Source organism: Colletes gigas, unplaced genomic scaffold, assembly GCF_013123115.1.
Source record: "Colletes gigas isolate AHSC1104 unplaced genomic scaffold, ASM1312311v1 Colletes_gigas_Sc00008, whole genome shotgun sequence".
In the NCBI taxonomy this organism is placed as follows: Eukaryota; Metazoa; Arthropoda; class Insecta; order Hymenoptera; family Colletidae; genus Colletes; species Colletes gigas.
Window position 1 is genome coordinate 889,633 of NW_025106637.1, and position 144,179 is coordinate 1,033,811.

Genomic DNA, 144,179 nt, shown 5'->3' on the forward strand with positions numbered 1-144,179 from the left:
CTATTTTTGCTTACATTCATCGAAGCCGGATCCCGGTCGGTCCGCGTTTACTCTTACTTGCAATTTCGCCCTCGTAATTTCCGCCGGGTTCATTTACAAGTTTAACGAGCAAAGCTTGTTGTTCGGATCACCGAAACTCCTCTTTGATTCCAATCTTTGTTCGTCGCGTAAAAATAAACCATCGGCGCAACAAAGGGTAAAGTTAAACTGCCTCGCGCTTATAATTTCTCTGACTTGGCGCAATGTAAATACTCGACACTGTTTCTACCGAGAGCGGAGTAAAAAAGTTATCTAACGGGAAGCGCAACGAACCTATCTTTTTCCCGGGGAGTTTTTTGGTCGTTCGCGGGAATGAAATGGACGCGTTTCGAGCACGGAAGCAATCGATACGATGTCCGTGTCCGGCCGCAAATAAGCGATAAAAATTCTGTTCCGTTTTCTTTTTTTTCCCTCCCCGAGAACGGACACGTCGACTGAAAATTTCTCGATCCAACGAAGCGCGTGGAAGTTTCCTGGAAATCTCATTCGACGGAAAGAGTTAGACGACGCGTACGACGGATACCGAGACTCGGACGTCCCGTAATAAAAGTTCGACGCGTTCGTTTTGCAGGGCGTTCACGTACACGGAGGGTCAGGACCGGCGGGTTTCGTCGGTCGAAAGTCGGCCGGGGAAATTCGTTCGTCGCTGAAAACGAAGGAGTCGGCGAACTTTCCTTCATGGAAATCAACTTTGGACCCGGCTACGTCTCATATTCGCTACAACGTTCTGGGGGGAGGGTAAAGTCTGACGCGAATCTCCGTTTGCGAGAACGAACGACGTCGCTTTCGCCTCCGCGCGGAGGAAGATGGATCGCGCGTATCAGGTAATTCCAGCACGGAAAGAGGGTAATGCCGTTCCTTTCGAGCGACACGCAAGCTTCCTCGCGCCTCTGCCTTATTCTCTCCGTATTATGGCGCGGATTAGGACGCGCTTCGACGAGGGTGTCGACGCTCGCGCGCAATTTCAGAAAATAACTCCGACGGTTCCCTAACGATAAGAGAAGAGGAGAGGTTCGATTCCGGAAAATCCTTTCTCATCGGCTGTCGACGCGGCACGTTCTTCCGTTTCCGTTTTCGTTTTCGTTTTCGTTTTCGTTTTCGCTTTTGTTTCGTTTCGCCCGTTTTCATTTCGGGGGCGGTGCTACGCCCCAGCAATCGGAATAACGCCAAGTCGAGTGCACACGGTCCTCGATTCCTGCCAATGATGCTGACACTTCCCTGCTTCTGTGTCGGCACTTCTCTCTATCCGGTTTAATTTCACCTTCGAACGAGCACTCGGAAAAACCCGAGGAAACGAGACTTATCCGTCGCGGCAGCTAGACACCGCCAGGACTCCGTCCTCGATAAGAGGACATCCTCCGGAGAACGAGACGAACTTCGAATCTTTCGCGTGGGCGTCGGGGAACCCGTTGTTCGCGGATGATGGAGGTGGGAAAAGAAATATGCAATGCAATTTCCATCCATCAAGCCCACCTATCGCCGATCTTCCGGCGGGCAGAGAGCGCCTCCGCGTTTGTCCGTTGCGTTCTCGAATTCCGGCGAGTATAAATCTTCTTTATCTTTCGCCGCGCAAAGAAGTGCGTGCTTCTTCCGGGCCGAGAATTTCCCGTTGCATATTTTCGCGTTGCTCGCGATCAGAAATGCTGGGAGATTTCTTCGTACGATGCTTCGTTCTCGAGATAATTAAATTCGAAAATTCCTCGCGCGTCTGACCATCGCTCGACGTTTCTACTTGCGCTTATAACGAAAGGGATTTTTAGCAAAGACCGGTGAATTGAAATTATCTTTGGTCGAATGTAAACTAATTCCGGGCGACGCGAAGTTGTCGGCGAGGATGTTACTTCGAAAATGCGAGGCAGTTGCAGCGTCACGATTAGATCGAAAGTTGGGCGACAAGCGGTCAGTGTTACGATAAGTTGTCGCGAAATTACGGCCCCTGGGCGGGACTGTAAATACTTTGACCGGAAAATTTCCATGGAACGGAAGGCGAGCCTGGCGTTACTCTGCACTTTCGTTTGAGTTAGGGGATTTAGTGGTCACGATGACGACGCCTGGCCTAATGAGAATGCGAGAACGTTCGGGAAGCGAGCACGACCGGCAAGATGGTCGATGTCCGCGTCGATTCGAAGCTTGTTTAGGCTCGGCAAACAAACGCGCGGTTACCGTGCAATTAAATCATAGCGCCGGACGCTTAAGCCGGAGTCTGCTGAACGCCCCGACGTTTCGTCCGTTCATCGATTATGCTCTGTCGCCTCTTGACCAGACCCTTCGACGCGAACCACGATTCCCATTGTTTCGCCTGTTTACCGAGTAATCTCGATACGTTGCCTTTGCAATAATAATTTTCACTTCGAACGCAACTGCTCTCTACTGCCACGCAGCAAAGTTTATTCCGTTTGCGATGTAAACTACGGAAATCCAAATATATATTATGCCGGTCCACACATTCCTCAACCCTTATCTGCAAAATTAATTAAGGGCGAAGAAATGTAGAGACTGAAACGTGTACCAAATAATGGGATTAATGTATCGCGGTGACTGCATATCGAGAGATTAGTATACAAGTAGGAGGAGATAACGATAGCAATTCGGTCCATTAACATTACATGCACACCCATCCACACCGCGTGGAAAGCAATTTTCAAAATCCTATTCTATTTTGCATCGGTTCGAAACATAAATTAATCATGACCATTCCTTTCAGTCAGTGATTTTCGATTCCGATGAAACAATATTGACCAACGCTGGTCACATTAATAGGTATAATTTACAATCATTGGCCCCCTGAAAATTCTCATTGGATGCGACCAATCGCGTTTCGGTATCGATTATCACCGAATATTTGGTGTGTAGCGTCATCGATACCGCAATTATTGAATCACGTTTCGTTAATGATTCCTTAACGAGTATATTACAATCTACTAGAACTACTAAAAAACGTAATGCTTTAACAAGAGTCGCGTTTCCACCTAAACAGAACATTTAATAATAGATGGAATAGATGATTTGACGCAATGCTTCGTGAAATTTTAATCCGGTACGTGGTAAAACGAATCTGATAGGGAATGTTTTAGCTTTAATCATGGAAATCTGTTAAAAAATTGCACGCGCGTTACAGGGACGTTGAATGGAAGCTGATAAAAGCAAAACGGAACTCTTTTCGTTATATTTCAGCGCGGCAACGTGTAGAACGACGCAGGAGGAATATTTTTACTGATACGAAGAGTACTAAACGATGCGAAGAGCGCAGGTATAAGAGATTTGTCGAGGAACTGCAACAGGTTGTTCATAGAAGTATTCAGATGAGACGATTATACTCATATTACTGCCGTATTAATTTTTATATTACGCTACTTTAATAAAACGTTAACCGTCCGTAACTGTTAATACCGTCAAGTTAATATCGTATCTTCATTTTTATTAGTAGTGGCTTATATCTTTTATTTTAGTTACAACCTTTATTTCTAGCCTTCCAACGCGGTACGTTCTATTTATGTCTCTCCTTGAAACGTAATATTTGCGCGAGCGGAATACGATAATTTTTTGCCTGAATTTTTAAACGTTATTAAAGGAATATACGTTTAGAAATGATATCGCGTTCCTCGAATTAAATGAAATATAAAGGTACGGGGAATTTCTTTCGTTCTTCGATAAAATTTCTTTATACGACGGACAATTCGTTCCAGTTTCCAAGAAGCGTAAAAGTAGTTTAATAGAATACTGCGAAAGTTCTTTAATTTCGACAAAGTTGACGTCTTTTTCGGCGGAATTTGCAACGGAACTGCTGGCTCGTGATTTTACACATTTACTCGATTAATTAACTTTCACGCGATTATGTACCCTGGACGAATTTCGATTCGCTGTATTAAATTTTAATTAACATTTAATCGTGCACCTCATTACTCGTGAATTATTTGACACTTTCCGTGAATATTAGCCGGTACACGTATTTTGATCCACCAAACAAATGTAAGTGCACGGTTGTACTCGGAAAAATTATATCGCCGGAAGACGGACTCGCACGAGGGAATTCAACTATAGCACGAGTTTTTTGCAACTTTGTTTAGAAACGAGCTACGGCTTGTCCCAGTTTCTAGAACAACCGTGAATAACGCTTTCGACTCTGGTGCGTGGTCTTGGCAAAAAATAACCAGAATAATTAACGCGAGAGATCAGATGGTTGATTAAATAAGTAGAAGAGAAAATGGCGAACGAGTAACGACGTGGTACTATGTATAATTTAAATAATGTAAAAATCTAATCTACGTTTGGAATCGGGAAGAGAAATGGAACATGTAGTAATGGTCAGACATAATCAGACGATCGAACAAATTTTATTATATATTTTCTCAAGTCTCGCAGAGGCGAACAACGATGATTTTCGTTTAATATCGAACGTCACGGATGTTCTCCGAGCATTATTTTTTTCAAAAACAGTCCCTTTGGTAACGTTACTTTACATAGAAGAGCCAAAGTTTCTCGAAGACTTTCCTTCCAGGATTTACAATACCACCGACCATTAGAATTCTAAAAATTGTTTCTTGAGAGGTACTTTACAAACAACGTCAACCTTTGCGACTCCGAACCGAGACTTTCCTTCGGAACTGTTAACAATATTCAAAGAAAATGTCACTGTCTGCTTCCATTGAACATCCGCCTCGCTGAAGCTTCGACGCGAAACGAGTCCGTGTATTTTTCAACCCCTATATCGGACAGTTTTAAGCTGAAAAGGGTGAAATTACACGCGAAACGATAAATTGTATAAATAGCGACTATCGTTAACACGATATAAAGTTGACGGAAAGTTTTCACCGACGGTGTGTATAGGTATACGTGTACTTAATGTTTCACATTATTGGACTATGCACGTGCATTTGTAACGCGAGTAGGAAGACGAAGTAACTCAGAATCTCGTCTGCCTGCAACTCGAAACGCTGGAACGAGGAAAGTTTACCGAATGATACAAGTTTCGGCCCTTTGCAAGTTCCAGGGCTATATAAAACGACGTAATACCGCTCACTCGACGCGGGGATAAAATACCGTAGCATGCGACTCGCATAAAAGAACGCGTGTCGCAGGAGAGGAGACCCGTAGAAGAAGAAAAAAAAAAAATGGTGGGCTGAGAAAGACGTTACACTCTGTTACCTTTTTTCCCCCTCCGTCCAGGTCCAAGCTGTTTTTCCTTTGGGCCAGCGTTGCTAATTACTTCGCCTCGTCCTCGCTCCCTCCTATTTTCGCGTACTGCCGTCGGAGTTTTGCGCAACTTCGGCCTTGAATAAGATAATTCACGATACACAGCCACCCTGGAGAAAGAAAAGGGGGCGAAATCGCGCGGGAAAGTAAAGTCGGGTCCGATGAAGCAACGACGAGGAGAGAGGAAAAAAACGCGCGAGTTGGTAAAAAGAGATAAGAGAGAAAGTGGAGATCGGAGCTCGGACGGCTGAAAGGCGAGGTAATTAGCAAGAATGCTCTCGTAACCGTTGCTGGCCCGCTCCGAAACGGGAATTCTCGCTGCGAGGCTCAACTTCTCTCTTTTTATTCGCGGACCCGTGAATCCTAACGAACCGACGGTACGGGGTTGCTATTCCTTCGATGTGTTTTCAATCGATGTTAATGGGGATACCGGAACACGGGGCGCGAGAGATCCTCGAGCATGATCGGGCGCGTTCGTTCGAACGAAAACTACCCTCGCGCCTCCGTTTCGTTCCCTCGTTTCTGCCCCCCCCCCCCACCCTGGAAAAAGTGGAAGGAGCTTTTCGATTTTCGTTCTTTTTCCCCCCCTCGTTCTTTCTTCTGGTTTCGCGATAAACGTCTGGAAATTAACGAAGGATTATGCGGGGGAAAATTGAGGACTTCCGTTTTCGCGGGACGAGTTTCGAAGGCCCTCGAAGGAAATGTTTCGCGTTCCTGGGAAAAATGTAGGGATGCTGATGACGAGGTGCTGTGTTTGAGGAGGAATTCGTGAAATTTTTCTGTAAAAAGATTCGAGGTTCGAGGTTCGGGGGTTCGTTTCGAAGTCACGTAGATAGAAGATTTCAGCGGTAACTCGGTTTCCCGGTCGCGGATGAATATATGAATTTACGAATAAGGTTACTCGGGCTAACGCATCCATAAGTATAAAAAAAATATATCAGTAATTGTGTTGATATTGAATTGCACGAGCTACGTACGCTTGGTCCGGAAAAGGAATTTACAGGTTAACTAAGTGGAAATTAATCGTGTGTTTTGATAAATAGTTCTGTTTCTCTGCGATGGATTTTCATAATTAATGAATTTCCATAAGCTCGTTCGTGCAAATTCTCCGCAGCAATTTTCTACAAAACGAGTACGTCCTCTGTTGCAAAATATGTTATTATAATTTGTTCTGGATAAATTGCAGTATTATCGTGCTGGGGAATGAAGTCCATTTCGGTAATCTGTTCCGTGTGTGTGTGTGTGTATTAATTTCTTCGTTTGCTAAATTTAAATATTCATTTTCCTTTGGACGTACCCCATTTGTCGTTGAACTTTCACCGTTCTTCCTTTTGGCGAATCGAGACTCATTTCCATTTATTTTCCCAGCACACTTGTAATTTTGCAAATCGTTTGTTCTTTGTGCAGCTTCTTTAGCGAAGGTTCCTACTTCGTCTCCGAACGTTTAACATTTTTGCATTTCTGAAGAACACGGCAAACACTACGAACGTTTGCAGTAATACCTGTTTCGCGAGCAACGAAATTGCTGCGAGGAACTTGGCTATAGCTATTCCACTTCCCGTAACCTATCGAATCTTTTGCAAAATTGAAAATAACATCGTTCTCCCATTTGTAGAATTTTCGTTTTCGATTCAGTAATTTTCAGTATTTTGTTTCGTGGTACCGCGGAGTAAGATCAAATTTGGATCTATTGTTTGCAACTTCGTGGCTGTACGTTGTTCGATTTGCACGGTTCGATATCGATCGCCGGGGAACAATCGGTACCAATGAATTTGAGAATCGATCCTTTGAAACACGCAAACACGATGCACTCGAAACGGAAGACCATGTACGTAGATAACAAACGGGAATCAATAGACGGACTAATTAATTTGGCGCAATTTAACACAGTTCGCCATTCAACTTTGTTGCTGAACCACGTTTCGCGTTTTGGAAGACTTGGACAGCTCTCGAAAGGCGAAACGTAGCGGCGAATGTCAGAAACTGATCGAAACGATCTCCTGAAATGTACAGCAAGCGAATTATAATTGAAATTGCGCGATATCTTGCATAAAATGCAAATTATGGTTGACACAAATATTCTCTCTCGGAAACCACTAGAACGAAGAAGTGCACAAACGCGATAACGAATTCGTTGAAAGTTTCATGGAACGAGGAACGAGAAATCAGTGGAAATTAGGCAATCTTGTAGTTATTAGCGAAAATGATACGAAAAGGCCGTGAACCGGGAATGAGTTTCGTACAAAAAAATTTGATTATAGCAGAAATAGGGGCGAGGACTTATCGATCCGACTTTTGTTTCAAAACCGCCGTGGAAGTCTCTGATTTATTTTAGCAGCGTTAAATACAGCGTTCATAATAGCACCAAAGTGCAGTTTAATTAAAAACTTGTAGTTGATTTTCGCGCGAGTGTCTTCCTTTATTAACAACTTCGTCCAGGAACTTTTTGTCGACCGGAATACAAGCTACGAACGCAAAAAATAGTCGGAAATTTCTCTTGTTTCCGCGTTTGCTCGAATCTTTGTAAATTATTCGACGGCAACTTTGGCACGAAACGATTCGCAATAGGCAATTATGTCGCAACTTGGAAGCGTATTAATTTTCCTGGAGATTCAACGCGCGCTCGGAACGTTCGTTTTTTCAGGATCACCACCTTCAGTTATGTCGCGTAAAACAGTTAACGTTGAACTTTGCGAGGCTAACGAAGCAAATTCATTTCGCTGAAGATTAGTTTGGCGAAGAACGTATTAGATTTTCGGTCGTTAGCGCGTTCATTTTCTCCGGCGTCGACAGAGAAAACACCAAGTCCCCGAAGCGTTCGTCGGGGGCTGCCTTCGTTTCGTTCTGAATTAGCGAACTCGAAATTAATTGAATCCGGGGGTGCGTTACTATTAATTCGGGCCGTGCTCGAACGTGAACTAATTGCGCCGCCTGTTCTCGCGGAAACTGGGTCTCCGGTACGATTGGAAACAGGAAAAGGCCACGTTTTCCACGAACAGTTGAAAACTAGGCGGAGAAAAAGTTATCTGTTTTTTAAGTATCGCGACACTGGTCCGACAACGACTCGTCCAGCTTTGTGGAATTAGCGGGGCATTAAGACCGCGAGTAATTAGGAAACGGACTTCTTTGGCTCGTTACGTCGCGGGCAAAGGCATTGTTCGAAAGAGTCAAAAGGCCGGGCTCTTCTCTTCCTCGACCTTTGGCAAACACTTGGGTTACTTTCTGCTAGCGCGAGTTACTTTGTGCGTCTAAGAAGCTTCTTAAAGGATTGCAATTTCGCGGAAAGAAATTCTGGAAAATCTTGCGAAGTAGCTGACCGTTTGTACGACATCGTTTCCCCGAGTTTCACCCTCTTCGTCGACGTAACTTTACATCTTTTAAATCTATGGGTCGCTGCTGATTTTACGCGAGAACGTAAGAACTTGAAACAACAAAACGCGGTGGGAATTTTTCCGGGACGGAACGGAAGCTGCACGCCGGAGGAGAAGTCGTATCCCCTGGAATCCGTGCGGAAATATTTGACAGCGTTTCGAGATTTATGCATCAACATGACCTAAATTGCGCGGGTTCCCCGGGATTGAGAAGCTGCGTGTCTCAGAAGTCGGGAGAGCAGACTCGAGCCAAAGGAAAGGGAAAACGTGTACAGCAAACGACCTTCTTCCGGTCTTCCATTAAAATTTCATTGCTCGTTTCGTAGACGTTCTATACAATTAGAGCTACTTCCCCAGAAAATGTGGCTCTATCCAAGAACCGCTTACCGTACGAAGATAAGTAGACGGGTTAATGGGTTTAATTGCGAGGAGCCGGAGCAGTTTGGAATTATGTGTTTCCCGTGTTTGGCGGACACGGGAATGATTTTTCCCGTTATCGTCCTACGGGACAGGCGCGCGTTAAGTGTATTGAACTACGAAACTCGATTCGAGCCTGTGCGTTTATTTGTTCGAGCCGTCGAGTCGCCTTTGTGTTTTGAATATCGTCGAAATGAGATGAAAAAGAATGGGAAAGACCGAACGACGATCGAAGAAAAGGGGAACGCGCGGAAAAGAGCGAGAATAAATGAGGAAGAGGAACGAGCAGATCCAAAAAAATTGAATCGAGAGAAACGTACGTAGATTTTTCATCTGTTCTGTCTATTTAAAACCCGGGGATCGAATGAAACTGCTAACTGTGATCATTCTCTCGAAATTGGATAAATATCAGTACGACGTACTCCGCGCGATATAGAGCTCTGTTCTTCAGGTGGCGATAGAGATTTGTTTCAATGTTGTATTTGAGGATAGCTTTAGAAAATTTGAATGGTCACGATTCGCGTAGCTTCTGAGAGTTTCTAAGCTTAAGAAATCGAGTGACCCGTGCCACGAACAGAGTCTACTTAATAAACATCGATGCATACCGCATTGATCGAGTAACTGTTCGAGTCGACTGGATGTCCCGCACGTTCCAGCATCGCGGGGGACAGAAATTTCCTTGTTTCCGTCGAGTGAGATATCGAGTCTCGGCGAAGTTGGAGACGCGGGAACGAGAAGTTTGGCTGATTCGGAATCCGCAGGCAGGTTTGGGGGACGCAGTCTCGAGCTCGACACGTAGTCGCGTAGCCAGGCGATGGTAAAAATGAATTTTCGAAAAGCTTATGCGCGATTACGTCGAAAGCAAAGCGTACGCGACACCGGATCGCGGACGAACAACGCGAAAAAATAGATCCTGTCGCTTCTGTAAGCCGAGTTTTGCAACGTGTACCTCCTCTTTCGAGCGATTCTCAAGCGCGTGTTCGGAAAAGTGCCTTTGTCGAGGACAGGGTGGATAAAAGCCAGCTAACGAATGGTTCTGATCGTTAGCCGAACGCGTGTTCCCTCCACGCAACCGGGAACCTCTGTTCTCTTTTGCTCGAGTTTATTTCCCCGACAACTTTTTCTTTTTCTTCGAGTGGCTGGTGCTTTGCTGGCGAATCGAACGCTACTCAAATGTCCTTTTCATTAGCCACGAACGCGTCGCGATAGTTCCCTTTTAGCGGCACGAACGGAATGCGCTTAATTAACAGAGCGATTCGAAACAACTTCATGGAACTGTTGATGAGAAACGAGAATCGATCACCGTAGATTCCTAAGATTATTGTCAGTCGCTTTGAATACCCGTCTAGCGACTCGGAAACTGCCGATAATACTAATTTTTACGCCCCTGGAGGTTCAAAGCAATCTAACTGGGTATCCTTGGATTCTATTTTCGAGTATCTATCGATTCGTTCGAACGAGTGACAGGTTGCAAGCCAAATTTTGTCTAAAAGTAGTAGTAGCTTTAAAATTTCAACAGATCGAGTAGAACAAATCTGCGTGGTGTCACGGGAGTTTCGATGAAACAGTCAGGACGTTCTATTATTGCACCATGGTATTGTATTCACGCCGCGTGACAGTTGCATCCTATTTAATCGAGAGAATTTTATATAAGCAAGGAATAAAATAGTTTACACCCCTCTCGCGACAATAAAAATCTCATTAAAAGTTATATAATTATCATAATTTATTTTCTGTTGTACAAAGCGACAGATTTCTGTTGTTGCGTTTCATCCGTGGCTGTTATAACTTGCAAATTTTTAAATCAGAACCTACCTGGAATATTTATGCAAAATGTCAATATTATAATACTAATAACACGTACTTGTTTGGTCGAAATAACGTGCAATTTATTTGATTAACCGTATTTGCGATCCAGTTATGTCTTAAAGTAATGAATGTGTATCAAGATACGGTAATATCTGGTCGATGTTTATTCGAAGCTCGTTATCCAATGTGCGAGCCTCGACCGAAACAGTTGCGAGTTAAGCGTCCGGAGTGTAAGCAAATTTAATTTCCGGTTCTTTGGGAGTAGCGTGCGGCGCAAAATTCGATGTTGTAAAAGTGCCTCGGAACCGTTGAAAAACTGTGGAACGTTCGCGACAATGTATTTTCATTTCGTTTGGCGCTCGAATGGCATAATTGTTGCACCGGTGGCCTTCGCTCGCGCTGACATTCGCAAACGATTATTCGCCCTCAAATATTTGCAAGTTCAACTTCCCCCTCGTTTCTTCCACGAGTGCGCTTAGGCAAACACGTATTTCGTATTCGTCGCACGCGAACGCGTCACGCTTGCTTCGCGATATTGCGACGAGAAAACTTCTGGAGCATTTTTAGCTCTCCCTCTCCCTCTCCCTGGCATCCCGCCCTTGTTCGTTCAATTTTGGCGGAATGAGAACCAAAGATTCGCGCGCGCGATGCGGGAAAGCGAGAAAAGATAGGTCGACGTCGCGAGTAGACGGAAATTGCGTTTAAATCAATCTTCCGCGGGACGAACCGCGAGGGGGTAGTTTACTGGATACGCTTCATTCTCCACCACCCCTCCCTCCCCCCGCTGTCCAACAAAAACCGAAAGAAGGAAAGCCGGGAGAGACACGCGTAAGCGCTGTCGGATCGAGGAACAATGACGGGAACATGGATACAGCCCATTTAATTAAACGCAACGATGATTACTCGCTAATCGCAACGTCGATTCGAAGAGCGCATTGTTAACGTTATAATGACGCCGGGAATTCAGGGGACGAAGCCAGACCTGAGCGGAGTAGAATTTCCCATTTACCGTAGATTTCATGCGCGGCTTTCAACGCTGCCGCTTTTGAGCGGAGATATTCGCGCGAGGGTTGTTGCATTTTGGACAGGAATTGCGGCAAATAGCGTCTGGGAAAGAAGGAATTACTCTCCGGATCGCGCGACGTTATTGTCTCTTTTCTTTTTTTTTTTTATCGGACGAGCCACGCGAAAAATTCTTTCTCGAACTTGGCGTAAACACGCCGGATAACGGCTGGTTGCGTCACCGGTATCCCCATTCTTCCTGGTATTTTAATGGTTCGAACGTTTCGCATAAGTCACTGCATTTCTCTGAAAGCATTCGTCATTCGGTAACGACGGGCCATTTTCACGAACCGCACGCGCGCGCGGCGAAAAACTATTCGCGGAATGCGCGGAACGCACCCGGGGAAATAAAAGCAGTCGCACAGGCGTATCCTTTCGCGGCGTTGAACGCGACTATTGTTTTTAACCTACTTTATTCGAGTTCTAAAACCGTCTGAAAGGGCCACCGTCGTTCTCTGTTCCGAGGAAAAAGATCAGAATCAAATTTTTAACTAATTTTGATCTCCGTTTGCTTCTTCCTGATTGCACGAGTCGTAACAGTCTGCAACAATACGTTCTCCAGACAGTTTTTTCACGGCGAAATTACTCCGGCAACTCATTAAGAGACTTCGTACTAATTGCGTTGATGCGTGAATACGGATGGTTCGCGTGTGTGACACGGAGAAAAGGGGAAAGGCGATTCATCCCTCGCGGTCGCTGCATGATTTTACCCTCGTGGAGACATATTGCCCGCGTGTCTCCGCTCGGTTGAAAGGTCGAGGAGGGATCGGAAAATGGAAACGCGTTACGCAAACCTTCCGTCTCGACAGGAATTTCCTGGGAATCCAGGACTCTTCCGACCTCTCTGCAACGTCCTCGAAATAGCGAATCGGAGAATCCGTATCGCGTTCCGAAAACACGCGCCGTAGAAGGAATTTCCAATAACCCCCGCGTAGATAACTTTGGCTCCGTGGAATGAAAAGTGTAGATAATTCTTTCGTACAGGCGAGCCTTAACTCGTTTGCGTAATTGATGTTTAGGCGTTCTGTTTCTCGAGACTCGTATTCCAAATAGCGCAGCGATAACGAGGCGAACACGAACACGACGGTTTTCACCCCACGGCCAGCTTATTACCCAGGCATTTTTGTATTCTCGATGCTCGAGATGTTCCGTGGCAGCGGAAGAACGATGTTGCTCGTTGCAGCATAGCCCGAAGGCGTCGCAGGAGAGACACACGTCGATGGATAACCCTCGGAAAGTCCTGACGCGCGGCTCCGTGCGGAGCACGCGTGACGAAATTGCATAACAACGAATATTCGGGATTTTACTACGTAACGGTGTCTCCTGTACCAGATTTCATGCAAACCGAGCAACAGCTGTACCTTTCATTTTCGCGATGCTCGGTGGAAATGCAGCCCAGGTTATCCACGCCCAATCTAAGGTCGAGTCCAGACATGTTTAATAATGCGCCACCAACTTACCCGCACACGTACGTACCTGAAACTCTGACCGAGATTTCCCAAAAATGTCGAGCTCTGCGGGGAGACGCGAACTCGATGGCGTTCGAGGATCGTCGATGCCATTTTGGAGGAATATCGGGAAATTTGTATTCTTTCCACCGGTTTTACAAAATTAATGCATCGAGAGTCAGGGTATTTGATTTTTCGTGCGATTTACGAGGCAGATATTTACCATTTACTTTAATTTTCATTCGATTCTCAGTTCGTAGACTATCAAACGCTGATCTACACTCTCGAACATCTCTTTTCACCAATACGTGCAATGTTTATGGAAGTAATTATATTGGCTTACGAGCTTGGAGTTCTGTTTGAAATTATTATAACAATGCAGGCTGTATACGTTGTTTCATTTGTTTACGGATAATAATAACGAATTTCTGTCAGCGTGACGAAAGAAAGGACAAATTAATGAAATAAACAACGGGATGGAAAATATTGAAACGTGTATACCGTGAAGTAATAATTATTAATGTTTAAAATTGTGCGCGTGCACTTTGAAGCATTTATTTAGTCCTTCGTCCTACATTATTTTGAACATCCGATAACGAAATTGGAATCAGGCACTTTGGTGAAAAATAAATGTCTCGTATTTCCCTGTACTTCGTCCATGTTTCATCAACTCCACGGAACGAGAATATTGTTTCAGAATTAATGTAACATTTCGTTAAAATTACCTGGAAACGTAGAACTGTAAATACCATTTAATTTTCAAGTGTTTATCATTGATGAAGACTTCGATTATTTGTGGTCAGGATATTTGGTTCGACAAACATGTAATTGGAACAAGAATTGTTTGCACTTGCATTAATTTTCTCTCGACGTCGAGCCAGAATTCGATACCGCTTTTAAATTATATATCTAACAATTGTGAGTTTGCTAGCAGCTTTTGAAGCACCTACGGAAACGGAAGATGGTGCGAAAAGCTTCGAAGGGATGCGTTTGTGTAGTTGTAACGTCGCGATTAACGCGAACGTGTGCGGAGAGTATCATCTCGACACATGTTCCGGAGAAAGGCAGAAATAAAGGAAAACGGGTTAAGCCGTACGGAACGATAATCGCTCGTGAACGAGTGCATCCGGTAACGAGGATCGCGGAGAATACGAAATGGAACGTAAATAAAGATTTATTTACGTCCACGGCGGAACGCTCGAGATTTACGTATCGTGTTTTGCACGCTGTTACTTGGAGCTATGTACGTTCGGGGAAAGTGTCGATTCGCCGGGATTAACGTGCACCCACGGGACCACGGTAAATCACACCGTCGTATAATCGAAGGTACTTCGACTGGGAAACTTTCGTATATTGATGAGAGATGCTCGGAAGCAGTTGCTCCGGGCATCTGAATTCCCCAAAATCAACCCATATTGCTACTTCGGCGGGCCATGGAGAGCCCTAGACGTTGCTGGCCAGGCGTTAATAACGCGTAGATAGTCACGGACCCGATCACTTTAAAGTAAAATTAACCCAAAACTCAGAGTCTGATGGCAAGACTTATTACTATAGAAATTCGGAATAAAGAAAAGCATTTGTAACAATTTTTTAACAGGTTATAAAGTGCTTTCTAAATTCCGATATGTTTGCAATTGGACATTGTTTATCTGCAATCTATTGTTTCAAAGGCTAACAGCTTTTCATTGACAGCATTGCCAGTTTTGCACGAGCAAATTTATCGCTTGTAAAATTCTTTGAATTTATGGCGAAACTGTGTATTATCTCGATGAAGTATTAGTTTCGTCAGAGAACTCATCGATTGTCGACCCATCATACGGGCAAACATCAGCTCTTCGCGAGTAAGAATATTAATAATTTAGGGATCTGTGATGTCTAATTAGAAATTTGTTGTTTTAATTAAACTTCAAAATACACATGGAAGACAGCAAAAATTATAGTAATTGGTAGAGTCATTGGATAGAGAATGAAATGCCCATCAGAAATGTTCATCAATGGAGATTTTCTAGATGGTCTCTATAGTTAAGCACGGTGGTGTGCATAGTTGGAGGTAGCAGAGGATCGCGAAGCACATTGCAAGCGGTAATCGTATGGTCGCTTAGCGTGCGATCAACAGGATAAGAGGATTGGAATTCTGGATACGGAGGCGAATGATCATTGAACCGGCGTGAAAGCCGCGCAATCGACATAGAACGCGTCGCCGTTAGGAGAGATCGATGTATCTTCTTGCTTGCGTAATCCATCAATCGGACGCTGAAGACAATGGACAGATACACTTCGTATTAGCTCGGTATCTCGGATACTGCCCTTTCTACGGCATTATAACGTCACTCAGGATTTCCGGTTCGTTTCATCTCTATCCGGTCGATGATAACCCTCGTCCATTACGCATGCAGACATCGATGGGTTCCTTTCAGCTTTCTCGATCCTCCTCCTCCTCCTCTCTACCCCTTGGTTCCTATTAACGTTCCATCTGTCCGATCTCTCCGTTGCTTTCCCATCGCTGACGAGTTCCTAGATATGCGATCGTACGCGCGCGCGCGCGCGCGTGAGCGAGCCATCCACCGTCTCTAGACACTTGCACTCCACCCCCGCTTTCCACCACGACAAGGTTCGTGCTTGCACGGGTGCATTATGTATGCAACATTGCAATTTGCATCGTTCTCCTATCGTCTGCTCTACGTGTACAGTTCGTACGGCAGAAGTGGACGGAACGGGGCGGGGCGAGGGGGATACCAGGACATGAGCAACGACCAGTTACGTAAGGCTACGGACATTACGTTTTGTATTAGCATTTGCATGTTTAACCTGCTATCTCCTACTCTTCTATTACTTTCCAGGCTCTCCCTTATACGTTCCTCACCTCCCTATTTATCCATCCACAACTTTTTTCGCTCGTCGCAATCGTCGCTTAACTCTTAGATCCTTTTATTCGCCTCGTCCCGGCTACGGATGGGGATCAACCCTCCACGCGTGCTCGCGAATTCGAATCAATTGTTAGTCTGTAGCGTAACAGTTTCAGTCTATGGTGACCGTAGTCGATGCTGAACGCTCGAAAGTACGCTCAATATCTGGTAATACGCCGAGAAACCTTTCAAATCTATTCGATCAGAGTTCGATTCTACCTGGAAGTACAGTTTTCGTATCTCGAAGAACTTATCGAGGGATTGAATTTATTTCATCCGGATTTCAGCTCTCCCCCAGGTGCAGTAGAACTACCAGGGAGACACGATCGTTCAACGATATTCTCAAACGATGGAACATCCCTCCGACGCTCTGCGTTTTGCAATCGAAACAATAAAGAGTGATTCGTGCATTGAAATACTTTAGAGACTTTCGAATCCAGCTGGTCAGAGTTGTAAGTCGCTTGCGAGATACTTGATCCCATCGCTAGACCCTGTAACCTTTCTTCCCTCGTTCCACGAGGTTATCGCTTAACAAGCCATATTCTCGAATATCGTTTACAAAAGTATCCGTGGCCCCGGAGCTACCAGTTAAAACTTTAACAGGAGATATTCTTTCCACGGGCCCGAAGCCTTACTCCCGGATCGGACCTCCCCTTCGGCCGGTTAAGTGTGCACGGACACGATGGGGTGCATGATGTGTACAAGGAGTCGGTGTATGTATAATACATTTACCCGGTGGATGCCTTAGGGTCTACTTACTCGGAACGAGCTTGCATCGCGAAATATTCGAAGAACGCTTTCGTCTTTGCGCTTCGAGGGGAAAGAATGCGGGCAATCTAAGTTTTGGTGCCCCGCCCGGCAAAAGTTTTAGGTTAACCGTTAGGCTTTAGGCTAGGCGCGTTTGACCCTCGTCCGACATTTCTAGCCGAAATTACTAATTGTCTTTGCACGAGTTGGTTTATACGCGTTCACGCGACAGGAAGAGTTTAAGAATTCGATTAGCGACATTCGGTACGGGTGGTTAGCGATCTCGTCGGGTTTCTTCGGGCTCGAATTCGCGCGAATCTCTGCCGGGTAATTTAATTCTAATGCATTACCAGCGTTTCTAACGGTACACTTCGAACGCGGACTTTATAATGCCTCTCGCCCTTTAGGTAATTTCCGTAATTAAGTAGCTCCGGGGCTGGCTGGCTGCGCGCTATACCTACTGCAACCGAATTCAGACGCTTCTAATTATTAATTGGACCGCTGGCAGCTCGTTACCGACGCGCTTGAATGACTAAGCATTGCCGCCGCTAAATTCGACAATTAAGTTCGCAAGTTGCAAAGGGTGGTAACCGCGCGAATGACGTCGCTGCGCAGTTAACCGAGTCGACCCGACGGGACGGAGCGATCAAAGGACCGTCCAAAAGACGGCCAAACGAGAGCACGAAGTCCAACGACGAAGACGCGAACTCCTGAAGCCAAGGGGTCATCGTAAAGACATTTTATTTACAAATTCCGAGCTTGTTTCGGACATAAATTGGTTATCTTTAATTTTATTTTATCATCCTCGTCTCCCGTCTTCCCTTCTTTCTCGGTGTACCTGGACTTTGTACCTGCGTTTGTAATTTCTTAACGTTCACGAGATTAGGGAACCAAGGGCGTATTAGTACTATCGCGAGGTGGATTCGTCGCGATTGCGACGAGGCGGAAAAAGTGCCGGTGAATAAAGAACCGAGGGACGTCGGGGACACGAGTCGAGTTAGTTACCGCGCGCGTACGTAAGTGGTGGCGGAACGAGAAGACGAGGTGACTGTGACCACCCAGACAGAGGAAGAAAAAAAAGAGAAGAAGAGGAGAAAAGCTAAGCACTCCGTTTAATCTACCGTGTTGCATAAATACATAATTTCCGCGCCCTCAAACTGGAAACCAGCAGACGCTTTTATCCGCTTCGGCGGCTCGCTTCCATTTCTGAACGTGTCTCCGCCTCGAGGCAACCGGCTGGGTTGTCCAGGTAGACGTAGAAATGGATTCGGAAAGAAGTATACAATTTTAAGGACTCCACGGTCCTACGATTTATTGAGCGCATCTACATTCTACATTGCGTTTACATCCAGTATCGTTACAAGGTAGAATTGAATCCAGGAGGAAAGGTCTACGTCCGGGTAGAAGCTATTCGGTAGTGGCTTAGGAGGAAAGCGGCTATACGTCGATCTTGAGGTTCGAATCCCGCTTGATCCTCCATTCCCATAGTATCTATCATTGCTGCACTGAATAGCGAGTCACAAAGATCCGATCCAACTTGCTTTAATACTTCTAACTAAATTTGTATTTGGACAAATGTGCAAGCACATAAATCACAGCTTTCCGGGGTAAAAATTTAATATGAAAAGGACACTAGCGCGGTATCGTTGCTCCATACATTTATCCGATTGCATCTCACGCGGGATCGCAGGCCAAACTAATTACGTGTGCCTAATATAATTGGACGTTGAATTAATATTAAAGTGGTTCGTGCTTCCGAGGCGTATTCGGCGACAAGAATCGCTCGCATTCCGCTCAATTCCACATCGATGAATTTCTAATCGCGTTTAGTACATCTTATACCCCCTCCGTAGACGATAAGACATCATATCTTGATAGGACAATTCGAACGGAACGTTATTATACCGAAGTCCCGGCAGTCCTACCAGCAATGCGGGACGCAGATGCCGTTCGCGTTGAACCGCGCTCGAGTAATGACGCATTAAGTTCTCCCATTGTCTGCAATTAAGACAATGGGCTTTGTAATAATCCAATAATACCGGGCGAATTGTGCGCGAGATGCTTAGATCTAGTATCCGCGATTACTCCGATTCCCCTGTAAATCTAAACGTCTATTTTTGCCTGGCCCCGGAACGCGATGAAACTTTCCAAGCGTCCCCGGCTTAGTTCGTTGCTTTCGAATCTGTCGATCGTTGGAACAGTCCGGGACAGCGACACTGTAGAACGGAAAATGTAGAACGAAATTTTCGCGGACTAATCTTGAAATGACAACGTCGCTCTATTCTGGTCAACGATCACAGTATCGCGACTCCTTTAATCCTTGGAAGAGACCATTCCTGCGACAAGAAAACATTTCATTTTGCTCTATTAAAGCTTCTACCCCCTGTAGAAGCATTTTAAAATTTCCTTTCTCGTTTATACATCATTTCTGTAAGAGATTAGCCGCGTAATAGACACCAAGTGTTCACGTACGACTCGATCAAGGTTTTGGTTCCCAACTGTGCAGAATCTCTATTCGTGTACGACCCCTCGTGTGCTTTCGGGGCTGGTGCAACTTACATGGCTTGCAACTTAATCCCTCGAAATCCTCGTTGTTGGTCGTCGGTTCCTCCTATCTTCAAAGTACCTTATCTTCTACCACGATCGACTCCTCAAAGCGTAACGTTTTCTTAAGCGTCTTGTCCCAACGCTCGAACCTTTTCGGTGTTTCGACCGTCATGTACTCTCTTTAAACTCCTACTTACTGAATTTTCACTGGTATTAGATATAGTTTACTACGTTTTAATATTTACAATCCGACGGTCGAAACTTTCGACTTTTCGCGAAACACGTTGGGATAGTCTCGAATCGAAGGTCGACGACGCGGGGGGATCGATGGATCTTGGCGATCGTCATGAATCGCGGCTGGATCCCTCCGTAGGGCCAATCGTCGAGTTTGGGAAAACGTGGAAAACTCGGCGGGGATGAAAATTCGAGATAGAGAAGCGGCGCGGAGCTGGTTGCAGGTCAATTTAATCCTGGACGGTAGTTCGAGTCCACTTAAGTACCTGGTAAATAGATTCCGATCGAGTACCTATCCTGGATCCCTGCAGACATTGGATTCTCTCCGCTCTACTCTCGACCGTCCGGTTTTACCCTCCCAGCGCTCGCGCCACCCTCAGTTTCTCTATCTGTCTCTGGATCCGGCCATCTTCCTCTTCTCTACGACTATCTATCCACAATTGTCCGCCATCGGTTCTATCTTGCGCTTCCTCTCTTTCTCGTCTATCCTGGACTCGTTTAAGACAAAACGGAGGGTTGTTCGAGCACAGTCGAGTTAGCATTCAAATCAATATCCATTCATTCCCATCGACTCGATAGCTTCCGTCCGCTCGGTCGTCTGAAATAACCGATACAATCGCTGCGAAGAGGGCCAATGATAACAACGTCACGGTCTAGAAACGGTTCGGAATCAAAGGGAATTCGCGGAATAAAATCAAACGCCGTTGCGTACCGAGCGCGAACCTTTCGGTGCACCGATGATCGCGGGGGCGATTGATTTAATTTTTAAGCTACTTTCGATGATTAATCGATTCGGGTGAAAAGTTCATCGACTTTCAGGAGACGATTAGTAGAATACGTTTCTAAAGGAAATTTCGTAACATATGCAATTCTACAGTCACATCCAGATGGGATTGTAACGTTTCTACCGGGATCCATGACGTTCGTTAACGCTTTAATTGGCACTGAAAATCGTCTAATTAATAAAGCCACTTGGGCGGAACCTCGTCACTGTTGCTAATAATCCGACCTTTGCGACGCGCAAATAATCACCGAGTTAAAAAAGTTTGATTGCACGCTGCAAATATAAGCCCCTTGGAGAATTTTTTAAATTACTTACGTTTGTTGTAAATTACTTTACGTACTTTGACGATATTTGTTCAGAGGGATGCTGGAACTTCGGACGAAGCACCGATTTAAATTGGGATTTGGGGTCGATAGTCTCGTTCCAACGTGAATAGCGATTGAAGGGAAATTTCCACGCGCTCGAAAATATTCGACGAATCCTAGGAAAATACAAAGGGAAATACTATGGTCGTTTTCTGACTTTGTGGCGAACTGTCACGCTTTTTTCTCGACAATTTTACTTTCAGAACATTTCATTGGAATCTCTTCTCTACAATTCTTATACTGAAAATGATTCACGTGCTCGTTAAATATTTTTCTATCATAATCACGAGAACTAGAAGAATTCGTGGACCCCAAAAAATTGAAAAATCTTCGACAAAAGACAGTAATGTCAAGAAGTTTGAACGAGTAATGCTGAGAGAAGTTGCGAAGCGTCGAAAGGTTGACTTGGCGGGGGGCTCGGTTTCATTTAATCCGAGGAAATGTTGCAAATTTCATCTCGTTCGGCCGCGGATTTAATCGACGTCGGAATACGGATACGTCGGTAATAGAATTTTAGCAATCAAACGCTGTCGTCGGAGGCAATATAACAGCCTTGGTAGTTAATACACTGCTCGATAACCGGCCGCGGAAAGGATTTAATCAAAGTAGGAGGAACGGGTGGCGTAGACAATGGTAGTTCCTTCGGCAGCTGGTAAACTCGGCAAGAATTTCACGGAGTCTTCGGCTATCTCGACGAGGAACGATCAACTTGGACGACGCGACACCGGTACGGTAGTTGGTTCCATTTGGCATTGTTACCTCGGTATTTCGGAGGTGAACTCTCGAGGCTGTTCGTTCGATTTTCGATTGGCTGGTGGCTCGAGAGGTTTACGCTAAAGTGAATCCAAGTAGAAGGTACATTAGCGGAGTATATCCGTGTTCCGAGAGTAGGTTCCCGTACGAGTAGGTAAATGGACGGATAGGGCGCGGAGTTTCTCGATTTTTATCCCAAGTTTGAAGGGCGAACTCTCGTTAAGTATACGCGTACGTCTCTCATCGGGATATCGGGGCGAAGCCTAGCAGGGAATTTCGTTCGCGTTTACGGTACCGGATACGAAAATATCCTATTTTCAGCGGCCGTTCGACGCTACGCGATAATACTTCGCGGGCATATTTTCACGAAAATATAACGTTCGCGCGCGGTTTCGCCAAGCGGCGAATTATTCTCGCGAAGTCATTAATGCGTTTGAACAATAAACGAACTCATTAAACGCGAAATACGAAACGAATTAAATCACGATAAAAAGTGGCACGGGGAACTTTTAACTCGCTGTAATTCGAGTTCGCGGTAGCCGGAGTTAAGTTATAATTAAAAACGTGACGAAAACGGGGATGTAATTAAAAGGAAGTGGTCGCGGAACAGAGAGGAACGGGATTTACGGACGACGATAACCGATTCCATCGATCAGCGTTACACGACGGGTCGTCCTTTATCTTTTCCCGGTCGTTGTTTTAAGGGACAACCTCCCTGTCGACGACAGCAATCATGATATTGTTTTAGACGCAAACGCTCGCGCCAAAGATGCTCTTTTACGATCCTGGAGCATCGAACAGTTTGTGATTTTCTTGGAATACTGTTTTCGCCGAACAGATTTCTCGGAAAATTTATTTCCACTTGTCACAGTGCAAAACTAGTATTAGTTTACGTAGCAGTAACTTCGATCATACTAGCCCTGTTTATAAGCCAGCCTGAGTTTGGATTCAGGCATCAGACAGACAAGCGTTCTACGAATTCTTCGCTCGAAGTTTCGGCGCTTCTCGCCTTTCAGTCAAGCATATTTAAGTAATTACAGACTTCCGAACCAATATAATAGTTCTTTAGACGCTTCATAATCCTTCGAGTTGCACTGTCGGACGTTGTAGAATTCTCAGAAGAGAAGTTCCGACGAGAACAGACGAATAAGGGTTCCGACAATTCCGGGTAAATGGAAGTTCTACTTCGAACAAAATAAATGTGGAAATTTCCGATAAATTTGCTGAATTTTAATTGAAATTTAGGGCTTGTTAAGATAGGGGAGATTTTTAGAATGTATCGGTGCTCTGCTTTCGCCAGCCAGCTTTTCGCGGACGCACAGTACACGCGCGGCGTTTGAAATCTGAACGGTTCCTCGTCCAGGACACTCCTACAAGGACCTTATTAACGTCATCGAGAACCAGGCATTGTGCGTCGAACACGAGACGCAACGAAACGGTGGATGGCCAGCAGCCAGCGACGATTATTAATCCGCGCATTAACGGGTATTAAATAAATCATGAGGCCGGTGGTTATTGGCTCGATACGCGAAGGGCAGCGGGGGGGAAACGAGCGTCGGTCGTTCGTTAATTTCGCGGCCATTATCGCGACCGATAAAAAGTTGTAGGCAAACAAGCGAGACATCGCGTCGGCTTGTATCGAGTTTCGTCGGAAGCGGAGTGTGTTGGGCCGTCCTCTTGGCGGCCGGTGGCCCGGAACAAAATCCGCGTGGGATTTGAATAATTTTTGTTCCCTTATCGTGCACGCGCCAGGAAACGAGGCCACCGGTAGTTTTGCCCGGAAGGCAATAAATTATTCTTGGGATATATCGAGCAGCTTCGACGTTCTCTCTCTCTCTGTTTCTCGCAACGCGCGCGCAACTTTCGAATTTCGAGCGGGAGTAATTCCACCAAGGATTAACTGGAGTTTATAGTTCGCGCGCCGAATTTCCGACCCACGTATCTCCGTCGCGGCCGTGTTCGTTAATTAATCGAACGTACACGGCGAAGACTGACTCTTCTCGATTGCATTGCAAATTCGATCGAGGAACTCGAGACAGATGCGCCGCGTGTTTCTAATCTTCGACCCCAACTTTCCATCGTTTGACACCGTATTCGGGGCATTGCGATGGAAACAGCGACTTCTAAGTGGGTCGTGTTGCCCCCCGGGGCCTCCGGCGAAACATGAAAAATCGACGGTACTTTGCTGTGTACGTTGCTTTAATAACATTTTAATCGAAACGATATTTTGACGCGCGTTATTGATCTACAAACTGATCGGAAAGTGTAATAATTTGTAGAATTATCGTGGATACGACGTTTGATAATTCTAAAGAGAGTTTGAGTTGAATAGCAGTGGTCCGCAAGTATTGCAGCAATTCGTGTCAGCCTGAGAAAAGAATCCATAGCGTGCGTTTGCTCTATAACGGGAATGCATAACAAACGGCTGGCGGGTCGTATGACGTCCGCTGAACAATTTGACGTGGCCTGTGGCCTGATTTGTAGAAAACAGAGAACTCCCGGAACACCGACCTCGATCGTATTCCCTCGTAATTTGTCGAGTATCGTTACCTCGAAAAATTTATTTCGCAGTGAGAGATCGTCCTGTATATCGCGAGAGATACGATTGTATCGATTGAGTTGCGCGCACCTGGAACGGAGCGTTCGTTATTATAGTCGTTCGCAGGTGCCTGGGATCAATATTGCTCGAACCCTGGTTATCGTTATTAAGCAGATCTTCCCCCTTATATTATCCGGCCCGTGTATCTAAAATTCCAGCAGCGTCGCATGAAATCCAACGGTATTGAAAATAACACAGAACCCGGAGGCTACAACAACGAATCCGGCTGGTACGGTTGTTTTTGCCGGTATCGCCGAGATAGAAGAGGCGGAATGTGCTGCGCAACGCGGGCAATTTTACTTGTCTAACCGCCTCTAGCGGTTCCCAGTATGGTGCAATGATGGGGCTACACGAATTCCAGCATGTACGCAGGCAAAAGGGATTCTCCCGGCGCTCTCGGCCATGGCGTAACAGTTTGGAAGAGTTCATTTAATCAGCTCCTCGTACTCGCAGTCACGCAACTCGTTGCATGCCACCGGCTCGGGTAAAATTAATAAGAACGGTTACCGGGGCTTTCCCGTTTCTTGACCGCCTTTCCCGTCCGCGACTCTCAGCCTGGCGAGCTCAAAGGACGGTCGAACCGTATGGAGAAAATTTAGGCAGTTACTGCTTCTCTCTCTTTGCCTCTCCTTCTCTCTGACCATTTAGAGGCGAAGCGATTTTCCAGTGGGACGCTTTTTACGCGGCGTTCCAGTTCCGTTTTCTTCGCTGGCCGTTTCTCTCGTCTCCCGGGCGGCCATCAAGACCACGCTGCCCCCGCTGTAGCGGTTCCCGTTAACCGCGGAAAAGACGTTTTTCCGCGGGAAATGACATTTCCGGGCGTAACGGTGTATTAGTGACCTCGCCACTTTACGCTTTTCGACGCGCGCGACCGTGTGAAACGACGTCCGCGTCGGTGATCGTCGTTCTTTCTGCGTCGCTCGCAGCTGGGAATCGCAAAAACACTCTCGAACGACGAAAATTGTTTCCATGACCGATCCACCGCTTGTAATTCTACCCCGAACTTGAAGCTCTAATTTTATTTCATTCGGAGCGCTAAAGATTTTCGCGACGTTCGACACTTTTGCGCGCGACAATTCGAAATTTTTAGAGTTTTAGAGAACCATCGTAACCTGGGATTCTGGGTCAGTTCTGAGCCTCGTGCGTCTCCATCGTGAGACACTATAGCATTGTTGGACGACCAGTCTTCCGTTCTATTACGTCGCTACTACCTTGTTTCGCTAAAGGATCCTGCTACGTTGTCGGAAACTTTACATTATCTTCAAAGTATATTCCTAGGACGCTTTACCGTTCAAAGGTGGATTTCGTACGAAATTCGAATTCTATCTGACAATTAAGTCCGCTTTGTACTTGGTAAATAGTGTACGTTTACTCTACAACAAGGTATCCGTAGCTTAGAGAGGACTGAATTCTCCAAACCTTCAAATTACGTTTAGCAAATTTTTATATGCTTGATCTGCTGAGATCACATCCCTATGGAATTAAAAACGACGCGTTTTAAGAGACGACAGACTCAGGAGAATGTACGAAACGACTACGAGGCGTGTCAGAGTTGCGAACTGTTTCGAAATCTGTTGGAAAATTAAGCTGGTTACATCAGGTGTCAGTGTCAAATGGTAATGGTCTTGCTTCCACGACGCCGGATAACTTCGCAACTAAAATTTTCCTAATTTACTTTATTCGTATTCGGCCGAGTATCAACTAAGGAAGACGTCAGAAGCAGGTGTTCTCCGCGACCTAGTTTCATTACAGTCGGTATAATTGCCCACAGAATTGCATATCTCTCAAAAGTAGTACGGTACAGTGTATCTTGTTGGGAAGTATCGTCAACTCGTATGACGCACGAATGCATAGGGAAACACGGCCATTGAGCGTGGTAAAATTAATTAAACGTGACGAAATAAAAGTGATATATAACGTTTCCGGCGAAGGTAAATAGTTTCGTTGGCTCGTAGCGGCGGAATCAATCGGTGAAACCACCCGAAATCAAAAAGCGGCGAAGTTTTGCGAGCGATATTTAAATTTCTATCGTTAAGCGTACGGATTATTTTTTTTTTCAATTCTTTTTTATCGATACAGCGGAACGTTGGACGTTTTACCTGATTTTTTTGCATTTTTTCGACCAAAATGTAAAAAATTCCAGCATTTGCCGGAGTCTATTTTCATTATCTTCAGAAAAAGGGCACAGTTTCGCGCGTTAACAAAAACCCACGAACGTGAGAGTTAATGGTTCTTTTTTGTTTCCGGGGTATTCCATATTTTTCATTGTTTCGAAAAGAAAAGCGAATCAACCGGGTACGTTGTGAGCACTAATGGCTAAAATAAATTGTCATTACCCCATTCGTATTTTCTATCAATACAACGTCCTCTTGCGTAGGTGTTCCGCCAGTGGGCATCCATTTAAAAAGCAAACAATTTACTAATTGTACTTTGAACACAAAAATATTCAGAAACGTGCTGCCTCCAACATATTTTAAAACGAAACAACCGAGGTCGAGAAAATTCATTATAATTTGACAGTTCCATCAACCGTTTGCATGATAAAATGTCATGCGTGATCGATTTTTACTGTAGATTGAATACAAGAATCTAGAATCGATGAACGTTCGATGTATTTAGTGTTTTGTACGTCTCGTTTAATTTCGAAAAATTTAATTTTCCTCGTAGAAGCTCGTTGGCGGGAAAATGGCGTTGAAACGAAAAAAAGGCGATGTTTCTGGGAGGAGGCGGCGCGTGTAATTTAGTTGTAGCCGTCAAATGCTCGAAGGCAGCCACCGTTGATGCCGTTGGCTGATATCTCGTTGACAGCAGTTGACAAACGTTGGTCAGTGACAACCGACAGCTGACAGTTCATTGGTTGCGAGCGGCGGTAGTATATCTCCGGTATCTCTGGTTCGGTCGACGACAGGAGGGACGCGGACGGGCGCTAGGGCGTCCCGACGCCGGCGAATTAATTAAATCGCGGAGAAAGGGAAGAATCTCGAGCGAGCAACTGCGACTTTGGTGTTGAAAACGGTCGATTCGGTAAACACGGGGGAGGGGAAATTGTGCAATAATTCTCGACCGCTGGACAAATATAGGTTACGAATAATTGGCCACTCGAGATGGAACGATCCTCTCGAGTTGTCGGCGTGATTCATTAACGGAATCGAGAAGGAAGAACGAGATTCGCTCCTTGTCGCGTAAATATGTCAAGAATGGCCGCAGTATCTGCCGATCCGGATGCTAATTGATTTACACGGAGGTAATTACGTTCCATAATTAGGTACGCTATAGCGGGCGGGGACCGACCTGCGGCAATTTGCTTTTCCGATAAGAGCGCGACGTGATTGGCTCCGGTACCTCTATTCCTGACCATCAGGTAAATCAAGGCTGCCACGTAAATCCGGAGCTCTTTGTGCGGGAGAGAACCACCACGGTCGAGACGTCGAGCTTTATATTATCGCAAGCCACCCTCTCGCGTGCTTTCTGCAATACAATACGGGCACCGAGGTGGGGCTCGGTTCCCCCTGAATTAAATGCGCTTATCCTACGCACGAAGAAAAAGAGGATATGAAAAGGCTCGATTAGAAAAGTTACATAGCTCGTCGCCGTGTAATATCGTCTTTCTAAAGAGGACTTTTCACCGTGGAGCTTCATTACGGCTGTGAATTTTTTCGAGATCATACCGAACACCCGGCCTCCCCCCCCGCGGTATCAAAAACGCGATGCTCGACCTCTTGCATTCGCAAGTGGAGATGCGCATTTCCAGCAGAATGCCCAACGTTTATTTATACGCCACTGCCTCGCGTCGATGCTCGAATCACCGTTTACGTTTCGTCAACTCGAGCACCCAACCGTGTTACTAAAATAAAAGTAGCTCTCAGATCGCGTTAACTTTCTTGCAATGCGGAGCAACGTATCCGTTATTCGACTTTTTAATAAATTACATTCTCGCAACAGTCGATCAAAGTTTTTCCAATAATATTTCTCACCCAACGTGAAATTTCATTATTAATTCCGTTTCCAGGGAATTCAATTCATTACGTCCGTCGGTTCGGTCCGGAATATTATAATAATATTCGTCTGGAATACGATCCGCGGTAATATTTATAGTTGAATTTAACCACAATTACGGATTTCAATTTCCGCGACGGTAGTATTCGGAAAAGAGCACTGGTCGGGACCTGGATTTTCTATTTCCAAGTTGGTTCATTGACATTTAAATTACGAAGCCGGATTTCACCCACGCGTCGCGAAAATAACGCGAGACTCGCTATCGTTCGAGCTTCGAACTCCCGAAAGTTATTACAGCGGGATGCGCGTCCGTCAATCTCGATCAGTTTCCCCGGAAAATGAGCGAAACGACACCCGTAATTTCCCGGGGACCGAAGAAAGCCAGGGTCGAAAGAATTTCCCAGGATCTAACCAACCGGGCGAACGAACTCGAAAGGGTGCGGAACGACAAGATAATCTAACGAAAAGTTGTTCGGATCTGCCGGTTGGCTGAAACGAAAGTTTCGCCATTGGCCCAATCCAGCACCATCAGTATGTTAATTCGATTGGAGCTCGGTTAACACCACTCCCTAAAGTCTAACTCGAACGCATTAGTCCTCGCGCGCTTTCTTCCGATCGTTATTTTTCCCAACTTTTCCTGTCTTCCTTCCCTTTCGTTACCCTGATCCGTTCTCGTTATCTGCTATTAATAATCCGACAGTTCAGCTTAGCGAACAACCCTCCATAGACATTTTTCACGCGAGGGCTTGCCAGAGATCACATTTTTCGAGACTCGAGAGCGATCGAAATTAAATAGATCTATCATCGGGGTATCTTGGCCTCGACTGTTTGAAACGTAAAGAATCTCAAAGAGACACAGTTGAACATCAGCAAAGACACGAGAACCAATGAAACAAGCTAATCCGTTTGGTTAGCGATTCGTTCGTACGTTTTACAACGATATTTAAACGAGAGGCGATGTTTTGTGTCGGATTAAATTTGATTTTGCACAATCGTTGAAAGGTAACGTTTCCGGGTGAATATCGAAACGTTCATTCGTGTAACAAGTTTCGCCGATTGGCGCCATCAGCGATACATTACAATTTTCAATGCAGTCGGTGGATTTTGAAATAAAATTGAAAAATAAATTGGATGTCTCGTTAATATTTACGCGCTGGTCGGTGTTCGTTTCGATCCGGTAATTTGATAAAGCACCGGCTCGGGCTGCCCGCCATTCACATGGCTGTTACAACTTCTCCCGAACCGGGAAACTTTTCTGGCAAGTTTCATCCGCTCGGTCCAACCCCGGAATTAAATCCCGCGAGATTCGTTTCGCGCGAAAGAAATTCCTCTGTTAAGTGCTAAGTTATTCAAACTGTTACGTCCAACCGTGGCTACCAGTTGTGTACGAAACACGCGAAGAACATATTTTCCACGTATATTTTCGGCAACGTTCGTTCCATCGAATTTAACTCCACGTTAAAAATTAGTATCGCTACCTGTTATACTTTAATTCCAGTTCCGTGTAAACTTGGAACCTTAAGTACCCCGTTACACGTTCGTGGGTGTATCTGATAACTAGAACGGACTATAACTCTATTCCAAGTCGAAGTTGGAACAAAATTATATAGGAAAATTCTGCATCGTCTAACTTCTTCCTTAAATAGAATTTACAACCCCTGTTCGCGAGCTTACACGTTACAGCAAGCGTTGTAGAGACAAGTAAAATGCGAGGGAATCTTTTTGATATCGATACAATGTCCGTCCAGTTAACAAATATTTATTTCGAGGTAACGATGTTATCTTAATTATAATTGATCGTGCTTTGTCTGTAATCGAGTCGATTAAGGGACGTTAACGGGCGACTAAACAATTTGAAACGTTGCGTTACTCTATCATTAAAGGTTTCTTGCAACGGAAGCGAAGACCCCCGGTATCCGAGTCACGCGATACGAAGCTTAACGTGGATTTACGTCCAAGTCGAAAAAATATTTTATATAGCCCGCCTCGCGTGTTTTCACGCCTGGGCTGATGAAGGTGCTCGCCGCGGCACGAGAATCTATCCGTTCGACAGTCGATTCGAGCCGTCGTTATTTTGGGAAACGAAAACCGTAAGTCCGGGGGTGGGGCGTTAACAGTTCCGTAACGGTTGAAATTTTCCGCGTTACGGCAAACAGCCGTGTTTCGACGATTCCATTATTTCGGATCGTCGTCGTCGTCGCGCTGTCGTAACTTCGCGAAAGTAAAGTCGCGGCGGTGTCGCGTTTTCATAAATTTTTAAAGGCACCCCGTAAAGTTTGCCGGTGAAATATAGACGCAGCGAGCATTTCCACGGTAAACGCGGCATAGCCCGCGAAACGGAACGGAATAACCGTAAAATTTCGCCAAGTGGAAATTCCGCTTGGACCTACAACGTTGTCAATCCGCTTCGATTTTCTGAGGCCATCGGCGAAACTCTATTATTATACAAGCCCTGTATATCCCGAGGCTCGAGAGCGGCACTCTGTACGCCAGGTGTTACCATTTACGCGTGGATATCATTGATCGTTACGGCACGGCACGAACGGAGCACGGCTCGCGAAATTTCCAATTCGGTGTTCGGCTATTCAACGGTGTAAGGCTTTGCGGTAACCATTGATCCGTGCACGGCCAAACGGACGCCTCTAAAAGCGAAATTGCGAATGCTTAAATTGACCATGATGAAGCAGAGACGTTGGCCGCTGTATCCGCCAAACGATCATTAACAAGAGACACCGACCCAACGTCGTCCGCAAACGGATCGAGCTATGGAAATTATTTTAGTGGCAAGAGGACGACTCGAAAGGGCGGGAAATTTCTAGCGAGATATCGATAACAGTTTCGAAGTACTTGGAACAGGTACGAATCTACCCCCCGATCGGCGTTCGAACTTACTTGGGAGGTACTTGATACCATCACTGATTATCTTGTCTCGACACCGGAGTACAATTTCGCGCTAAATTAGTTCGCGTAGACGTCACATGTACCCTTAATGTAACAAATTGTTCCTTCGATCGATCGCGTGTTTCGGTCGAAAAACTGACCATGATAAAAGAGGGCAGAAAAATCCGTAAAAATTTTTACAAATCCCCGACGAGAGAACGGTACAGCTTGCTCCGCGAGATCCAATTTATGACGCGCTCGAATGGACCAACAGAATCCCAGTACCGAAACGAAGATTTAACCGACGCGACGCGACGGTCAATGGAAGGCTCAACAGTTGGGCATAAAACGGAGCTGGCCATTTTTTCCTCCCCCGAGTGAAATTCTTTATACTTTTCAAAAAAAAAACCTTCTCCTCTGGTTGCGCTCCCACTGCCTCGATAATTAATTTTCGAAATGCTCGTACAACTCAATTGCTCCGTCGTACCAAATTATTTTATAGTACATTTTAATATCGAATTTACGAGTCATTGTCGCTGGCGAGGAAAGGGAACGGGAAATATCATCGTACGCGTAAAGATCGATCGACGAGTGGGGTACCAGGAATACCTGTACCGAGTTGTTTCACGCAAGGGGAAGAAATTTGTGCGCGTTGTAGCAATCGTGTCCCGACGGAAAGGCTGCTAAACCAGCCCCGGCGCAAACGGTCCTCGTTTCGATCGTTTACAAGGAACTGGCACCGATGTAACGCGACAACGGAAATGCCACAGATGCGCTCGCTTCCGTACAGGCACGCACACAGTCAGTCGCGTGTACACGGCTGAACGCGCGGACGTGCATACGCGAGTAACAGCCACGGTACATCAACCGACGCTGATGTATGCCTCAACATGCACGTCGGATTAGCAGGAATCCCCAACGTGCCATGGAATATTAGCACAATATAATCGACGTCTTATTGCGCCGTTACGTCAGTCGCGGTCCGACAGAGGCATTCACCTGAAGAAGCATGTCCAACGTCGCCTCCTAACCCGATAACGGTATTAATAATACATGTAATTTGCTGCGTCAAACGTTGAATCGTCGACACGTTACGCGGAACTAATTTTGTTTCGCCTTCCATTCGAGCACCGTGCAAACGGAAATTTTTGGTTAAAGCAGTTCGTGCTATTAGTTTAACAGCATACGAAAGAGGGTAAATTTTTTACAACTGCTATACTCCAGCCTGGAACAACCGGGGCACCATGTTTCCTAGCAATAATCTTTTATTATCGCAAATATACGATTATTATTGTCGACGTTATTTCTTAAATGAAATAATATTCCAAGTAACGTCGTTTCAGAAGCGTCCAGCATAACGATCCCCGTGCCATGTGCGCAATATTTCGAGCCAGTATCCGCAGATTGTTTCTGGCGAAACGACCGAAGTTGTTGATAGCGGGCGAAAGGGTTAAAAACTTCGTACGGCCGATAGTTTTCGAGATAGCATCAGGGGTCTGAAAGTTTCGAGAGTGGTTTCGCCCCCTCGAGCTCGCTATAAAACGTCTTTCGCTTATTTTTGGCTCGTCGGCGAGCCTATAAAGCATGTTTTTTTTTCTAACGATCGCACCGTTTCGTTAGGGTCCCGACCGTTTCGTTTAAAGTTTCAGATGGTCGGAACGTATTCGTTACCAAACGGTTGGCTCGTTTAACGAGCCCACACTTCTTTCTCCGCGCCCGCGGAAAATAAATATTTGGCCGGGGCGAGGCACTCGTGCGAACGTGCTCGTTAAGTTCGGGCAAAGTGTAACGACGACACGTGTCACGAGCATGTACGATTTGTAATATGATTTAAATATAGCGAGAGGACCGAACGAGAACAGTTTTCCGAGTTTCCAACTCGTCCGCAAATGGCGAAGCACGCACCTTCTGCAACCTTTTGCAATAAACTTTAACTCCATCTTCTTCGCCAAAGATATTTGGTCATTTCTGGTTGCCACTAAATGTGCATCGATCGATCTCTGCTCGTTGAAGCATCTTTCCTGCTTACAGTCTGCATTCTTTGGTGCACCAAACGACAGATGGCGGCGAAAATAATTAAAAGCCACGGCGTCGCGAGTTCAGCGAGCAAAGGGGAGCAAAGATCGGTCCAGCGAATTTCCTTTTCCCCTGTTCCGCGTTAGAAGGGTGACAGGGGCGACATCTTGCGAGGGGTGGTCTCGAGGATAGCGGAACAAGCCGAGTAGAAATCAGTCTAGATGAGCTTTCGCGCGCTCGACGCGAAGAGTAATTCGCAGAATCGCGGTCGTTCGTCTTCTCCTCGGCGCCGCTTTTTCACGGCATTATTTCTCGGCCAACGCGACCTCCAATCTCGACAGTCGGGGGGAGGGGGGGGCGTCTTCTTCCGCTGTTTTTATTATTCACGACGTAATTCGCCGCTTTTGGGGCGAGCGCTCTGCGCGTCCACCGACGCACGAAGGAAAGAGGATCGATGAAGAGGGTTGGTTAGGGGGAACGGTGCAACACAGCGAGAAAGAATGCTATGAAAATAAGCGTCGCGACGCGTCGGAGCACACCCTATAAGCAATTTCTTTAATATCCCCCTTTGAAACGCCATTTCTTTGATCATTCTTGCAATTAAGACTGTCTCTATGACGAATCAACGACTGACAATACTTCGGATTTTGTGACGAAACTTCTGTAAGCGAGGAGGAACGCTCCCGACTGATACCAGAATTCCAGACACGAAGTGTTTATGAACGTGGCTGGGTAGGTCCGAAGTTACTGCTGCGTAAACCGATAATTTCACCCTAGAAGCGAACGTGACGAGTGGCCCGTAACTATAAATTTTAGTAACGGTAAAAAACAAGATACGGTGTGTGTCGATGCAAGTGAAACTCCCATACCTCTCGTCTTTTACAGTCCACCTCAAGTTTCACAAATAACAATATTCCTGCGGTTTGTTGGGAATCGGTTAGTCGAACTCATCAATAAGGCTTATCTAACAGGTCCTGCCATAGACTCGACGTTATTAATCGTTTATGGATCAGGCTCCAATTACTCGATAGTTTATTAGTACATAATTGGTTTAACAGACTGTTCGGACGATTAATTCCGTCACGTTGGAGGCAACGCGAGATAAATAAGCTATCGACATTTCTATAAGTATCGAATCGATCGTCTAAATTTCAATTTCTGCAAACAGTATTCTCGGGGAGAATAAAAATGATCGCGTGAGAAATTATATGTCGACATCTGGCGCGATACGGGCATGCAACGCAAGCAGTTCTCCTTTGCATCGTCGTCGTCGCCACTTCGCGAAACTTGGTGGTCCGCGATTCGCGTTGCACGTACGAGATAATGGCACGCAGCCAAAACAATCGCCGGCCGCTAAATTTCCAGTCAACAAACATTGGAACAGCGCCAAACGGTATCCTACCGCTTGCTCTCTGGTCCGAAAGACTTTTATCCTAGGACCCGGCGCTACCGCCCTCGACTCCTTTCTGTTGCAAGGAAGGCCTCCGCGGCCTCCTGAATAAGTAATTCCGTTTTTCGGATGGAACGACTCATCGTCGACTTCTTCTCATCACGGTGACCGTCTACGGCCGTTCTTCCGTATAAACGTCGCGACTCCGATGCTATCAAGAAAACTTGGAAACGAGAATCTTGCCCCGAGTAACTGGCACGACCAACCACCCCCGGGGATTCGTTCGCTGAAAAGTCGCATCGTCGCTAGGAAAAGCAAATACACAATGTCAAGGTTCGGGGCACAGGTCACTGACCAGTCATAATCTTTTGCATTTCAAAGATCAACGTCGTGTTGCAATTTTTTAAATAATTCTGTAGCAGTTGTGGGAATCGAATAATCATTTAACACTAAACCTACCGGCACTAGTTGTTTCTAAAGTTTTAGTATTTTTAATATGGGAATTAAAAAATTACCCTTTCACGTAAATTACGATATTATTCTCTAGCGTTGGAAGGAGGGGAATGAAATCAGTGAATTGTACGTTCGATCAAAGCGAACGAGCAAACGCGTCGGAGAATAGGAAACCAACTGGGTAAAAGGAGCTGATTACCCGCTGGCAAATTACGATTTGCGTCTGATCGTTAAAAGTCGAAGAAATCGTCCACCCGACGACTGAATCTAATTGGATAATTGCTCGGTTGCAGGGAATCGACTTTCTGTTTCCTAGCTCACGATCACCGTTGCGCGAAAAGTTGATCTCGTTTCCCCGTTTACGTTTCTCGGCGTCCGATCCGGGATTTCCATGTTTCTGTTAAAGCTGATACGGGCTCTAACGGGACGCGTAAAGAAACCATCGGAGGCAGTCCCAGTTTTCGTTGAATATCCGCAGCGAGCAAATATTGGATATTCTTCGCAGAGCTCGAAGTTAGTCCGTCGTAACCGTGGAGTTATACGAACGGTCAGAACTTTTGAATCTCTGCGCGAATGGAAAGAAACAGGATCCTTTAAAATAAAGCGCACTATCAACATCTCGTATCGACGATAGATTTTTGTAGAAATTGGTCGATAGCGTGCGTAGAATACGAGAAATCTCGCAAATCTGACCGATTCGTTTCGCTTCCCCGGAGGACAGGTTTTCCGCTGTTATTGCGCATAAAGTGCAATCTTCCATTCGATATGGCAGCCTCGAAATTAAGATATCTGGTCGGAACGTACGAGGCAAGAAGTTGCGACCGCATTGCGTGCAGTTCAAATTTATCGTAACGTATTTCAAGGCGGACGTTAATGTATCGGTTTTACGTATCGCCTTACCTACATGGATAGAGAGACCGTATCGCTGCTATTAAAGCCCATAAATCGCGAAAATTTACGGTGTCGCGCGAGAGAAAACCGCGTCGCGGTCTAGTTTCTTACAGTCTCCGCGAATTATCCGTGGAAAAGCGTCGGGAAACCATGGAAACGCAAATGTTCGCTGGACTATCTAAGAGTTACGACCGCTTTCCGGTCGAATGCTATTTTTTTTTTTACGCAAGGATACGCCCACGAGATTCGGCGACATAAACTCTTCAAGAGGAATCGCGTTTCGCGCAGCCGCGTCTCGATCGATGAAAATTTCGAAACGTTACTTTGTACCCGGGAAGCTGATCAGCTTCCTCGAACCTCACCCGTTACGGAAGTCCGAGGAGACTCGTTCGATTCGCGCGGAATTGGCTAGATTTACGAGGAAAAATACGAGCGTGCAGGCACCGACTGTGGAACTTTGTAATCGCCGGCCAGGAAGACTGACAATAAGCGATCGTTTCGCGCGTTAAATTGAAAAGAGAGATCAACTCGCGTACGAGCGTCGGGGAAACATCGATCGACGTGTTTTATGTTATCGTTTCCGTCTCGGGGTGGGAGCGAAACGCACCCCGGACGCGAAAGATGGATGAGTACCGCGGAGGAAGAAAGCGGAAGAATATTTCTGTCGGATATCTATTTCCACCTGTAGAATACGCGAGAGCCGTCTATCCGGGGAATCTCGGCGAGATCGAGTAACTTTGTCGAGATCGTCTATCAAGTTGCGCCAAGTATCGGAACAGACGTAAAGTATCCACGCTTGACCAACAAGAAACTCGAAACTGTACGGTGAACGATGATACCTGTTCTCGAGTTAAACGCACCGGGACGACGTATAAATCGATCCGCGAGATATTCGAACGACGCCGGGAATTTCTCCTGAATCGACGAGACGGATCGCGATTCGTCGTACGTTCGACTTTCGTCACTCGTCTCGCGTACAGTTCTATTATTTTCTCCGATCGGGACGAGTCGCGAATGGAATTGTGTCGAGCGCGGAAGCAGGCGTTGCTCGTCAAATATGCAAAACTTTCCGGCACTCTGACAATTTACAATGGAAATCGGCTAGCGCGAGCGCCGCGATGCATCGCGGACAGCGATCGCGTCCTAGGCAGAGCGGAATCTTTTCCAAAGATATCTCAACTGTTCGAATCCGATTGTTCCGAATCATTCGATCCCCGGAGAAGATACCCCCGTGACTGTATATGCATGCAGAAACAGCGAAGCTCGCGCGTGAAATAGCGCCGCCTGTTCGCGTGGAGCGAACGTTTCCGCAAATATTGGGTTATCGCGTGACGTCGATGCCGTATCCGCGCACAGGAATGGAAATATGCATTTAATAATATCCATCGTCCCTTGAAACTTTAATACGAACACGTTATGTCCAGCGTTCGGAGCCGAACAAAAGGAAAAGAACATTTTCGGATGCTTTCCATTAAGCGAAACGCCAGTTCATTTATTCATTTCGATAATTAACGGATTGGAGACTCCGGGATGAAGATTAAATTGAACGTAGAAAATATTTTTAGAAACAGTTCGGGGATCTGATTTACTAGTATTATTATGATTGCTGCGACGGGAGGAATCCTTTTAGTACGAAATCCATAATGCAAGGTATAAATGCAGAATGCAAAGAAATGCAAAAAAAAAGGGGGGGGGGAAACGAGGAAATAGTATCAAGGGAGATATTATACGTAAAATCAGAATACGAAACAGCAAAAATAAATAGTGGTAGGTTCGGATGCAAAGCACGCGGCAAAGATCGTTTGTATTCATGAGTCGAGTCGCTGAGGGGATCGATAGCGTCGCTGTAATCATTAGCAAGTATATTCATACGATTAATACAATTAAATTTACCGCGTACGATAAAGCATATTGTCTTGGATTTGCAACAAGCTTCGAAAAGCATCGAACGTCGGAAAAAGACTATGGCGTACGGTCTGCAGAGTAATAAAAATTCCAAGAAACAAATTAGCCGTTGGAGGAAGTGACGGATAGGCAGAGATCGTATTCAGCCGGTTGATTAGACGCGATGCTGTCCGGGGATCCGGCGCGCGGCGGTTTCGCATTTTTCCCTGGGAACAACCGGGCTCAAGAACAACGAAAAGAGGGTCGAACGTTCGTACGGAATGTTCTCTATTTCGAGATCTAATTTGATTATATCGAACCGGTCGGGGGTAGGAGAGCTAGTAGCGAACTCGTCGCGAGTGCCTCCGGATAAGAGTCTCGCGAGCACGAGCGACGAAGAGTGGAAAGGAGAAAGATCAATAATCGTAGAACGAAGGAAGTCGAGGGGAGAGGCTGCGAACCGCGGCGCATCCGGTGCATCGGAGAGAACAAAGGGTGCAACGGAGGGGAGGGGACAGGGAACGATGCAACCGAGACGAAAGAAAAATGCGAAGATTCGAAGAAGCATTCCTCCCGTTGGGAGGTCGGCGGCGGAAGGAAGAAATCGGGCCAAGCCAGATAAGGAAACGCGGAGAGGGAACGGAGGGGCAAAGTTGGAGAGTCAGCTCTCTCCCGTTCAGTGTCTCGATAAACAAGCTCGAGAAACAAAGGGATGGAGAGGACCGTGGAAATCGGTGGAAGGAGTTTCCGTTTCGAGGTCCATCGTGTACTCAGGCTCTCCGTTGCATTTATTTATTCGTAGCAATCGTAACTCCTACGGTTTCCTCGCCCCCTCCCCCGACACGGAGACCCGGGGGTCATCGAGAGACTTCGGAGTACATATTCGGGGCAGCGCTTTGCGATTTTTCACGAAAATTCCGACGAGACAAACTTGCCAATCTCGCCAGCTATTATTCATACCGTCGTCGTTGGTATTTAATTCCGTTTCGTATTTAAAGCACCAGCGGCTGCATAGATCGCGTTACGTGTTTACTGCGCGTCGCGCGAACGACGCGCGCATCAGCGACCCGCGTTAATCGAATTTCTACGTTGACGTTTCCCGCCTCGCGAAAAATAGGGTCTGTCGAGAGCTTGTCGGCGTCGTCGCGAAAACAATTTTTACGTTTCTCGAACGATCATCGCGATTACGTTATCGCGAGAGCCGGGGGGTGGACGCGTCGCCGTTCGATCGAGCCTGTCGTCGCGGAAGATCGAGCGAGCGGTCATCGTTATTATTCGTTCGACGTGGAATTAATTGGTGTAACCGGACGACGGCCGCCCGTGAAAATCAACACGCGTCGCGTGAATAACGAGCGGTCAGCGTTAAACGAACCAGAAAATGGCAAAACACGCTTAGCTCGGCGAGCAGCGTCGCTTGTTTTCACGGTGTCGGCCGATCGCGCGGCTATTTTTGACGACGACGACGCCGACGTCGCCGTGGAAGCGACGCGATCACGACCGACAGACGTATCCCAGAGGATCCGTGCCGCGAAAACGAATCGCGCGATGACGCGAACGCAATTATCGTCAGGGAGAAGCCGCGTCGGCTGGCAGCTGTCGTACAATCGAATCACGCCATCGCTATTCGTTCGCAAGATTTTCTTCGTCCTTTGTGACGGACGTTTATGGGGGCGAGTGAACTCTTTTTCCACCGAACCCTCGTTGTCGCGGTTCCTCGGTGGTAAAAAGATAATTTATTGTTAAATTGGTGCGGTTTAAAGTTTGGGGGAAGGAATACTAAAATGTTCATTTCACTTATGAATTAGATAAATCCTGTAAATTCATTATTTCTAGAATATCTTGGCTGGTTTTCAACGGATCGCTAAATAGAATTTACCATTGCAAAGTGCAGACCTGTTTGCGTACTGTTGCACGTACATATGTTGTCGTGTCTACGTAGTAATATAATTATAACTCAGCAACAGGGGCTCGTCTCTGGTTGCTCCGCACCGACGAATTTATTAACTTACAATTAACACTTATTCAATTACACTGAGACCATTACACCGATAGACACCACACAGTGTGTTCACGGATTTCTGTGCAAATTTGTATAGTGTACAAAATATTCATTTTAATATTAATAGAGAGGGTACGGTACAATTTTCCTCCGCTCGTGTTATCGCGGAAGTACAAATGCGGAGAAACAGTACTCCACATGCTCGGAGTTAACAGCGAGGGGTTGTTCGCGTGCACTTGAACCTTCTTCCCTCGTTTCTTCTTGCCCTATGTGTCCTCGAAGAGTTGTATGCAGCTGAAAATTGCCCTTCGCGTCTCTCGAGTCGGCAAATACGGGTCTCTCAACAATTCCTACGATATATTATACAACAGCCGCTGCAACGACCGTTTCGACATTAAATTGGGGCTTTGAACGATCTAAAACAGATCGTTCGTCTCAAATGGACGTAGAATTTAAACGGATCTTTATTTCCGTTTGCCTTAAAAGTAGAAAGTCAGTCGTCGGCACCGACAAAACATTCGCTGTTATAAACGCGAGCCATTATTCTGCGGCTGAGTGAAATTAGAGACGGTGCTATAGTCTGCTCGAATTCCAAGAGGGAATTCCACGGTCTGGTATGGCCCGACGTGACTCTGCACCCATGGTTCGTGCAACTGCGTGTCTCCACGCAGACAAACAGGCCATGTTTGCTCCCGAGCTTGTGCGAGCGACACGGAAACACGACGATTTACGCAAACACGCGTCTCCTAAAATCCGATTCGGATACCAATGCTTTCCGAAACTCTCCGCGCCCCTCGGTTCACTCGAATTCACCCGGAGTTCCCCTCTACGGCCCTCGGGGTGGATTCAAGACGAGTTTAATGCATGTGTACCGGACAGAGGGAAGCAAGAAACGCGGAATCCAGAGCTTCTTCCTTCCGGCTAGGAACAAAGAATGCTTTTGAGCAAAAACAACCACTTGAATTCTCGAAAACTTAGGTACAACAAGAATGGTGGATGGAATAAGGCGAATTCTGGAGGATCTATACGAGAAAATATGTCGAAAGTATGCGAAGACATTTTTATACACGATTTTAGAAACTTAAGTAACGCGTCTGACCATTATCGATTGTTTCTACTTGTCTTGGTATTAACCTGTTAAAGCTTTGCTATCTCCAATTACCAACAAAATTGAACAATAATTCTTGATATTAAAATTATTAATCTTTGATTGCCCAAAGATTGGATAATAATTTTCAATTTTCTCTGGCAAACAAGTCCGTTGGCCGCTAATGCTGCGCATTTTAACGATCAAGAAAGAGCGAACGGCTCTTCGAGTTAATGCATTCCTGCCTAGATTCGAGATCGAAGTGCTGCTCGAGTGCAGCAAATAGGTCCGAAATTATTGGAAAACCATTTAACGTGCTTCGGGAAGAAGCACCCGCGATGGTGCACGAAAACGGGCACGCAGCGATGAAATTTCAAATCGATCGATTCGCACTAGTTTAAGAATATCGACGTCGATTCGATTCTATTCACGAATTTACAGAAATACCCCGTCGAAAAGACGTTCGTGATCCCGTTCGATCAACCTCCCCCTACCATCCGCGGTCGAAGAAATTTTTAATCGCCGACGATTCGACAGATTTTGCGCTGATAATAGAGTCGCGACGGATGGAATCGTCAATCGCGCGGCGACAAATGGGAAACTTTTTCCCCGTGCTACCTCCGCGGAAGGCTGCCATTAGAGAATAGATCGTGGATTACATGATTACAGAGCACCGTCGGTCTAAAGTCGACCGCTGACGGTGTCTATAGAAACAAGGTCGTCGGTAGTTAGGCCTTTGAAGTCTCTTTCGAAGTCACCGGGAATCTTTTCATTCGCGGAAATAATTTATTCCTACGGTAATGGACTAGATACCACAGAGGTTATGCTTACCATCAATCCTTCTAAAATCTGTCCTGGACTTCGAAAGAAATACTGGATATAGCAACTCCAAACTTTGTACACGTACTTGTTAATATTTTAAAGACACGAAGCTAGGTAGGACTCTGAAAAAGAAGAACAAAGATCCTCCGTTGTATTACGATAAAACAGTGGTTCTTTCCAGATGTAACCTCTGCGCGATACGCTTCGATAATGTCTGTTTTATGTTACCGTTTCATCGATCATCGACGCGGCTTCGTAAGAGGCTCCATTGCTTCAAAGAGCAGCGAAACGGTGTTACAAGTTCGGCAGCGAAATGATATACCTGGTGCGTCGTCGAGTGACGTAATATCGTTTTACGATACGAGGAAACATCTGCCGAAATAATGATCGCGACTCGCCTTTAACACTGTATATTTTAGCGAGGTTTCGCATCCACGTTAATGCCCCGAGTGTAAAGTTACAGCATAGACACGGCTACTACCTTACGGCGCATAGAAACGTTTTGGAAATGTAATTTCAGAGGCGCTCCGCCACTCCTAGCGCGGGGATGCGGGAATATTCGGACGACTTTCAGCGATTTGCATGTCGAGGCAAACGTTCCGGCGGTTGCACGATTAAGGAAAAGATTTCCACGATTAAGGGTTTCGTTGTAATAATACAGTTTTAATTAATATCTGTGCTCGTTCCATTCCCCGAATTGGGCACGCCAAAGCGCGAAGCTTCGTTAAAAATATAGTTCGAAACATAAACGAACATTCTGATAGAAGAAAAATATTTCCGTGCCTCGGGAACAATGTTCTACTAGCGCGAGCATAAACTTTTCGAACATATAGTTCCGCTGCAGTAAATTCTTCAAGGGCCGTGAATACTTTACGTCTTCAATCTAGTGTAACCCCTTAATGTTGAATGAACTTGACTCCTCGACTTATCGAGTGGAACCTCACTGTCTGATACAGAGACGTTGCACCGATTTCGAACAGTCCACGGTATCAAATCGTAATGCCATTCTGTTATTCCTCTCAGAATTTAAAAGGAACCACCGATCTGAATACTCAATTTCACCGAGCATCAAGTAATCGTGCTCGTTGGAGGGTTCCAAGCGATCCTGAATCGTTTACGCGTTATTTGACGAAAAATAAAATCCTCGACAACGGGAGTTTATGATTCGAAACGTCGGGCGGGTGGAATTAATAACAGCAACATTTACGAGACGAGCAGCGTTTCCGTCTAAATGAATTACGTGCTCGACGCCTTTTAATAACAGTTGCCGTCAGCTGGAACCGGTGACACCGTCATTTCGCTAATTTTCCGCGAGATTCTACGGCCGAGTCATTCCCGGGGTCCTTAATTCTGATAAACTGAAAAATCCCCCCCTCCTCTGTGTCTCGAGCGGGCACGGTTTTTCCGGCCGTTGCGGACCCGTTAATAAATTTGTGTTTACGATGTCTGTCGCGTCGCGAACGCGGTGCTCGGCTATTTTTGCCTGTGGCCATTTCACGGTTACCCCTTTGGACGCCCCCCCTGAAACCCATAAATATTCCGTACCCGGAGTTCCCGCCGCGATATTAACCAATCTAGACGTTTCGCGCAATCTCGGCCCACGTGTTTCACGAATTAGAACAGAGTCTAATCGTGTCTCGAAATAACAGAATACGTAACTTTTACGAGCCGTGCTCTCGTTTTCCGTCGAGTACATAGATGTTAAGACCCTCTGATCCCGAGTTTATACGACGATCGTTTTATACATGCTCTTTTTTTGGATCAACAGGAGGTATTATCGTCCGGGCTAATTGTGCAAGACATTGCTTTCATTCAAATGAAACGTGTGTCAAAGAAGCAAGGGACTTAAAAATACATAGAGAGTGATGAACTTTGTTCAAATAACGTTTTATCTTATCTCGTAAACTTATTGTGCAGTCGTTTAGTGTACACACGAATTTAGAGACCACCTTCCTAGCCGGGGGGATTAAGGGCTAGCCAGTTACCCGTCCCTCATAAACGCAGAGTATTCCAGGGAGAAAAACGACTTTCCGTGCGAATCATATTAAGTCAGACGTTATAGTCGACCTTCGTGAGGCAAAATTACTCCGACACCGCCGACATTCTATTTACTCGTAGTACCATTTTTTCCCATAATCCGGCCCTGTGCTTTTCGCCCCCTCTATAATTCCAATCACGCTGGTTATAAAAATTTTACAACCGAACAGCTGTTAAACGCCTTTACACTTTTCCAATGTCTTTGTAAATTCCGCTGTTCAACGACCGCTACACTCCTAGAGCACATAGATGAGAAGATGAGAGTCGAACTATGGCTTAAATTGTATAATATACAATACCTCTGGTATCCCTAGAGTCTCGTATCTTCATCCATTCGCAGTACCGGTGCCTTCGAGTAGATTAGATCCACTTTACAAGGCAGTCAACCCTCGGATTTAGCTTTCGTTGCTTTCGGTAAGTATGAAATCATCCCCCCAGTGAATTCGTGTAAAGTAGACTTTCGTATTGAAAAGTAAAAACTACCCCTAAAAAGTTTGATCTCCGACGAACACCTCGATGACTTAAAATATCACCAGGGCGGTGCCATTATAGTCAATCGTATCAGTGTTTTTCTTATTAATGTGAACGATGTAGTTTGTGCTGGAAACTAAGTTTCCACAACCTAGTTGACCAAGCTAAGATGAGGTCGATTTCGACCCGTACTTTGCCTGTTCAACCTACTCTAGCGATGCTCGACAGCACCTAGATTCAGCCATCGAGGTCTACCTGTTTAACGGGTGATTCATTTTAATCCATAAATTCATATTTATAGCAAACAAATTGAACCGTACAATTTGCTTCTGAGGATCTAAAAAGCTCAATGGAAACATATTGTCACGATAATTATATTTTAGGACACATCTATTTGTTTTCATAAGACATTCAAGCAACAAATATATATATTTTATATTTTATTTTGAAATATTTCGACATAAAATATGAAATATCTCGTAAAGCATTTGCCTATACGAGCCGAGTTTTTTAGAAACACCTGTCCATTTGCGTTAACTAAAACGTGCACATGCGAAAACGAACGCATTTGCGTGTATATTGTACAGTCCATTGCCTGTTTCAAAGAACATAAATCAGGGAAAATACGGACACGATTTAAAAGTCTTTTGGTATTCCCATCAGATTAATATATGAAACGAACAAAAATCTTTTAATTCGCGTCCGAATTTGTCTGGCTTACTTTTTGAAATACACGAATTTAATTAAAATTAATGTACGAAATACGATACAATGAAAATATAATTCGGATTAAAATCACCGAAAACCTTCAACCAGTATCAACTGTCAGAAATAACTTTCTATTTCTTTTTAATCATTCCTCGTATATCGGAATAATATTCGTATTTTAAAAATTCGTTATTTTATATTAAATTCTTTCCATGCATTCGACTAAGTACTGGCTTATGATTATATTTACAATGTATAATATTGAATTCGCTACAGAAGCGAAATTTTCTTTATGGATCGATGCGTTGGAGGTACGCCGAAAGTCCATTTTCCCAATTCCACGATATAACAACGCCAAGAAAATCCAAGAAAGATTTTTTCGTACGACCGTTTTGTCCTCTCTCGCGAATGCGAATCATCGAAACGAGGGATATGGAACACGTACGCGACCCTACGAGAATTCATTCGGGAACCGATCACCTCTTCGTTCCACTTTGATACAAAGACAAGGATACGATGAAGAATGGCTTCCATATGACGACGTGACGTGGAAGATCGATCAAAGCTGAGCAGATGAAATTTTTCATCGATGGCTTCTGAATACCAAAATGAGATCAAAGTCACGTCTCCGCGGAAGTACTCGACAAGGCTTTGTTACGTCTTTCGTGCGTTTTTTATCGTCTACCGTACCAACGATTTTTTCCTAACGATCGCACCTCTCGCGTTTTCTTTCGGCGGAGTCGCCCTTTTCCACGAAACGCGAGAAAATATATTTGGCCTTTGACCGGAGAGGGACGAATTTTATTCCAGACTCTTTCGTTCGAAACGTTCTAAATAAAGAGGGAGACCGATTGAATTGTAAAATTCTCACATCGAGCGGCTCGACTCCCGGCGTCGAACGCGCCACGAATCTCATTGTTCTCGAAAGCGATCGAGAGAGAATAATCAGGTTTCCACGGGCACGCAGGAAATTAGGAGCCCTGTCAAACAAAAGGATTAAACGCCGGTCCGATTCGCACGAAGGACCCGCGGGATTCGGGGCGTTCATGCGAGTCACGCTGGTCCTCTTCAATGAGGCGCAATTATACGTTGACGCGATATCGCGATCGTCTCTTAAAGCGAAGTATAAATACGGGCGTGCGTGCAAACACGATTAGGGGCGGGGGGTGGCCGCGTAGGCGTGCGGGAGCACCGACAGAAGCACTTCTGGACGAGCAACCGTGCCCCCCGCCACGACATTGCAACGATACCATTGTAATCTGAAGTCCTGGCGAGGGAGGCGGAATGGACGGAGGGGGCTAGACGTCTCGCATTAACCCTCCGACAATGCGAGGGATGCGAATGGTTAGTGCAATTCGCCAGTGTCGAAATTCGTGGCCGCGCGTTTCAACCATACCCCCGACCGCGAGAACTGTGACTGTTGCAGACGCGACGATTGGCTTTTCCTATCGATTTTCGTCCGATATTCTTATCCATTCCGTACCAAATTAACCCCCGTTTTACGCAAGTTACCTTAAAAGAACGATTTCTATAATTTTATCCCGTCGTCCGCGAGTTCTGTTTAAGCGAAACGAATTCTATTAAAGTGCCGTGCGCCAAGCGAGAGAGATAAAGTTTAATTTTGTGCTAATCACGGAGCGGAATTTGTACGCTTTACCGGCGCGACACCGGCTGCTATTAAGTGCTTTCGTCAACGGTAAATTACGATTGTTCTTCTTTAACCCGTTTGGCCTAATCGTTGGTCGTATCCGAGTCTGGTAACACACATACAGCTCACGCGACGTCGCTCGCGGTGAGAAATTTATTAGCTTCTGGTAACCCGAAGCGGCGTCGCGGCGCTTCGGCGGTAGGGCTGAAATTTAATCGGGATTCTTTGGCGTTTCGGGACGAGTGTCGCCGCGACGACGTGAATTACGGTCACCGGTTCTTAACTTTGTCAAGCCCGCGACACAGTTTAGGGGATGTTTGATGTTTGCTGTGGGAAAGAAACCCTGGGACGAGTTTTAATCATGGAATACACACAGTTACGAGAAATACAACTGGTTCCGTTTGCGAAAACAGAAACCGTGTTTCGAGATCGTATTAAGCAGGGCTAAATTGTTGGATGGTTGACCCTCCGTGACTTATGATAATCCGAGGAGCAAGTGTGCAAAGCAGAGGGCAACGGGACGGGAAACTAGCTGGGATAGGAATGCGGCTTAATATCTAATCGAGCGACGCTCGTTGTCCGCTGACGATACCCCCAACCATTGTAATTCAAAATCCTTCAGCCAGAACTCCGCGTTTCGCATTAACCGTCGAGTCTTAGGGTTGAGTAGATGTAGTAATTTCGGGCTGGCGAAATTTGTGGACTCCGCTGTCGCGAGACACCACCGCACAATGGCCGTTAAGTTTTCGGAGGAGTTTGAGGTATCCGCGGGTCTCGAATCGTGGGTGCAAACTTCTAGATTCGCGCCATCGCATAATGCCCGAAAATCTGGAAGGAGTCGAGAAAATCCCGGTGAAAACAGATTTCAAAACACTTTCGTATATTTTTAAGCAAAGAGGCTTCGACGTCGTTGGCTGGAAATAATCGACGGCTTCCTTCTCTTTGTATTTTCTGAAAGTTTCGAGCGTCGAAAAATGCGTTGGCGAAGTTTAAAATCGAAATAGGAAAAATTGAGACCTGTAGAGCCACTCGAAGCGAGGGCCGCGCGCAAGTACAAATGGAACCGCTCGAAACTTTAAAACTGCTTTCTCGAAACAGCACTTTCCAGCGATCAAAACACCTTCGAAAGCAATGCAGTTATCGATCTCAAAATGTCTTACGTTCACGACAAAGAACAAACAACTATTACACGACGCGCCAAGGAATATTCAAAGGATTCCGGATAGCGTAAAACCAAGAATTTGCGGGGCGAGCCGCGATTTAATATTAACTCGGCGGAAACGCGTTGACCGCTAATTACGCCGCAATCGAAATATAAGTGGGCCGTTATGTCGGGCGGGTAATTTTATTTGGTCGCGGCGCCGGAAACACACGGATATGATCGCGTACAAGAGAGAGTTAATTAAAAGCCAACAGAAAACTTGGAAAAAGTTCCGTCGGGTGGCTTCCGAAAGCGAAACGATGCTTGATGTTAAACCAATGGAGCAGCGAATAGTTTCTCCGACAAGTCCCACGCGATGTTTACGACCAAGGGTCGACAAACTGTGACGCGAGACGGATTCAAATTAATCGATCAACGCGAAAAAAGAAACTTCTAGGATTTTTCTATCCGAAATTAGAGGCGACTCGAACAACAAGGGGTATTTTGGTGGGCGTTTAAAGTTCGACAGAGGCAGCGAAGGGTGTATTCAAAAATAGCACGGTTTACCGAGGCAATAACCCGAGAGCGGGAGAACGTTTGGTTTACATTCGAGACGCAGGGGTGTAGTAAAAGTTGTATTCTTTTTTCATCGTTCATTCTGGGACCTCTCGTCTCCCTTCGCGGAACTCTCGAGAAGAAACAACTCGAACAGCGAACTTCCAGGACGTTTTTCCTCGGGGCTGCTTGAACTTTGGCGAAGTGTGATGTAGCTTCCGGCGCGATCACGAACGCGCGCCGAGTCTTTTCTTCCCTTATTCGGCCGAAAATGGCCGATAGCACCTGCTCAGGGAGCTTCTGGATTTGCCGAACGAGCCCGTTTACTCTCGTTAAGGCGAGTGCCGTGGGGTGATTTACCCTCTTTACTCCGCCGCGACACCGACCGTGGCTCCCGCGGGAGCTCGACCGAAGGGCCTAGGTGGAAGGGAGTAAAACGAATCGTACCGCCGTACAGAATCCCCTTATCCGTGACTGGAGCACCGGGGAGAGATTGAAAAGTTTTTACGCGAACGCGCCCCCTCTTCTCGCTCAACGTTAACGTGAAAATTCCTACGCTCGATCGAATTGATTATCGCCCCGGATGTTTTTTCCCCGCCGAGACGACACGCCGCGCGAGAAGTCTTTTTTAACGCTTTGACGGCTGTTGTCAAGCGTACGTGACTCTGCCAAACCGACTGTTACGGCTCGATGTCACGTAGACGAAACTTTGCTCGCCCTATTCAGATCGGCGTACTTTATTCAGATCTGTGGCGTCCTTTCCTACCCTCGCAGCGACATTGCTACATTTATAACGTTACTCGTGACTTATTTTGGCTGGTCCAATGAAAACATTTTCTGTCGCGCGGATTCGATCGCTCAGACTCGCGAGGGTGAATCCCCCAACGTGTACTTCGCAGATTTTTATAAAACTTTCATACGATACAGTTCTTTAAAGAAAAGTTCTACAGGAACGGTTTCTTATTGGCAATAGTCTATATTGAAGGGGTGAAAACAACCCCTGGAAGTTTAGACCGAGGAACGTATTTCGTCCGATATCTGGGAAAGTATTAGGTGGAGGAATGAAAGTTTGAATCCGAAGATTGTGGATTTTTGATCGATGAACTACCTACGTAATTTTTAATAACGAAAAGAAAAACGAGGGCAACGGTATTAACACGTTGTTACAACAAATACAGTGCGCTCTTCTATCTTGAATTTCACGTTGTTTAGAAGTTTAATAAGGATTACACTCCGAGATGTTCCCTTGTCAGTCTCAGTTTCCAGGATTTGAATCTAGCATTACCCGAAAGTTTTAATTACTTTGTATTTAAACTTTCAAAATATGCGCCGTTAAAAAGAGAAATCCAACTGCGGAGAATTTCGCGGAGAGGTGTGTTGAAAATTACCATGCAAAATTAAAATATAAATCTTAGTTGTGTTTTGCAGACGGGCGAGTTTTGAACAATTCTACCCGCGGCGAGGAATTTTGCAGCTGCAATTCAGAGCTGTTGTGGTTACAATTAACTTTATTGGTGTACATTTTCGGGTACATATGAATATAGAATTCAGAATAAAATATTAACTTTTGCATAATTGAAATGTACGTGATTAAATATAAATTTTGCAATTAAGTTTCGAGAATATAGACATAGGTAAATTAGTCTCTGGCGTTCGTCGAGTATGAAACGAGCAGCGTAGAGAAAAAGTTTACCTTGCTGATAGAACGATTGTTGCGTTTTGAAAAATATATATCCGATAATTTCCGGCAGTGGGCAGAGTTTTATAAAAAATTAGGCGATTTTCCTTGTTAGAGCGACTTGGTGAAAAGTGTCACCAGCAGCCGAGAGTTAATCCAAAGAACGTTGAAATGGGAACGATAAAACTGAGACGCGTCCTGCACGAAGTTTCGAGGGTCAGAAACGTTTTGAGAAATCACGTTGCACGGGTTGGCATGCTTTATTCGAGGGCCGCGTCGCGCGATAGCCATTGTCGCGATAATAACGACACAGCCCCGAGATCTTCTCGGGGACAAAGCTTCGGGCGAGAGCAACCATTAAATACAGTGGCTGCCCGGAGGTGGGGGCCAAAGAGAAAAAACACAATGGACAGGCGACAATTTTATGTAAAGAGTGGTTTAACGAATGGCATTGTTATCATTTCGAGATGAAAAATTATGGAAGACCTCAAAGCGAATGGGAGACGAGAGACAGCGTGAGACAGAAAGGAAGCTGGGAGGAAAAGCGAATATCTGTACCGAGCGAATCGATAGCTCCTTCGCGATGAACGATGAAAAAAATGTCTGAATAAGTACTCGTGGGTCTCTTTGTCCGCTGGGTTATTCCTCTGCCTCCAGTTCAATGGATCGTGACTTTAGTAAACTCATCTCCAAGACTCTTGAATAAATACTTGCCTCGTGCATCGGGCTCTTTTAACCTTGGCCGGATCTTGGTTTACTTCTTCATCAAAAGGACCCTCGTTCGTCGTATCGTACGAGCAAGATCTACGGAAGAATTTACGGCTTCCGAGTAATTCGTTGAACGTTCATTTATTATCCCTGTCACGCTTCGGTCGGGCATTGAATTCTTTATATGGAAATAATCTAGAAGTCTGAGATTCGATTGGAAATTTGGAAAAAGTGGACAGAAGCGTTGCAAATTATTCATGCAGCGAGGAGTTTAAAAATTTACGATCGATATGGCGGATTTAAAAATGAACGCGCGTCGATCGAAGATGACCGGAAGGCAGTAATACCTTTTCACGCTACTATCGATAAAAAAACGGAAGGAAATCGTTAACTTTCTATTAAAATATCGACGAATCACGACCGGAAAGCTTGGAAATAGTTTGGGAATTTTATTTGATTCGTGTGTTGTGTCTGGCAAAAAATAATTGAGAAATTCCAGCGTTTGTCGTGCTATTTTCAAAGACTGGAGCATTTTTAAATACGTTTTATTCGTAATTCCATTCTTCAGCGGAATCCGGTCCAAATATAAATCGAGCGTCATTCTTTTTCTATTGAAAAATAAACGATCAAAATGTATTTAGAGTTGAATGCGCCCACTTTGCTAGCATTCTAATAAATCTCCGATATCGTGAAATATTTTGTAAGCGTGATAGTAACTTCTAGCAATTTATACGCGAAATTAGATTCGAATAAACGCGAAATACAGAGTTATGATCTCGAGTAATACGAGATATGTATAACTTTCTTTAATTACCATTTAATCGAAGCTTCGATAATATCGCGAGCAAATATAATTCGGTCCTCTCGAACCGTCTCGTAAAGCACGAACGAAAATTCTAACACGTACGATATTCGTGTACGAAACACTTCGGTGGTGTGGTCGCGTCGAACTTGGTCGAACAGTTGGATGATAAAACGTGAGTTCTCGATCGCCTTTTAAACTTCGACGACTATAACGACGATTATCACGGCGATAGTACTCGAACAAATTTCGAAATAGCGCCAACTTTGTTTTCCACAATGAGCCTGTGCTCCGTTCCTCTCGATAACAGGAACGAGACGTTTCTTGCACCGGTGGTGTTTCTACGAATTTAGCTTGTTTGTTCGCACTTCGATCCCAGTAATCGCGTTTCTATAAAGGGCTTTTATCGATATTTTTCCCCCTTCGTGCGTTGTGTTCCTCGCTCAAACGCAATTTAATCGAATTACCGGTTACTTCATGGATTATCGACAATTAGTGGGAATATTTATTTCTGATAACGCTCTTAGCTCGCAAGTGGGAGCCGATTATTAATAACCGAGCATAGAAACGTTCCCTTTCACCCCGGCTCGTCATTTAGGGCTCTCAGCGTATTATTTATCATTTTAACGAGACGAAGCAAATATTGCTCGTAATGAGGGCTTGTTCGGTGCACACTTTGGAAGCTCGTTATTGCGGAACGGAAATAGATGACTCGGCCCTGCAGAATGCGGAATTATTTTGTACAACTCGTTGCAGACGCGTCAATTTCCTCGACGCTGGTATTTCATTTTGCAAGTTACATTTATTGCGCGAAGAAGCAGAGGGACTCAACGGTTCGCTGGATTCTGGAGAAAAATCTCCTCGTTCCGTCCACGAGAGAATACACTTACACGCGGCTCGCCGCAAACGAGCAACGAAGAATAATTTGCAGACTTCGCCTGACACACGTCGCAGAGGTATTTCGAATGAAAGAGAGCTATACCTCGCGGTATAACGTCCCCATCGTTTGTACCTGTTGAGGCCACCGTGATCGCTGACCATTTCTATCGACTTAAACTTGGAATATCATATTGGAGGTAATTAAAAATTTTATCAGGCTTATTCTGCTCCCGATCACACGTTCGTGCATATCCTAAATTCGGAAAAATTAACGAAATTATGGGAATTGAAACATAACCGCGCGCGGGTGAAGTCGCTCGCTTAAGGGATCAACAGTTAAGAGCGTTTACTTAAGGGATCAACGCGAAGGTGATTCACTTAATTTTTTGGTACTTTTATTCGCATTAAGCGAAGGACACGATGGGATTAAACTAATCACCAACTTCCAGCAGCGAACTTTGTTACAGTACACACGGTTGCGCGGGTGGGAGCGTCGTGTGTCGCGGTGTTCAACTTCCGCGCCGTTTTTCACGAAACATTTTCCTAACTGGTGTCCCTGGAAACTTCGTTACCAACCCATCGTTCTTCGCGAAATTAGAGACACGTTATCATAATGGTCAAGATCGTCAGCAACCCTCGTTACAACTTCCAACATCTATTTATCTTTATGGTTTTTAAAACGTGTTATCCTGAAAAAAACAATTTTCAGGGTAGCTTAAATTCCCGCCTCTAACGACTCGAAACTTCGCGTACAAATTCTGGCCGCGTAGTGTATTAAGCGAACTATTTGTTTGTAACCAACCGCGGGTATTAAATTGATCGTTAGGCAGGAGTACATATTAAACCGGATCCCGGCGCTAATCGTCACCCTCGAGAACGAGTTACGAGCGCGCATAAAACAAGCAATGAAACAAGCGGTAAAAGCTCGTTCGGGCAAAGATGAGCCGGGAGGGATAAGGAGGAAGAAAAAGAACGTCGGTGGACGTGGAGAAGAGAACGAGGAGGGCGCGAGAGAACAGATACGGTTGGACGAAAGGAGGAAAAAGGGTGGAGGGGTCTCGCACAGGCATCTCGTCAAAAAAGATGAAGTCACCGTGGTTTTGGGGCGGCACAGAGTCGAGGGGTGAGTGAGTTCTTTAAGGCAGGGGGCATGCGCGGCGTCCGGGGGTGCAGAACGGCGTCGGGGGTTAGTCGCTTGCCAACAACACGACGCGTCGCTCGCGCATCGCGATCGCTCGGTTTACCCAGCTACACACAGTCTTCTCCGACGCTTTCGCGCATCCATCGACACGTCGAGTGCCCTCCGCGCGCACCCGACGGGTGCTCGAACGCGAAACCGCGCGCGGTTCTCCTCTCTTCCGGTTCCCCACGCGGAACTTGCCGCTCAGACGCTCGTCGGTGAGACGGGGAGCAAAGTTTCGATCCAACGATCGAAGGTGTTCGCCGCCCTTCTGTGTGCACCGTCCTCCGAGTGACGTTGAGATGAGACCCTGACCGGAAGTATCGTAGGCGCTTCGCGAAAGGAGCTGACGGCAACGGAAACCGTCCCCGAACGCTGGTGATCCTTCCATGGTGGAGATCGAAGCGATCGTTCGCGAGACGAAGGTGCACGGAACTTCGCGAGAGATCGAATGCGTCTTTCGATCGTGCACGACGCAACAGTGCTGTGATACAAGTGGACCGGAAGTCATCGCGAGAGTACTGCAACGTGTTACCGTCACTGCAGTGAACGACGCGAAAAAGTGCGCGTAACTTCGATCGGCCTCGCGGTAAGACTGCATCCACGTCGCTTTTTGGATCTTACGCGGCGACGACGACCAACAGACCCCGAAGGTACGACTATTTCGAGGCTAGTCGTCGAGTGGAAACGCTCCGCGCGATTCGATCGACCAAAACGCTTTGTAACGGCACCGAGCTCGTTCCTTTGACGGAAACTCTTAAGCGTTACGAACCTTGCGCTCGAAACAAGTTGCATTTCCACTCTGACGTCGACCGTGTGGGCTCGAACGCGTCAGACGCGTTTCGACGATAATTCGAGGTTCGTTTAAAAGCATCCACCTCGAATTACACGATAATAGTAAATCAGAGAAGCTCGAACGAACACGTAGGTTTTTATCCTGATTGCTATCGTCGTACGAACCACACCAGCGTTGCAATTACATGCGTTACGTTGCCCGTAAAGTCACGATTCTCGCCTAACTCGAGGAAATATATTACGTAACGCGGGCGTACATTGTCACTAATTACGGAACTTTGTTTCCCGCTGAACAATGAAATCACTTTATTAGCATAATGTGCAACGGGCTCGGTGTATCGATATCGCGAGCGTTCTCAGTCGGTTTCCGTGATTTAATTTCGAAATCTCGCTGGGCTGGGGAATTATTCATAAAAGGGATCGCGCTTCTACGTGAAAAATATAGCGCGAATTATCACGGTCCGTGCAAATTTTCGCGACGAATAAGCAATTCAGCCTACGCGCTGAATAAGCGAGACTCGCTCGGAAAATTTATGTATACACTCCGGTAAAATTTTCTCTGATGACGGGATTGAATCGTCTGGAGATTTCATCGCGCCCGTAGCCAGGCGAAACTGAAAAAACTGCGCTCGATCGAGCGCCGTCTAATTCCAGGCGGGTAAAAAGATATTTCGCTCCTCGCGCAGGGATAATATTTGCACTACACTTGTTCGTGCTTCCGAATTTTGCTTTACTTCGTTTCCCGGGCTACGCTATTTGTTCATTTTAATAACAGCGGAAGCAATTCGCGCGAGTCTAGCGTTATTTAAACAGACTGTTCTACAGGTTTCCGAGCAAACTCTGTACAGTGCATTTTGTAACCGAAAATAAGACGAAAATATAGTGCAAACGCGAGTTCTAAATGCTTGATTAAAAACCGACATCAGAAATATGAAAAAGAAATTGTGTATTTTTCGAATTGCGAGATTACTGTGCTCAGGAACATTATTTATTCGTTTGTTTACGGTAAGGTTCTCGAGTGCGTGTAAAAGAGCATAAGAAACGAGGCGACAGAGATGGATTTACCATAGTTTGTTAATAATGAACGAATAATGACTGTGCTTTTCTCTTACGTTAGAATTACAGATATTGTATGCTTCTGTAACGCCGATGACCTAGAAAGTAAGCTAATTTTATCGCAATATGCTGAAGTTAGCTACGTTTACAGATATTCAAATTATAATCTAAGCTTTATAGGCTGCAACTCGACCGAAAATCTCACGCTGCTGGGAATATACTTCCAATTGTGATCTGGTTCTCGAAATAACTGTTTACGATCCCTGAAATGTCAAAGCTATTTTTAAATTAATAGTATGCAGTTCTCCAGCAGTGGTTACAGAATATCGTTAAAAGTTCTGTAATAGAACGGATGATAATTTTACGAGATTCTTGTCTTATTTTTAGCCGCGAAAACCCTTGTCAAAGATTGTACGAGAGACATTTTCCCGTGGAATCTGCCAAGTTGACATCGATCTCAGCCATCGCGTGTAGTACTTTTCGTTGCAACTGAACAATTTAATGCCGGAATTAATTGAAATCAGGGGTGGGTGGTCGTTCGTGCGGCGTTTCTCGCTCGCGATCGCGATGTGCTTTTCGTATCGGTCGATTTTATTCCGGTGTGCTCGATAAATACCGTAATCTCGAGTCACGCCGACGCAATTACCGTGAAACGTTAGGAGGGACACTCGCCGTGTAATTTGGCGTGGATCGTTCCAGTAATTCTTCCTCCGTGCGTGACGCGAAGCGAACCGGGATCGTATGGAACCGGAGAGGCCCAGTTTTTCGGACGGAAGTTTACCTCGACGGGGGTTATCGTTCCGCGTAGACGGGATTTCGAGCATAACGTCCACTCGAGCCGGACCGATTCACCTGGCAGTCAACAATTCGTCTTCATTCCCGTAGCGTAATTTCGGCAATTGGTTTCCATCGATCGAACAGGACCCCGGTTATTTCGAAATAGAGAGAACGCTTCGACGATGGACATCGGCCGCGACGCTGTTTTCTCGCACAACAGCCCAAGAGGAGATTACGCGACCGCTCGTTCTACGACGAGTTTAGAAACAATCGATCGCGCCGGGTTTTCGAGCGCCTCGCCCTGGGGACGCGTCGGTTTGCTGATTTTTTTCCACGGCCGCGCAAATAAATTGCTCGCTAATTGCGAATAACGCGGAAATTTAATTAGCGCTTCCCGTATCGCGAAGCTATTTTATATACGTCGCGCTCTGGGGCCCCCTTGTTAAACGCGCGACGAGTCCTCCTCGATGTCGCTTAAATTATTTTTCCACGCTTTCCGAACATTCCCATCGCTCTCACGCCCGGAAGATTTTTGATAAAGCGAAAAGCCAACTTCTCCGACTAATAAAAAATATATTGCCTAGTTGCTTGACGATAGACCGACAAATTTAATAATCGCCGTTCGTTTAATTTCTGTTGGCGATGTTTGTGAAAATGCAGCGAATTCCAGGAGGCTGAGATTAATAAATTCTCCGTTCCATTCCGCGCGCCGCGTCCTCGGGACGTAAATCATCGACGAATCCCGGCGAAGTCGTCCGCGATTTGATAACGGCCGTTCTTTCGCGACGAGTTCGCAATTACAGTGTTAATTAAACGTGGGAATAGCCCGAGCCTTTAATAACTGCTAATCCCGCATTATTACTGGACGTCGATGATAATCGTTCGGGATCGTGCAACGCTCGACGATAGCTAAATTGAATTAATATAATACGTAGGCAGCTTGGCGGAAGCTTGTGTGACCTAGGGGATGAAAGGGTCGGATGGAATACGAACGATATCTCGCCTTTTCTGGGACCCGTCGATATCGACACGATCGCGAAGGGGGCACAATGGATAGATAATTAATTACTTTGATTACGATTAGTGCCAGCAATTCGGCCACTTTGTTAATTGCGATTCCATTTATCCGCGATTGTGCCAAAGTCTACCGCGGGAGAGCAAGTACTAAACGAAACTGTTTCATCCATTGTACCGGGATTTTCATTCATTTTCGAGGATCGAACGACGCGGGTGAAGTTACGTGAAAATGGTCGTTCTTGTGATTTTTATTCACAGAAACCTATGAAAAAATTCATAGAAATACATTCAGTTTACAGGGAATCAGTGGTTGCAAATAATTTAAAGAATCTGCGTCAGGTTTCCCAACAAAGCAACCATGTTAAAATATTCAAGCAAGAGTTGCATTAATTTCCCGTCACGAGCAGAAACATTTACTCGAAATGATATTTAATGGGGAAAACAGAGACGAATTCTAATTTTTACCAGCGATAATTATTTCAATATGAACGGACACGATGGTGGATATTTGAGAACAGAATTATTTTTAAAACATTGGCAAATAGGAGATAGTGAAATAATTATATGAACAAAAATTCGTTACCATTGTAAAACCAATATGACGTTCCTTCCGTTTGTAGAAACAGTGAAAAATATGTAGAATTAATAAAATGCATAGAATGAATTTTCAGTGGAAATTATATTCTTCGAAATGATGTTGACAACGTAATTCAGACACTTTCTTCTTGATAAAGTAATATTCATTTTTGTAATATTATTATTATTATCTTTCAATTGAGCGTAATACCCTGCACGATATTCTATCTTTATATTCAGCGCGTTGTATCGAACTTTCTGTAATACCTTGTTCGGGAAGAGTTACAGTACGTAAACCCAATATAAGCACGTGTTCTTTTCAATATTAAAACCCTTTCAATTCATCATGATTTTCTGTACAGCGTATTATCCTTACGTTCAACATGTTTTAGTAAAATAAGAGTTTAAATTGAAAGTTAAGACCTAATAATTATTCGATTATGCCGTGTTCTTTTCAATATTAAAACCCTTTCAATTCATCATGATTTTCTGTACAGCGTATTATCCTTACGTTCAACATGTTTTAGTAAAATAAGAGTTTAAATTGAAAGTTAAGACCTAATAATTATTCGATTATGCCGTCATTTTACCCGTTTCGAATAACTCGCGACCAGCTGGGTAAATTGCGAAAGAAAGGCGACGCAGGAACGGTGCTTTTCATTTTCTCCGTCGTTTCCGGTCGTCTTTCTCGCGTTGGAACGTGACCCGCAGGTGTCGGTGGTTGTAAAAAATTCCATTTCAACGGTGGACGTTGACGCTCGGGAGCCAATAATGATTCTTGGCCGTTCCGGATGCCTTTTCTCTCACCTGAGAGAATACTGGCCGAATGTTCGACTGTCAGCCTAATGGCGCCCAGGCGACAGCAATTTTTCTCGCGCGTTTTCGTTCCACCTTGGCGCGTTCTATATACGCGGACAACGCGGGTATTACGGCCGGATACGGGCAACGTCGTGTTTTTCGTGGAAATTCGCCGGACGTACCACCGAATTACGGTATTTCTGATAGGTCACCGTGTTTTATCCGGTTTTCGTGGATATTCGGTTGGTCATGTAATTGGACGCAGATGCCGCGGTGGCTTCCTGGAAGCGCAGATACGCGCGGTGTATTCATTTATGTACACGTAAGCCCGAATAACCGAACGAACTTTGCGTTTTATTTTACGCGACGTAACGTGTGTACCGGTTCCCGGATAAAAGTTCCACCGTGTTAATAGTAATAAAGTTCCGGTATATGCGTGACAAGGAAATCCCTGGTAATGGAAAAGTACAGAGATGCGGCAACTAATCCCTGTAATAATATCACGGTGGCTCCACGGTTCAACTATTTCGAATTAGGTCGGAGATAGAAGAACCCCCAACCCGTTGATTCCACAGCGTGGACTACGTTTGAATATACATGGAAATTTGAATCGATTAACCTACGATAATACATCAGAAACGCGAGTTGTACTCGGAGAATATGTTTTCTACCGTATGCGTTGCGTGGGCGAATGCAACGTCGCTCAGTGATACGCGATACGTGCCCGTATATTCGCTGGAGCTGTTCAGCGAGTTCGAAATCGATGCAAGATTGCTAAAACGATGTTATCGAAAGCTTCGGGGAGGGAACAGATGTTCCGTAACGTTCTATTAAAAGGCCCGGCCGGGGAAACAGAGTTTAATTCGCTGACGGATCGTCTACATAAGTTATTAAACCGCTCGGAGTGTGTTGATCTCGCTCGAGTCATATGCTATTTCCGCGTTAACGGTTTATTATAAATGCATCGTTAAACGCGACACAGAATAGCCATGTAGAATGGTAATTAATTCAACACGAAACGATATGTCCCGCTCAACGGCATAATACCTTACCATATTTATTTATCGAATAAATTATAGACTTGACCAAATCAATCTCTATCGAAACGATCGGATTAACGCGGGAAGACGAAGAATTTCTCTCTCTATTTTCCATTATGTCGCGATTAATTATAACGCGTTTCGTGCATTACTTGCGAGGTATGTTAACCAGAATCAAGTAGAAATCGTTGGTTGGACGGTTTTTCGTTCTGGAAAGTAACGTTACTTAAATGTATTTCCGCTGAACAAACTATACTTACAGTTCTGCCTTATAAAAATTCCCTTTTGAAAGTTTTTCCAGCCTTTAAACCGATTAACTATCTCAAAGATTTAATCCGATTAGGGATAAACTTACCAGATCTGACAGGTCCAATGTGAATTATAGGTTGAATCGTAGAAAATGTGAGAAATTGCATACTGGCGAAACGAAATGAACATCGAGTACCAAGTTGCAAGAATATTTCTATTATAAGCACATCAGATTCAACGTGAAATAGATTGAGAAGGGCTGTGGAGAACCTCGATAATGTAGAAAAGTGCCATAAAAGATTCATCTAGGCTTATCTGATATGATGCGCGTAAAAAACTTGGAAGGTATTATCTCAAATCTACAAACGGACACTGAAAGACTTTAGGGGTTTTTTTTATCACAATATGATAGATAGTTACATTTTACGGAAAATTGGAAATTTTCAGACAGGATATTCCATCTTGCTAAACCATTTGAGAATCTTCCGAAGGATCTACTTTTGTATCATTCCGTTCCACAGCACGTACGCGAACGGATCGTTTTCATTTAACAAGGTTCTCTTTCTCTTTTTATTTCATTTGTTTGCTTTTAATCTAAGATTGTTCCAAATAAGTTAATTTCAAGCTTCTCCCGGTTTATAAACATTACGAAGCTTTGGCTATTTTTATAGCTTGCTGCCACAAAGCGTTAAAGCAATTTATTTTTTCTCTTTATTTCAGAGTGCATTATTCTATTTATGTTGCCAGTATTTTTCCTCCTTGTGTTTGTTGAATTGAAATACGAATCTCTGTACGAATTTAAAAAGGTGAAACTTGTTTCGAACACGCATCGTGGAAGGCAACCGAGGAACGTTTTCGCGCAGGTGTATATTTTTTATCTGGATGATATGTATGTTTTCTTTTGTACCTATTATTATGCCGGCTCCGCGAATTTTCGTGTTTCATCGTACGTAATTTTTTTCTGCGCATCTTCATCCTTCATATCTTTTATCGTACACAATTCTGGAATTAATATTTATTTTGTTCGTTCGGCTAAATCGTCGGTCAATGTCCCATTTCGGATTAAAGAACATTTACGCTCGTGAAAAAGAAAAAAACTACTAAGCACGGCGATAACGACGCAGAGAGATTAAAATGGAACACTCTGTATATGCACGCCACTACTTTAAAATTATAATAGCACTCCACAGGTATTACTTTGGAACGCATCAAATTTTTTTTGCTCGTAATAGTTGAAGCTTCGAACCAAGTAGAAGCAGGCTCCATTCTTGTTGGCTCATCCGCGACAAATAACTCACTTCGCCTCTTAACGTAACTATACGCCGCAAAATAAAACATGGCATCCCATATATCAATGTCTATCCAGCCCTTATCAAATTTTTTCAAATATTCACCTGCTCCGAGGAACCACCAGAAAGCGAGACACTTTGTCGCCCTTTCCCTTAAAAGATTTACGAAAGAAATCGATGTATGCAGCTTCTAGATTAGTTTCTATAATCACATTACGTTCCGTGCACACAGAGTTTGATACAAAATGTACTGTCGGAATATTAAGAAATGTAAAATGTTTTGGAAGTCGTGGGTGAAGATTTCCCGGCGCTGTTCTCGATAAAGCTGGAATAATCGCGTGGTCGCGTCGTCGAATAATCGTCCGTCGATTTCCGGTCACGTTCGGATCGTTCTCGCAAGCAAACCGGACAGGTAATCGCGGTGCACCTCGCTCGCGTTTCAATAGGCTTGACAAGCGGCTCGAAATTACATTACAAAGTCACGATGACGAAGTACAAGCAGCTGCGGCGGATTAGTTCCCGTAACTGTAATTACATCAGTCGCAGTTCCGTATCCTCCGCCTCTGTGTTTCTTCTCGGGTGCTCTTTGATAATTAGGAGAAAGTTGTGTCCGGCTAACGAACTACCGCGTACCTTTGGACAGATACAAAGACGAGCAGAAATGGAATCCCTCGCAGTAATTCCAAGAGAAGGGAACGGAGAGAAAAAGAAAAAAAAAAGGAAAGAAAAGCACGAAAGAAACAAGATAAAGGAATGAATGGACACGAGGCAACAAAGGAGTAAACGGCAGCCACGGAGAAGTCTAAATAAAACAACGAAGTCTGCGAACGAGTTGGAGTACGGTGGCCGAGACACAGAGGGAAATTCCAATTCCGGCGGAGGAAGGATGGACGCAAAGGGAAACCGTGGGCGTAAAAGCAGCTAACGGACGATTCACGAAACGCTCGATGCTTGCACGTTCGCAAGCGTTTAATTCAATGGCTCGCGAATAAATAATGTATCTTTGATAAAGTCAGGGACCGGACGCGGTGCAATTGACCCGTGGGCCAAAGAAGCTTAATTATTCAAAGACGAGAACAATCCCGGGCACGGCGACACGGTGGCCTCCATTTCTCCACCGGCTATTTCATTTAGCGAATAGATCCGCCACCATAATCCTTATCGTGTGTATTAGCTCCCCGCCACTGTAATCTTCCTGGCTGAATTGAAGCTTTACGCAGGTTACGTTGCATTAACACCGATCGCTGAATCCTGCGCCGCGGTTCAATTGGATCGTCGAGATCGTAGCCACGCGAATGGTATCTGGAGATGGTCAAAGGAATTACCTTTTCCTTTTAGCCTCTGAATTATTCTTTAAGGGCGCGAATCCCTCTCATCCGACGGGTTTTCCAACTCGATTCGACGAACCCTTCTCGTTCGTGTCGTTGCCCCCTTTGATTTTTCAACGCTCTTTTCTCCGAGTCGCCATTTGTCGCGGCGTTCGTCGATCACGCGCGAAGATGAATAGATCAGGAGCAAAGTAAATTAAAAATTCTCGCGATCGTGGGTCGGCCAACGATACGGCAGTATATTAGGCACGTATTTGGGACTATAGATCAAGCACGGCACAGCGATAATTAACATTCAGTAGCGAGATTACAGTAATACGCGGCTTTCAATCTTGCGAAATTATGACAAGCGACGTGGCGCGGCGTACGTCATTGTCCGATGCCTGTGGCGAGTGTCCTGATACGAAATAATTTGTCTACCTTCCAACCATCGTGTCTGTATTATGCGAAACTGATGAACGACTCTATTGTTCCTAAATTCGAGCATCGACTTCCAGATAAAAACAATTTGCTCGTTAAAGACTTCGTGTGTGATTGATGTACTCTGACAGCAATTCGAAGGTATTTGAAATGAACGTCGAACCACATTAAGTAGAAAATAAAGGATTATTAAGGTCCGAGAATTTTATCGGTGGCTCTAAAAATTTTATAATCCCATCGCGCGACATCATCGTTCCGATAGGTGTAATACTGCAATAAAAGTGAACCATTTGAGAAATGCTTAGTAGAGTAAGAACGCGGCAGACTAGTCATCGTTTCGAGGTGCGATCAGTTGTATAACCAGCTAATAAAGCTTGTCATGCACAAAGATCGACGATAAGCGTTGTCGCGGAAATCTATCCTCGATGTCGTAGCTTCCACGAATCCGTCATCGCGTAATTGGCGTAATTATCGTTTTCCACAATAAGGACGAGTTATTGGATTTCTGTTTAAATATTTAGTATGCAAATCGAAGCGGCAATCGTAGTAGTTTCGTCGCGTACTTTCCACGAGCACGTCAGTGCGCAGTTTTTGCTAATTTCCGACGACAAATACGAAACGAAGATTTTTCCACGAATATTTAGTGGAAAACTCGAGCAGCAGTCGTAGCAAAACTGAAAATACCACGCGTATAATCACTGTTTTATAAACGCGTCTGACCATTACTGGTTATTTCTACTTGCAATTATTTCCAGTGTAGAGCAATAATTGTTCGAGCACCCAATTAGTTAGAAGGGCTAAACATCGCCGGAAAACAGCTAATATCGCGCCACTAACGATGATTACAAGCACCGAAACGAGTGGAAATATTGAACAATGGTTAAACGCGTTAACCGAGTCGTTCCCGAATCGCAAGAGCAACCCCCCAATATTCACAGTCCATTTTCTCGAAAACAAAGCCCTGTACGGGGACGTTTTAATTCACTTTACAAAAGGTTCATCCCATTTTCTGGTATACTATGGATCACCCTAGTATTTTCACTATCACATTTTTTCATCTCCGTTCTGGGATTCACGCGCGAACGAAGCTTAACTGACATATCGAAAAGCTGATACCGCGTGAAATTTTTTTTAAATAACAATTGAAAATTCTGGAGTATTTAAACCATTGAGCAGAATGCTTTTAAGATTTAAAGCATCCCAAGGAACGTAAAAGGGAAGAGATTTCTTTATCCGCGAACTAGGCACGCCCTATAAGCAAAGGGGAACCGAATGGCCGAAAAGGGACGGGATTTATTATGCACGGAATCCGGGACGAGCTTCGCAAATAAAACGCGTACGCGGCCAAGCCACTGTCCGAGCAGACAATGAAATCACTGTAGCGGCGCTCGGTGCGCGTCGGTGTGTTTCAATTACGAAAAACCACCGGCGAAAATTATGCACGCACCTTCGCGCCCCGGCCGGCACGACGAGGCTAAAATATTGAACGTTTCCTCGTACGTCAGGAGGCGCGATAATTATTTCGTGTGTACCAAACCGCCGGTTAAAACGGCCGTCGACTGGCGGCAAGTTCCCTCTGTGACGCTGATTCGAAACCGAGGTCCTTTTTTAACGCTTTGATTGTTGAAACTTTTACGCGACGCGAATAAAAAGCTGCTGCTCTTAACGAGGACCTTTGTTTCCCGTTTCATTTCCGTTAACACGGGACAAAAGATTCCTCCTTTCTTCCGCATCGCGTGAAATTTCGTTTCAAGTCCGACGCTCGTTCGCCGGAAGCTCTGGAATTTCTCACGACGTTGTTTATTGTAGAATGATCGGGGTGCTACAATTTCATTACAGCGTACAGAAGTTTGAGAAACTCCCGTTTCGATGGTTCGTCGGAAAATTAATTATATCTAACCACTGTTAGATTGCTAGAGAAACGACACACGAACGATCCTTTCAGACTTTCGCGATCTGCTTTTTAAACGATCCAACAAAGGAGCAACCTTCGCTCGAATAAAAGCAGTCGGTTTGTTCATTTTCGGTCGATGTCCGTATGAATCTCAGATTTCCTTTCCATTCGTTCCATCCCCTTTTCGGCCCGCTGTCGTGGAAATATAAGCTCCGTGAAAAGTGCACCACCATCGGCGCTACAACCTGAAACCTAACGTTGAAAACACTCGAAGCAACGAAGTCTCGCGTTTCCCCCGGCGTTGTGGCTCCCGTAACTCTGACGGCTACATTATACGGATTTTCTAGCGATTTCACATCACCCGAGCTGCGAAACGAAGTTAATGGGTGTGTTTCGAGCGCTCCTCGAAACCGAACACGGATGAATTAATTTGTGCGCGGATAAATCGAGTAGAAAACGATGTTTCTCCGATGCAATGGTACCCCCAGGCACACGCGGAAGTCAGTGAACTTTCGTTTCGCAGTTCTGAAGGGAGCAGAGTGTTTCGTTTACCGGATGAGTGCTCACCGCGTTATGCACTATGCGGAGTATGTCTGTGACTTGTATGATATTTAAGCGGCACCCGCATATGTCACGCGTACAGTAGTACAAAACGATTATTCCGACAAATTTATGTAAATCGAACTTGTTTCTGGAGAGTCACAGCCATAGACGAGGTATGCGAGTAGACCTTTACACCTCACGACAGGAGGTAAATGCTGAAGAAAAAAATTTATTCAAATCGATCTGGAAAAATTATTTTCAGTCGCGGGAGTCAATTACAATCATGTTTTGTCAATAGACATACCCCCGAAATTCCACGCACTTTCGAGGAAAAAATTCGAGAATGCTAAAATTTTTCGGCAAAAAAAAATTTGTTAAAATCGTTCTGAAAAAATTATTTTTAGTTGCGGGGGTCAATTACAATCATTTTTGGTCAATAGACATACCACCGAATTCCTACGCACTTTCGAGAAAAAAATTCCTTACCGAAAAATGTAATGTCTGACCATACCGTTAATATGTTTCACTGAATTTTCATGCAAATCTTTAAAACATCATATCTTCTGAACGGATTGGAGGATTTTAATGTTTCACGCGGCAAATGACGCGTATTTTGGTCAAGAATATGTGCAAATTCTAAAAATATTGGAAAAGTTGTTCCTTGACCCCGTAAAGTAAGAAAAACCCCATAACAATGATCTAATTTTCAAACGTCCATAACTCCTACAATAGTCAATGGATTTCATTGAAATTTAGCCTGGAAGTAGAGCTCATGGATACCTATAAAAAAGTACTAAACAACATTTCCGTACAGCGTTAAACAAATTTATTAAAAAGCAAAAACGAATTTCTAAGAAAAATCGACAGGGGGTAGGTGCCTAAATTTTTCGGTGAAAATGAAAAGTTTCAAATCGTTCTAAAAAAATTACTTTCTGTTGCAGGGGTCGATTATAATCATTTTTGGTCATTACACGTACCCCCGAAATCCGACGTATTTTCGAGAAAAAAATTCCTTACCGAAAATCTAATGTGAGGCCCGAATTTTCATGCGAATCTTTAAAACATCATAACTTCTGAACGAATTGGAGGATTTTAATGTTTAAAAATGCAAACGACGCGTATTTTAATGGGCCGAAAAAGTACATTGTATGTAAAAACGTAACCTGTTAATTAAATCATCGAGATTAGAGTCCTGAAGAAGGGGGCAAACGGGATATGATATCGGGAAAGTGGTTCGTGAACGGATGCAAAGCGAACGAGAGTGAATGAAGGAGCGTGGCGGAGGAAAGTGGAGGATGAGCACTAGTAAGTAGCATCCGGAAGGTTGACCCCGCGGTACACGCTGGCCATTATTATCCAGGGCGAAAGAGAGAAGCAGGAAGAGACTGGCCTTTGCATAACGTACGGCAACTTACCGACCCACCGGGGAAAACGTATTACTGCAATTTCACATGCAAAAGTTATTACCCGAAATTGTCTGTAAATTGCGCGCGAGACCACCTTCTCGTGTCCCATCCCCTGCTCGACCTTTCACCCCTGCATTCCGCCGCCTTTTAAAGCGAACCGACGTTTGTGTTTCGCGGTCCGACTCGTAGCACGAGAAACAGAGACGTTGTTCGACATTATCCGTGACTGGTCCCTATTTCGACAAGTATGCACTTGACGATAAATAATTCACTGTACCCGGAATTTATCATTGTCAACGATGGAGATCGCCAAGTCTTTGCGTTTGATAAATAAAATCCAGAAAATAGAATAAAACGGTAGTTTAGATAATATTCTACGAAGTAAACGTAATATATCGTACTTATCGCTCGAATATTTAGCATATTTTTCGTGCTTTGCGTGCATTTCACGCGCATAAATTTTACACGTTCTTTGCATATTCTACGCGAATAAATATTCTATTTAAATTATATTTAAATCGTTTCTGAATAATCCGAACGATAAACTACCATGTGAGTATCGATAAATACGTTCAGCTTGAAACGTTCGATATTGTTATCGTTAATTTGCCGGAATTTCCGTGAAAAGTCACAGTTACAGTGATCTCTGGGGAGAGTTTGTCGCGTAGAATTTCATTTTCACGTATCTTGATGGCGTTCGCTGCACCCAGGAACCGGTCGAATCGCCATTTTTCCCCGGCAGCGAGGCGACCTCCTGAGATAGGACAGATGGCGTGACGAATATCGTATTCGACTGGTAATTACCAACTCGAGGGTATAACGTGGGTAATCATACGGTCAGACGTTGGCGTTCCCAGCGGGAAACCAACCCTTCGTGCCACCCTGCGCCTACCTGCGCCCTTCTCTCGAAACCGTGCGAGAAGACTTATCGGATCCCGCTAAATATATCAGGCTTACGTCTCTTTCGGTATTCGGGAAACCTCGCGGAAAGTGACTTCATTTGAAGTCGTTTCTGCAATTATGCAACGCCCGAGACGCTCTCTGCGTCTCTCTCCTCATTCTGCTTCGAATATCAAATTTAATTCTAATACTTTGCATTAAACTTTTGATACATTTCGTCAACGATCGAGCAACGACGTTGGGGTATTGTTATTAACCGGATTGGTCCGACCAAGGCTTGGAGAAAGCATTGTAGGGCAGAGATATGCGTCAATCGAGGCAACAGTGAAAGCCTGGTAGAAGGTATTGCCGATGGATAAGTGGTTTTTCGATATAAAGTCAATCGCACTTTAAGGGAAAAGCGAACGTGTAACCTTCTATTCACCCTCTCCCGAACATAATTTCGTCCTCAATACCGAGAGTGGTTCTCGCGAATTTCTGTGCCCTCTTTTGTCGATACATTACCTTTTCCTTGATACACGCGCGCAAGATGATACGCCTACGCCACCCGAAGAAATCTGACGGAAGCCCTCGTCGCGTCCTTTCGATTTCTCGGAAAACAGACCGCCTCTCGACTTTATTCCTTTTACCCCGTCGTTCGATCTTCCCTCGTAGCTTATTCGATCGATCTTTTATACCATTCGTTCCACCGACGCTGTATGAGCACGTCGGGTTTCTGGCTTCGATGCGACCATTGCCGGTAACCGCGTCGCGAGATCGATACGAAACTTGAACTCGTAAGAATATTTCGTTTCCGTGACGTTATTCGCGTCGGGGAATTGTCGCGCCGTGGCAGCCATCCGAAGAAATAGAGCACAATAGCTTCGAGAGAGTACCCGTAGTCGCGTCGATGCTGGAATTCCGAAATAAATCTACCCAAAGTGCGCGAAATAAATATCATCCCCGCGATCGCCCGACTTGCTCTGCGAAAACGACGCCTTCGCTCCTTAATAACCCGCTTAAACGTCTCCATTTTTAATTAACGACGGGCGCGGCGTGGATAAATTTTCACGAAAATATATACACATCGCGACCCCGCGCGATAAACTGTCGCAACGGTTGCACACTATAAAGTATTCGCGAACTTATCTCGAACGCGATGCCGTAAACTGGGAAACGCGTTACGTTATTGGAACGTGTCCTCGAGCCTTTCCTCGCGTCGCGAAATTATATTAAACTGGAAGATACATTTATTCGATATTCGATTTTTGCGATTTCGGTGAAATACGGCCGGCAAGGTCGCGGAATTAATGAAAATTTGTACGCTCGTCCTGTTAAACGTGGACACGCGGCGGTAAGCCGATCGGCTTTGCTCGGCTTACGCCTCAGCGGGACAAATAAAAAATGGCAATTAGTATTCTTTAGGAACCGCGAGCAGGGGGCGAGCGTTCGTCGACCGGTAGGGGTTGAAAATTTTCGATGACTCACTGGTGCTCGGCTATGGATTCCCTTTGGGAGGCCGTGGTCACGCGTACACGTAAATACGCCCGCGTAAATCCGGGGTAAGTCGCTTCTGTCCCTGTTTCGACTTGAGTCGTTAAACGACGGTCGTGATGTAACGGATGGTACGCTCCGTGAGGGAATGAAAATAAATTTCGCGATGCAGTTTTCGCCGAAAGGAGGCCAATAAAAGTAGAACTCGGCGAACGAGCGCAATGCGCGAGCAAAGTGTTGAAAATTTCTGTTCACGGTTCTCCCGTGTTACGCGGTCGTATCTTTTCTCCTTTTTCGAAAACGAGCGAGACTCTTTTTATTCTTAATGCATTGTTAATTTCTTTTCCTCCGACTTCTTCGTGCCCTTAATACACGTTCTACCAGCTCGCAGTCGCTTGATTCTACCCTTCTCCAAACATTGCTTCCACCCGTTTCCGTAAACACCGCGCGATCGGGGTTGTTTCCGCTTCTAATATCTATAAAAGACATTGCGTTCCCTCGAAATAGAACATCGACCCACTTTCTAAGTCGACGATGAACCGCCGCTTTCGATTCCTGTATCGTTAGTACCGGGTCACTTCCAGTTTTAATTCTGCTCGATGGACTGTACCTCCGTTCGAGATACCGAAATTCTGCAAAATAGAACTTTTCATAGGAGTTTTGTTCTCCCTGCTAGAGCAATAAAGATGTTCGAGCAATAATAGTAATGCTAATAGGAATAGCGCAACAACAGACGCATGTCGTAGATCAAATTACGAAATGTTACGGTTGGCAATGGAAAGCGGTGCTCCAGCCCCTGGCCAGATAAAATATGCAAGATGAGATTCTGTGTACTTTGGGGATGATCCGTGGGCGCATCTGTCGGGCTCATAAGCGATTCCCCGTCGTAGGCCCCCAAGGGGCGGTGAAAGACGACCCGCGTTGAATCGCGGTTAGTCACGCGTGTCAAATGAGCAAACCTAAACAGATTATGCCCCGATTGGCCGATACGGTCGCCGTCCATCCTCGCCCGGGGATACACCCCGGATTCTCTCTATCGGGGCGACAGATGTGCCGGCTAATTCCGAGCCCTTCCTCCTTTTTTATCGCTCGTTTTATGGCGCGGAGCGCGGTATGCGGTTAATGGGGTATTAGAAGGAAGGAATTTCACGAGGGTGGCTCGACGTTCTTCGCGGCCGCTTGCTTCGACGTCGGAAATTGGCTTTGTCGAGCTGTTAAGCGTGTCGAACGAAAATTCGGCATTAACTAACTCCGTCTACGATTTCTAAAAACGACGCGAACGCAATGATTCGTACTAAAATTCACGATGCGACATGCTTCGTGCGAGCAACGCCATTACCATAACGAGATAGAAACGTTATAAAATTTTTCTTCTCGCTGAAAATCTGAGAGTAAGTACCGCTCGAGAAGCGTGCACCGTGACGAATGCAGAAAACGAGATAATTGCTCGACAAATGGGATGCGAATGATAAAGTTTATTTTGAACGGCGGGGATGCGGGCCGCATTGTTTTCCCCGGAGATTTCGCGTTATTTACTCGTTTTTGGACCAACGGTGGAAATGCGGGAAGATGCGAGACGTTCAGCTTGTCCTCGAGGATTTTTCTTCCGCGGTTGCGCCACGCTATGCAGGACGGGTCGCATAAATCCACCGCTTTAAAATACTCGTGAACCATTCCTTCCCTGAAACGCGTTTTAACGAACAATTACTTGGCATCGGTTGCGTAGTTTAAATAACGCGTGGCCTAATCATAATCAGTTTTCTACTATCAAGAAGTCTTAATTTATTAAGTTCCAACCGTGGTGGAATAGAATTTCAGGCAGGATGATCTATGGTCTTCTGGCATCGTCGTGGAAGCAATTGCATTTCTGACTCTGGATCCAAACTTCCTAACGACTCTACACATCCTCGTTTAATTTCCTCGTCCCCGTTGGATCGTCTCTCTTTCAAAGTCTAAACTAAACTCTGCGTGAATCACAGTTTCAACTATAGAACTGTAATTTCGTTTTCAACGATGTCACGGAAACAACGAAACTTTAATTTTTTATATCACAGGGAATATTTTACAGCCGAGAATATCAGTTCTGTAAAGAACAATTAGTGTAAACACGGTCAATTGTTAATAATCAGTAAGGTACTTCTAAAGCAATTTCCGACCTAAATAGCGTTGGTAATGTTGTCGATTACGCCTAATGGAAGTCAGTCGAACAAAAATAAATTCTTTTTTATTATTCCTATATATGAGCGTACATATGTATATCATTTCAGATATCACTTCTGATACATCTGGCAACGTATAACTATTACTGCTAGTTACTGCCAGCCTCTCCCGGCCTTTGTTGGTCTCTCCTGACCACCGCTTATATTTCTGACAACGTATAACGATTACTACTGACTTCTGCCAACCTCCGCTGGCCTCTGCTGACCGCTGCTCACCGTTCCTGGTATTTCTGACAACGTATAACGATTACGACTGGATACTGCCAGACCTTCCCAACCTCTGCTGGTCTTTGCTGGCCACCGCTTATATTACTGACAACGCACAACGATTACTACTGACTTCTACCAGCCACCACTGGCCTCTGCTGACCGATGCTGACCACTCCTGTTACTTCTGACAACGTATAACGATTACAACTTGCTATTGCCTGCCCCTGCTGGTCTCTGCTTGCCTCTGCTGTCCCCTGCTGGCCCCTCCTGCCCCTACTGTCCCTTGCTGACCCCTGCTGGCCCCTGCTGACCACTGCTGACCACCCCTGATCTTCGTTGATAACTTCTGATACGATGTATATGTATTAAAGCCTTGTATAATGTAAATCTAAGACAATAAATGATATAATTTCAGAGAATTCTATGTCTTCTCGTCATTTTTACCTTCCTTTACCTCTCCAAAGCATTCCCATAGTTATAAGATACGTGAAATTAACTTTCAAGTTATACTAAGTCTCTTACAAAATTTTTACCCGAAAAATTTCTAAGTTCCTCGAAAAGATTTGAGGGGGTCCCGTTTCAAAAAGTCCTGAAACAACGAAAAGTCCTGAAACAGCAGGAAAGTCCTGAAACAACGAAAAAGCCCTGAAACAGTTGGAAATCCCTGAAACAGTTGGGGAACCCTGAAACCGCTGGAAAGTCCTGAAACAACGAAAAAGTCCTGAAACAGCGGGAAAGTCCTGAAACAACGAAAAAGTCCTGAAACAACGAAAAAGTCCCGGAACAACGAAAAAGCCCTGAAACAACGAAAAGTCCTGAAACAGTTGGAAAGTCCTGAAACAGCTGGAAAGTCCTGAAACAGCTGGAAAGTCCTGGAATTTCTTGGAAACGCCGAAATTTCTTGGAAACACTGAATTTTTAGCAAAGTTCTGAGTTTCAGGACTTCCTAGTGGGTTCAGGGAAACCAAGGAGTTTCAGGGAGTCTTATAACTAAGGGAATGATTTGGAGAGGAAAAGAAAGGTAAAAATGATGAGAACACATAGAATTCTTTGAAGTTATTTCATTTATTGTCATAGATTTACATTATACAAGGCTTTAATACATATATATCATATCAGAAGTAGTCAACAAAGATTAGCAGTGGTCAGCAGTGGCCAGCAGTGGTCAGCAGGGGTCAGCAGTGGTCAGCAGTGGTCAGCAGGGGTCAGCAGGGGTCAGCAGGGGTCAGCAGGGGTCAGCAGGGGTCAGCAGGGGGAAGCAGAGGCCTGCAGAGGGATGCAGAGGCAAGCAGAGACCAGCAGGAGCACGTAGTAATCGTTGTACGTTGTTGGAAGCATCAGTGGTGGTCAGCAGTGGTCAGCAGAGGGATGCAGAGGCATTCAGAGACCAGCAGGAGCAAGCAGTAACACGTAGTAATCGTTGTACGTTGTCAGAAGCATCAGGGGTGGTCAGCAGTGGCCAGCAGAAGCCAGCAGAGGCTGCGAGAGGCTGGCAGTAGCCAGCAGTGATGGTTATACGTTGCCAGATGTATCAGAAGTGATATCTGAAATGATATACTTTCCGTAACTCCACGAGCTCACGTACGCGTGATCTGGCATGTGTGATTAGGGCACCGTCGGTGCTTTTCTGGCACCTCTGATGGAAGTGCGTCATTAGTCGATGTGTAATAGTGATACATATCGAAATATGCATTTCTGCATTCACAGAGATGCACATTCGTGTGCATTTGACGTAACGACTCTCGATAAGCATCGCGATCTAGTCAAGCATCGCATACGCGCATTAAAGAATCGTTGTAATCGTATATTTGCAATTAAATATGCTCAAAGCGCGCAATGTTTTTAGGGCTTGAAACAAGAGAGAATTCCCCTTAAAGCTTGTTACGTTCGGCTGAAAGACCATTAACGTTGTTAAAATTTTCGAATATCATCATAATCCTCGTCGTACAATGCTTTTAAGACTCGAAATTGAAACTGCAAGCTAAACAGGCGCTTGAAAACGAACGAGTTGCCGGTTCGCCGAATTTTCCACGATTCACAAACGGAATACGTGAAACCAGGAAGACGTTATGCGACTGGAAGTATGCTGTACTATTCCCTTTTCCCTCCCTTTGGTCCCTAGAGCCCTGTGACGCAATAACACGCCGTAGTTATGTATACGCGAGAAATGACTCACCGTCCAAGATCAAACGACCGTCAGGGAAGTGAAAATTCGTTTTCCGGCTGCGAAGTGTTTGCAGTTTTTCAGTTTTTCAACAATTTGCAACCCCTCCCCCTCCCCCCCAGGCCTACGTTCGACGGGAATCGGATCGATAGTAGCATCTAATTTCAATTCGTCTACGATATCGCTGTTCCCTCTCGCGAGACGTTGTTAATTGGATTTGGTAGATTTGACGAGGCGTCCTAGTTTGTGACACTTACGAATTATCATAAGATCAATCGCGTACTATCTTCGTCCAACTGGAAGATCCAGTGTACAACTTCGCCTTCGTTCGAAGGAAGATTTAAATAATTCTCGATGTAAACAAAGAAACTTAGAAGCGGCGTCTGAATAGTAAAACGTGTACGTATTTCCATGGTGCCGGACTAATACGATTCGCGCGGCGATTAATCTAACAACGCAGATCCCCGGTGTAGGTGAGTACACCTGGCGTCGAGACGACGGCAGCTCGTCGATTCTTCCGATCTATCGACCAGATTGCCCGACGAAGGTTTGCGCTGGATCGAGACTTGGCCGGTGGGGATCGTACTTTGATGGATGGGGAAAATGCGCGGTAAAAACGTCGATGGAGTTGCGGCGCGGCAAACAGACGGTCGTTGAAGCGTATCGATCTGTATAATTTATCCGATGGATGTAACAAAGTGGTGGAAGGCTGCGTCGGTGGTCCGTGGTGCTTCAGAATCGAAATTAAAGAGTCCGTGCAACCGCAATTAAAACGGAGCGTAGCGGAGGCAGCCTGTTCGGTCGATTGCATCGAACAGGGGTGACTATTTGACTGAAACGAGTGCTCGATGCAGCCGCGACGTCACGAGTGCGTTTCGAAAGAGAGAAACGATGTATCGGTGTTCGCGGCTCGCGCGTCTTCGTTCGGTGCTCGATTATACGCGGTTCGATCGCGGCGCTCGAACCTCGAGGGCCGCGATGGACTCGAAATATTGCGGGAAAATCCGACGCCGGGAACCCTTTAATCGATCGAGCGCGAGAAATCTTCTCGATAGGGACCGACGATCGTTCGTTAACGTAATTCAATAAAGTGGGTAAAAGCCGAAATGGAAGGATGAATGTTTCAAGAGAGCGCGTCGTTCTAATTTCGACGAAGCGATTCAGCGAGAGCGCGCGGCTACGAAAGAAAGAGAAGCACCGGGGCAACCATTTCTCCCCCTCTTTTTTCCTCTACCCATTTCACGCTGCGCGCCGAATGGCAAATGGAACGGCATTAATTTTTCACGGTCCGCCGCTTGGAAAATATGAATTCCAAGATTTAAGGCGGCTCGAAAAAAATTATTCTAACGCTCGATGCGGTTTCGCTATAAATTATTCAACGTCTCTGGTAGCGCGGGTGAACGTTGGATGAGCCCGGGAAGGCGAGACTTTTTCACACGATTTCGTAACTTTTTTATGGAAAAACAATACGGTGGCCGGGCGAAACGAACCGAGGGAATTTTTCAGAGGATTTCGTTCTGTTTAAACGGGCTCAAAGAACCAAGGGGGTGTGCGCCGGGCTTTTGCGGGGGCGAGACTTCCTCTGCAACTTTAACCGTGCAAAAGTCAGACAATGAAATTTGGATATTATACCGGCGTCGGTATGCGCGAAGAAAAGATTACCGGGAAAGCGGTACTTCGAATACGATTCCGTTGACGGAGCTAACGGTTGCTTTTCATCGTTTTACGAAAGGCCAGGACAAAATAGTGGCCTTTTTTAATACGTTGACTGCGACTGCTCCGGATTTTTTTCGCTTAATTTATACTTTCAAGTTCTTTTATTTTGACCAGTTCGAGCAGAAGGGCCCTCGAAAGTTCATTGAGTTTCCACGTAGCTTTAATTGCTCTTGAATATCGCAATGTCTATCTTAATATTTTTCCGAGTACCGACACTGCGATTCTAATCAAATTGTGCTTCGAAATTTTAGCCGATTAGAAACGCGGTCGAATAATTTGTATTTATGTCAAAAGACGCGGTCATTGTTATCGGCTCGTACCGTTTGAAGCTGCGGTCGGGAAACTCGAGAGTCGCGACCAATCGGCCAGCCATTGCGGAATCCAATGTCGGATCCACCGAAGAGTAGCGCAATTACTGGCCAACGGCATTCATCTGAATATGATTAAACGGGAACTAGAGTAGCAATCCCGAAAATTTGACAAAGTTTCGCAGCGTAGTGATCCGTGTCGAAATGCAATGACCAGTTGCCCCCAATTAACTCCAGAGTGCTTAGATTTTCTCTGCTCTTCCGATCAAAAATAATTGCAGCTCGCGCTCTTCTGATTAGTTAAGTAACGAAGGATATTTCAAATTTTTCTCCAATCAAAATTGTGTCCAAGATCTTTATGATAGCGCTTTCCCGCGACGACAGACGTAATAAATCCGTCGACTTTATTCGCACGCACAACGAATAAACGTCTCGCGAAAGCAATTGACAAGAGAACGTAGAAACTGGGACGGAATCCGTGTCACGAATCGCTCGAGTTCCTCGTATACCTTTATCTTTTCGCACTTCGAGGCCATTGAATATCGCGTTGAACAGCGTCGAGAACGTTTTGATGGTAGCACGAACGCTGCGTTGAAATTCAGATATTCGTTTACCTCTTGGCGGTCTATTGCTTCGCGATAGGAGGAATTCTTTCGAAACGCTCTATATGAATCTCTCTCAGAGTTTATTTGCCATCTATGATCCAACGTCGTCCACATCGATAGTTTGTTATAATTAAATTTGTTTCCAACTAAAATAAAGTGCACGTTGTTTGGATTATCCTTTTACGTGGATGTGTGCGTTCTATCGGAGATCGTATTAGGGTTCTGAGTGACAGGAGTAATCGACGCAATGCGCAACGATCATACTAGACGCCAATTACGGTAAACGCGACATCTCGATAGCGTTTGAAACTGCACTGTGCATTCATTGATAATGACTCGTCTTATTAGACCAACATGGCGGGTCGCTGAAGGATTAACGCGAAAGAGCCTCGGCACTGTCTCGAGTAATCCTGTTCGATTTGATTTCACCTGCACCCTGAGATCTCACGAGGCACCGCTCGCAGTTCAGAATCCAGCTTCCATCCCGTGGCTTATGCCGTGACAAATGGCAAGGTTTCGAGATAACGGCAAGGAGATCCTGGATTCCTATCTCTCTGTCGATCGATCGGTTTCAATTCGACTTGCTACGTGAGACTCTCCGCTCGGCCTGACAAATGGAATACGAATACCGGCGCGTTTATGTGCGGTCCGGCATATTGAAAAAATTGATCTATAGCCGACCAGATCCACGCGTTCGTTTCGAAATGAATAGCTGCCATCAAGAAAAATACGATTCCGTGTTTCGTTTAGGCAACGGTATTGTACAGAGAAATTACACGTCTTCCTGGTCTCTGAATTTTTAAAATCAAAAGTGGTAAATAAATAAGTGGTCGAACTCTACCGTAACAAGCACAGATATAGCAAGATCACCAGTCTAACGAGCAAAAATCCATAATGACGTTAATTTAATCATTTTTATAACGAGCCTGCGACACAGGCATATTATCGAAACGTTGGGAAATTGAAGAATATCTAAATAAAAACATTCAAATATCAGTTTTGAGGTTCGCGAATAGACTAATAAGTTCGAATCCCGTTTGTTTTTAGAAATGTATTGTGATTTTACTGCTTTAAGAGTTATTCCGTGAAATAAGGGAGTAGTGCTGATTTAATTAGGACACAAACGTGCCGTGTCCGCTTTGTCTTAGAGGAAACTCCGGGTCTTCCTCCTCTGGGAAATCGAAGGGTCAATCACGTTCGACTAACACTCGGGTAATCGCCGCCGAACCCGCGGTGTGCTATCGTCGTGGAGATTTCGAGAAGTCTTCGAGCAGACACAGTCGATTTACGCTCGTTACGAGTAAAGGGCGACATTTCCAAGTGCAATCGAGACACGTACCGTACAGATTACAACGTCGAATATTCCAAGAAGGTGTTAACTTCGCTGAACATGTATTACAACCGTATCCGCTATCCGTGCTCGAAATAGCCACCCAATATCGAATTGTCTGAACCGTACGAAAATATCTCTAACGATTGAAAAATTAATACGCGTAAGAAAATAGAATTTCCTTGGCTAAGGTAACATTTTAAATTTTAATATCTATCTCCATTAGTACGTTCCAAGCGCTATCTATAATACGGTGGCAGAGGACACATCTCCGTGTCGTTTCGCGGATCATTTTCGAGCGACTTTCCACTCGTGCGAGCTAATTTTGCTAATTGTTTTCTAATGGACTACGAAGCCGACTTTTGTTGGAAATTTTATTGCGATGCAATTACTCAAACGCAACGAACAGCACGAATATGAAACTCAAGCCTGTTTAAAGAGTTCAGGAGTACATTTTGGACTTGGACTCTTTGCGTCGCGTTCCCTGACAACGAAGAATCTATCGCGATCTCTCGTAAAAAACACTCGCTCGTTCTTCGTCGTGTCTCGATATTTCCGACGGCAATATTTCCCGTCGAGAGAGATTTATTTTAGGCTTTTCCTGCTCGCGAGCATCGATGAAACCCGGGAAACGAAGCTCGCGTAAAAAGGTAAACACGCCGATGCTCGATGTTCGAATTCCGTCGAACGTACGATGACTTTCATATTCCTCCGCGATTATTATACGCCGATTTCCTCCGAGGTTGGGTGGTTGTCATTAATTATGTATCCTCGTGTCATCTGCTCGCGCAACGGTGAATACTTTCCGCGAAGAAGGGCCGGGTATTTGGGAAAACACGCGGACGAATCCCCGTAATTAATGTTGATTCGCGTGCGCTTTAGCGAACGATAATTTACGAGCTTCGATGAAAACGAGACGTTATCTTCGCGCGGCTTATTATCGTTCAAAGCATTACGGGTTTCAAGTTCACTACATAATTAACTCGATCGTCGCCATGATTAACGAACTGCTGGCTAGTTTGCGTCGCCGAGAATTTATAACATCATTTTTCCCCGGAATTTTCAACGCTCCGACGGGAACGCTGGAAAAGTTGCTTCACCCGGGCTGAGCGATTCCCCGATATTTCTCGCTAACGCGTGAATTAAGAAAGAACTGTCTACGCAAAATGCTTCGAATAACTGAAGACGAAAATATTTTGTTTCGCGAGTCATAGAAACGTTTCCAACCGTTACGATTGTGTTGTTAAAAATGTAACGATGCAATTTGTCGTGCACCTTGTAAGAAAATAAAATAGAAACGTTTATGTTTTCAATCATAGCACAATGGTCGAAGCGTTTATCTGGGTTGTCGGACCAAGAATGGCCGCGTCGTCTTTCTTGGCGGAAGATCGATCCCCACTTTTCCAACTCGGAGATTCCCACGAGGAAAAGTCCTTAAGACCGATGTCCTCGCAAACCTTTGCTGCGTCGTAGTTGCCAAACTCGCCCTCCCCGGTACCAAAATCGGCCTAATTTATGGCACCTTCTTTCCGAGTCTCATGATTCATCCTTTATAACTGCAGAATTATAAAAATACTGCATCCAACCAGCGAGAATTAAACAATACGACATCGGCAATTCCAATTCGCGATGCGTCTGATTTATTTAATCAACAAGTCAGTTCTCCACGCTCAGGTGTTTCTCCGATACACGTCTCTAGGAAACCTCGGAATAGACTCTGCACGGGAATTAAATGACGCGAGGAATGCAAGCAGATTCCGAATGGGAAGTCGCAGCTTAGAAATCAACAATCTAGTGCGTACGGAAACGCTTTCGCGAGAATCTCGGCAAGGAAACAACGGATACCAAACATGCTTCATGGCGAATGAAATAAATTCTGCAGCGGTGAAATAGCTCCGAGTTTTTCCTTGCCTGCTTCGAAATTCGGCTGTTCCCCGTAAAACCCAACTGGTCTTAGCCAGGTTCGCGAAAGTTTCAGAAGAATCTCACCGTTTACTGGTCGTAAAGCATTATCTCGAGAAGTTGTGAATTCAGTTATTCCACGTAGGAGCCTCTGTTCACACTTTCCTTCTTGAGACGTCAGCTTCTTAGGCATCGACAACGCTCGACTATTAGGCGAAACTTTCGTTCTATTTATTTATACACTGGTAAAATAATTCTTGTGGAAATTGTAAAAGTTATAATAGGTCGAGTTGTTCGTATTTCCACGGTCGAGAAGTGTATCGACAGGCTATTAAATTGGCGAGGAATTTAATCAAACGAGAGAAACGTCCTCTCGGCCGACCGCATTCAAATTTACAACCGATAGGAAGCACGAAATTCGACAAGATTCCTTATCGTACTCGAGCGGAGGAGAGATATAACGGAAAGGAGGGAAACGAACGGTAATAAGAATTCCGATTCCCACTCGTTTCATTTCGAGTTCAGCGAAGAGATCCGTCTTGAAATTGTGGATCCTGGCAGATCGTTTTTTCGATAACTCGGTGAAATGGGCTGGCAGAAAAAAGGCTACGAGAAAGGGAGGGAAGAGCGATGGAGAAAAGAAACGGATAAAGCCGGAAGATTCGACCAGAATCTTGGAAGGTCCGGACGGGTCGGTAATAGAGAAGAAAAAATGTAATTTGCAGGAGACATTTGGAACTTATGAGAAGACCGTGTCGAGGAAATTCAGCGCGACCGGCTAACAAAGAAGAGGCAAAGCGTATCCCTGTTTTTCGACCATCTTTTCCCCTGAATCCGTTGCTACGAGTGCAAAGTAATTTCGGATCTCGATTAATCAAGAGGCAAATTTCGACGGAGTTGCGTGCGCGAGCCATTAATTGCGCGGGTATTACGTTTACCTTGGAATCCCGGAATCGTTCCGGTTCGAAGGTGATGGAAGCTTGCACTGCAGTCGAAATCCTTCTCTCTATATTAGATCAAATTCTCAGCATCCTCGTCGCTAATTGAAAACGAAGAACGCGATCGAAGCTGCCGGAGAGAAGAGATTCCCCTGGCACGAGAACTCAGTGTCGGCCACCGATGGGTATTCGAATCTCTGCGCCGAAAGGATTCGAAACACTCGACACTCGATAGAAACGTTCTAGCGATCGAGTCTTTTAGACCTTCGATTCTTAGCCATTTATCGATCGTTGGTGTTTAGAGTTATTACGTCGAATAAGTCTAAAATGTTATCTTCAAATGACTTTAAATAATTTTTGCATTAGAAGTAATTACATCGGAAGCTAACTAGAATTTGATAGCAAATTTTGTTCAGTTCCAGTCGTGGTAGGTCTAGTGTTAAGCGTTCGTGAAACTATGTGGTAACAACGTAATGGCTGTCCGGCTCATTATTCGTGTGCAGCTGTTGAGGTACTTAATAGAAAATTCCCAAGTCGTTGGATTGGCCGTAATGGACCAACAGCTTGGCCAGCACGGTCCCCGGACCTGACACCATTAGACTTTTTTCTTTGGGTGGGAAACTAAAAGAAGAAGTATACCAACAGCAACCTACCACTTTGGAGGATATGATAAATTGTGCAATCAAAGCTCGTCCTGCTGCACCAGAGTCTTCTCGTTGATAGTTCGTTACGATTTCTACTGTACGTCCGCGAGAAGTTGACCAGCGAAAGGAGTACGGGTCTGATTGGTGCACAGAAAACGGGGATAAGAGGAGCAAATTCTGCTAGGCGACTTCTCGCGTATGCACAGTACATAGTGAACGCGAACTGACGCACACTCGGCGAAAATCGGTGCGTAATACAGAGGAAACGATGATTAATAACGGTATAGGAGTCGACCATTGTGCGGACTCGCGATCGTCGACAGCCCGGGTCCCCCATTTTCGCGTATCAACGGAGCAATAAAACACGTCGGCCCTTTCATACCCTGTACGCTCGCGGCGTCCTCCCTTCCAATCGTTCGGACGCGTTCTGTCGCGGGATCTCCATTCTGATTCGAAGCTGACCGGTCGATTAACTGGACGCACGGCCGCCGCCAAGGCGATAAAGTCACGCAGGAACATGATTTATTCCTCGATAGAGAACAGAGCCACGCATGGTATTGAACTCGCTGGATCATTGAATTATCTGGAATTATCGGAAAGTCTGTCTTGGTCGAGAAGACGGCTGAACCCGACCCGGATTCCGTAAGGTTTTTGTTTCAAACGCTCTGTGGTCTGAATAGGATGTCGCCTCGACGGATTTCGCGGAGAACAAAAATGTTTGCGGCGGTGGTCGTAGAGATTTTACTACTCTGTAGTTACATCGAAAAATATTCGCGTGGATGAAACGGTCTAACCGCGCCGCGAATATCGGAGCATCTGCGATGGTGTTATATGCAGTCGCGTGAAATCTGTTATTGTTTGGCTGTCGGACAAAAAAAGCTGTCAAAGCGTAGTAAACTCTGCAACCTTGCATTCGGATCTCAAATCCGCTGTCATGCTGCTGTTGCAAAAAATACCTGAGGAACACTCGCAGTTTCCAGTTCGTAAATGAGAGTGTGTATTTAATGGTGGTAGCATAGAAAATGTTTTCTAATTACTTTAAGAAGCAACTCTCGCCCAAAGTCTGTTTTACTCACTTAATCAGTACGGGCTACCGAACATTTTAATTCGTACCTAATTTCACCACCTTAAACAGTTCCGCGCTGGGCGAAATTGATTCTTGACCTTTTAAGAGCAAATTACTAGCGTTAGTAGGAGCGTCTGAATTGATGCTGAAGTGAATTTAACCTAATACACCAGTGTGCATCGCGGGCGTCCGAGCCTAACAGACCACTCGAACAATTCCGTATAACGAGCTGCTTTCCACGATATCCCTGGAAGATACACGCTGATAGGAAAAACAGAAACTTTCCTCCTCTTTCGCTTTCCGCCAGCCTTTCATATCGCGGCTCCGAATACAAAAGGCGACGTTAAACAAAAGCTCCACGCCGCCCGTCAGGACGCATTTAGACATCGAATAGAATCGAATCGAATAGAATATCATATATACTCGGTTGTACAAATATTGTATCAGGCATTCGGATGGGTCGTAAAAATATCTACAATAGCTAAAAATAAATCCTAATCTTTAAAACTACTTGGAAATATCGTGCTCCACATACTCTGAAACACTTCCCTGATTTTGATAAAACATCGAAGGCTTGCGGATTAAAGACTATGGGCTCCTGAACACCAATCATCAAATTTGAATAACTCGTGTCCGGCGATCCCCAGCAATATTAATTTATTGCAAAAGAGGGAATGATCAGGTCTTCGTAGCGTGACGTTTCGAGCGTGTTTCAGACAGTCGGAATCATCGCGAATAATATGGCGGGTCATCGTCGCGCGTTAATGGCGGTGCGATCGACTCGCGCGCGGAATATACGGTTACCGGGAGCGACGGGACGAAGTGTAGGGAATTGCGGATTAAATGAGCGTTGCGCTGGGAAAAATAAGCCGGCGGCCGGGTCGGCCGTAATAATTCGCCGCTCTCGCGGAGGAGTTCAATCGACGGCTGGTGGAACGTCAATTTCGACGTGCATTCGCCGGGGCGCTCGAGCGGCGCGCGGTTTTGAAATGTAAATTTGCCGTGGGTAACAAGTGCGCGCGGGCTCTGCGGCTCATAACGAGCCGACGAGGAATTAGGCCGTCGCAAACGGAACCGCGTAACCGCCGCGGTCAGAAAAACGCCCGCGATTCGTTACGTTTCTCCTTCGTCCGTGAGCACCCGCGAGTTTTCCTTTTTTTTTTTCTTTTTTTCTTTTTTTCCCACCGCGGCGAAGAAATTAGTCCCGGCCGGAGGCAATTTTCTAACTCCGACCGTCGTTTTGCAGTCGTAAAAATCCCGCGGCTCGAACATCGACTCGCGATCATCGCGGCGGGATCGTGCGATCTTAAGTGCGTTCGCCTGCATCGGGACGATCGCCATCGCGAAACTCACGCGATCGGGCTCGCGGGCCCTCCTTCTACGGGGAAGATAGCTATCGGATCGCGAGTGCGAGTATGTCACGGACTGCTCCGACGGACAGGCTGTTCGAACGTGGTCGATGAGCGACCTCGTTTCGCCTCCGTTTGAAATTTAAGTCGGTAATCCTATGCAGAATCGAAATTCGACCCACCGGGTAGGACACAACGATGACCGCGTGTCCGCGATGCATAAACTTTGATTGAATTTTAATCGAAATATGCGGGATCGTAGGGGCCGTTCGAATCGAACGCTCCTTTCTTGTAATGGGTCGCACGGATTAACGGGGGAAAAATTTCCTCCGGTCGTTCGTCCAATTTTCCTAACCGCTCAAACGTAGAAACGAATTGGCGAATCGATAATGGCATGCAACGCGGATATAATCATTCTACGTCTTTCCGAAGCTGTGACTATTTTATAAATAATATTTCGGTCAGGGAAAATTAGTAGTTTCGAACTAAAATGAAACTTTTCTTTTACCGGGAAATAGTACAAAGATCGTATCGTAAATCCTACCCTTTAAAATGCCCAAATGCTCACTGACACTGTTACGACCACCCACAGTCAAGATGGCGTCGGTCGAATATCGAAGTATGGCCGCCCGAATCGTCGCAAAGCCACCCCCGTCTTTAACCCGCTCGAAATGAAGGTGCTCGTACCACTTTGCCTAATCTCTGTATATTATAATCCATGCTTTCGCTACGGACGAAATAATTTCCACGAAACGTGCAACAGTCGTCCTATAATAGCCGAGGGGAAGGATCTTTTAATGATACGCGAAGCCAGCTCCCGAGTAGTGGTTCCTGCAGGTGTTGGCGGTTTCCTGTAACGTTGGCCGTGCTAGTAAGAATTTTACGAGCTCGTAAAGCCCGAATCCTTCGCGCGATGAATTTCATTAGGATACGCGTACCGGTGATCGCGCGGAAAATTCGTCCCCAAGAAGAATTCATTGGACGCGAACCTTATTAAAGCGAGGCTGTGTTTATACTCGTAGCATCGGTCACCGGTTAACTCGAGACTCCGAAACGAGGGCGGATAACGGTTAACGTTATTTGAGAAATTTACTTATTCCGTGATTCAACGGCGCCCTCAAAGCAGACCGCCGAGCGCAGGATTTAACTTAGCGAAACTGTTTCGAGCGGCGTTCCTCTTGCAACGTTTGGATTTCGGCTTCTCTATAGAGTTCGCTACGGATGCGATGAAAATTAAATTACTTCCTTTAGTGGAAACTCTTCCTCGGGGCCATCGGGAAAACATTCCCGTTTCGGAGATTTTGCGTGCCGGTAAAAAATATTTGTATGCGTTTGAAAATAATTAAAATTGGTTCGAGAAAGACGGGATCGAGAGATGAAAATCGCCCCCAATTTAATCAATTCCTTTTTATTCGTGGCAAACGCTAGTTTCATCTGTAATATTTTTTCACATCGTAGTCGAAAGTGCATCGAGAAAGATTCGAAAACGTTTGAAATAAAAGGTCGTTCATATTTTATTCGTTTCCGTGCGGACGCGTGTTTCGACAAATTCACTGACCCGTTATCAGCGCGCCGGGTGCGAAATAAAATGCGACTCTGAATGATACCGTCGATGAATCACTGATCTAATTGACTGTCTAGTTAGCGGTATCGTTTCGAAGCAAAATTAGTTGGTCGTCTCGTTTGTCTGCACGGGCATTGGTTTTACGACTTGGCTGCCAGCGTTTCGAGATCGCGTTCCGGTGATACATCGTTGGCGCCTCTTCTATTTTCGCGCTGAGAAAAACCTTGGCCGAGTAACGACGATGAAGCGTGTAACGTAACGAAGCTAGTTAGCTGAAGATTTTGAAACGAGAGACCTGTCGTTTCTTCCGTGGCCGCGCAAAAATTAACGGGAACGCCTTAACGGTAACCAGAAATGCTCGCTTTATTTATCCGCTTTATTGCTTCCGTTTCAATTTTCAACGTAACCAGAACCGTTTAAAAAATATTGCAGTAGTTAAGCAAATTCATATCCGCGAAAGATTCAAGCCATTTTTATCGCGTCTGACTTATGCTGGTCAAATCTACTTCGATGCAACTCATCTTCGTTTATTTAGGGACAAATTTTAATTCCTCTTACGTTCATTATTCCTTGTTCGAAGTTCAAGTGCTTCTGAGAAGAGTCCTCGTTAGTATTCTGCGTATTTGCCCCCAAACATCTCTCTAATAAATAATGTGAAGTTAAATCCCCTTAAATCGGCTTTATTATTGATAGAGCTTTTTCATTCAAGTGGTCTATTATGTATGAAAAGCTCGTCTGTGTACGCAGTACATTTACACCATTAGAACCAAATCTTGAACGATAAAGTTCTAGCATACCGAGGGAACACATTTTCAAAACTAAACGTTTGAGAAATCGATGTTCCTACTTTTCCAGATCAGAACATCCGGTCAATAGATTCTATTTTACTGGTATCCAGAATACACAATCTTAGAATTGTTCCAAGACGCGAATAAATTGTTGTAGATATCGGCATTATTATGGAAGCATACACTCCTAGTCGAGCGATGTTCAAGATATTCTCGGCGGTTTGGGAACTTGCGAAGCGTAAACCCCCCGTTAGCATGTATAATAACATAAGTCAGAACTTTCGGGGGATGATGTTAAAGTTATTGCACCAATATATACAGATTAGAGCGATCGGGATTTATTACGGCGTTGTATCGATATCTTTGCTCCGGACAACAATGAAATTCTGGATACCGTGATTTGAAAAGTTGAGCCAAAATCATTAAAAAACGAGCAATTTTAGTTCGACAAAAAGGTCTTATTTAATTACTTGCATACACGTAGTTGTAGTAAAGTAATACATCCCCCTAATGTCCTCGACATCAAAACAGCGTTAATCCCGGTTGACCAAGGGTTCGTATTCTCTCTTTTCGAATATTATTCCGCGAGGAATTGATATCGGTCGTTGGACGATGCAGCGACTATCGCTAATGGCGCGCGAGCACCCGCATATATGTTTCTTCCCCCTCCATCGAGCAACGCCGGGGGAAAAAGAAACGCCGGATTTGGGAAAAGGATATAAATACAGAATTTGTTCGGTACGCTTGACCCATCGATTGCTCGCTATGGGCTGGATTTTTTTTTATGCGTCAAAGAGTAGGCTCGTTCCGATGGACGAGAGAGCGTCGGCGTAATTAACGATTCGCGACAAAAATGTTTCCCGGAGAGCCATTGAACGTGTTGGGCCATTCGTTCCATGTAAAAACTGTTTCTCTCGTTTCGACGGGTCGTGCGACGAATTGAGAGATCCGTGGCTGACACACACCGGCTCCGACGCATAAAGAATTTCTCGGTAATTCAGGGCTGGGCTCCCACAATTTGTTCGGAAGAATCTCCGTTGGCATTTTTTTTTTTTTTTACCCTCCCTTGCTCGACACTGTCCCGATTCGAGTTCCACGCGAAAAGTAGGTCGACGGATTTTCGTCATTGAACGGAAGGTACTCGGGAGTTCTCGTTTCCTGCGTGCACCCACACACACACACACACACACACACACACACACACACACGGACCGTGCGACGTTCCTCGCGTGTGCTGATAAGATGTTTCCGGAATCGCGGGGAACAGGGACATCGAAGAAGTTTCGCGGCAGATTATCGCTTACATGAATTCCGCTCGTGCCTCGCTGCGAGTAACTTTGTTCACGTGTCGCGCGTCTTTAAACTCCCCCGGTTTACGAAGTGAGTGAAAATAGGCCGTTCACCAAACGATGCGGAAAGAAGATAAAGTTACGGGACTCTGGAAGCTAAAACAGATCCGCGGGGTATTTTTGTCGAGTAGACGGCCGGAAGAACGCGGAGCTTTTCCGCTTCCGTACGTGTTCGTATCTGCTTTAACCCTTTCGAGGCGGTGCAAGGTTATGAGAAACTGTTTAAATAATAGTGTTTCTCTTATGTTCTAAATTGCTTCCGTTCGCGATAAAGAACTGAGAAAGAAACACGCTTCGCGCCCTGCCTCATTTTTCAGGTTAATAAGTGCACTGCTGTTTAAGAGGCTCGAGAGAGTTGGAAAGACAATCGATATTCTTGCATTTTCTTAAAATTCAACGTTTCCAAACAGCAATATTTTATCAAATCTGTACGCGTAACAATAGTGCAATTCACACTGGGCCAAATAGTTAATGGACTAAACTGTGAAAGGGTTAAGCTAATGGTACGATAATATTTTAATTAGAAATCCCTGGATCTGCGATACACTATTTGTAATAACCAAAATATTCAGTTTCGCGTTCGAACGGAGCTCGCTTTAATTTAATTAAATAATCCGCTAAGTCGATTAATGGGATTTTTGGAGGCTTATTTAAATAAGGCTGTTAAATTTGCAGAGGAATCAGAATAGAGTGTAATTCCCGGCGAAAACGTTTCCACACGAAACAACGATCCCTGTTCTCGGCTCGATCGTGAGTTCTGACATTAAATTTTACTTAAAGTTCCAAAGTAGGGTAATGCGTTTGCGGAGCAGTAGCTCAATAAGAAGGTAAAAATGGGGGAAGTAATTTCGTTTCCAACGAAATTTCCGAAAGAAAGTCTCCCGAGCCGAGTATGCGAAATTTTCCAGGGAACTTCGGCGAGCCTACAAGCGCAATCTCCGGGAAGTGTCGGCCGTTATGGCAGTTTCGTGGCGTCTATGTACTCCCGTATCTTTTACTGAGAGCGCACACCCGTTGACCTCGCGTGCCGGAAATAAATATATCTCCCGTGGATCATTGATTTTTGTAAAATTCGTTCGGAGAAAAAAGTTTGACACGGTTCGGCAAGCATGCGAAGAACAATCAAATAATGGTACCTGTATCAAATAAAAAATGATCAAACATTGCTCACAATTATTGACAGAATTTTCATAGTAATTGCAAGCACATGTGCTTCAAAATGTACGTCAATGGTTTCTATAAAAGTCAACCATTGCTTTTAGAAATGCTTTTACGTACGATACAAATATCAACATTCATTTACAAAATAGCGTTTGACTGTGTACATTTCATTTATACGTTTCGAAATTATTAAGTTTACGCTCTATGCACTTTCCACTTCATCGACTATTTTTTTCAAACAATCGTACACTATTACCGATACACGCATCACGATATTTTCCGTGCATAATTGCACTTTAACAATTGCTCTGGACCTATGAGGTTATTAAAATTTTTGGTACTGCAAAATTTGACCCCGTTTCTATATTGATAATTGAACGAAACTCGATGGGCGATAATAGTTCGATAACGCACCGAATCGCGGAAAGCTTCACGGTGGAATGCACAATGAGTTTGTGTATCGTTGTTCCGCGAACGCGATTTCAAAGCGACGCAGAAAAATCTCGATGTTTCGTTCTTTCTTCTTCATTCCATAGCGAGCAACCATCTAACGGTATTCTTTGATTGTATGCTCGAAGAATTTCGTGGCTCTCTGTGAAGACCGGGAACAAATTCCACGGCGTACGAGCCTCTTACGGGAAAAGAAATCCTACAGGAACGATTGGTCGTTCTCATACGCGAAGACGAACGAGGAATTCCTTCGATGGTTGGACGGGATGTAAAGGAAACCACTGTATCGCACGATGGCGAAAGAATGGAATAACTTTCGCTTTGCGTCGCTTTTATTTGATCTCGATCGCTTTCCATGCAACGTGCGAACGCCAGCTTTTATTCGCGAAGATTTCATACCCGAGACCGTTCTCCCGCCTCGACGACGCGACATCGATTCCATCTTTTTTTAAATCACAAATTAACTGTCGCGATTTTTAATCGCGTGGTCAATTCGCGGATTTTTATTCGCATTTATCAAAGGTCGCGACGCGATTAAACTAATCACTGAACTTAAGTAGCAGACATTATTACAGTAGGTACACTGAAATAGTCGCTTGCGAAGGCGGAAGCGTCGCGTGCCTCGGTGTCCAACTTTCCTGCCATTTTTCTCAAAACCACTATTTCCGAGACGGTATAATTAAAAACTCCAACACTAATGGACCAATTTTTGTGAAATATAAACGTATCTTTGTCGTCGTTTTCGATTTTACTTTTGTATTTACAGGATAAATTCCCTCTGATATTAACTATAATAATAAAAATAATACTAACGTTCACGGTGCTCGCGAAACGCCATTTCCAACGGAACAATGAAACGTACGGTTACGGAGAAATAGCTTCTCCCGTCATGTAGTTACGATTGCTTCAATTTCTTTGGTGGGCCGCTGGCTGACTTTCTGGGTTAATTCGCGAATCTGGGCCACCGTAATGGCGTGATTATTTATCTTCTAATCTTACTTTCTGACTCCACGGGTCGGAGCTCTGAATAAATAACGTTAAGCAGGTTTTCCCCTTTCTTAAATAGTGGTGGAAACTACGCTGGAATAAGTCCTGACTGCTTTAGTAGTTTAAGCAGCGTTGGACTCGCGGACTGAAAATTTTCGTCGAAATAATTTCCACGAGTCGCCTCTTAAAAAAAAGGGATTACAATTTTATTGCAACTACGAGGCTGTATAATTATGCACTCTCGAATAGAAATTTTTTAGAATTTTAAGCCACCACGATTCGAAGAAGGATCGTTTCTTTTGTTTTATGATTAAATTGTGTTCTTTTTTTGTTCCTCGGGTATCGAATGTGGACACAACTAACTTCCAATATCGTCGTATAAATGACCGTTGGAAAATACCGGCGATGATCGGCTTACTTTCACGGCGTTTCGCGATGTTGAACCAACGTCGCGCGGAATTAATTCTTTGTCCGATTGAAATAGTTCGATTAAATCGTACGTGTCGAGCGTGCCGGGCTGCGGATCTCTTTGGCCATCGAGAATTTTTTCCAGCAGATGAAGCTAGAAATAGATACGCGGAGAAATCGCGAAGAAGGAACGAAACGGCTGAGCGACGATGGAACGAGGGGGAAAGTTTCTCTTTTCGATACGGCGGATTTTGTTTTCGTTGGAGAACCGGTCCCTTTAATTACAGAGGCAGCGTCGAAAGACGAGTCGGACGAGGAGCAAAAGTTCTCCAATTCTAAAGTCGCGAGAACCAGCCGTGGGGTTCATCAGCTCGAGATTAATAGTCCCCTCTGTTTGTTTTACTTCTCCCTTCCCTTACAACTGATAAACTTTTTCCGTGATTAATCGTGGCCCGGCCCACGTACTTGGAACCCTCGCGGTATCATCGTTCTATCTCGATCGCGGGACACTGCTGCCGCTTGTCGAAAATTTTTCGTGGGACAGATAACGAGTTCTCGATTGCTACAGTCTGAACGTTTAATTGGACCGTTTCGACTCGTTGAAGGGTAGTCGAGGTTTCGAAGTTCAGCGCGAGTTGATTGTTCCATTTGACTCCGCCACCTCAACAACCGAACCACTCAAGGGGCAAAATGCTTTATATGCTCGCGCACTACCTACGTTTAAACGAAGAAAATACGAAATGCTATTCCAACACGGTCTAGAAATACGGTGCTATTTATAAAAACAATTGGTACGATCAGGGAAAAATCGTCAATATTCGTGGAAACAATAACATTATCGTATTGTGATTGTCATTCTTTCATACGAAACTAGAGATTGTTCTCTCCCCTAACGAAACATCGTTTGCTTCGTATTTTTCCGCATGAAATAAAATGTATGCATAAATGGCACAATATAGGCGCACTTGCGCTGTATTAAACGCGAATAGAATATGCGGGTGAAACAATATTTTCCATGCTTTTATTGCGACGTTTGCATTGAAAACGAACCGACGTTTTCCAAGGCCCGATTTCCTAACAAACTTTGCTCCTCGCCGGAGTCCTTTCATCGCGGCTGAAAAGAAACGATCGAGTATGCATTCTGTTCACCGCCATAACGACGAGTTAAAAAATTACGCGAGCTTTAGTATTTCGCTGTATCCCGTGAAACGAGGCTTCGCAGGCTCGTTTCTTTTCGACGAGCGAGTTTTCGCTTATCAATCATGGCTCACGCGATGAGAATCGGTCATCCGACGGCTTCATCAGCCCGTTGGCGCGAACGGTACGTAAGCACGCTTAGGCGTGTTTCGATCAACGAATTAGATAACGCATCCTCCTTATTTCCTTCGCCATTTCGCCGTTGAACGAGCCCTTTTCCCCCGAGGAAACATTTACGGAAATAAAAACGTGGCGGGAATAGGAGGCGAGCAAATAAGCGTAGCAATTTTCGCGGGAAATTAGCATCCTGCACGCTCGAAACGATATTCGACTGTTTCACCGTGAGACTCGCGAGAATAATACGGTGTAATGTAAATTTTTTAACAAGTTTTCACCGTTGCCAATGAAAATTCACTTTGCACGAAACGTCGGAGCTTATCCAACTTTCTTAACGAACAACCCTCGCAGTAACGCAAATTCTCAACGTTCGCGCATGCTCGTACACCCCATTAGCATGTACAAATTTAATTAGCCCGCGAGAAGCGATGAAAAGATGGCCCACCAGGGAAGTTTCGTTATACATATCTCCTCGTCTTCCGCGTTCATTACGCCCGTACAAGGAGGTCTTAATGAACGATTCCGAACGGTTGGTTCTCGCGATGTCTTCGCGGAGCTTATCGCGGACGAGCTTATCTCGTACTCATTTTTTAATTTCGTCCCAGATTGCCGCGACATCGATCAATAAATAGAGAAAGAAACGTATTAGGTTGTGTAACGAATTAAAATTAATGAGCTATCAATCCGCGTAGCTTCGAGGTATGCGGCTTAAAATGACTTTAAATGGAATCGTAAATGCGAACCATTCTGTTCATTGCGCGACTCGCCTTGAAGGCTGCCGCAGGAATTTATACTGCACTCCTAGTAATGAACGGTATTTAGCTTGGTGAGAAGATCACACCCGTGCATACCCCAAGCAAGACCGCACTAGAGACCAGTATAGTAATTCGCAGCATATTCCTACAGTCGGCAGAGAAAACGTTTTATAACCCATATGGATGTAGTTGCATATCTCTCAAATGTGCACAGAGAAATTTAGAAGAATAGTTAAAATTCCAAGAATGAGAACAAATAGTAGATTGTCAAGGCAGAAGGTAAAATTAAATATAAGCTATAGAATTGAATCGACGACCCTTGTGCGTTTGAGTTTCTGAAACCTGAAATCTGCAACGACACATCCGATTGGGAAAATGTTTTTATCAACTCGTCCTGGAGCATGAAACTCTTTGGAGGGATATCTACTGCAGCGAATGTTGTAGTTCACTGTTCGCGGAGAAGAAACTCGGTAACCATGGCGCGAACACGTTGTCAATGCGCGGAAACCGCACAAAAACTCTACGGATCTTCGTTCAGGGGGTGGACAAGAGATTAAGGTAATCCCACCTAACCGATGACGGTCGTTCCAAAGGTTTCAACAGATTAATCGGTAGATCGATCGACACTTGCGACTCGTGTCACAAAAAAAAAAACATTTGGCAGCCACTCGCATTCACGCTCGCAGGATATGTAGCTTTTGTGCTTTAATCTGAAACGGATAGGTTGAAAAACGACACGAGAAACGACGTCAGTCCTCTGCGAACAGCAAAACAACCATACACGGACGATTATTTGCAAAAACCGTGCAGCTTTGACGTTGCTTCGATATTATAAGCTTTCCAAGTAATAAACTTTAATATGTACGATGTTTATGTAATCGTGAAAGGTAAAATGATCGAATGGTTCACGTTTCTTTACAAATATCTTTTTTACTGGTATATTAATAAATACGAGACTGCCCTGATATTTCGATAAACGTAAAAAACACTTCCGATCGATGAGGTTCAACGAACGCAATACGTTTCGTACGTAACTGTCCGTTAAAAAATGAATAAACAATTTAATATTACTATCCCATTAAAATATTTGCAAACAGAATTCCAGCCAGGTACCATTTGTTATTCCGCTCTTATTTATCATCTTCACTGCGAACACGTTCGCAACAATTCCCACGCGAGGGTGTCGCGCCAACGATCAGTCCGCGATATATATTCCGATGCACGTGTGTTTATAATCGCCTTTTCTACGACCATAATGTATCTCTGCCATATTTTTGTACCGGATGAATTGTGTTGCCATTGCGTTCGCTGATACTTTCATGTACAGTATCTTCCTTTTCAACGATTCAAATTGCTATAAAAGATTCTCTAACACTTCCAGCTCAAGTATTTATTTTCATTTAAAGCCGTACCTTACAATTTTATCAAGCAGGGTTGTACTACCAGGCAGAGATATTTACCGCGAACCGCCGTGTAATTACGGAGTTTCTAAATCAAATAACCCGCGGATCGCGTTAATAATGTACCCGTGTAAATGTTCCGCGCAATGTCGAACGCTCTTTACAGGGTCGTGTAAAGGAGAGAGAAATTGAACGTCGGTTTCTCCTCGCTCGAATAAGCATTAACGTACGAGTTTCGGTGTTTTCGGCGAACACGCGGCGCAGGGATTGAATACGTAGGCCCCAAAATGCCCGAAGCTGTTCGCTTGCCTAGGGCAGAATTCGTTTTCATTCGAAACGTTGGATCCGCGAGCGTGAACGCGGGCACGCGCGAGCAGTCGGAGATTAACCGTGGAACACGAGAATATCCTTTGAATGAAAAAGTATCTCGATCGTGTTTTCGTTTTACACCGACGTAACGTTTTAGCGGGCGCAGCCCTCAAACTTTCCTGCGCGTTTCGACACGGTGGCCGTTTTTAATTCAGCCAAGTTTTCCGCTCCCGGTCGGGGCGCAAATACAGGAGTACAAATGCATGCTCCATTTAAATTATTCAGGGAATAAAACGAGCATTAATCCGCGGCCGGCGGAGCCGCGAGGCTTGCTCGCGCTTAAGACGAAGGGAAAACGGAAGGAGGGACGCTCGTTTAACCTGAAATCGGCTTAATGTCTTTACACCGGCCCACCCTCGTCGCCCACCTACCCCTACCGGCTCGTCCATCGCATTCGTTATCGCCCCAACTTCCATCCTCTCGTTTCGCATATTTTGCACGCGTACAATTTAAACTCTCCCGGCGACGATCCAGCAGGGATCCCCTGTTCATCTCCGCGACGAGTTGATTACAGAAACTTTCGCGACGACGTTCGTATCAGTATGTAAATAGCGCCGGTGGCTATCACCGCGAAACCGTATGACTGAGATCATTACCATGAGCGTCGTTCCTTCCATCCACGCCCGACCGCGCCCTTATAATCTACACAAACACGCGCGACTATCAGCTCGCATGCATTTTGCATGCTCGGTGCAGTGCATTTCAGCTTACCGGGCGACTGCTCCGTTCGTGATCCCGCCGCGAGGCTGAAAAATATGAGAAAAAGTAACGAGATAACTACCTTCGTTGCACAAAGAATCGAGTGAACGTTTATGCGTTGATATCGGTTTCGAAAGAATAGGGAAAATATTCGACAAAGAACGTTATGACTAGTCAGCGTTGCGAAGATGTCGATAAAATCCCAGGCTACATTTTAAAGAATATAACGGATGCTCCGGCGACCAACGGTACAAACGACAATATGGCGATACTACGTGAAAAACTGACGCGAAAATATACAATAACATTTTATCATACGTGGCTTTGTTCTCCTGAAAAACGACTTTGAAAATTTGTCAGGTACGCGCGCGTTGGGCAAGTTGAATTCTCGTTGTACGTTACTTTCATTTGTGTTTAAATTAATTCTATACACAAAAAGCAGGATGATCACTTCCAAAACAATTCAATTTATTAATTTACTTTTTAGTACGTTATAAATTTTTAATTATTTTTTAAAATTCAAACTTCAAATACATTCGTTAAATGGTCAGTTAGATAAGAGAAGTTAAAGGCGTTAGTGTAGTTAAGTTTACTTGCGTTTAAATATACGGTGTTTGTTGCTATTAAAGAATTCATCCCCTTTGAGTTGCAATTTTCGTAATAAGAATCCCTCGACCGACGTGGATGCACGGTTCGCTTGCAGGGAAATAACAGACACGGGGAAGAAATAATTTATTCCATCGTTCTTGTTGAACGACGAACGTTCGAGCTGCATGCAGAAACGGTGTGCAACGTAAAACGTCTAATTTTGCGCGGATCTTATATCTTCCGATATAAATCAAGTCGTAGCGAGCACACATGTTTTCATGCGATATAACGGCGTAGTAACTGTTGTTGGCACGACTGAAAAATGTCCTCCCGCGATTATGAAACAGCTTTCGACTATATAGGTCAGGAAGTAAAAGAACCTCGAACGCAATATCGTCACTCTTGACCTCGTCTTATTTTGGTACATAACGCCTTAAAGTTTCTGACACCTGTTGCTGAGTTCTCTGTATAATAATAATATTTATGCAGGATGTTTATCTACTGGCGGGTAAACATTCTAGGGGTTGATTGCACGAACAAAGATCTGGCAGAAAGCCGTCACGAAATTGTGTTTAAGATTTTCTGCTCGTTTGAACAATTGCTGATAGTGGCCGAACAAATTTATACAATTTTCGTTTCTACAGAAAATGGGGGAAACGTTTGCTCGAGATGTTTGACGTGAAATTTAATTCTTTCTGAGAATCTGTTTTAGTCTACGCTCGAACGAAATGTACGTGAAATGAAAATGTCCGGCGCTGCGAACGCTGGGAATTGTTTCGTGGAATCGTCCAGACGGCATTGAGAAGTCTCGGTTTGAGTGTTTGCTCGACAGCGGCGAGAATAACCGCAGGATTGCGCATATGCGCGACAAATAGAATACAATGACCAGATATAATGGCACGCCGCGTTCGGAAGTTCGCGCGAATCGCAAGCGTGAACCGTTGCGGGAGCGTTCGAACGGTAAGTGTGGGTAAACGCGGAAATAAATTGGGGAACGGGAACACGCTAGTTTCGCGGGAAATACCGTGATGATGCAAACACCGATAAGCCAGCGATATTTTGTTACCTTTTTTTTTCTTTTTTCTATTTTTTCTCCCGCCGCAGCGATATTTTTTGTCCGTCGAGCTATTGAATATTGCCACCGACGCCTTTTGTGTGCACGGGAAACTGCGAATTCGGGGATACGACCGTTTGTTAGAGACGGGCAGCGAGCAAAAAAAAAAAAAATCCGATTAGACGTTTCGAAGGCTGGGAAAAATGTCGTGTCGGTGTCGTTGCTTTAATTCGCGATTTATCATCGCCATCCTCGTCCGTTCCGCTCGCGAAAAAAAGAAGAGATTTGAATTACAACGCATTTTCGCCGACAGGAGCAATTATTTCTACTAAAAATTTCACGCTCGATGTTTTTCCGTCAGATTAATAGGAAAAGCGAATCATTTGAGGTAAATTGGAGAAAGTAAATAATTGATGTCGCGATCAAAAATTGAACGAGCGAGGCAGAATAGTGTTGAAATTGATATTGTCGAACGGGCTGATATTATGGACGTTTTATTTCCTATTATAGAGATTATTTATATTTTACATATATAATCTGATCGATAGATAACTTTCTCTGTGTTCTAAATGTTCCTTGTTCGCCGATACAACTTTTGGAACGATCAAGCAATGAACGCGAGGAGTTCTAAAGCACCGATTTCAGGATCGCCTCGAATACACCCTAGTGACTTTGATAGCTTCAATATATCATCGTATCTGCTCCTGTTCATCGACGTTTTCAGAGTCAGTGACAGATATTCTCGACGCCTGTCAATATTCAATTCAAGAAGCGTTTGTCCCTTCGTGCTGTACTAATAATGTCCTTGCTGTTCCACGGAAACCCTTGATCATCGCTTAATGAAAGCAGTGTGTACATCGACACACCCTGCGGGGGTGTCACAGAGGTTTCAGATCTAAAGAATCAATTTATTCGTTGACAAACGCTGAACGATCATAAATTTAAATTAAAGAAATCGCGAGTTACCCGAGAGGATAGGTACTGTAATTTGAAAATTGAGAAAAGTCACCCCCGTTCGAAGGTGTACGAAAGAAACGTTTGTTCGTGTAATGGTTTCGTAGTTAACGAAGAAAAGAGGAAGGAAACAAAATATTGAGAGGCCAAAGAAGATTGCAGCCCGCGAAGTGAAAACTCAGTGCAAAAGCAATGGTTGAAACGTGCTTGACGCGGGTGATAAATCGACGCTGAATTTCGATAGACGCGTACGTACCTGCGAACTCCGTTCGTGGAGATTTTTTCGAATCGAAATTTATTGGATCTTTGCAGATTTGTTGACTGCGCGTTCGTGTGGGTTTGGCAATGCTCGTACAAATTTGTTGGCGTTAACTCGACGAGCGTGTACACGGTGTTCGCGTTACGCCCGTCGAATCAACCGTAACAAGCCGCCACATCTACCGTCGCAATGAATTTTCTGGCTTTACGGGTTCTATAAATCTTAGACACCCGGCGACGCGTTTGTATTTACAAACCATACTGGCAGGGAAATTACTATTGTTGAAGGCGTCGAGGCCCTTCGTGCACAGGGAGGGTTGGCAAAAAAAATGGAATAGATTTCTGTACCTTCTTTGGGGGTGTATCTCTACTTGTAGGGGCGTTTGTATAATGAAACATTCGATAGGATGTGTTGGTGGTAAGTTTAAGCGTGTCTCTTCGCCACGTGTTTACAGGAAGAATCGATCGTGGACTCTATGTAAATAGTATCAGAAAACTCGTGCAATTTCTGCGGCCCTACGGCCTAACCCATTGCGGCACGCTATCAGACGCCCTGTTAAATATTTAAAGGGACCCGAGGGTAAAGGAGTATCGATTATTCCCATTGGTTCGACGACACCCCAAACGAATTTGTAATTTGATTTTAGATTTCACATACCGTATTTCTGAATATTTGCCTCCGTATTCGCACCAAGAATTATATTATTTTCAAGATTCTTATAACACTACAATCTCCATATCGAACCAGGAATTTGCCGAAAGTAATTTTGCACATCTTCCAAATTGTTGTGTTAAAACACTTACGTTCCGTAGAGTTATTTTATTCTGCGCATGACCGTGATTTTTATTGTTTTCTCTATGAACTCCAACACCGCGTTATTAAAAATCTGTCGCGCAATTTTCCCGGCGAATTTTCGAGATAGCCACTCCGGGCAACAAAGCCTCGCATGACAGTATTTTATTCCAAATTTTCAATTTACTCTCGCACGGAAAATCACTACCCCTTTCGGTTTTACTACGGACGAGGATTTGTTGTCCATGGGAATTTTCCGCGATCCATTTTTCCGTTCTTCTTTCCCTTGTCGAAAACACTTGACGATAGCGAGCTACTTATAGAGAAAGCTTGGAGCTGAACAGAGAGGGTTTAAGGGTCACAGGCCCTTCTACTTAAACCCATATCGATTACAGGGGACTTGAACTCGCGCACGAGGATGAGACGCGAAATCGCAGAGGAAGCGTATCGCGAGCCAAGAAACTTGTTATAGTTTTGTAGTCGATGGTATTTCACCGGTAGAGACTTATACGTGTTTTCATACGTTTCTGCCCTCCTACGATCTTCTGAGATCGACAGGTTTTCAAAGTTGAATGTTCCACGACTCACAAATTGCAACTAATAAATTAAAAATGTAAGACAACTTGTTAAACGTCGAGTAGAAAAACGAGGGACGCATTTTTATTGTATTTCTTTCTGTTTGTTGCAGACAAGTACAATGAACGTCTGAAATAACGACGCTACAAATTAATTGTCACCATGAGAACGCTCCTGATCCTGGCGAGCATTTTCCTGGAAATACATCTTCATTTCACTGGTAAGTATTGTCGTTTATCATGTTTTTCATTAGCGTAAGAAACAAGATACTCAGAATTACCTCGGAAGAAACATCGGGGAGATCTACGAGCAGAAATCTATTACGTGAAGGATTTTTTTAACAAAGGGAATGCCTTGGTGGAATTCGTTAAATAAATCAGGGACGGTTGTACGTTATATAGACTGCGTGATACATCTAAACGAAGCGTTAGTGTCAGTTAGGCGGGAACAGTGCTTTAAGGGAGCCGATCTACTCTATGTAACAACGTCTCGCAGTAATCACGGTCGACTGAAGTGGGAAGTTCGAATGTGTGCTTTCACGACGGAAAGCTCTTCCGCGTTCGCGTATCAGCAAGTCATTTTCGTGCTGACACAGAAAACACTTTATTCACTGTGCCAGTTGATGGCTGACAAGTAATATCCGGTTATCGTGTTCTTGAAGACCGCACAAACTTTTGGCTCGTTAGCACCGACAGAAACTTTCCGACGGCCATAAACCATTCGTTTCTCGGCCGGAGTCGTTACCCTGGCCAGGAATTTATTCGTCGAATCGTTTTATCGATTCTGCTCGCGAAAAGTCCTCGGTCACGGTTCCCCGTCGATCGATCACAGACGACTGGCAAATTTTTAATCCTCTCCTTGGACCCCCGAAACGGTGATCTACATACGCGCAAAGCACCTTGGAGACTCCGATTCTAATTGAAACTTTAATTAAACTCGCAGTAGCCTTCGTTGCTCGGCCATTTTACGATCCGCAATTGCCCGGAATTAATTTTAAGCAATTCCACTAATCCTGGAACGATTCCATTTCGAGAGTCGCGCCCGATTTGCGACCAATTCTCCATGATTTTATTCGCACTTGGGCATTCTTGTTTCGACGTTGGTTATAGGGATTTACATTCTGTTTGATACAGCGTCGAGAGAGATGCAAATTCATTTCCGACGCGATAGATTTCCCAGATCTGATACTTCTGTCGTTCCTCCGAGCAACCCTTTGTTCGTCAAGGATCGGAATGATTTAAACATCTTGCAAGTGTATTAGCGAGAGGAGCACTTTCAAGGATTTAAGGCTCGTAAAACGTACAGTGCACGATACGACTGTAGGACGCAGTGATTCGTTATCATTGACGCGTTCAGAGCCAGCTGCCATAAACTCGATTTCGTGCTCCGCGAGCGCGTAGATCCCTCATCGCGTTATCGGAAAATATAAATAAAGAGCAATTACTGGAACGTGTCCACGGATAATTGTGTTTTATCGTAACGTTAAACCGAATATATCGGTTTTCGTTCCATCGTCGTGTTGGCAATCGTTACCGGATCCCTTTTAAATCGTCTAACTTTCGCAATCTTTTGCAAAATTCAAGAGAAATAGAGGCCTCGGTCCATATTACTAAAAATTTGTACGCGTTTCTCGTTGTTTTTGACGGAAGTCAAATATCAATTAAAAGTATCGCGATACGAATAAACTTGATAGTCGTTCAACTTTGTTTTATGATGGAAGTTTGAATGCATATGGCGGTGATGTTTGTGCACGTATAAAATACTGGACTAAAATATCAAACCAAAATCGTTTGAACATTTTTCGTTACATCGAAACTGTTGCTGTCAAAGTTTTAATCCAGGAAACATTTCGCTTTTTACGACGATTTTGACATGGTAACTAGTAGTACAGGTAAAAATACAAGCTTTTGTTTGCATTGTTGAAGGTTCCAATTAATTATATTCCCGAACATTTAAAGAACATTTTATAAAGCTTGTCATTGATGAATATTCATTTATTTACGTTGATTGTACGGTAAAAAATATTCGTCGGAAATTGGAAACCCGAGGTGTTTTGAAATTATATTCGAAAAACGGGAGTGGGAGTTTGTTAAAAAAAATGTCCAGCCTCGAGGTACGTCGGTAGTTGTTCCCCTTGGAATTTGAATATATCGCGCGACATTTCGGTGGGTGTTACGTACGCAACTGTCGGATGCAGAGAGGTGGGAACTGGTGTCCACCGGGACGCAAACATCTCCGTGACGCTTGCTAGGGTTTACGCGATCCTTGAGAGATTTTTTTAAAGCTCTCTAAAAGTCGATATCGGCGACACCGTCTGGCTCCATGGGGGTGGTTTCGTAGCAGCCAGGGAAAAGCTGGCTGCGAGTTTATCGAGCACCGTGCATTGTCCGTTCACACGTGCGGCTACAAAGTACGTCGCAGGGGCCGCACACGGCGGTACCTCGCCGATATCGGTGTGTACATCGTAAAAAGACGATAATGCCGAACGAGAAGGTGCTTTCAGCGGCCGAGGGAGCTCGTAACGCGACAGGACACGCCGGGGCTCGCATAAAATACCAGGGTGTTAAGTATCATCGACGAGGCTGAAGCCGGAAACGACTTTGCCTTCATAGAAATTATTCAGAGGGCTGAGCGCGGAGCAACGCCCTCGAGTTATTGTTCGAAAATGTCCTACGTTCGCTAATCTCGATTCCACGGAAGGACAATTAAGACTCGGTCGTGTAGAAACAGCGGGGGAGTGTGCAAACAAGAGATCGATAAAGTGCGCGTGTAAACCGAGTCGGAGACGTTCGCCAGTGTACTTTTCAATTATCCGGGCACTCCGAGGGCGGAGTCGAAGGAAATTATACGGTCGAATGTGCGCGACGGTGCCAATAAAAACGCAATAAATCGCGGGTGCTTCCGGGGGGAGACGCGAATCTAGGCCGAACTGTCGGAAGAAAGAACAAAGCCGGTCGTCTCGGAAGAAAACCGCTGGCTCGATCTACGATCGCGTGCACATGCGCCGTTTCCGCGGCCACGTTCGCGTTCGCGTGCGATCCCGAGCCCGCCACGTGACGAAATCCCTCCTTGAGCGTTTGGTCCCCGTGAGCGGGACGATTCGCGGGCTCGGAGAAGCAGGTCAGGTTTAACGAACCGTCGAACGAGCCCCGAGCAGGGTAACGAGAGCTAATTGCCGACGTTTTCATCGTGTACACGGCTCAAGTACGCGGGATAAATAGAGGCTCGTTATACGTTATACAACAACCAGCCCCGAGTATGCATCCACGGGAATCTTATTATGCAGCGAGCGAATTTCGAGCGCGCGCGCGACTTATTGCATTTTAACGCAATCGAGGCTGACGACCGAAATGCGCTCGAAACATCCGTCATAGACAGATTGTAATTCACAGTCTCGGTGTTACTTAACGTAACGTAACGCGTAAGAGCGTCGTTAATCATTTTTAAAGACTTTTCGTAACGTTCGATTGCCGGTTTCGCGGAAACCGATCCCGACCCGTATTTTCAGGGAAAGATATGCGCATATCATGTAAGCGTAAGCGCAATCGATACGCGGCCGCCGGAGCAATCGACGCTGGGAATGATACCTGGAAAACGCTTTGGATGTTTAAGTGTTTTCAAAGTGAATTCCCGCGGGAGCCCCGGTAGATTTGTAACAGCACGGTTGCAGTAAACGCGGACCAAAGCCACGTAATTGTCCTGACTAAGTTATTCATTTAAGCCACTTACGCTGCACCCGGGTTATGCGTTATCGTTGGGACGAGGGTTACATTAATCTTGAGGCGAGAGAGAATTCCTCTCGACCCCGCGACGCTATTGTGCCCATTGCCAACCAAGAACCACAGAATTCATCCTTAATCTCCGATTGTAGCTTTGCTTAGGCCTTAGAGCTAGCAGCTTTCGGAGCTTTCGTGTCTACCGTCGTTTTTTGGTGCTTCCGGACAGTCTTGAAAATTTATCCGGTTTAACGATGAACAATTCCACTAGTTCCACTATCATGACAAGGTATCACAGTCACGGACGATTCGTGTATATGTAGCTAATTATAAATCACAGCCAACCCTTTATGTGTACGATACACGCGATTACATTGAAGTGCTGTGCAAATCGAGAAACCAAAGCCCTATCAGTGCCAAGTAATATAATTAATGACTAATAATTATTATTGCCACGCAGATTCATGCAAATTTCATCCGTGAACAACGAATACAAAATTTAAGATACCTTTGAAATCTAACTTTCGATAGGTTAAATTTGTTAAATTAATTCGTCAATTAAAATCTAATAATGGAGCTTTTCAAACGACAACAGCTGGTGATTGCGCGTATATTTATGTTTGAATCGATAGATCAACTAAGAGAATGTATAAATTCGTAAATCTATAAACGAGATTTTTTTAAATTACGGTCGCAGCTGCCCGCGCGGATTATTGGGTTTTCAATTTCAGCCCGTCGAAAAACGAAAGGTTGCTCGTCGCTAATGCAGTACATAAAACGCTGCACATTATTTACACTTCGTGTACATGGTTTCGATATTTTTTTTTTCCAGGGAGCCAGGCGGAGCATCAACGATCGTTAAGCGCCAATAACAAAGTGGTGCCGGTGAAGGGCTCCGAAGATAAAAGTGACGATGTCATCGAGGGTCCCATCAAGGAAGTCCTCGCGCAAAGCGGAAGTACCGCCAATTTACCCTGCAAAATCACCGACCCTGGTGCTGGAACCGTAAGTGTCGTTACGCGATACAATTCTCAGATCCATTATTAATCGAAATGTATTAAATTACGTTTCAACGCGTTTCTTGATTTTCAACAACTTAACAGCCATACCGATGTTCGGGATTACCGGTACTTTAGGATCACGGGATACTTTTTTTTGCCAGCGGAAACACGGACGCGGGTCACGTTGCATTTCTACTCGGGGATTATTTTGACAACGATATCGATTCCCGAATACTTCGCAGAACTCGCTACGACCGAGGGGGAAAAAAATAAAACCGAGACGGGGGAAATGAAAATAGCGACAGTCAGGTATCCGGCTGCGATCCAGTTTGAGCGAAATCCATAGAGCGATGGAAATAATACGACGAGCACTTCGATGTAATAACGTAACCAATAATACCGTCGGTTTGGAAAATCGACAAGCGAAAACTTCATTTTTCCAGTAGAAATTGAAACGATAGTAAATCCTGAGTTTCTTCCGTATGCGTTCCGCTCTTTTCTGCTTTCATTCGTACACACCTACGCTGGCCCCCTTTTTTCCCCACATATATGTATCGGTATTCTATAAGCCATCCCCTTTTTGTCTCTCTGTTCGTGACCATTCAATTTTCATTTCCCGTCAGAGCAGCGGGTCGAGCGATTTTCATTTAATTTCCGCTTGCCAAACGGCACATACGAAGCAGTCGGGAGAAAAGGGTTTCATGGTTAGTTAATATAACTGTCTCTCGTATCTTAAAAATCGAGAGGAACGTGGCATATTTAACGATCTCTCGACCACGAGAATGCTCGCGATACCCGTTAGCGATCCTACTGCTCTCTATCGCTGTCGTGGGTCTCAAAGTTGCTTTATTCGTTAAGAAAACCCGGTCTTAATTCCGGACGAGCGTTCCTTCATCTTGCCCGGTTGAAAGTTTGCGAAGCACGTAACGCTGCTTCCGCGGAAGCGTACTAAAAACCGTGTAAAAATAAAACGCGTGCAAAACCACTTGTTTTCCAAAACGAACTGTTCCCGTGGAACAACTCGGTAAGAACAAACATCAAAGCGGAACACCGGCGAAGCAAAGTTTCGTCCGGTGTTGTTCGATAGATTGCCGCGATACACACGTCGGGTTCCTCTAACTGTAAGTTTATTGCCTCTGAAACTTTCAATCTATTTTCGAAATTGCTCCTTTTGAGTTATAAATTCAATTTCCTCGAGAGCCTCGCGCCGCGATCGAGTCGCGACGAAACGCGCGCCGGATTCTGCGCGTATTCGAATTGATTGGAATTGCATCGCTTATTACGTCGGCGAAAAGCTCGCGAACGAACCGTCGGTCAATCATTTAGGGAATTATAAATCGAACGTCACGCGAGGAGTCAGTTAGAAGTCAACTCGGGATCCTTCGACAGATTCTTCCAGTAATTATTTGTAACATTCGATTAACTCTGTCTAGAGAAAATAGAAAAAGTATGTCAATTGTGCTTCGATCTTAGAATGGACAGCTGCCTACTCAATTGACAGCTGACAGATCCTGGTCTAAATAAAGAAGATAAATCGACCAGATATCAGAGCCTCTCAGTCCCGAAGATGCAAACTATTAACAAATTTTATAGTTGCGACCCTAATTACAGCGACAACACCTGTAGATTTACACTCCAATTTCGTTTGCTTAGGTTGTGGTTGAATTGCGAGCGATCTCGTGGAAGCTGGCGATCGTAACCAGTATCGCACGACGTCGAGCAAACAGATGACCAGCAATTACTATGATCGATGTAGATCCCCAGAACAAAACACCGCCGACGTGGTCGCCCAACGCCACTAGCGATGGTCGGTTCGCGTTAAATTGGTCGTAGCGTAACAATGGCCTAAGCAAGCGATCCCGAATGAAAAATTATTCAGAATATTCAGAGTGTCCGTTGGCCGACGATGAAAGTGGCAATATGGCAAATCTGCATGGAAAAGTGAATCGAAAATGGTTCGTATGATGCTCCGTTTTCGGGAAAATTGATTTTAATTATTCGTGGGATTCGCGTGAGATTGACTCTCGAACGTGTCTGACCAATACTCGTTGTTTCTACTTGTTTTGTTACGTGCTATTATCTGTTTTTCGTCGACCATAATGTCGTCCAATTAGCTAAAAGCTGTCGAAAATAAATAATATCGTTTCGATGCCAATGTTTACACTCGAAACAAGTAGAAATTACAAGTAATGGGCAGACAAGTGATTGGAATATGGAGTGGCGTTTCCAATGATTGACAGATATAGAATATTCAAGGAATACCGAAGTATGAATAGCAAAATTAATAGATTGGACAAACGGTGTTGCAACAAACTACGTACGAGAACGCACATATCGACGTTTAAATATTTACTTTACCGAATTCGTACTATTTTATTTTTTTCTGTGTACGCGAATCACGTTTCAATCAGTCGTAATATAGTTTAGTTTGTTTAAATGTACGGGGCATATTGCGACGACACGGGGCTTTGTATTGGCAACAATCAATTTTGAAAATTCATTTGGTTCGCGCGCGAATGACTACACGGACATGTTAGCTCGCGTGTGCGGTCATTCTACTAGCATTATTGTTTATAAACGTTGCCAATGATATTGTTCGGACCAGATACACGATAATACGAACTACGAAAAACGAGTAACACGAGCATCATCGCCGGCGAGTGTTTGCGGGGGCCAAAACAAGTAGAAATAATGAGTATGGTCGGACGCGTTAACAAAGTTGGACCCGAACGGCACAAAATCGATTTTCTCGAAAGCCTGGCACGAAAAAAAAAATTGTATATTCCTCGATTATCGATTTGTAGCGGGTTTCAGCGACTATGGAAAGTTTGACTGGCTGACGTTAAAATCGGCTTTTCCCGGAGCGTCATTCGGCGAGTCTGACGCGGTACTTGCAGAGACTCTGAGTGACTTGCGCATGGTGTGGCTCCGGCTCGTGCTTTCCGTCACTTGTCGGTAAATATAGCACGAATCGAAGAGAAGTAGCGTTCACCTCGGCTCGACTAGGCTCTAACCGTTCATGCTCGCTGACACGTTTCGATGTGCATCGGCATCGGAAGCATTTATTTCCCAGTATCTGTCGCGTTAACTGCGCGAACAGAAACTTGTTATCCGTAGCTTGAATCACGCGCGAGAGTCGAAACGAAGCTTTAGAAAAAAATACAGCAGTGCTTCGATGGTGGTAGACCACAGTGAAGTCGTCTTCATCTATCATACATTCACCCTAACAGATTTTGCACGGTTGTTATCATCTCGAAAGATACCGTGTTGATATTAATATTGCATGAGCAATAATAGTTAACTACAGTACCGTGAAAAAGAAAGCACTCCACCTTTAATGCGGAGCAAGAAATCTAATTTTCTACTTTATATCATTTTTTAAAATCTCACTTTAATTACTCGTGATTAAGAACCGTACCACGAACCCAAAGAGAGTTAAAATTTACTCTACAACGCTGACGGCGAATTTAATATCCTCCGCGTATCAAAATTAAATCGAGTATTCAAATTAATATATATACTATCGAAGCAAATTAGTTACCCAAGATGGAATATAAAATATTTACATCCGTAATTACGGTTTCCATTTAGATTATTAATTAGCTACCAGCGCAAGATAGAAAATATTCACATTCGTAATTACAGTTTGCATTTAGATTATTTGCATCGTATAAGTGGATATTAGTACACATCATCAATTGCAAGCTGAGTGCTTGCAATATGACCTCATTACTTCAATGGAAATGACAATAATTGACAGTCAGTACAATCAGATATCGTAATCGCGTAGTGTGCCTTCGTATGCTCGAAATATGATTATCAAGGAGTATGTCCTTCCCATGTAATTCAAAATCAATTAATTGCATTTTACTTCATTCGCGAGCAATTTTCCTAATGATCCTATAAATTATGCCTTCAACGTTAAAAAATGGAATACCAACGATCTAAATTTTGTACAGAAGGTTCCGATACAAAAATACCAATTTGGGACATAAATAGGGTATATTAGTTATAGCAGAACTTGTCTCGATTCTATCAATAGCGTTGACAGAATGCGGCCAGGAAGGACAGTTATTTTCGTTGCATCGAAACTTTGGATAATAAAGGTATTTCAAGGGAAACGTAAATAACTTAACGACATCCACGGTATCGTTTATATGTATGCGTTTTCCTGCAAGATGAACGAACGCGGTGAAAATTTGCCTTCGAGGTCGCGCTAGTTTCCGAACATTTGGCGCCTGTTAATATTATCCTAGCGGATTGCAAAAATTGTCGTGGTTTCGAGGCGCGGTATATTTCACTCCGGAAGTTGTTCGTTTCGAACGGTTGTATGAGTGCACAGGGTGCAAGAGAACGGTGCATGTGCGACCCGTTATTCGGTGTCACGCTGTGATACGCTGCGGGCGAATCGTGTACGTTCGCAAATTTTCTACGGACAGGGCGAAATTTCGCAGTCCGGATAATGCATCGCCGTTCCAAATTCTGGGATCACCTAACTTTCTTAGACGCGAGACTTCCTCGGTAGCTACGGCGATTATTATGCTTCAGATTATTATACTTCAACTCTCAGCTTCATTACGAAACGTGCTGTTATATTCCTCCGACTGCCTGTTAACATCTACTACGTCTCGTACTTTTCGATCGTTATCAAGTTAGTTCTTGTTCTTCTTTCGGTACGTGCAATTACGCTCCCGACAACTTCTCTGTTTTCTTACAATACGAGTTATTATTTTAGAATTACGACTCTCCTCTTGGAAAGAAACTGGGAATAAGACAGAAACGTACATTAAGCTCTCGATTCCAACAGTCGGAAACAAATTTCATCGTTTCTTAGACACATCGGATGTAATTCTAGTTTACAATGTGCAATTGACGATGTGCAATTGAGATTTAAATGAACAACGATAACGTGGTTGATTGTTATAAAATCGTAAAAGAAAGTTAAACGGTGTCGAGAAATAATTCGGCATGAAACGTCGCAAGTCTTTTATTGCAGAAACTGCAGCTCCTCGCCGGTGAATTTTTCCGGTTTCGGTGGCAGCGTAACGCTATTAAGTTTAATTATCACCAAGACTGAAAGTTCTACGAGCGAGAGCTTGAGAGCCGGGGGAAGCATTATTGCCACCACTATAACAAATAGCTCGGCCACAGCTCTCGCTAATTTTCCTCCTACCTTCCCGAACTTTTAGACAAATTGTCCACCCCCGTCTCTTCCCGCTCGCCGCGATCCTTTCGCCCCCGTTCTTTCTCTTGCCCTTATATTTCTTCCTTCGCGGATTGCTCGCGAAATTCTTGCAACCGATGAAACACGGTTAAGTGTTCCGGAACGCTGAAAAAGCATTCGGTACTTTGCTAGATACTTTTGCAAACGGCGCTTCATCGATCGACCCCGCTCTGTCTTTCGCGTTTCGGGGTTGCATCTAGGTGGAAGACGACGAAAACTTCTATTTTCACTTCTTAAACTATCCTGCAGCTTCGAGTATTACAAATGTATCGTACTCGAGGCAATTCCTATTGCTTGGCAAGACGAAAAGGAACATGGTCGAATGGTTGTCCGTGAAAAAAACTCACAAGCTCGAGGAAATTTCCTGCTTGGAACTAAAGAGACTGTTTAAGCAAATGTAGGTCCGGAATCATCGTCGACAACTATGGTAACGCGGTTCTTTCGATAGCTTCGACTTCTGAATCTCATATTTTCTCCGAACGGGTCGAACCGACCTCGTCATCTTTCTTTCTTTCCGGTCTGTCTCCGGCGACGCTCCCGTTTTCTCTTTTCTTTCCCGTTCTCCCGTTCATCTTGCCTTCTTTCTGGCTGGGTATACGCGACGCGGGAATATTTCAGAATATTTTACGGGGTTTCGGCGTTAAACCGATACCGTAGCAGGTGCTCTGTTCAAGTTTCCCGGCGGGAGAAAAAAACCAGAGGGAAGAAAAGGAATGACAGAAAATCCGGGTTGTGTACACAGAACGCCGGGAAGCTGGAACGTCTCGTTCGATACCGGTGGCGTCGAAAGCCAGATGTCGGAATCAAATTCCGCTCGGCGTCGCGGCGACGAACGATTTCTTTATAGAACGGATCAGGTCGAGCGGATTTTCGAGAAATTTTCATTCCCTGGATATACATATATATATATATATATATATGTATTGGAAGGAATACTCGATATGCTTTTCGTAGGAAGGAATACATTCTTGTCGAATCGAGCTGGTAATTCTTCGGTGAAACGGTCTTATGTTCGAACGCTTTTCAAAGCTTTAAGTCTTTCCTTGAACAGAGGCCGCGCTGTGTATAATACATTTTCCCATCGTTGGAACAGACCGATTCCCTCAGGATCTTCGGTGGGAAAATTAATCTACGGTTACGTTTTACGACACTGAAAGTACTCGGGTTCTCAGATACGATGAAAGGAAAAGCGCAGTGTCGAGTTGAATGGAACCGAGTAATGGCAACCAATCGAGGAAGCTACGAACAGGTCTCTTCTACGTTGGATAATTTAACGACGACGATTATTCGTTTGACCGGTCTCCGTTTGGTAGTCCGCGCTACTTCTAATACGACGTCCGACTAGTCGCTTACTTATTCTACTTGGATGCAGTGACTCGCAGTTAGGGACGTCTCGAGTTCTCTGAGCTGTTACAATGCCACCAAGTTTCATTCCTACTTTCTCGTTAAGTTCTTCCGCAGTTTCCTTTACGTTTGCAACCGTTCGAACGAAGAAATCAAAGGGAAACGTACCTGCCGATATTTTTGATGCACAGATGCTACCAAAGGTACCGAAAAACTTCGGAATATCCAATGAAAAGTTATTTATGAGAATTTCCGAGGAAATCTACTTATCTTCTGTAAATTTTTTACTACGCAACAGTCCCTCGAGGGGAACGAGAGAAATCATAATCTACTTACACGATGAATAGCCTGCACCTTCTTTCGCGTTCCGATAAAAGCATTTCGCGATATCACGAGCACGGATGCGCAATGCCAATTAAAATAATACTGTTTTTAGTTACTCGGATGACTCTTGTTGTTATAAAATAATATATATGTATCGCGGCGAGGCTCTTTTGGCCCCGAACTGCATTGGGAATTCGACGTTGATCTCGTCGCCTCTTTGTATCGCGGCACCACATTATTGGCTGTCGAATTATGCATTACGAATTCCGTGAACTCTCATCGTGGAAAGTAGGAAGAAACCTGGAGAACCTACGGGCACTTATGTAAAACACTCTCTGTCCATCGTCTGGGTGCAAGTATACTGTCGGTAGGTCCTACACCGGCGGAGCGCATGAATAAAACATGATTCATCTACTATGTCTTGTGTACGAGCCGGAGACAGAGAAACAAGGGGTGTTGCCTTAGGAGGCGAGTCGGTCGAACGAGGCCACGGGAAAGGTTAAAAGAACGGAAGAACGCCCTTAGAAGCGAGAACTTGAACGAGCTTCGGTCGCCCAGATATTAATTTCGAAATAATGTTGCGTCTCGCGTTATTCGGCTCGTAGAAAATAACGACGGAGGGTTTAGAAAGTCTCGCGCGCCGTCGACGAGAACATTTGTTAACCAGTTAACGGGCTCGTTCGAGTTAACCCAAATAAACAAGCAGAACCGTGCTTAGAGACTAAAATAATGGGGACGAAAGTTGCGGAAGAGTACATTTTTTAATATAGCGACATTTCGCCGCCCATAGATACACGTCCTATTTATTTCACTCAATTTATTTAGTACAAAGCAATTACTAAATGATAAAAAGCTTTTATATTTTCTCATTCGTTCATCTCAAGTTTTACTTTATAATTTGATTCGGGGTTGAATTACACTCGAAAAGGCCATTTCGTTGGGAAACATCGTTGATAAACGAACCACGAGTCTGCTCTGATGCAACTTTGCGTCTTTGCCACATCCACTTCATCCCGCATTTTATTCCGAAACTGTTTACTTTGCATATGACTTCCAGTGATTCATTTCTGGAAGTAAATTTTGTAAACCACTTCTGCGTAGTACGTTCGTTTGTCGTATATTTACCGAATGCTACACATATTTTACGAGATACTTCGCCAGCGTTTGAACACAGTTTAAATTCATATATCAAAGTCGCTCGAATTACACCACATTAAACATTCGCTTTGAAGGGGCTTGGACACACAAACAAGGAACAGATATTCGTCAACTGTATCATTCGATTCTGTCCAAAATTAAATAGCACTTTTTAACTTTTTTTTTTGTATATTCTAAATACGCGTCTTGAAAGTTTAGAAACGTTTCACCGTGGGCCTACGGCTATAGCAGTGAAAATTAAGAAGAGGTACGGACAATAAAAGTTGGCGAAATTGCGTGCAACTTACGACGTCGAACGGGAAAATAAAGAAGCCGAACCGCAGAAAAAGGAGAGTGGAAACGTCGGATTGTCTGTGAAATACAATTTCGAAAGTCGATTCCCGGGAAGCAGCGAACCGTAAACCGCGTGGCACGCGTCGACCGAGAAACTTTGCGAACAAAATGTTTCTCCCGAAGGAAAGTTGACGGTTCCGAGCTCCTTGTTTGCGGATGCGCGTGTCAATCGTCGACAACCGTACAGGTATAGATATTTTGAAATCACGAGGAGTTTATCGATCTCGGCGCTTGTGTTCGACGAGTTTTAAGCAATAAAATTTTGAACGCGCCCGTCAGCGAAGATACGAGCAAGATCTTCCTGCTCCGAGATTCGAGGAGGATCTACGGTCGAATTCTTGCGTGCAATAATATTATGGGGGTGGCTAAGGAACCCTTATCTATACATTAGACAAACGCAACATCCCAAGATTACGGGAAGGAAATAATTTGCTCGATCACGGGAAATCCATGGCCGGATTTCCGGAGGGAATTTCCAGGAACAGACGCCTTAAGTGGGTTCCGGTCAAAGTAACGTTGATTAATGTTGTTCCAGAGAACTACTATTCGCGTTTGAGAGAGCACGCGAGAACTCCGCGGCTTGTGCTTAATTCGTTATCCGGCAAACTTTGCCAGGGTATTTTTTCCGAATTACCACGCCGGAGTTGCGCTTGCTCTCGTAACAACAGTTAAAAAGTATAATGAAATAAAGGCCATTCGTTAAATCGTCCGAACGGGGCTTCCTTTCCATTGAAACGTTACCGCGGATAACTGGTTTCCTTTCTTCGCGAAACAAATTTGTCTTCGTGGATTAGCTTTGCAAGCTCGATCCGCACAATACTGCAGGATCTTCGTGAACGTTTAATATTATAGGAGCAAGTTTTAGCAATTTGACTGGTCCATAAACTTTGAATATAACGTAACCAACGTACCCAGTATTGCACTAGAATGCGAGTGTAGAGTTTGATTCGGTTGATGCAGCTTTCGACAATGTGTACACAAACTTTGCATGCAGTGTGTGCTTCTAATTTGTACACAGTGTGTATTCGTTGCGTGAGCACGGCTTAATGCGTCGCTCGAAAACATTGAACATAATAATGTTTGTGCACGAGGAGCCACTGTTTTGTTTCGGATAAAATCGATGTACGTATACCCGACGTCACGTTCGGGACGCTAATTTATAGTTGGAAAACGTTAAAGGACACGCGAGCCGTAACAGAGTTCGAAGGTTACTGGGCGCGGAAAACGAGACAATGTCGAAAACGGATGCGTCGGAATCGATTCGAATCGACGTTACAAAATACGCGTACAACTTTCTGCCCGGTGCCGAATGCGAAAGTAACTTTTATCGTGCCATAAATCTGTCGTTTCCTATTCAATGTATACGGGTTAATGCGCGCCGATTTACTGGAAAACCGCGAAACGAGAGTCGAGGGTTCGACACAACGTCAACGGTGGTAAATCACACGTTAAGTGCCGAACCGTGTGCAGTAAAGATCATAACTGTCATCTGCCGTTAGAGCGCCTTCGCGTTTTACGCTGTCAGCGTAATCCCCGCAGCGCCGTCGTTAGATAAGAGAAACACACTACAGCCAGTATTGTAGTACACGAGCATTATCTCGTAAGGCATTTCTCACCTCCTTACTCGGCAATTAAACGATTAAACGTAGGAAACGATTATGCCCAACGTGTCTACAGACACGAAGGAAATCTCGAGCCTGGAATTTACGGAAAGAGGATGAAGCACAAGGTAATAAAATGACCTCCGGAAACTTTGCTACACAATGGTTCTTACGGAGGAGTATTCTCGTTCGACCACCACTGTTTCGCGAAGACCATTGCGCAGGGCTGCTGAACAAATACTTATCTAGCTGACCTCATTAAACATTGTACACAATAAGCACTTTGAGAAATTAAAGCGTCCGTGGAACGAGAGTCGGCTAAGCGCGTGTGCAGTAATCGCCTCCTTTCGTCTTCGTTCTGTCTTATTTTGTCTATTCTGTCTTTATGAGCGAGTTTGTTGTCTAAGAAAATCGTATCTGACTCGACATCGATTCTCAGGTGGAACCTGAACGATTGCAAGATGAATGCTAAAACGAAAAAGCAGTCTCGGCGGTGTAATCTCTCAGATCGATGTCTGTCCCGCTCCCAAATCGCAAGTTTGCAACAGTTTCGTCGATTTCATGGATGCATAGAAGCCTGAACCGTGGGAGGATCGAATAATCGAAAGACTCGTCGTTCGAGGAACCGTGAAATAGCTGAAATATCCTCGTAGCTCCGCGCGCCGGTCATGTTCGTCCTGAACCCTTTGAAAGGGATTTGCTTTCCCGAAATTACGACGATCGTAATGCGCACAGCACGTGGCCGCATGCGTTTTGTTCGCGCTGGTACGTGTATGCGTGTACGCGATTTCTCAACGGCGAGCGAGAAAACTTTCCTCGTTACTGGAATACTTTTGAAACCGTTCCCCTGATAACCGGCTGAACTTTCAATGTTCCCGAGCGAATTATGTGGAGCGCGCGTCGGGCGACGATAGTAATTGTTTCAGCGTAATTGGATAGTGGTTTTATTTTACGCTCGAGTCGCGAACTGTATTAAAGTATTTGCGGCTTTGTCCATCGCGAAATCGTTAAATTTTAAATCAAAAATTCCATTCGCGTCCGAAACCGTTTCAAAAATAAATATTGATAATTCGACAACTATTCGGGGAAAAAACGAAGGAATCAATGCGCCACTCGATTCGAGCTTGCAAAGCGATTCTTCTCGACCAACAAATATTTGATAAAATCGCGCTTTGACTTTTTTATTGTGTAAACGTTTCTGTGGGATCCCCGTATACAGGGTGTTCGACCACCTCTGGTAAAAATTTGAATAGGAGATTCTAGAGTCTAAAATAAGACGAAAATCAAGAATACCAATTTGTTGATTGAGGCTTCGTTAAGAAGTTATTAATATTTAAAGTTCCATACCGACCGGAAAATTTTTCGGCAAAAAAAAAATTTCAAATCGTTCTAAAAAAATTATTTTCAGTTGCGGGGGTCGATTACAATCATTTTTGGTCAATAGACATACCCTCGAATTCCTACGCAATTTCGAGAAAAAAATTCATTACCGAAAAATGCAATGTCTGACCATACCGTTGATATGTTTCACTGAAATTTTTCAATCTTTATCAAATCGATCTGGAAAAATTATTTTCGGTTGCGGAGGTCAATTTCAATCATTTTTGGTGAATAGACATACCCCCGAAATCCTACGCACTTTCGAGGAAAAAATTCGTATTTGTGGACAAATTTTATTAACACCTTTTCAGCGAAGCCTCAATGAACAAACTGGTATTCTTGATTTTCGTCTTATTTTGGCCTTAGAATCTCATTAATATTTTTCCCAGGGGTGGCCAAACACCCTGTATAATTACATTTAAAGAATCGTTTAACCAGCGAATAAGCTGTAACGTGTTTGCGCTGGCGTTCGGTTGTTTGTTCCCCCAAAGCAAGGAAACCTTATCATAATTAGTATATAATTCAACCGAAGCGAAATTTCAGCGACGTCCCACCGGCTATAATGGCGCCGTCGAACGGGCTCTTAGCTCTCCGAACTAGTTTGTTAAGATCCAGCCCAGATACGAAACGCGACCATAACGTTATCCCTTGATCGCGGAGGAGACATACTCCACGAGTTCATGGCAATTCCCATTCGAGAGATTAAGAATGGAGGATGGAGGATGGAGAATGGGGGTGAAGCTAGAGGAGAGGATGCTGTGGATAGTCGTTTCCAATTAAGCTTTCACCGGTGTTGGTAGTGCCACTTCCCCTCGAAAAGCTACACGGGTTTGCGTGTAGATCCACATCTGCGTTCGTTGCACGTGCACTGTACGTACAGGTAGCGTTATACAAAGACTTTCTTGTTGGAGAGCGCTTTAATAGCTTCCCCCGAGAATTCTCGGAACATCAGTTGCCCGATTCGCGTCTAAGAAGACCAATGGCTGAAACAATGTCAAAGGAAATTAGGGGTCGCGTAATGAAGTCGGCGTTTTAGCGTCGTACGCGATTTGCATATCGCCGAGGGCTTTAATAGATCCGAATATCAGCCACGATCTCCTCGGGCAATATATTATGCTGAATTGGGACACTGGCCAGAAACCGTCGCAATTAATTCGGCTATCATTGAAATTCTCCACTCTACAAAGAAAAATATATGTTCTTTTCGCTAGGAAAGATCTACGCGGAAGAAGCGGAAAGAGAAAACTCGATTCTACGTCGGTTATCTGGAGATGAAGCGTATCTAATTTGATAGCTCCTTGCTAGGCTAACCGAATTATATAGCAAGTGGACACGACGAAAGTAGCAAACAAACCTGCACTTAATTCGGTTGGCTACGATGTCGATTAAAACGACTGGGGGCTGGCTGTCGAGAGTTTGTCTTTGCCTTTTCAACTTCGTGTCCGATGTATTCGGAAAGACACGGACAAACTTCGCATAACTTCTTGCTGATCGAGGGAAACTAAAGTTCTCGATAACTCGTAGCAGCTTGGCAACTGCGAAAGTCGGGTGCACACATATACACGAGCTAGCTGTGTGTATTCGATCGAAATATTGGATTCGGAATCGTACGAAGGCACAAGGAGATAGGACCTTTTCAGGTGAAATCCAGGATTACAGGAAGCATCCAGGATTATGGCGGTTTCTGGAGTGTCATATCCTTGGGAACTAGTTTCCTTTGGACGAATTAGATGGAATCGCAGTAATTACTACGATTAAAGCGGGCTAAGCATTAAAGCGGGTCATTGTAGGCGGTTTACGAACCAGGGATAGATTGATTGATAACGATCGCGTCTAATTCTGATTGGAACGTCTATTATCCGACTTCCGAGCGTCTTGCGGAAGACGAAGGAGTCAGCTAGTTAAAGCGCAAACACGAATCGAGAATCGCCGACCGTGAGACTTGCTTAACGTTCGATCGTGCCTTTCGAGGGATGAAAATGGTAATTCCTTTCGAGATAATACAATAATAACAACGTCTCGGGAATGTCTATTTGAAATAAAAAGGGATGGTTTTGGCGAAGGTTTGAACCGAGTGTATGAAAGGCCAAATAGTTGAATCGGGCGGATAAGAGCGGGTATGATAATGAAATAGCTAGGCGTAACTCACGAGATGGAACCAGAGAATTTAATGGGGCGAAAGACAGGAATGGACAGAAGGAATCCAACTTGCGTGCTGCGGGAGTCGTTGGCATGGAATCCAGAGTTAAGGCGTATCGCGTTGCGTAGATACGTGCATCTGAGTGGAAGACATTATACACTTGAGAACAGAGGTGTAAGATCCACCTTTGTGTCACGTTGAGCCAACCGTATCCATCGAGAAACAGGGTTAAACGATCGTATTTACGGGCGGAAACGGTGAGCCGAAGACATAAATTCTAAACATACTACACGCGAGAGGAAACGGTTTTGGTCAGGTTAGCTCCGAACAGAGAGAATATAAATAAATGGATTTTATTTTCTGATACATTCAATCCTCGTATCGAAAGGGTATGTTGAAAGTGATATAGTTTTTTCTTGGGTCTATCCTCGAATAAGTCCGACTCTCATTTACACGGATATTCGACGCTACCTAGAAAACGAGTGCATTTCGTTCACGTTTGCTAAAATAATAAACGCGTGTATCAATAATTAACTTTCAAATTAAAATTTCACGAGCCGTTTCGTGTCAAAGGGTTGGTTTATTTTATCAGAGAATAAAGTGGCGGATCGTAGAATCGTAATGCGATGCCGGGTAAATGAAATAAACACGAATTAAATAGGATGACCGTTGTGGAAACGAATTAATATCGAATTACATCGGCATCGTCGTTTCGCCGGGGGAAACAAAAAATGGACGTCGGCGTTGCTCGTCCGTTCGACAGAATTAATAGAAGCCGGTGACGCGTGAGCTTTGCGAAAATTCGGAGCGCGGCTCGTCGCGAGTTTCAGACTTTTGATATACATATTTGCAGTCGAGCCGCGTCTGTTTCATGGGAAACTCGTTGCTGCTTTCAGTATTACGAGTGGCGTGTACTCCAACATGCACGCGGACTTCCGCAAGTTTAGCACGAGCCGAGCTTGACTCGCATGCTCGTGAAATCTGTATGAAAGTCAATTTCCCTCATTTTTCCATAATCTGCGCGTTCGTGTAACGAACAACTGAAAGAATACCGATGCCGTGTGATCTTTCGCCAGGGCGTAGGAACACGAAAACTTACTAGACTTTTTAGAAATTAATTTTTGAACAACCCGTTGACGACGACAAAAAAGAAGGTGCATTTTCGTATTCCCCGTAACAATACTTGTTCCGCAATAACGGTTTTTTGAATCGAGCAAAACAATGAACTTCAAAGTGAATGACGTTTCGGCCACCGGTGATCGACACTTTATTAAAACGTTTATTGTAAATAACCCCCGTTGCTCGTGAACGTGTGAATAAATAATTCGAACGAACCTGAAATGGACCCCGCGCGAATGAAAATTCACGCGATACTCGCCGCAAGGAAATTAGATCGGCAGTGAATTCGACACACCATAATCAAGACGGTAGTTTCAGGAATACTGAGACGATACGGCAACGCAGAGACGGATGTCCGACAAATTGAGTAAAGCTTGGCGGTCGGTACGGTCAGCAATGAAAATTGCCCCGAAATTAGGGTACGCTAATGGCCTCCCCGTAATTAATATTGGATGCAAGCGTGGCTTATTCTCCCGCTCTCATTGCCTGATATAATACGCGCTGTTTCCTATACATTGTTACCGTAAATGGCCTAAATGCTTTTAACACGTATCTCGCCACGATTCGTTTACAGGCCCAAATTATTTGAAACGCGCCTTACACCGTGTACTATCCGATTATCAGACATGATTCTGCACGGATCAAAGCAATCTTGTTCTACTCGAGCACGTTTCATAGACGATGTACCAATTTCATCGTGACTTTTGCTTGTTTCTTTGTTGCAGATCACATGGGTGAAGCGGAACGGCAGACGATTATTAACCGTCGGCACTAGTACTCATTCGATCGACAATCGATTCGTCGCAATGCATTCGAGTAAAGATTGGGCACTTCAGATACGAGCGGTTACTCTGCAGGACGCGGGTATATACGAGTGTCAGGTATACTCAACAATGAATCCACGCGCAATAAAAGGCGCGTTTCTTTGCCGCGATACAGCTTCGCTCCCCTGCAACATTCTGCCATGCATATCATTCACTCGGCCGTAAAACCGTGACCGTATACTAAATTTACGACGCAATTTTGCTTTGACTTTTATGAAACATTTCTTTCTACGCGCACAAAGCCAGAAAACAGAACGAAGGCGCGCTCCGACTACGCGAATAAAATGCACGCGTGTCCGCGTCGCGATTTTTTAATTACTCCTTTCGTATCCCATTGACGAAACGTATTGACCGCATTAACCGAGCATTTTCGGTCGCGCGGCGTATCGAAAATATCACCTAAAATGTCATCTCCAATAATGGTAATACGGGTCAATAGGAGCTTAAGGTCAGAAAAGATCAAAGGTGTCTTTAACCTCTAACCCGATCTATTGAATTAAATATTGCCAAGCCAGTCGTTGTAAAAGTGAATCTCTCCTTGAATATTTATCGACTTTCTCTCATTCGTGCCATAAGAATAGCACTCCGAGTAACTTTAAGGACTCTGTCTAGTTCAGGGGTAAAGAAAGTTGATTTCTTAAAACTGCATAAAATTGATGGAAGCTAAAATAGATGCTTGAACGAGTCAACGAGTTACTACTACAATAACGAGGTGTGAATTTTCACCGAGAAGACCGAACGGTGACTCGAGCTTCCCCTATCAGATGCTCGCGTGTAGTATTTCCGATAGAATATTAGGACGGTCTTCCAGGACGATTCCGCGGCGTAAATTTACACGCCGCGGAGCATACGCGATAATCAAGCCGCAGTTCTGGCGAAGCAACTAGTCGCGTCGAAATTTCAGGTTACGTCGCATCCGGTGCAACGGAACTTCGTGCGCTTGAAAATCACGGAAGCGTACTCGATCATACCTGGCGCGCCCGATTTACATGTGAAGCAAGGCTCGAGCCTTCGGCTGGAGTGTCAACTGATGGCGGCCGCGGAATCGCCCCTTTACGTCTTCTGGTATCGTCAGGGCCGAATGATCAATTACGACGAGGAGCCGGGCGTGAAAGTCGAGCTGACGGAGAGCGGATCGATTTTAATGGTCAACAAAACGAAGCCGTCGCACGGAGGAAATTACACGTGCGAGCCTAGCAACGCGAAACCTGCATACGTGGTGGTTCACGTGATCGAAGGTAAGCGAAATCACTTTAATCCCCTCCGAGAATTATCCAGATTTTTACTGGAAATTAGAAAATTTACGGATTCTTCAAATAATAGTAAATAAAACAGAAAAGCGACGCGAATGGAGTGTACTCGAACTTCTAGATGGTTACATATAGTTTTGAAACGGAGAAAATCTTCGGTGCCGCGAACGAGCGACGATATTTCAGAGGTTTAATAGATATCCGGGCTAGCGAAGGGTACGACAAGCAGAGCCCAGCGTCTCTGAAGATCGTCGAGCACGTGATCGGACTGCAACGTCGAATGTCGCAAAAGAGAGACAAAGTAACGAGGAAAGTCTGGTCTCGTGCTTCGACTCGCAGCATGCAAGCGGTTGGACCTCGTTTGAAACGCGGTAGTCGCCCCCCGGGGGCATTTCGTTGCTCCTTTTCGAGAGCTTCTCTTTTCTCCCTCTCTCAAGGTCCCCAGCTAGGCCAGCGACCCCTAACTACGAAGATCATTTTGTATCTCGTGTATCCAGCAATCTTTTAAAAAGTCTACAACCTTTAAAAAACGGGCTTGAAAATTGATTTCCTAAAATCGAGGTTTCTAATCTGGTTTCAGAGGAGGAGAAACCGGCGGCGATGCACGGCGGCGACAGAAGGAACCTTAGCCCAGCGATTCTGGCGAGCAACTTTTTAGTGTCCCTGTTGGCGACCGTCAGCTGGAGGATACCGAGTTTCACCAGCCTTTACCCGACGTGAATCGCCGCTGAACACGCGGGAACGAGCGTCGTTAGTCGCGACGCCGCAGCCCGGTCCACCTTCTTCCACGAGGACGACTCCGAGGATCGCGCGGATCTTCGGGGGATCGTCTTTCCATCCATAACTCCGACTCGAGCCCACAAGGAAGAGCCTGACTCGTCCGTGTACGTGTACGTGAACTCTAAAATGTGAAAATTACGAATCGACGCCTTCCTCGCGGCCCCCTCGTGTGCACGTCGCAAACTTTGTGTTCCCCAGGCTTTGGTGTCTGTCGCGAGAGACCCCAGGACTCGCGCACCCTCCTAAAAAGGGTTCGTTCGCCGGGCCAGGACCTTTATTTTCAACACTTGTTTTCCTCCGCTGCCCTATACGGCCCCCGAGAATCCCTTTAATCTGACAATTTCTTTGCCTCGAGAGACCGTGGACGCGTTCAGAATAACGATTATCCTCTTGTTCTGGAATTGATCTAGGACTCCGCGCGATAAGATACGTTGGTATTGCGAACGGTGAGAGAATGTGACGTCGAGAGGCTCGTACGAACCGGAAGTTCCTTCCACTTTCTGTCCTACTTTCTGTCGCGTGTGGGAACTCCCGGCTCGAGGACGAGTTTTCACTCGTCGATATCTTTTGGTGTGCGTGGTGAGTGAATCATTTTCTTCGTACGTGCATTATACATGTATAAATACATATATATATTCGTTACGTACGTGAAAAGCACGCACATACAGGGCGTACCGGTTTAATCTTTCCACGCGATTACCTCCCAAACTACTGGTTATTCGGGGAAATGATTCGGATAAAACTCAACGTGATTACAGGGGGATATCGTGCGGTCGGTGCGGTTTTGTCCCAAGCCGTGGTATTTTCGGGATTTCAAGGCTACCTTTTCCGGTTAAACAGCAATCAACGTGTTAAAAAAAATGTCACTCTTAAATTTGGAAGAAATTAATAGGCGAAAATATTACTTCTTGTACAAAGTTGTCGTTATTATTATCGTAGATCTCTGTTTATTTTAAATGCAACGTTGCCTCGAATAACTCAGACATTACTGTCAGATCTGGTCCCTCGTACTCGAACAGAAAAGGAATCAATAACACCAAGAAATCGATGGTGGCTCGTTGGATAAGCGTCTGTTCATCAATCTTGGGGTCAAGAGTTCGAGTCCCACCGTTCGTGCCCTACTTCTCCTTAGACTCCCACGTTACAGGTCGTTCAATTTTCTGGTGTTTCGCACCATAGCCAAATTAAAAAATGAAGATCTATTGGATGAAAAATAGAGATATCTCCGAAACACGGTATAAAATTTGGTCAAACGGGGAAGATTAAATCGGAACACCCTGTATTTGTGCACACACATAGGATATAAGTTGCTGCGTGAACTCGAGACGGACGGCGTACGCGTCGCGACGCTACCCCGGAATCTCCCATACGTTCGACGATTTCTCCGAACAAGAGAAATCAGGATACAACGAATCGATTCCGATCACGAGCGGAGATTCGTCGCAGGTTTCGAGTTTAACGCGTACGCGATCGTCGACGTCGCTCGTCCGAGTTAAATGGAGTCAATGTAAATATTAAATTCTAATTATACATTCAATAAAACATTAATCGTGAACCTGCGATCGACGTTTCACTCGCGGCCCCCCACCGATTCCTCGCGAGAACTGTTTTATGTCTGCCCGGAACGAGGGCGGAATGCCTCGAATCCGGCGAAAAAAGAGATAGGAAACTTGTCGAGTCAACTTTATCGTTTGTTTTCTCCGTTCGATAGGTAAACCATGAGACAGGAAATTGAATGCAAAGTAGCACGTTCGCCGTGAAACGAACGTCGCGTCGGGTGGAAGTTTATTTCGGGAAACTACGGGGCGAAAGTTGCGGAATAGCTTCGGCCGATAAACGTACACGTTCGCTCCGCGGCGGATATCTCTCCAAGTCTTCGAACTTTCCGCGAGCTTTAACACGCCGGTGGCGAACAGTTATCGCGGGACCCGGCGCATTATCTTGCCCCGGATTCCTGTTAAAACGGATTAATTCAACCGCAAATTTGGCCGGAGAAATATCGAAATTCGCCAGGGGCTAGATGACGTCGGTCCCCAAACATTATCCCCATACCATACCGCCAACTTGTAGAAGCGCAACTCCGGGGGCAATTAATCGATAAGATTCGTCCGACACAAAATCGCACTTATATTCCCAGTCGTCGGTTTCCCCCGCGCATTAACGCCATTCGACGATCGATCGGATCGTGGACGAGCAATTCGTTCACCAACGACGTCGATCGATCCTAAGCACTGAATTTTCTACAAATTTTGCAGTTGACCACCGATTCCTACAGCTAATATCGCGTTCTATGGTACAATAAAATTATGACTGATCGTAATTGCAACGAGACGAGTGAAATTGAAGCTACTGTGGCTCGCATTGCACAGGAATTGCGCTCGATATGCGGCCGGAACTATGTCGTTTCAGAGAACGTCGAGCTGGAACACCGACGATGAGATATCCCGGGCAATTAGTACAATAGAAAGTTAATTTCGCGGGCAGGTGTTAATCGGCGCGAGTTCGTCTTTCGTGCCTCGTCACGGCACGGCACCGTGTTATCCCATTTCTTCCTCTTTTCCGAGTTCGACCTCGCCGCCTGTCCTCTAACCTCGTTCTGCTCGACTCGACCGTGCTTTCTTGCCTTATTTTCTATCTGGCCGCGCGGAACTTTCGCGATAAAAGCACCAAAACTCTTTTAACGGGTGCTAAATTGAAACACTACTGCAATAAAGTGCCACGGCCCCGTGACTTCCTCTGCAAAGACCGTTCAACCCTGGTCTCGCTCCTGTCCGGTTGAATCTTTCTCGTGAACACGACTCGTCCCGGATGTACAACGCGCCCCATTTTAATATTTCCGCGCCATTATCCCGGAATCTGGCGCTCGGTAGAACAAACTTTTCGAATAAAATTTGGTTTCGTCGAAATTCCTTGCAGATCTTAATTTAAAAATTCCGAAATCTCTTCATAGTTTCTCGAATTCTTTGCCTCGGCGCGTTTCGCAATTTCCCAACGACAGTTTCGTAGATGTTTTAATCGTATCTTAATTTTCCAGACTCTCCTCGTAACAGAGAAGGCAAAGTGTGTGCTAGTGTATGCGTGTGTACGCTCGACGCAGCGACCCGACTCGCTTCGGGTCGTATATCTTGAACACGAGCGAATTTTGGAGATCTTAATCCACGATGAGAGTCGGTGCGTACCAGTAGTAAGCTCTTCATAGGGACAACTATATATCCTGTACGTACGAGCAAAGAAGAAGAGGGATGGGACAGACGAAGCGATGCTCCAACTATGCGCAACTCTCTTTGGGGTGGTAGCTAAGAGAGGGACAGGGCGAGGGACGCGCAGAGAACGACTGACAGACGAGAGAGACGCGACAGAGTTGGAGGCGTTCGAGAAAGTTCGCTATTTCTTCAAAGAAGAAGTGTGCTCCCGACTCTCCGCGAGCTTGCACACGTAACAGGGTAATTCTGCGAGCAGCAAGGCGTCTTGTTCTTCGAGTACTTGTTGTGGAACCACGAAGCGACGCCACATCTTGGCCCCGTTGCCTGCATTGTTCTCGCGCCGTAAAAATTACCCGCGGAATACTTCTGCTCAATTAGAACATCCCCTATTCCTTCCTGACACTTTGACCGTGGACCGTCGATGAACCAGTTACAAGACCAATCTAGCCAACTTCTCGCGGACGCACAGTACCACATAATTTGTTAAAAAACGGTCTCGTTTACTTGCAAAGGCCTATAGACGAAGCGTCACCGACGATTCGATCAGATAGCAAAATCCCATGTCGGGACAGTTTAAGATTTCGCTATAAATCCGATAAACGGTCTCGTGCATATTCGCGGAACACAATCCCGCGGACATAAACATGGAGGCGTACGTAACTGGCGAACGAAAGCTCCCGTTCGCGACAATCTGACCTCGTGTTCACCGACACACCGGTGCCAGCTCGACGTGACGATAAACCTGCCAACGGAGTTGCGTGACGAGATGCAAAAGAATAATTGAGAATGCGGTTGTATCTCCGTGCTATTGTTCGTTGTTCAAGGGTGACGGAAACTAAGAGCAAAACGCTGCTCACGCGATGCTTCGTAGCGGCGACCTTTCGCCTCGATCATTATTACGGCTAAGTGAAACGTTCCCTTTCGCGTTTCAATTAATTCGCACGTTCGCGAATTTTTTACTTTATGGGGGAAAAATATACCGGTAAAGTATGTATCTAGAGAATTTCAGTAATTAGATCGCGTTTGTAGGAGCGTGTCAATCGATAGCAGGCGTAATTCGAGTTGTTTGGTAAATACCGTAGACCATCGCTATAATTGCGTGCAAATTACTTTATTACGTCGCTCGCCTCGAAGCGGATACGCTCCAGGCTGACAATTATATAAACAATTACAATCACCGAGCTCTGATAATTTCGTGCTTCGAACGGAATTAAATATTGAATCTTGTTTGGCATTTACAGCGGCAGGTAAGTACTGTTAGTACATTTTACAAAATCATATACTTCGCGCGTAATAAGATACATAAATTTAAATAAAAATTGATGTCTTGTCGTCGAGCCCATAAATTACATTTTACTTGTATCGAACAAACTCAACGTAGATAAATTCAATATCGGTATCGGAAAGCACGTAATGGAACAGTTTCGGAAATAGAAGCGTGCGAAGCAGAAAATTGCTACGTGACATGAAAAATTCTAGGCTGTCGAGATTAATATCGTGCAACCTTATTAATTCGCTAGCATTTCCATTTCAGCGCGACTGCGATAATGGAAACGCGTAAAAGTAACGTGCGTATATCATTTCCATGTTTTGATGGACGCGAAAAGAGAAGCCCGTCGCTTTATAGAATGGTATTTACCATGCACGGTTTTACGGCGCGACGGTCTACGCTCAGGTTTATCAAGCCTTAATCAGTTTTAGAATTGTAACGCGAATAAAGTACCCCCTACCGCCTCGAACGACTATTAACGCGTACGGAGGTGTATCGTTCCATGTAATTTTATCAATTGCAACGTTTCATAATGTATTAGCGATCGAGTACGTCTGAAATTGCAGCAGTGCCGCGAGAGGTAATATTCTGCGTTCGAAAATAGGTACTCTTTTCGCAGAAAGAGAATTTACAAGCGATTTCGTTTCCCCGATAGGTAAGAGAATTGAAACTTCTAACGTTTCGCTCTTCCATTCGGAGACAAAATTGAAGAATTATTGAGAGGCGAATCACGCACCATATACGAAGCGTCTAGACATTCGATTTTCAATCCCCGAAGCGTTGTCGTTCGGTTTAGAAAAACAGCGAATTCGCTTGTTCGTTTTCTTTTTCAAACAATTCAATTCTTTTCCGCTTTGATTAAAATTTCGATGCTTTCTTGGCTGGTAATATGGAAAGTAAAAGTAACAAAGAAGGAATATATAAAAATTCCCGGTCTGAAAAGCGTCATAGATGTTTATGTCCGTATGATAAACCGTGTTTCTACCGTTTCTCGTAATAACAAGCGCCTTTTACGGCTCCATACGACGATGAATAAATAGTGTGGAAATATATAGCGGACTTACTCAAAGCGTGGACCACCGGTGAACCCTGTGGAATTCACAATAGGTCACCTCGCTGGACCGATGTGCTCGCGGGAGCGAAAATTTAATTTTCTTGAAAATTTTCACGAAAATTGAGGGTTCCTTTTGCATCTACGTAGTTTACGTAATATACCACTATCGAGGATTTTTTCGAAAAGAGAGTTGCCTTGTTATAACAGAAGTTTAGAACCCTCAAAAATTCAGCAGAAGCTCGTTGCAACTCTTATAGTTGAGAGGCCTTACAGTTATTGCCACGAGACAGCCGAGCTATATTAAATGGTTAACTGTGGTTTTATATGGCTGCCTCTGTTCAGAAAGTGCTCATCCATGGGCTCGTTATCGTGTTGCAAACTCTCTTATTTATCGACCAATTAAAATTACGAAAGTTCAATGAAATTTCATTCCGTAAAGTTCAACGTTATTCGTGGCTGATGCTTTATTCACCCTAAAAATACGTACGAGAAATTGTGGGGAGCGAAGGTAAAGTATGAAGAAAATGTGCGACGAGATTAAAAAGACTTCAAGCTTACAACGAATATAACTCGTGAATGATCATTATATAACGAAACAATTTGAGATCGTTGGTCCACGCGTGGAATTATATCAAGCGAAATATCAGACAGCACGATATAACAAACAAAGAAAGCTGCAGGACGACTTTAGAGGAAGAATGGAAAAAAAATTCCATTATAATTCGCTGAAAAGTTAATGCGTTCTTTGCCCAGAAAGCTGAGGGTGCTTTTAGAGATGAAAGCGGGCGCAATAATATATTAAACGTAACACAATGTAGGTTGCAATCTTAAATAATAAAATCGTGGGATCACTTTTGTAACGTACGACGATTCACGGTCCATAACTCGGTCCAACAGCTTTCGAATTTTGCTTGTCAAATATTACGCTAAGAATTTCTGATCCTACGGAGCTTTTACACGCCTCGATCACTGCTAAATTTCAAAATTTTCTCCTACATCTTTCTTTTTGAACTTCGTTGATGTGTCTGGTTGTAAGCTGTTTCATCCGATCAGTCGTGGACGGTGTATCGCCGTTCTTTGGGTGTGTAAGTACGACATCCTCGTGGGAAAGTTCATGAAAGTGTTCGGATGGGATCGATGTTGCTCAGTGTTTTACATGACCGGGGGAGGATGGAACCGACGGTGCTTTCGCAGATTGGTCTGTAAACAGAACAGGATTCGTCGCTTCTGTTACGGGACGCGTACTTTATTACTAGCTCCGAGTTTTGTTCAAACATGTCTCGGTTCCCTCGTATCACCTACACGCCGATACCGCGTTAATACATGCATGTATGTACATATCGAGCCTCCTTTGCTCGCCGTTCTCCTTGCTCGTAAACTTCAGAAGCGAGCTCCGTTCTTACAATTCCAACGTACGGGCATAAAGAAGATGAAAGAGCAGAGTTCGTTCGGAAAGGGCACAATTTATCAGAGAAACGACGGCTAGGAACCAAGGCAGTCTCGAAACAAACGATTCTCTTTATGAACAGTACTTTTTCACCTTTCATTTGCGTGGAGAAACGACGAATCCTGACGACGCCAAGAATTCTGTTCGAATCGAAGTCAAAACTAGAAATAAATTCTTAGTTAACGCATCCTAGTCGCCTATAAAATATTTCAGAATCGTCGTCATAATGGGTTCTTATAGTTCGCGATGTGGCCTGTGTCAGATGACAGATCCACGCGATCGGCCGCTACGTTCTCTTCTGGTATATTATTTAAACGAAATCTACAAACGAAATCGTCAGTTCTCATAGCCGTTTCAATACTGCATTTGAACTTTTATAACCGTTTTACTGACCCACTCTTTGCCAACGACACTATGTCCATAATAATCAGATTAGCAGACGGTAGCAGTCGAACGCTTGGATCGGTCAACTGAAACAGGTCATTATAGTGTCAATTCTGAAACGTTCGTACCAGAAACATTTTATTTTGCAGAGGAAACTAGAGTAGCGTTTATTTTTAACCAAAAAATATAGTTTCGAAGATAGAAATTCGCGCGAATCGTTTTCGCGAAAAGTTGAAAGTTCCTAAATAAATTCGAGACCAGGGGGATGATGACTTAAGCGCCCCTAATTTTGCATACGCTACATCGTATTTCAATTTCGACGAAATCCCTGACATCGACCGCAAAAGGTAATCGATTTAGCTTTGAATAACCCAAAAGCTTTTGACGGGGACGCGATTCCAACGGCATGTAGCGGTTTTCGTTATGCGTTTCAACGTTTTTGTCGAATGGAAACGCGACGTTCGTTGCTGGTTCCGATGGCCGCTCGGAACCCCGAGCAACGTCCAACTGTCGCGGAACGGAAAGAATGTGTCGATTTGATTGCGCTGATTTTTGAGTTATCGGAGACGCGATTGCACTGCGGGCCAATTAAATGTTTGGCGGTGGCTATTCGTCATCATTCTCGTCGTACAGCTTTCGTCCGATCTGGTTTCGCGCGGTGCCCTGAGCGTCGATATTATCGGCGTATCGAGCTCGCGATATCGCGAACGGAATACCCGACGCTGCCTGCCTACGTCATGATTCCACGACGACCAACTTCCGCTGAGGTTTCACTTTTCGACCGCCTGTACGCCATCGAGTTAGTTTTACGAGTTCCCGTGCCACCCCGCTGTAACATAGTTTATCGTACTCGCGAGGATTTCGTGTTCCTAAATGCCAACTCGACCGAATCGTTTGTCGCTCTTGGGCGACTCCCCTTTAAAACTTCCCGGAAACGTCCCCCCGAAGAAAGTCCATTCGTTCGAATCAAATCAAGTTAATGTACCCGTAACGTTTGTTATAATTAATGTAAAGTTCGATCGGTACTTTAATAGAGTGTCCGAAGGAATTCGCGAAACCCGAGAAAAGTAATTATTCCCGAGAGCGAAGGATCCCTTCGAGCAGCATAAATTCACGATTTCGCCCCGCGAAAGTCTTATTTAAATAAGACGCGAAACTTTTTACTCGACCGAATTCTCGAACACGGTTTCTCCGACGCCGTTGGGTTAAAATTGAACGAACGAATGGTATCTGTGCTACATGCCCGAGGGATACCGTAGCGATTGTGTATCAGCTGATTACTTCATTACTGTCGTTGCACGAGTGGCACGTGCAGCTATCGACCGTCGGACAGTTCCCGGCTCTATTATTTATTGAACCACGGCAGGTTCGTAAGTATAGACTGCGACATCGCAAAGAGAATAGCCGAGCTTTGTCGAGATATAGATACGTTCGCGCAACGGGGAGTTATCGGGACGCGGTTGGTTGCGTATTCGTTGCACGAATTCGATAATTAAATCTGTGCAGCACTTAAAAATGTACCGCTTGCAACGGGGCCCTCTACGTGCCATCGGGTTTATCTCGAAATTTGAGGTAGCTTTCGTGGAATATAATAGCGCGGCACGGTGGAAATTATAGCCTGGATGTACATCGGTATTATTGCCTTTCCCGCGACACGGTGCAGTTTTCTCAATAGGTAGAATCATTCGTCTGGGATCGAAACTGTTATTTCTAGTGGCGTACGATACGTATTCATAGACGTAATCGAAGTTTCACCGCGTCGAGAACTGTGTCGCGTTTCCACGGTCCCGACGAGCTCGAACTCCCCGCGCAAGATTACTAATCGCGACGACCATGATATTTCCATAAGCAATATCGTTCGTCTTGGTTACACGAACGTGCACCTTTTGCGCTTCGACTGTTAATTATTTCCAATCTAAATCGTCGCTGGAGATGAAAGGTAAAGTAGTAGCGAGAAATATAAAAATGTTACTTTTCTGCTTCGATAATTTATGCGTTACCCGACACGGTCGCGTGTTGGAAATAACAGCCAAGGTTCCTCGGTGCTGATAGTTCCAGGAAGCGGTGGTTGTAAGTTTGCAACAACTTGAGAGACATTACTGTAGTACACGGTAATCAGGGAGGAAGAAGATCGCGGTTTAGTTTTCGATGCACCGGCGGTAACAGGCGAAAATAATATTTAACAAGGTTACGTAAGTCGGATGGAAGTCGTAAGATACCACGACTCTTCCCATAACTATCGCGACGAGCACGGCGTTCGAGTATCGTCTGAATGGCCCCGATACAAAGGGTTAGGGCGCGAGGAAGAGAAGAGGGAACTGCGAAGATATGAACAAACGGAACGATCGCGAGCAAGTCAACATAAATAGCGGCATTCCGCGTGGAATTGGAGCTCAGCCCTATTCTGCAGACATATTTGTCCCGAGCGAGCAGCACGCAACGCGGCACCACTTTACGGTGAAAGATGCCTCGCATTACCCGGCTGCCAAGTCGGTTTTCCTCGGAAATACTACGAGCCTAGAGAGATACAAGAAGGGGGTGTCGATAGTGTGTGTTCGTCTTAAGACGTAGCTGGAATTGTTAAGAACCCGCACGCTCGCGGCTCTGCCGTCTTTCGTTCGCTTTCTGAAACTTTACACCGAACTGTTCGGATTTATATTGTTTGGCCGGGTGATTGTACAAAGTTGAAAGGCCACCGGATAACTCCCCGAGAATAACGTTACGCGGTGCACCGGAAAATATGGGATAAATTGTGGGATTCGTGTAAGCGAAAATCTAGATTGCAAGATGGATAGAATTTTGAGAAACGAAGACCAGATGTACCAAAATTTCACTTGAATTTTGTTGAATTGGGATTCGATTTCTAGGTTTTATTTTACATCTAGCGATTGTTTCGTTTCTACAAGGCCAGGATATCCTAACCCGATCTATATCCAACTTTATTAATTTCAAGTTTCGTGGTGTTGACGCGAGACTTAGTAGCTTCAACAAAGTCCTAGAAATCCCCATTGTTCGTCGCTACTATTTCATAGGACTACATTTTTATGCATCGTAGATACAAGTGCTTGTAATTTATTTAACTGAATATTTTTATTATGAACCTACAGCAGTTGTCACTCTGTATAAAGTGATTTATGAGTAATTTCAGTGGAATATGTACTGTGCGTGCACGAGGCAATCTTGTTTCCTCCTCTGCATGCAACCCCTTCGTGCCACAAATGTATAAAAGAAGCTTCGTTCTTGCTAAGATAAATACAAACGTTGAAATTAGTTGACTGCATCGAGGGAAACGTCTTAAAGAATTGAAGAAACGGAAGGAACATGATTTGTTGCAAATTTATGTTCCCGAGACCGGTGTATGGTGAAAAATTGTTCCACGGTGATGCCCAACCCCGATCCTGCTGTGGATCCATCGATCCCGAAAATAAATTACCTCCAGCACGAAATATTTCCACATCCACCCTATTCGTCAGACCTGTCAGCAACTGATTACCACTTCCTCAAACATTCGGATCACACCTTAAAGGAGGAAATATTCAAGGCTAAAAGCATCGATCAAGAGGAACCCAAATCATTCTATTAATGGAATAAATTATTATCTCGTTCCCGTAAAACTCCCACTTTCCTTGTAGCGACCTAATAATTTCCTGAACGTAAGCGTTCCACGATTCACACATTCTGACTAAAATTTTTCTATGAAAGTAACACTCGAATCGCAAAGTTTCATCCGGTTGACGGTATTCGCAAAGAAACGATCGAACTATTCGAAGTTACGTTGCTTTAAATTCAAAAATCAGTGTCGCTGTCGCGTCAAAAAATTCCCCATTGAGTTTTATTCCCATACTCGCAGCGAAAGAAATTGAATCGCGTTCATCGGTATCGATTCCGGCGAATAGAATTTCGCGAAACGTACGAAGCGATCCTGCCCGCCGTGGAGCTTAATCCTGGGGAAAAAAGAGCAGCCGGCCGGATATGTGTCAATTCACGGAATTTAAAGTCGATAGCCGAGATAAAATCCCGATTTCACGGGACGAATGGCAAAGCACGTACCGTTTCTATAAAGGAACGGACCCGTGGCTCGGATCCGGCTAATTCGCGACAAATGGTAATAGGTATTTTTCTGAAAGCGTACCCTATCGTATTATATCGAGACGGGTTTGCCACGCGAACGAATAAATAACTGGGCCAGGCTGTGTGCTCTTGAGTCAAATGCCTCGCAGTCGTGCCGTGATATAAGTTTCTTAAGTTCGTTCGATAAATCGTTATTGGCTCCGTAAACGCGATTACCGTGGCCACGGTTGCGTTCAATCTGACGGATGCAATAGTTTCGCCGTTCTTTCGGGCCAATATTTGACCACCTAGAATTCCGATAAAGCCGCCTAGACTATGGGAACCCCCTACAAACGCTCTACGAGCCAATGTTCCTGCTTCTTGCGATCGCGCGAATCGTTTCGTACGTTTAAGCGAATCGATTGGCACGGCAAGTTGCACAAAGCTCTTAAAATTAGTGGCTGCTACGGCAACAATAGACACGCAAACGAGAAGAATACCTTTCCGTTTTCCGTACGGGTAATCGGTTGTACACGTGCCACGAGCAATTTGAATGCACGGCAGTCCCGAACGGTCATCCTTCTTTGTGCTTGAACAGAACCTGAATTCGTCCCGACGGTCGCGATAAGAACACGGAGCTCTTTTTCAGATCACAAAGGAGAACCTCCGACATCTTTCTCTCTATGCAAATGGACTCGCTGGCGAATTAATAAGTCGCGTACAAAGACCGCCGAGGGCGCAATTGGTTTTCGACGAGCACATATTCGACGCGGTCACGCCACTGCGATACGAATTTATCGCTAGATCAGCGCGTAAATTGCGAGAGCAGGCCAACCAGAATCCTATTCTCTATACCCTGTCCAAACAGTATCAGTTTCTATATGTGGTCTCTTTATTGACCCTCCGTTAACCCCTGCATGGAACCGACGCTTTAACTTTGGTCGATGGCTCGCCGACGGGCGAAATTATAAACGTCTGGAATTCGAAATTGAGAGTGATTTTCGAAAGTGAGGAACGAACAAATTTCAGGAGAAATAGTTTCGTACGGAAATAACATCGTACGAGCTTTAAGAGATCGTTGGAGGCGCGCGGTAGGTCGGGGAAAATGCTACTCGAAGGCGCGAAAGCTGTAAAAAGAGAGGCGGAAGTTGTTAAGAGCTCCGAGATCAAACAAGAGGGCCGAAGGTGAAAAAAAAAGCCGAGAGTTGACCATGGGCGAAGGAGAAAGCTGGACGGGAAGAAAGCTCTGTAATACCACGGGTTCGAAGCCGCTCCCTTTGTGGAAACTTTGTCTTCGCGCGAATTTCCAAGGGGTAAATAAGGGGCGGCATTTTCCCAGCGACCCTTTTATTTAATTAGCAAACAAGAGCGGCAGCTCGGGAAAAGAAAGCCATTTTCGCGCTGGGCTTAATGCCAGCGAAGCAGCGTCTCGCCATTTCTGGGCGGCTGCAATAATTTCACGCCGTGAGATAAAGATAAAAAAGAACCGTCGAAGGATAAAACCTTCCCCGATGTATTTTAACTTCGGGAAACATCGAGCTGGAAGATTGTTCAAATAGAAGGCGGAAGGAGTTTGTACGAGACCCTTAAGTAGACGGTTTTATCGTAATTGGGAACGTAAATCTTTCGCGAACGAACCAACGACTAACGGGACACGAATTCGATAAAAATTTATTTCCGTCAATCGGACGGAATTTCCATCCGTGCTTCGCTCGTTTCCGAATGCTCCGTTCGTGTTCTCCAGGAGTCGGATTAGGCTCGCGGAGAAACCGTTTCCAAACGATCCGCTGGTTGCTCGTGCCGTCTGAAATTCGATTCCCCGATAACCCCTTGATCCTTGCTCGAACCCCGTTTCTGCCGAGACGATCCGAACTGTTAAGATTCTTATGAAAAGTTATCGAAATTTCAGCGGCAGTTCTTATATTCAATTCTGTTTGAAATTCGAGAAAATTTTTTGTCGCGTACACAAGCATTTAAGCGGTACGAACGCTTCAAAGACGGTCAAGAGTCGAGCGTCGGCGATCTAGGTCATCCAAAGTTTGCGAACAGTGACAAACTCATGCACCAAGTGCGTGAGTTGGTCACCACCGACTTGACTGTGGAAATGCAAACGATAGGAGAGAAGTTCTACGTCATTGAAGATCCGGATTCGCGAACTACGAAACCGACCAACTACAAAAATTCATTGTTGACATTTTTATCAACTTCACTTGGAATCCCATCACTGTTATAAGGAGCTACTATACTGTAGCTCGTAAACCCGTCTGAAACTTTATCGTCGAATATCGCTCAAGCTATTAACCGAAGGCACATGAAACCGTGCATCATTATCTTTAGCATTTCATGCTCTATCGCCGTACAAAACCTTGTCTAAGTATCACCATTGAATTTTTAAGTAGAGATTTCCTAGCGTTATTCGTTCCCTAAAGTAGGCTCGCTGGGCAGCGATATAAATGACAATTACGCGTTGCGGGTGGTGGGTCCTATCCGCGAGAAGTTGGCGAACTTTGATTCCCAGCAATTACAATGTGTCCGCCTCAGGGGCGCATAACTTCCCACTGAAAATTTAGAACGATGCTCGCAGCATGAAAAACTGCGTTCGTGGACGCGACGTAGCCGTAAAGTTTCAGTCGCAAGTTTTTTTCGTGTCTTGGAGGGAAGTTATCCCCGGTCGTAATTGGACCGGTGTAACGGCAGTTCGCGATGCTTATTTACCCTTTTTATGAAACGATTCGCTAAACTTTACCGAAGGCTTGTTTCAAAAAACGAACTGTCGAATGTGACTCTGTTTCAGTTTCACCGTTGATATTCCCGTTATTCGACGAAGAGCTTTCTATCGTTAGCGAAAAAGCACCGAACGCGTACGATCGATAATATACGGAGGATATTCGTGAAGCCTAGAGAAGAATCAATAATGATTCGTCAAATTCCGTTAGAATCAGGGTACGTGTATAGACGGTGAAAACAATTTGGCGTACAACTGTTGGAGAGAAGTTAATCTTTCGGTAGAGTGGAACATCGGAAGCTCGAAGGGAAGCGACTCGTTTGCTCGCGACGGTATTTAGGGTGCAGGGACACAAGACTGTCCGAGCGAGGAACGGAGAATATCAGAAGATCCTTGCGGATTACGTGCGTGATTGTACGACGGCGACGTCACTTGGCCATTGTTCCCGCGATAATATACGAGCAGGCGTAATCCCCAAATTACGTTCTCGCGACGCGACGCTTCCGTCCGTCCGTTTGCATCCGTCCGGACGGCGCGCATTCACGATAATAGTTTCCTTGGCAATAGTTTACTAACCGGCTTCGTCGTTATACAGGCCGAGTCACGCAATTTGATCGGCTCCGTGTCTCCGTTCTATCCGACAACGGAAAAATATAGCGATCAAACAAACTTAAACCGTGCGATAGACACAAACTTTCTACGATACTGCACAGTTTTTCTTTCTTGGGTATTTTGGGCGAGAGAAGGATCGAATATAGCCCTCTGTACTAATAAAATGAAAATTTCAAGGTATTTCAAACTTCTCAACGACGCACGATGATCGTGCACGCAAACGTGTAACGATTAGGAATTTGGGTGGTTGCACGGGCTATTCTTTAGACGATTCTCCTCGCGTTTAATTGGCGGTCCTTAGAGAGCTATTCGAGTTTCGACGAAGGAGCGACGCGTGTTTAACTTCCCCGATGTTTGGTTTCCTGTTTGTAAATTGCCTGCCGAAGGCAACTCTCGTAATCGAAAGGCAGTTACCAACGCCCAGGCACAGTCTGGTCACGTTGGGCATTCTCTCTAACATTGTAGATTTCCTGGGAAACGAGGCGAGAGAAACAATGCAGGCTCGATTCAATTTCGAATCGAAACACTCGAGTGCGTGTTCGCGATGCTCGCTCGCATATTCTCCGCGAAACAGTCCGCGGTTCCGATCAGTTTCACGTACCCAATAATGGAACAGTTCTTTCGGCGCAAATTAGCGTAGATTCCGGAGTGAAATATACTTCGATACGAGCGAAGAATAACTGAAATTATCATCGACGGAAGCCTGGTAATTCAGCGAGAGGCGATCTCAATCCGTGTTTTGGTTTTCTATACTTGCATTTACGTCGATTGCCGCACGACCTAGAAACGCGTTAAAAATTGCCTGCACTAGCCAGCAGCCCTGAGGATTACGTCAGACGACAAACGGGTTCGAGGTTTAATGGAAGAGTTTATCCCTTCGTTCCGCGATACAACGAGCGGAATACGTTCCGCGACGGGCCGAGGAATCTCGCTGTATTTACAGACCGAGGATCGATCAGTCTAACGTTCGCGTTTATCGGTGCAATTCGTAGGCTCAACGACACGGACGGAGCAATTTAGCTTTGAACTTTGGAAGACCGTTCTCTCATGCGAGAAATTGATTTAGAGTCCTTCGACATCCTTTGCGCTGTAAACGCTAAACGCGAGCTAGTCAAATCGTGCTTGAAATTGAAGTCCCGACGGTGGCCAGAACTTTCAATCGTCGCGAACGTACTAGTAAACCGAACGATATAATTGTTTTCCACCGAACAACCGGCGAATGACGTAACGTTGGATTACTTGCTCCTGGGCAGAGACGGTGTTGCGACTTGCAGCGTTTCACGGCGTGGAAGACGATCTTAAACTGTATCCCGACAGGATCGTACAGACGCTCGAGCCGGAGTCGACGGAACATTCAGCCGGATAACACGTGCAAGTAGCTGAGAGGCATTCTGGCAAAAGCAGGACGTAACTAACTTTGAAACTACGAGAGTAACATTTGCAACTCGCTGAGATCCTTAATTGCGTCGGTTTGCATTCCCGTGGTTGGATTTGCGAACGGCTAGACTGCGCTCCCTAATATTTTTAACCAAATCGCGAACCTTTTTTACAAGTTTTCAGATTTCATCGAGCAAAAAGACTTCTTTGTTATTTTCAAGTCGTACCGCGAGACAGTTCTCGGGCCTTTCAACCGCGACTAACAATAATCTCGCACTTTGCAGCAGTCAGTATGGAAACATCGAAATCTTTTAAAGAATTGTCAAGAACCTAGAGTCGCGTTGATTATTTCATTAAATGTCATTTATGTAATTCACGAAAATTTGTTTGATAATATTTTCCGACTGGATCATACATCGATTTTATAGAATTCTGTAATTTCACTGGTTGGTACGAAGGAAAATTCCCCTGTTATCGATTTACACCCTACCAACTGTTGGGAATATCGCACCACGTATTTTTCCAACCCCATTACCATTTCTGTGCCACTCACAACAGTACCGACAGACTACAGAAAACAATCATAGCGCCTCTTATGGTAACAAACGAGATTATAGGAATTACCATAGAGCCCCATTGCCTATGTCACTCCCAACGTTACCAACAAGTTATAGAAAGCAATCACAGCGCATTCCCAATGTAGGAAATAAAATTACAAGAATTCTATTGTTTTTAACGCACTGAAGCTATACAGGCCAGAGTTGAAAATTTAGACGTAAGAAGAAAGTCGATAATAATCATAAACACATACTATAACGCGAAACTATACGCGGAAGATCGCAGCCATTAGCTCATATTATTTGCTATTTAATTAATAATTATATTAATTACATAATAAATAATATGACCCGGGTCTCACCACGTGGAGGTTGCTGCGAATGGAGACAAACCCTAGCCTCGCCCCAACCACCCTTCCTTTGGCGAGGAATTCGAATACCTATCTAAGAGAGAAACTATCGATAAATTAGAAAATCAAGAGATGAAGAACCTAACAAAATGTCAATACATGTGAGATGATACACATGTTTTCTAAAAACGAAATTGAAATGTGACACAACCAGAAATGTGCAACTGCACGTATGGACCTTGCATATTAGAATACTAAAATGAACCTTAATATTAATCATCCCCACTTAAATTTACGCACACGTTTCGTTAATATTTAATAAATGGCAGGAGAACGCTTTTTTATCTAATAATCTATATACATTTGTACTTATATTCTAACGCTGTCTCTAGAAACATGAAGAACTATGAGGAAATATTTTCTTCTAGGTGTCTTGACCAATCCCACGATGTTTTTCTAAAACATACACTCATATACAATAAATATAACCGCTATGAAACAAAGAAATACGACAAGATATTTTCTTCTTGGTGTCTTCGTCACTCCCACGATGTCTTCCTGAAACAAAAACTCATATTCAATAAAATATATAACACATATAAAACAAATAAATATGAAAAAATATTTCTTCTTGGTGTCTTGATTAATCCAACGATGTTTCCCTGAAACATAAATCAGACAATAAATAAAATTGTACAAAGAAACGAACTACATCAAGCTACTTCAAACTACAATAGAGTGGCACATATGGGGATGAAGTTAGACGTTTTAAATATCGCAACACTACGGGCCAACAACGCGATAAATCAGCAATCGCAACGCTAATTTATAATAGAAAAATTTCAAACGCGACTTGTAACAATAAAAGCAACTCGCGAATGGTAATTATTCGCAACACTACCCTGAAAAGCAAACGCGAAAAATAGTAATTCGCAACTCTAATTCGCAATCGCGTTTACTAAAAATTCGCAACGCTATTTTTAAAGCAAACGCCCGGTTCCTAGGTTTGCATAAAGACAATCACGAATCGTATTTATTCGCAGCACTGATATATCAACGCGATAAATATTTGTTCGCAACTCTACGAGCAAACGCGAACATTGTATATTATTCGCAACTCTAACTTTAATCAGGGGAATCATGGTACATGTGAATTCACATGTACTGGCCACAAAATAAACTAACTACTTCTATTACTACAGTTAGGGTAGAATTTGGGCATTGAAAATATCGCAACTCTAAAGAAAAAATCGCACGATTGATCAAGATCGCAACGCTAATTTATAATATGAAAATTGCAAACGCGGTTGATGTCCATTATATGTATAAAAGAGTAAAAAAGCAACGCGAATCGTGATTATTCGAAACACTACCCTGAAAAGGAAACGCGAAAAATGGTAATTCGCAACTCTACGAGCAATCGCGTTTATCGATAATTCGCAACGCTACTTTTAAAGCAAACTTCCGGTACCTAAGTTTGCATGAAAACAATCGCGAATGGTAATTATTCGCAACGCTACCCTGAAAAGGAAACGCGAAAAATAACAATTCGCAACTCTAAAAGCAAACGCGATTATTCGATATTCGCAACTCTATGTATATCATAACCGCGAGTTATGGGGAGGGATGGCTGGCATGTATGGTGCAATCATGTACCATCAGGTACATGCATACGGGAGCCAGACAGAAAAATAAACTAACTACAACTACAGACGAGTTAAGTGACAAAGTAGCAATAGGAATGACTTTCCATCCTCATCCGAGGATGAAGATGAAAAGCCATTTGTTGTAGCCCACTCTTGAGACAGTTTGTCAGGGCCTCTTCAGCTCATCGAGAGCCTTTTCTTTCTTCGGCGGTCCTGCCGATGCCTGAAACTTACTTAAGACCGGGCTCGAGATTTCGTGCAATACGTAGTCTTCCAACAATATACGAATTGTTGAAAGAGCAAACGTGGTCATCTCGAGCGGGACGAACGTTTCGAAAGGGACCTGATCGCGACCGCGAGCGCGAGAGAGCGACTTTAAGAGTCGTGCGATTCGAGGAGTCGAAAATAAAGCCGAAACAAACAGCACATGTACACCGTTTGAATCAGCAAAATTTCTACTCTCGAAATCGTAACTACAGGAACAGAACTGCCACGCGAAAACGCGCCTACCCGAATAACTAATGTGGACAGTCCTGCCCTGACCCTACCTACTTAGATTAAACACACACACCAGAGAATAAGTTACCTACCTACCTAACCCTATATTTAAAAAAATGCAAAACTCAGTCTCTCAAACAAACACTCCACGGTTCTCATTCTCAATGTCCGGGCGCGACCTAAACTAGAGAGGACTCCCCGGGGTTCCTCCGACACCCGGACACAACCTCATTCATACTCTAAATGTACGTACCATTTCTGGAATCGACTGACAAAGCTAGTGCCCATTGCGTACTTTTATTATTTATGTAAAACATTGTAATATATCTAATATAGTCTTTTGTCAAGTAAATGATAACTATAAGTTTAATATTATTATTACGATTGTTATGAATCTAATGTCAAAAAATTCTGTATCTGAATTGTAATGAACTTTTGAAACGATGCACTTCCACATCCTAACCACAAACACACATATGTGGACAGTACATCGTGCACGATACACTAGCATTGTCAGTCGCACGGATAAATTATTATTATAAATGTTACAAACTAAGTCATCGTGCCCCGTTGCCTTCGCTCGTGCAAATAACACTTGGGCATGTGCACGAACTTAGGCAACGAACACGGAAAAGTATCCTGAAAATCCTGACTAGAACAACTGGTTATTAATAATCAACTAAACGGTAACTATTCTCAGTTAAAATGACTCGACTTGTTATATGTAATATATCAACAACAGAGTACGTTAATATTGAAAAATACTATTATTCAAGAAAAATTTGTAACTGAAATTTAATTGCTCAAAATGGAAGACTCTAATAATGATATCACAATGAAGTAATTTACTTTGCAAATTGAAATAAGTTTATTAAATTATTATTCAAAATATTAAATTATCCCTGGTCGATTCTGTCGTCAAAGTAAATGTTTTAAAAGATGAAACTAACATGCATGTTCCTTTGAGTTGAGAAACGACCAGTCGCGAAACGCCTTCTTGCACGTGAAATACATCATATGATGTATTAATTGATAAAATGAATACTGGATCATATGATTAATATAACGCTTTCGCATTATATTAATTCGTATTCTACTCAATTATATAATTCATATAAAGTTGTGTAATATTTATTGGTAACATTAAAAAACGCGAGTGCAAGAAGACCCTAGCCTACACTAAAGAAATATAACAATTGATGTTGCTACTCGCGGGTATTTTTCATACCCGCGGTCACTTAACTCGTCAAAAATACTAAGTATACAACTGGTCACCCGTGTTGATTCGGATCTTTCATCCTACAACATGGTTGGGGACCAGAGGAACACAAATAGCATGCGACTCACCAATGATGAACTTGTGCCTCTGGGATGACTGCATAATGATGCTGCTGCTGCCCAGTGAAAGTCATCAAAGCCCCCTGCATGGTCCTGCTATAAAGAATAAGATAGCAATTATAATCTATTGTTAAAATTATAGAGATTTTTAATTAAAAATTTCAAAGTATAAATTTATACTTACGTTGTTCGCTCGTGGTCCACCGCCCGATACCGCCCCGGGTACTGCTGCTGGATACCAAGATCAGGTTCAGAAACTGTAAGAAAACTGTAAGAAAACAATTAGAATCTATTGTTGAAACTACAGAGATTTTTAATTAAACATTTCAAAGTATAAATTTATACTTACATTGTTTGCTTGTGAAGCACCGCCTAATAATCCTCTTCAGTGATGCACTGACTCTAATTCCGGTAACGAGGAATTTAAATTTCAATTGAAAAAATAATTAATTTTATTGAAAAGTATTAAATTAGATTACCGCGACCGAAGATTGAAATCGGCGAACAAGTGACTCTATTCTCGCGATTCAGAAAATAAGGAGAGCCACGGTGCTCTGGAAATAATTTTAATCTACGTAAGAAACACTGATTCTATTATCGCGTTTGCCTAACACGTAAACGACTCGGGGTCACTTTGCCCCGAGAAACAAACTTGTTGCTACGCACAATCACCGAAGCTACCGGCCGCATTGCGCGCGGCCAACAAATTTCCTGGAAAGAAAAGAGCTGCAAAGAAAGGGAGAGGAGATAAGAAATACAACAAACACATCTGTGCTTTGCCTACTGGTTTTCTTTCTTCTTCTTCTTACTAGTGTTGAAAATTTCTCGAATTGTCTGCCATCTGTTATGGTGTCGTTTATGCGTCAATAAAGCTTTCCATGGCGTCGAATTTCAACTAGGAACTGCAACTGAAATAAAATACAAATTAAATGATAATTAAACAATAATTGATAATAATGAGGAAATATCAAAAAGTTAGAAATACATATGTACTTTGTTGATCGCGAAACGCCGACACGTCTTATTATTTCTTGATTTCGAATTCGAATTGGTAATTAAGACGCGAATAGTAAATAATGGAAGGATCAAGAGGTTAGAAAGACGACGCACCGCGGTCGCGAAACGCCGACACGTCTTACTACGTTAATCGTCAAAGTCAAAATGGCGACCCCTCGGCAACGCTCGCGAGTTTGCGAGTGGCGGGGTGGGGAGGGACCCGATATCTCGCGAAGCTTGTATTACGAACTCGAGAGATGCCTCAGGTAGAAATCGCGGATACAAAACAAATAAACGAGGACGTACGTGAGCCTAAAGTATAATCGAAACTCTACTCGAAGCAACTGTGATTCGAAAAACAATCAACTAATCTACGCAACAAACACCGATTCTACCGACCGCGCGGTTATTAAAATTTCTGACAAAAAATACTGACATACGAAATAAGAAACAATTAAATAATTATTCGGACTTGTCCATTTATAGATTTAGTATTAAATTTAACCGATAAAATGACAAAAATACGTAAACATATATAGGTGCATACTTACTTGTTATAATGAAGTTGATTTTCCCAATATTCCATTTTCAATTCCTTCCATATGCCATTTTCAAACATGGCGTCGATTGCGTGCCGGTAGCATCCCTTCCAGTTGAACTCGAACAATCAGAATCTGTAGCAGCAATGAAACACATATTACGATCCAATGAGTTGAAATAAATGTAACTATAACTTAATTAAACATCGACTGAACCCGAAATATGGTCCATGAATTGTTAATTATGTTTACAGAGTTCATAATTGACGACGATTATGTATGGGAAGAGCACGAACGAAACAGATCAAACATTTTTCGCGATTCCGATTGACTTGAACGTCAGTAAACGTGTTAATATTAAATGAAAGCACTAACAAACAGTAAAGGAAAGTACTACGAGCGATTTGGAACATTAAGATGTCAATAATTAAAAATTATGTACCTCATTAGTCGCGCAACCTGTCACTGCATCTCATCACACGAGTTCCCAGAGGGCGAATGGCGAACAGGATCGGACGTGTCTATCGCGGGGGTACGGAGTGGGGGCGGGGTGAGATGGTCACGTAGGCCAACATCTCGACTCTCGATTTTATTTCGGAAGAAAAGGTTAAGACTTATATCTCGAATAATTGAAAAGAAATAAAGTAAATACATAAAATAAATACAAAAAGATATCAGACAAACAATTAATTAATGATTTAGTGTCTTTAAATTCTTGTGACGTCACAATGAATAACAGCCAATCACAGGCGCTGCTCGAACATCGAATATCGATATGTTAATCGACACATAAATAACGAGATCACTTTAAACACATCATTTTATCACTATTTTAATCAATGCTTTTTATACAAATTTTGTGAATGCAACAACAATAGACAAATAATATATATAGAATATAAAAAAACATTAATTTTTCACGATGTTTTTCCAAGTGCGTTATAGGACTCTGTCTCTCATT

General features: G+C 44.4%; 1 protein-coding gene across 1 annotated transcript; it reads left to right on the forward strand.

Moving 5' to 3' along the window:
- Positions 1 to 53,601: 53,601 nt before the first annotated feature.
- Positions 53,602 to 121,487, forward strand: LOC122396828 (igLON family member 5-like). The gene is made up of 6 exons (XM_043395529.1): positions 53,602 to 54,152; positions 99,091 to 99,198; positions 103,527 to 103,699; positions 119,044 to 119,199; positions 120,047 to 120,380; positions 120,973 to 121,487. The coding sequence occupies exons 2-6, from the start codon at positions 99,141 to 99,143 to the stop codon at positions 121,110 to 121,112; spliced, it is 861 nt and encodes a 286-aa protein (XP_043251464.1). The 5' UTR covers positions 53,602 to 54,152; positions 99,091 to 99,140; the 3' UTR covers positions 121,113 to 121,487.
- Positions 121,488 to 144,179: the final 22,692 nt, after the last annotated feature.

What these genes read in the sequence shown, in the direction of transcription:
- LOC122396828 (XM_043395529.1), top strand. Translation starts at nt 99,141, where the DNA reads ATGAGAACGCTCCTGATCCTGGCGAGCATTTTCCTGGAAATACATCTT. An exon ending in CGGGTATATACGAGTGTCAG is followed by an intron (nt 119,200 to 120,046) that starts GTATACTCAACA and finishes TCGAAATTTCAG; the next exon opens with GTTACGTCGCATCCGGTGCA. An exon ending in GGTGGTTCACGTGATCGAAG is followed by an intron (nt 120,381 to 120,972) that starts GTAAGCGAAATC and finishes ATCTGGTTTCAG; the next exon opens with AGGAGGAGAAACCGGCGGCG.